This window comes from Bombyx mandarina, chromosome 03 (assembly GCF_030267445.1).
Source record: "Bombyx mandarina strain Sakado chromosome 03, ASM3026744v2".
Lineage (NCBI taxonomy): Eukaryota > Metazoa > Arthropoda > Insecta > Lepidoptera > Bombycidae > Bombyx > Bombyx mandarina.
The window spans coordinates 8,954,760-9,076,655 of NC_143210.1; the positions used below are offsets into that span (position 1 = coordinate 8,954,760).

A 121,896-nucleotide genomic window follows, 5' to 3' on the forward strand; every position below is an offset into this window, starting at 1 on the left:
TATCCATTGCAGAACATAACGAGGAGATTAAAATAACAACAATGCTAAGGTAAACATCCTTGGTGGGAGTAATCATAAGGTTAAAAAGGCCGATGACGCATCGTCTTTTGATTGCTCACCAGCCAGAATACTTGGACCGACTATCGCGTTAGCACCTGGAAAACAATGTTTGAATTTTGTAAGTCTAGAAGGAAGCAACACTACGGGAGAGAGGGAACTTAACTCTCCTCGCGCCGATCCGCCGCCAACGAGTCGGAGGCCGAAGTAAGGCCTTTACCCAGCTCCAGCCCCTGTAGGAGTCTCCCCCAGTGAGGGCTTGGGGTCACCGGACAGGTCAAGGCCGTGCGGCGCACCGCTATACTGATATCAATAATAATGAACTACCGGCTAGCGGTACATCGCATTCCGACCCGGCAATCTGGTTCTAGTCCAGTGAGGTTTTCCGGGACACCAGTAGAATCGCCTAGGGTTGTCTAACCGGTACCGAAATGGCTGATGCAGAGCTATCGATTCGCCTTGACAACTCCGCCGGCTGGGCGTCCTTCGTGTAAGATTTATGCAGTCGTTGTCTTAGTGAATAAAATTCTCCGAAGCACTGTTATTGCTAATGCCAGTGTTACCAACGTCCTTAAATTAGAGCCCCGTGAGCTCACCTACTCGTTCGGTGGATCTAGTATGACCTCTTGAGGTCCTTAAAATAGGAAGGAAAAAAAATAATGAATAGAACCACTAACGCCATCTAGTTTATATTTTATTCATTAATGAGTACTTGATATTTTTTTCATCATTGATTTTAGAAAATAAAGGGAATTCCGTAGAAAATATATAAGACTTGACCGCACATGTCCATATGACTGGTGCAAGGACGTCTTATGAGCTCGCACTAATAGATACCACCGCCTTGTCTATTTGTCCGTAAAGGTTTGCATGAAAAAAGTCTATTTAGGTAACAAATTAAAAGTCGTCGTGGCCTAAAGGCTTCCGGTGCATTCGTGTTTAGCGATGCACCGGTGTTCGAATCCCGCAGGCGGGTACCAATTTTTCAAATGTAATACGTACTTAACAAATGTTCACGATTGACTTCTTTGGTGAAGGAATAACATCGTGTAATAAAAATCAAACGCAAACAAAATCATAATTTACGTAATTACTGGTGGTAGGACCTCTTGTGAGTCCGCACGGGTAGGTACCACCACCCCGCCTATTTCTGCCGTGAAGCAGTAATGCGTTTCGGTTTGAAGGGTGGGGCAGCCGTTGTAACTATACTGAGACCTTAGAACTTATATCTAAAGGTGTGTGGCGCATTTACGTTGTAGATGTCTATGGCCTCCAGTAACCACCTAACACCAGGTGGGCTGTGAGCTCATCCACACATCTAAACAATATAAAAAAATAAAAAAAACAACGCATGGTGACAATTTTATTTGCCACTTAAAGGCTTACAACTCGTCTAGTGTCCTAAACGTACATATATCCGTGCATGATCAATCAAAAACCATAAAAATAAAAATCTAAATAGGTATTAGTTGTCATGTCTTCCTAACCATAAACTTAATTAGCCATGAAATTGAGCTCACGAAATATGTTTGAAAGGATGCTCGTAAAACTGAAAGGAACATATTTTAATATCCGTGAAATGTGACACTGCATGTGTTCCAATACATTCTCATATGACGCGATGTGCAGGACTATAAGAATTGGGTGATCGAATGAACTCTTTAAAAACATACATAGATTACAACTTGAAACACAAATCGGACTTTTTGGCGGGAACGCGAAGCGAGCGAAGTTATGTAAATTGTTGTTAATTCAGTGCTTCTTCAGGTTCAAACATGTAATAAATATGGTCGAATGACCTTTTAGGATCTGTGACAGTGTACAAATTTGGGAAAATGAAACGATGTCGCTTGTCTTGGTTCACTCAAAAAACGTACTGAAGTCTCAGTAAATTTCCACCATTTTACTGGGACAAATTTAATTTTATATGAATTCGTTTGTTTCCATTTCATCTAATATCACCCCAATTACAATTTTAAATAAATGAATTTCACTGGCACCTATGGAACTGCAAGAAGACAATTGACATTTGAAAAAAGAAAAAAAGTAAAAAGAAGCGAAGCAATAGCCCCGAAATATGTATAACCACTAGCTTTTGCCCGCGACTTCGTCCGCGTCAAACAGTTGCTTTGGCATAACGCTAAATTTTACCCGCGACTTCATTTACATAGAAAGTGAAAATATGTTTGAATAATAGAATGTTAAGAAGCTATTTAAGGTACCAAAATCACGTGTTGTAACCCACTTCAAAAGAGGAGGCTATCAATTCGACTGTGGGTGACTCACATGTATTTATTTATTTTATAATATTTTATTATAATTACACTACACAACAACACTACATACTTTATTTTATATCAAAACATTCATTTATCACACAATCATACAAAACATTATTTACACTAAACAAAATAATATTCACAAGCAAAGTCAGGCGATAACTGCAGTATAGCGGCGGCGATATATTTCGCTAGTACATCGGTCGCATTTTTACCGATCCACCGCCACCAGTCGAAATCTGACTTGCGAGCGCGCATCCCGTATTATCTTTTCTGTGCTACGCCTTTTATAATTTTTGCTTTTTGTTTCGTGTACTGCTTGTGTTGCTTGAACTATCTATTTCTTGTGTACTTTCTCCTTCTTTCTATATATTGTGTTCGTCTTAAATAAAAACTTTCTTTGTCTCCATTTGTGTTTGGAAAGACATTATAATTCAACCCAAGACGGCGGTGATGTCGGTTAGAGGTACAGCTTCTGCCCATCGCGTAAAGCGATCGACGGCTGTAAGGCAGTACCGATAATCACCTGCTGGCGGTAGGGGTCCGATCAAGTCTAGGTGGACAATTCGAGTCGGATTTATTTCTACGGTTGTCCAAGTCCATCGGCTTTGATCACCGTAGAACAACAGCATATCATCCACAGTGCAACGGTTTGGTTGAACGTTTTCACCGGCAGCTGAAAGCTGCGATAACTTGCCACGCAGACGCAAACTGGACTGAAACCTTGCCACTCGTCCTTCTCGGTATAAGGACTGCTTTCAAGGAAGACCTCCAAACGTCATCGGCAGAACTGGTGTATGGTGAGCCTCTTCGCCTACCTGGTGAATTCTTCGGTCACAATGTCACTCATCACACTACCGACGTTACCGACTTCTTAGCTCGTATGAGGTCCTTTGCAGAGAAGATACGCCCAGTCCCTCCTCAACACCATTCGACACAAAAAACATTCGTTTTTAAAGACCTCGCCACTTGTAGTCATGTATTCCTCCGAGAAGACTTGTTACGTGGCTCACTTCAACCTACATATACAGGGCCGCATGAAGTGCTTAAAAGAGGCGATAAATATTTTTCTATTCTTGTCAAAAACAAAGCTGTGACGGTAAGTATAGATCGCCTTAAGCCGGCATATATACTGTGCAATGACACCGGCACGACCTCAAACCACACATCTCCACCAAATACACCACCCACTGTACCAGATACACCACCCACTCCACCACACCAACACCTCCCAGTAAGAACAACACGTTCAGGCAGGAGAGTACACTTTCCTGATTATTATCGCCCGTAGGCACGGTCTCCGGAGGGGAGTGATGTGGGTGACTCACATGTATTTATTTATTTTATAATATTTTATTATAATTACACTACACAACAACACTACATACTTTATTTTATATCAAAACATTCATTTATCACACAATCATACAAAACATTATTTACACTAAACAAAATAATATTCACAAGCAAAGTCAGGCGATAACTGCAGTATAGCGGCGGCGATATATTTCGCTAGTACATCGGTCGCATTTTTACCGATCCACCGCCACCAGTCGAAATCTGACTTGCGAGCGCGCATCCCGTATTATCTTTTCTGTGCTACGCCTTTTATAATTTTTGCTTTTTGTTTCGTGTACTGCTTGTGTTGCTTGAACTATCTATTTCTTGTGTACTTTCTCCTTCTTTCTATATATTGTGTTCGTCTTAAATAAAAACTTTCTTTGTCTCCATTTGTGTTTGGAAAGACATTATAATTCAACCCAAGACGACGACTAAACGACCACCATTCTTTATCTATTCGCCTTCAGGCATTATCATTTATTATTGATTTTTTTGAATTTTCTTTTATAGAAATCTGAACCTCAGAAAATTATGTAATATAGAATATTGTATAGCTGATTGTTTGTAGTACCACAATTAGATTCTACCACGTGGCTCTCAAAATACTTGCACCGCCATTCCCCTATTCCCTATCTATTGCCTAGTGACTTCTGGCAATTCGTAGAGCTAAAAATGTACTTTACGCCCTTTCAAATGATACACCATTTCAATTGAAGCCTGCCAACGTATTTTTACGCAACAGACAGGTTCAATCAATTCAGTTCAGTTGCTAGAGCTAGTGTTAGCAAATTCACTCAAGTTGAGCTCGTGAGCACACCTACCCGTCCGCGCGAAGTAGAAAAGAAAGAGAATAACGTGAACTGTAACATAAGCTACACAGGAAGTTTCTATCATCATAATACTTATAAACTATAGGGTCCTAAAAATCGGCTTTACAATTTATATTCTTGATAATTTGACTTATGAAAGACAGATTTTGGACAATATATTGTCTGAAGATAGTAAGTAAAAGGTATTATCAGTTTCGTAACCTACTGCAGTAGCCACGTAACATCCGATGAACCCTGAGCATTAAGCCCTTATTATAAATAGCACTATAAGCCTACTATAGGTAATAATATAGAACACCAAAGCTTGCAAAATTTTCATAATTCGTTTATACGGTCGATGGTTGTCTAGAAAAGATGGCTTTTAGCGAAAATACTGCCCATTGTATATATCGTCTTCTAAATAATTTATATTCTATTTTATATATGTCGACGCTTGAAAGGCAAACGTGACTAAGCGACAACGCGTGAACTTTACAGTAGACTAATTTAAAGTTGAAATACCTGAAAACAAAATTTATTTTAACGAATCTTAATCGATCGATTTTAATAGACCTAGAAATATATATTTTTTGCGTATAGAATATGGTTATTGCCTATCATTTATGCACAAAGCAGTTATTGTCGCTTAGTCACTTTTGCCTTTCAAGCGTCGATGTGTATTTGTGTTTTGATGTAGGTATAATTTAATATACTCTACACGTACCTATATGAGTTTATTTGGCACACTGACTTTTAATTTTCAGCTACCGTACGTATATATCGTCTTTTCGCATTAAAAGTGTGCAATTTTCAAAAATATTCGAAATTGAGTTAATATGCGGAATCATTTGGTATCACCGGTATTTTTCTCATAAAGACTGTCAAAAGAGCGTAGTTTAGTTTTAGTTTTTTTTTTTAGTTTACCTATATTTTGACTACTATTAACAAAATTAATATATAATTTTATCTTATTTAAAAGACAGATAATGTAGTAATAATAATAAGTAATATGGTAAAAACTAAAAAATAAATGTTGCAAAGATGATAAATATTAAAAATATGATATGTTAAACCTTTAAAACACTCTCCTGTAAAATTTAGTAAGTTTTGAGATATTACAGTTTTTATGCGAGAAGACGATAATATGTGGAACCTCCGGGTATCTGTTAATGGATTCTCTCTCTCTCTCTCTCTCTCTCTCTCTTCGATCGGTTCCTCACTGCTGAGGATCGTGACTCCGTCCGATTTCGTCAACCAACTGTCTCCATCGATCCCGCCCTGCAGCCCGGTGGAGTGCGTCGCTGATAGGTATCCCCAGTTCCTCCGCTATTTGGTCCGACCATCGTTTGGGACCTCTACCCCTAGGCCTTTTTCCCTCTATTTTACCGGTCACCACAAGGCGTTCCAAATTGCTGGTATCCCTACGTGCAACATGACCAAAATACCGCAATATTCTTTGATTACCCAGTGTTAAAAAAAAGGTAACGAATATACCTAATTAACGAACGCATTGAAAAAAATGATCTAAGGTCTGCGGCGACCCTAGTGTTAATTGTCATTCCGGATATTATTTACAACATAACAGTTATATGACTCGAATCTCCTCGAATACTGCTGTTGGTGCCTTATTATTAATATTCTACCTAATCCCTTAGTTTCTATCTCTAAGGCCGGAGTGTAATTTACATTTACATTTGTACCGCGATGAATTTTTTAAGTCCGATTTCCGAGAACTAGCACTTTATTACATTGTAGCTTGGATTCATTCCTGAACATATATTAGGTACATATTTCCGTAAATATTAGATCATGAATTAATGGGAAGAAAGAAAAAATGATTAGTAGGCCAATTAAAAAATAACTAAAGACGATGTTTTGAACTCTAGATCCTGTAAATAATGGGATAAAGTAGCTTGATAGTTTGGTAAAAGCTAACAACTAAAAATACAAAAGGATTTTAACACGAACTACGAATAAAATGTTAGTTTCCAATTTCAAGAAAAACGCCCAATTTTTCGAAAAATGTTGTATTTCAGTGACATCTGTTAAAATATTATTGAATCTAGTTTTCTTTAGTAACTTTAGTAACGCTTCTAAAATTCCACGCTAGATGGCGAAACAATACACTTCACTGTTTTAGCGTGTTCTCACGCTACGAATTTATCGAAATATCGATAATAATTATCTTGTCTTGAAATACATTTTTGTACATTTATTGCAAACTTTGTTATGCTATACAAAAAAATGCTAACGTAACTAAGGTAGCTTAAATTGTGGAAAGAATACCAGCTGTACCTAACTAATTTATATGTATTATTTATAGCTGTACCGATCCGGTGTCCCGGTGGTTTGCTCCTGGCTCTATTTCTCAATTCTATCCTAGCTAACGCTACTGCAGGACTGCAGATACGATTTTTGGGCAGTTTGCAGCCACTAGCATAAAATTTCATTCTACACAAAGAGCTTTTGAAGACATTTGTCTAATGTATGTGGGATGCCGAATTGGTTATTATTTTAACTTCCGCGTCACTTAAATGATACAAATAGAAAAAAAATCTTCAGTATTCCTTCCAGTTATTTCTTTCTTTCTTAGCGTTGTTGTTCTGTGCCGGAAAAATAATCGATGTGAGTCCAACACTACTTGTATTGATGTTAAAAAATAAGCGTGGAGTGGAGGTGCAGCTTTAACGACATACCTAGTTATAACGCATGCGCGTCGCTAGTATTGTTTTTTCTCTTTCTGTACTGGTTTGTTTTGTGATTTGTGTCATGCCCCAGTCCCTCGCTTAAAATTTTTATAGCAAAGTATTTATGTTACTTCAAAAGTATTTATAGTTCTATTATTTAATGGAAAGATTAGTAAATATTTTTTTATAGTATTGTGATGATAAGTGCTGTGATTAACTATACTCAGGGCTGGGAAACTAAAGCGGCACCGTGGAGTCACGAAAACGAAGGTAAAAAAGTTTCTATTGGTAGTTGAAGACTCTCATAATGTACTAAACAATTTCAGCGTGTATGCAATTATGTACTACAATACCAAAATGCTTTATTGGCCACTAGCTAAATCCTTTTTGACACATTTCAAATAAGATTCGTGTGTATAAAAAAGTTTTAAGCTGGGCATAAAGCTAAGCACATGGGTCGATATTTAAACACGCTCCTATCTTTAGTATTCGAGGACGTTACGAATCCAAATAGCATTTGGATATTCAATACAAATAAGATAAATATTTACACAGATTTACAAATGCCACTTACTTTTTAGAAAAATCAAATTCTACAAATGAAACTTATTCATTGTTTAGAATTATTTAATATAAATTGACTATTCAGAAATCGATGCTTTGTATTTTGCTTTTCACAACTAATTACTCTTTGCTTATACACCATTAGATTGATTGCCTTCATTGTTATTTCTTACACAAAGAAAACAGACTCTTCAGGAAGTACTAATAGAAAATTACAGTTATTACATACATACATCATTGATTCTTATTGTCTTCTACAATTGTGCATAAAATAAACAAATTATAATTTAATATTCATCACCAAGTCTTCTAAATCAATATTTTACAAAATATGAATTTACAAACAATTTTAACAGAATACAATTCAAATTCACAAGTACCTATTAAAACATATTTGAGCTTGCATGATTATGAACACAGCCAATATCTACCAAGAATCGGTAATGCATTGAGATTTATCACCCTTTCTTTGCATCGAGGTACGTAGTGTGTATGACCTGCAGAAATTAGTTATCATCAGAATATTTGAGTCGACTATTATCAAAGCCGGCAATGTGACTTTTGGACAATTATTGTTAAATCAGAAAAACGAATTATTGACTTTGTATTCCATTGGCAGTCACAAAACTCTTCTGAACGACATCTTAGATAAATAACAGGTTAAGTTAATACTTTATTTAATGCAGGTTTTGAACCGTATTCTTTGCAGGAGACGATTATATTCAAATCAATCTGTATTGACATATCAATAACATTTTTTTGTCCAAATGCACAGATTGCCACCTTTGATAATAGACGACTCATTTGACTTATCTAGCCCATGTTCAGCCTAAAACTAAAGAATCTAAAAAATATAGGTTGAGATATGACAACAATAACATTTGTATGTATTAAACATTAAAGTTTTTGCTCAAAGTAAATAAAATTTTTTTTTTAACAGATGGACAACCAAATTCCCGTCTAGATAATATACAAGTTATCAGAACCCATAGACCTCATAAGTGAATGTAACTGCCCACTCTGAGTCAAATGGTGCAAATCGTAATATGGCTGCTATCCTACCTTTCAGACGGAATGGATTATTCCTCTACGCCAGAAATGAGTAGATATGATTTTAAGTGTAAACTATCATCAGTGAACTCCGAACAAAAGTTGAGATGAAAAAGGAGGATTTAATTGTGTTAATGAAGCAAAAATAGTATTACTAGCAATGAATTCAGAGAACGTAGTAACAGTTAGATGTGACCTGGGTATGTACCAGTGTTCCTTTATGAATAGTCAGATAAACATCTTTACTTTTAGGTAGTAAGTAGCATTATCCTACCTATCTTTGCTCCAAACCAGTAATGCATTTTAATTTCAAGGGTAGGACATCTGTTATACTATAAAATTGGATCTCCTATGACGATGATTGCACTTAATACATGAATACGTGACGTGATAAGCAAAATGTAAAAAGGTTGCAGAGCAATAATTTACTAGAACTCGCTCAAGTTCTAATTAAATTGAATTATAAACCCTTACATAGCAAGGTTTTTTAAATAGCTTTGTTTATTATAACCGTGAGCATATTTGCTGGGTTCAGGTAAACGTTTTTCTTCAATATTTAAAATGAATGATAATTATTAAATTTAATTCCTAAATAGTAAAACACTGTCGTTGATATTGAAAAAAAAAACAAATTGATCAACACTTAATGCTTCATATGAAAACACAAGAAAACATTTAAAACAAACTTGTTTAAATGATTTGCGGACTTGTAATTGAACTACAAAGGTTGTTTTATATATTATATATACCGTAATCATATTCATCGTGTTATAAAATTTAAAAAAATATTTAATAAATGAATAAAAATCAATTGTTTTCCATTATAAATGCAAAATATTTTAATTAAAAAATGACAAACTTAGTCTTTGTTTCAGGTAACCAAATCTTAATGTTTAAAGAAACCCAGCAAAACTAGAAGCTTTTGTAGGTAAGTTATCTAGCATGAGAACATGAAACATGAAAACTTAGGAATTTGTTGTACTATTTATTTCTTGTATTACTTAGATAAATCACCTACCTCGGTTATTATCTATTAAATATTAATGTGTTCCCTTTGAAAACGAAGTATGACCCACCGAACGGTGAGTGGTGCTGGAGCATATAGATGAATCAGCGATACCAACAATAGCTGAGCCACAGTGTAAGCTTGTAATCTAAAAAGGGATACAAATCAAATAATACAGTATAGGCAACATTTGATAACGCTATTTAAATGGTTTCACCAAAATGATATCTTCTATATATTAATACGTGAAGCAAAAACTTTGTATCCCTTTTTACGAAAATTGCGCGGACGGAGGAGTTTGAAATTTTCCACACTTATAGAGAATATAGAGAAGAAGTGCACATAGCTAATATTTTTTTAAAATAATGCATAAAAGATACATTAAATCAATAAAGAAAACGTTACACACACTACCATGTATTTGACGCACACGCGTGCATACTATTTATTTATTGTCAAACTTTTGTTCTTGAAGTCTGTTGTCAAATTGAGAATAGATTAAATATTGTATGTCTTTATTAATATTTTTCTAATGTAGTCTTGGCGAAATTTGTGATTAAAGAAGAATAATAGTCTTTGAAAATAGAATCTTAATAGTGTACAAACTTATAATTTCAATTAATTATAGTCGAATTTCGACTACCGGGCGACCTCTAGTACATATAAATAAGTACAATTTTTGTGTACACAAGCATGTTATAGATAAGTGTCATATAGTAATTACGTATTCCAGGAGTCAGGTTTAATGACCTGGACGAGTTCAAACTGTAGAACAGTTTAGTCCAGCTGGATGATGAACTCTGTATTTATATTAAAATTTATTCATACGATTCTGTCTGCCTCTTCTACTGCAGTCATAATATTTTCCTTCGACCGACTTTAAATATTTACGTGGAACTCGAAGAACGTTTATGTACTTGGTCGAGAAACTGGTTTACAAGACATCTAACGAAGTTCGCCTAAAACAACGTGGATACGTAGGTACGTATAGAAAGAACGTTTATTATATACAACAGAGTCTACCTGCTCGGGCGGTTCGCACCGGGAGCGACTCGGCAAAAAAGTAAAAAGATATTTTTCGTGGAGCCGAGCCTCGGACGAGAAAGAACAAAGGTTTCACGCTTTTACATAGTTATAGGTAGTTATTTGGGCTCCCCGCAGGTGTAACTTGTTATCTTTTAGCGAGAGAAATTCTTTTTTATTTTATTTTTTAGCTAGAGAAAATATATATGATGTGAGACCATCGTCACACAGAGAAATAATTCTAATTGCAGCTTCTTTTTCTCTGTAACATATCGCTGGACAGTATCGATGTGTAACCACTTTAATTCGGTTAGTTTTCAAAACAAATAAAAATCAAACAAAATTACGTAAAAATATGTAATTGGTTGATGGTATAGTAATCCTAAAATTTTACCAATAATGAAAAGTCTATTTAAGTCCTAGTGAAACATAATGTAAATTCAGAAACTATTATTTAATTATTCTTAACAATATAAAGACGTTCGCGTTTATTAGGAAAAAATAAATTTGCTCAATATTCATCCGGCTTTGATAGTACCAGTCGTCAAGTAAGCTGGTTTTATGGTAAAAAAAACTTACCTAGTGGCATTCACCTGATGCCCTTGAACCGGACTTCAGTTCACTACCCAGCTGGAGTAAGCTGTTCTAGGCCTTGAATTCGTCTAGGCCATTAAACCTGACTCCTGGTATATGTAATTGCATTTTGACAGTTGTCTAGAATATCTGACTAACGATGAATGACGCTGACCGAGCTCTTATTTTACTCGAGAACACGGAATCATTAATTTTTATTACGCTTCTCTCGCACAAGGCACTCGTTACGCTTTATAGTTCAGTCGTTATGGGACATAACTTCCAGTTTCTTCTTGAAGAAAGAAGAGCACTTCCAGAAAAACTGTAGATTCATTACAAACCATATCGTGCCCGCGGGTACGTTTTAAATTATATTCTCATACATTATTTTTTCTGTGTCAGTTTTTTGGTAAATTTGAAAACCACCATAAGTTAAATAGTACAGTCTATATACGCTATCTTGAAAGTTTATGATATTATCTTAGCTTATTAATCACTATCAATGCTGACAACGTAGATTATTAATGACTAATTATAACAATGACTGGAGAACAATAACTTCAGTTAGGTACAGTGATATTAATAAGATTCCGCAACACGATTCCTACAGGCTTATCACGTTGGCGTTAAGACGAAGATTAATTATTCTCTTGTCCAATGAACAACCGGATAGTCCCAATTCTGACACATCTAAGGTCGTATTTTGTTTACAAGTAGCATTTTAGTAGTAAAAAAAAATATACCAAAATATGTTGTATATAGATTAATAAAAAGTAGCGTTGAATTTATTTCCTCGGTTTGAAGTCAAACGTTTTTAAAGAGATACGTAAAACATATAAGGATATACCTAATGCCTTTCAAAGTGAACGGCACTAAGTATATTTCACCCATTGACCTCCAAATTTTGTAAATGGCACTACGTGATGATGACGGACAAACCCACTTAACAATTCATTGAAAACATATTTGTTACCACCTAAAAAGCAAGGTTAGATGAGTAGCATAAGAACAAGAATACATTACATTCTTTGAATACGTCGTACGTTTTCATGATTACCGCAATGTAATAATAATAAATTAGATTCTTTATTTTGAATGTCTAGTGATTTTGTTGTTTAGTTACATTCAGTTGACCTTTATGTTAGTAGTGTGGATCGTATGGATTGTGGACATAATTTGCTATTCGAGTAGGTAACCCAAGTGGGCTGTTATATTCCATTGTTACAAGAAACTATTAACAGATACGTACTCGAGCCTTGAGGGATAACTAATTAGGTGTGGGGTAAACTGTACAATGATTGGCACTCTAACATTATTGTACATTCGTTGGCACAAAAACTTACTTTTATGACACTGAATTGAATATAATCATGAATAGTTGCACTAGTCCTGCCTTAATTTACAAGCCACCACACTTTTAAGTTTCTTCATCTGAAATTTCTACGATAATTATTGGCATTGCAAATGAGAACCAATATTACTTACGCGTATTTTATCATATAAATGCAAGCCTATATTACCTTTTAAACCCGTCCATGAAACAGTTTACTTTTAAACGGGAAAACTTTAGCTCCTGTAAAATCATGTCTTGCTTAGAAATAAATCTTCTTGTCTCTAACTGCATGATTGAGATAAAATAAAACATAGGTAGTAAGATATTTTCACACTGTACTTAAAGTTACATAGGAACACTTTTGTATTCATTTTCATATTTATGAAAAAGAAAAAACTTATAAAACTTAACGACTCGAAATAGTATATTTGACTCGAAATTTAGCGCTGGTCGGTACCACCCCGTCTTGGCGTCGTGTCTATTTTTTCTATGTCTATGTGATCTGGTAACTGCCCGACACATGGCTGGCCGTTATTTCGTGAACCACTGCAGTGACACTTAAGTAAAATTACAAATTTAATGAAAAATCTCTTGTGAAATTGTGAATGCCAAGTTCCTTTAAGCAAACTGAACCAATACAGCGATTTTTTTTAAATATACGCTTTTCGTTTGTTTTATCTTAAAACATCTTTAAAGGCTTATTGAACAAAACGATGATACGTACAATACAATCGACTCGAACAAGAATGATAATCTTCAACAATCTGCTCACGTACAGCACCGTCGACTTTCGCAATGCTACCTCGCGACACTCAAACAGTAAGGAGACTTGAAGGCTAAATAACAGTCGAGGTTGTGAAGCTACGTACGTGACATGTAAATACGCATTCTTAAAGAAAAATAAACGATCATACAACATTATCTCGTCGATCCAATAAATGTATTTCATAAATTTACTTCGAATGAAATTCATCAATAAAATTTGCAATTCGTTCTTTAATAGTAACAATAAAAATTATTTAGATTTATCATTGAATCGTGTTTACAGAAATTGAAATTCGTGTTGAAATTAATTTAATGCAAAATGAGAAGATTGTGTACCGACAAGTAAATACAGCTGTTTAGTTGCTAACAAATTTGACACACTTACCTACAGCAATATCAAAGTTCTTATAACTCATTGAACGTTTGATTTCAATCAGTTAAGTTTGGAGTCACCATTAATGCATTTATGAAATGGTTTAGGCAATAGTGCAGAGGGCACATGATCAAGGATTTCGCACGGGTCAGTGCGTCCTTTCGCACTATCCTTACTGAAATAAATCGCGCCATTCACTTGGTAGTACACAATTTCGCCTTGTGTCAACTGCATTGTGTGTTTCGTCAACGTCTGTTGTACAAAAGGTCGCTAACTACGTTTTACCATCTGTTACATCAACCTAACTGTCATATCTGATCCATAGAAACTACATATAATAAAAACAGGCTTCGTTATTTTTTTGAAACTAGTAGCAGTAGTCGAAATTCGACTATAATTAATTGTAAGTTTGTACACTATTATGATTGTATTTTATACTTAAATTTCGCCAAGACTACACTATACAAAATATTAACAAAGACAAACAATGTTTCATCTCAATTTGACAAACAACAGACGTCAAGAACAAAAGTTTGACAATAAATAGTATGCATGCGTGTGTGCGTCAAATACATGGTATGTAGTGTGTGTAATGTTTTCTTTATTGATTTAATATATATTTTATGCATCATTTTAAAAAATATTAGCATTGTGCACTTCTTCTCTATATTCTCTATAAGTGTGGAAAATTTCATACTCCTCTGTCCGCGCAATTTTCATAAAAAGGTATACAAAGTTTTTGCTTCACGTATTAATATATAGATAAAATCGCATCAATAAATGCCACAACAAATTTGTGGTAAAAAATTCAAAAGGAAATTATATCTTACCAAGTGCGTTCGTTAATCACGAAATTCAATTTTGGAGCGTCAGAAAATACCTGCGTACGCATATTTACGTACGAACAAAAAAAAAACATATTCAGTCCGTTAAATTCACCTTTATACCTTACACAACGTGGTTTCAAAATCGAGAAACGAACTTTTACTGACCGCAATTTCTCATTGTGAGTTCAGGACCAGTGAGGATACATGTATGCCGTATATGTTAACAGCTCGTATATAAAATTACAATTCAAAATTCTATACAAAGAGACATAGCGAGCTTCCTTATGGAGTGTATTAAATAATTTCCCTAGTTTTCGTTAATGATACATGAATGATGAAACATAGATTTGGTATTAGTAAAAAAATATCATTTTTTTCACAGCCCACCTGGTCTAAAGTGGTTACTGGAGCCCATGGACATCTACAACGTAAATGCGCCACCCACCTTGAGGTATAAGTTCTAAGATCTCAGTATAGTTAGTTACAACGGCTGCCCCACCCTTCAAACCGAAACGCATTACTGCTTCACGGCAGAAATAGGCAGGGTGGTGGTACGTACCCGCGCGGACTCACAAGAGGTCCTACCACCAGTAAATATAATGCAAACCACCAGTAATCATAAATATAATGAGTCATTTATTTTACATTTTTCCTACCTTTCATAATCCATCTTGACACGTTTGGTATGATATTTAATTTATTATAATTATTCATCATTTTGAACATCTTCATCAAACGTGATTTATTTAAAACTCAAGTCTTTTAATTTTCCATTTACTCTTATAAAATTAATTTGTTTGCACTGTATAATTTAGCACTGTCTAGCTATTTGCATTTAAAATTGCTATTAAAACATAAATGCTATCACCATTCAATCTTAAGTCGGATCCGACTCGTATAGTTTAGTCTAAAAGTCTCATGTAAATATATATATTTAAATACTTTTGATACTGGATTAAAGAAAAAGCATTTTATTGAAAACTCAACGCATCTTTTAAAATATCAATCCTCTGGACTTTATGTATGGTTATTAAATGAATATGTACGTGCTACAAAATGAAAATAAATTAAATTTGGACAATGCTAACATTTGGATATTTCATGCAATTTGCTTAGCTATTCTGAATACAAATTGCCGATGCACTCGTTACTAGATTATTCACGGACGTTCCTTTATTGTGATGTTTTAACATTATTCGATACTATATTCGAGCATATTCTACAATCGGCTTGCTCGTTTGAAATTCAAATTGTTTGTATGAAATTGTGAAATGCGTTCATAAATCTGTGCAGGTAGTCAAAACGCGAAGCTTCTAAATTAATTTGAAATTTAAGTGCTTTTATTTGTTCATTTGATAAGTATGAACGTTATGTTAAATATAATCTTAATGGTGTCATGACCCTTGACTAACAGTAAGCTTCGTATGGGTTAACGCATGATATTTATGGAGAAGGGTGTAAATGTCTGAAGCACGATATTTTTTTTTTTTTTTTTTTATTGCTTAGGTATGTGGACGAGCTCACAGCCCACCTGGTGTTAAGTGGTTACTGGAACCCATAGACATCTACAATGTAAATGCGCCACACATCTTGAGATATAAGTTCTAAGATCTCAGTATAGTTACAACGGCTGCCCCACCCTTCAAACCGAAACGCATTACTGCTTCACGGCAGAAATAGGCAGGGTGGTGGTACCTACCCGCGCGGACTCACAAGAGGTCCTACCACCAGTTATGGAACGATATACTAGCACAAGCAACACCAAGTAACGGTTTCAATAAATTATGAATTTGCCATGATTAACTTTTAATGTGCGTCTATTTGGTCATATAGAAGCCATTCCTTGAATTTGATCAAGAGTGGAGTTGCAATCGTGCTATAGGAAAAGCTTACTTAGCGATCTTCCACCGAGCGGCCCTTATTTTGAGCTCTATAAACAAAACTGTCCATATATTGTTGTTGGGAAGTTGTATATAATATGCAAGATTATTTTTAACTTATATTAAAATTGTCGTTAGCGCGATTCAGGTCTAAGTCCGATATTTTATACTCTATGGTAGCTACATTCGCTACATCACTCCACCGAGATCAGAAATTGTATGAGGAAGTATAGTATTTAGTATGATACTAGATATTAAATAAGGTGAGGTGAAGTGACATTAAAACTCCCCGCGCACTAGGCAACCAGGCTGCGGTAGCCAAACAAATATATGGGGGTTGTATGGGAGCCCGCGCACATAAGCAGCCCGGAACTCTTGGCTGCGGCAGCCATTACAACGCGCCTGTTGCACGGCTGCCCATCGGTTGTGCGCAGCCAGAGCGAGTGTTGGCAAATGTATGTGGCTGCTGTGAGTCCCCGCGCACTTGCTGTAGCAGCCAATGCATATCGTTTTGCCAAGTATTAGTTATATAACACAGCATGCTTGTACAATCCCTTGTATTTAAAAAAACCGGTCTGGTCTGGTATGTATGTATGAACATCTTTAAAATAGTTATGGAATAAGCCTTTTGAGTGCCGTTCTAGAATAAGAAAACGAATCCAGTGTCTTTTCTTTGGTTTGCGTTTTTGACGTCGATTGGCTTCTATAACTGGCTGCTCAAATATTTCGGTTGCCGCAGCCAGGCTGCCTAGTGCGCGGGGAGCCTAAGACTTTTATGTGCCCATGTCTATTTAGCTATCGAGATAAAAAAGAATCGAACAGAATTTTAAAAAACTTTAAAAACAATGACACTGATACAAAACTTTTCTATTTAATAGTAAGAGGTCAGGTGCGGATTATACAATAAAATGAAGCATAAAGAGCCCCTTATGTTCTGGTGTTGTCGTGCCCATTGCCATATATTAGTCATCATTACCTCTGGCCTTAATATTCGAACTGATGTACTTTACGAAACTTTAAACGTTCTCTTTTTTGTCCTTTTGTTACAGAACCCTAAAAACTGAAATAATCTAGTGTTTAGTGAATTTTATTCAATAAAAAGGGAAACAAATGCAATGAAACTAAAGTGATCTTCATAATCATATAATAAAAAACAATAAATGCCACGTTAACTGGTCCTGTGCTATGTTGGTAAAGAACTTGTGTTACAGGTACCTACCAGATAACGCAAATAAATGTAAGATTTTTATTGTACTCATACATATATTTAATATACATCCATAACCCTTGAAAAGACAATATATTTATCATACAAATATCTTTCCTTGGCGGGATTCGAACCCGCGACCCCCTCGTGTAGTGACCATGTCACTTACCACTACGCCAGACGGCCGACTAGTCTTGTATGTTAAGACCGAATTTATAGGTTTCGTTTAACTTTAATGACGTTTTAACGTGTTGCACGATCTGTTTAGCATTTTATCATGGGTATCCTTGACTCACTCCGGGCTGTTCCCAGAAACAGCTTGATTACCTCTGATTACATTATGCAATGACTAGCCGTGTGAATGCCGTTCACTTGATGAAAAACCCTGAAATACTGTTTACACAGCGATCGGGCAACATATTTTCAACGTAGGTTAAACATACATAGGTAGGTGTTATTATTTAAACGATGTTTTAGGTAAATATAAAATTTAATCATTTTATTTATACTTATTGTACACCTAAAGAAAATACAATGAAAACAGATTTAAAGAATGTCTAAATACTATGTACAAAGGCGAGCTTAACTCATACATGAGTTTTCTTCCAGCAAACCATTAGCAGAGAGAAATACGATGTACAAGAGGGGAAAAGTGTACAATATAAAAGGTACTAAAGCATGACAATTAAATTAAGCTTTGAAAAAAAAAACTAATATAAAATGAAAAATGCATATAAATAAACATACATGAAACAATAACTTAAATACAATTAAAGTGACAGGAAATGTAATTAATTTTTTTTTTTATTTTTTTTTTAATTTAGTTTGACTCTTAAAAACTTTTTCATACTCATTTCTTTATTCTATCTATAAACGGCCGTCTGGTGTAGTGGTAAGTGACATGGTCACTACACAAGGGGGTCGCGGGTTCGAATCCCGTCAAGGGAAGATATTTGTATGTTAATATAAATGTTTTTTCCGGGGTTATGGATGTATATTAAATATGTGTATGTGTATAATAAAAATCTTACATTTATTTCCATTATCTGGTACCTGTAACACAAGTTCTTTACGAACTTATCACGGGACCAGTTAACGTGGCGTGACTGTTAGTAAATATTTATTTATTTATTTATTATTTATGTAATGCTTATAAATTTACAGTCGCCCGCCTAAGAACTGCTTACTTTTCTCTAATATGCGACTATTTTCGAGATACAAACACAAGCTTGAACATAATAATATTGTCCATTACGTAGTGTTTTATGACCAATATTGTAGTGTCCTGTGGGGCTTCGTCGCTACATAAATACAAGCCTTATGTTCGTCGTTCAATATACTGTCTTTTATTTTGTATTGATTCCTTTTTGCAAATAATGATACATGTTTTAATAATATAGAGCAATAATTATAAATGTGAGTATGTTCCAACACTTTTAACTATTGTATTATATATTGGAATAAACACAGACACCGTAAATAATATAACAATGTAGTAAATCTATACTAATATTATAAAGCTGAAGAGTTTGTTTGTTTGAACGCGCTAATCTCGGGAACTACTTGTCGGATTTGAAAAAATCTTTCAGTGTTAGATAGCCCATTCATTGAGGAAGGCTATAGGCTATATAACATCACGCTAAGACCAATACAAGCGGAGCACCAATAGAGAATGTTTCAATATCGGGTTTTTTTCCCTTTTGAGAGTTCCCGCTGCGTGCGCTGCAGAAACAGTTAAAGTTTCGCTATAATATAATAATGTGTGACAGAATTGTTCCCCTTTAAAAGATCTAAAAAAAAGTCCGCGATAGCATATGTCTATATGTTAAGGTTGGCTCACTATAACGTTTTTTATGCTAACCAAATTTGTTCTTAAATAAAGCATTATTTGTGAACTATTCAACGCGGACGAAGTCGCGGGCAAAAGCTAGTATAAATATATATAAAGAATGAATGTGGACGTGTTCGTTCGTGACTTGTGGGCTCCCGCTTCTTTTTATCCGGTCGAAGTCAGATTTGATACAACTCTTATTCAGGAAAGGTTTTTGTCACGCTAATACAGCTTTAATAGACTTGTTTCATATTTTTATCGATAGTCATAGTCACAACGTTGAGGATGTATATACAAGTGTTTAAATACTTTTTAAAAGATCAAATTGTGTTGCACTTGTGACACCGTTCATTCCCTTTTTTACTTGTGGGTATATTATAATCCCTTGGACGGTTTTGGTTTTGCTGTAACTATCTGTAGTAGGTACTGTCCATCGATCTAATCTGCTTATTTTTACCGCGTAACACTAATGTGTATAAAAACACCTTAACACCACAGTTAAAAACTTAACTATATTTTAACTATATCAAAACTTAACGTTTCACAATATTTGTATTGAACTCAATAATAAATATTAATAGGATTTAATACGCTCTTTTACATTATTGTAATACTAAAATCAAAGGCCAGAGGCCAATTCGTTTCGTGATGAATTCTTTCACGTCTCGAATCTTTGTGAAGTTCCCGAGCGCCGCGATAGGGCACGCTATCATAGGGAATCTCGAGCACATGGCACTGGGAGTTCGGGAGAAGCGGGGGCGGGAGCGAGCATCGTCGCGGTCCGTTCTAGTTTCAACAACGTCAAAGCCAAGCGGTGAAGCGGAGCCAGACGGCAGTCCAACACCAAACGACACACAGACCGAGCGCCTCGTCCTCGCAACGCGACCGCGTCTGCTATCACGCGATCTAACATCTAATCATTTTGTTTTTGATCTAAATAGAAAATATTTATCGAAATATATAAATTAAAATAAATATTAGGAACTACGTTCGAATTGTACGAAAAAAGGAATTTATCGACCCAAGCTTTGCGCGCTATTACAACCCTTATTCACTTCAAGTCGCTCCCTCTAATTATTGACTCCCCTAAAGTTTTTTCGAAAAATTCATTCGGTATCGATTGTGCCCTTTCGTCGTGCTCAACTTTTATTATTATTTCGCTCTGTGAACAGCAAAATTTCCTGGTGCGTGAAGTAACGCGCTGACTTTTGGCTGATTTTTTTTTCCGAATCCATCGGTGCCTTCCTTGTTCACTTATTTCCTAGTTTACTGAAATTAAAGTGTCAAGTAAAGTCCAATTTGAACAAGAAGACATAAAAACTATGAGAGTGCTCTGACAACGACGCGATACGATTCCTCGCGTGTGGTGAATGTGTGACTGGTTATTTTGGACTGTGAGTGAAGGGACCTCGGCGAGGTGCATGCTCGCGTGAGCAGCGTCGACAGCGGATGTGCACGCCGCTGCCATCCTGGTGGTTCGTGCCGGCTGGAATGCCAGCTGCTCTTGACCTAACCAGGTAATTTGCATAAAATTATTTCACACATCTGCCTCGATCAATGTGTAGGCGCTTGTTCTAATAATGAGTATCCACATAAAAAGAGAATACAAGATCTAACCTTTATTTATAATGTGTTTAAATCAAGCCATATAAACTTTTGCAAAAGAAGAAAACGTGACATATTTTTGTTAATCCTAATAATAAAAGTACTTAGATCTACGTCAAAATAACTCGTATGTAGTACTAGTTGTATGCTGGCAGGGCATTCTTCAAGCTTACACGTGCAGGTACCACCAGCCTGTCTATTTCTGACTCGATCTGATTTCAATGGTGTGACAGCTGCTATACAAAAGAATTGAAACTTCAGACTCAGGTTTCAAGATGAATGGAGAGTATTCATGTTGCAACATCTATGGGTTCTGGTATGAGCAGACCGTGAGCTCATGTCCAACAGAAATTTAAAGAAACTTAATGATTCTATCTAACTCTTATTATTTACATTACTTATTATTTACTCGTAAACTTTCGGTATCTTAAATATTAGAAGCAAAGTCAGTTGTAAGCACGGGCTTAGTAGCAACGTCGTGTCTATTTCTGCCGTGTAGCAATCAAGTACTACGGTTTGAAGAGTAGGATAGCCTATATTTACCACGGTGATCGCTTCACCTCATTATTTATGCCTTCCGTTACCGCTGATATCAAAAGGGTCGTAGGTCTGTCCAATTAAGCTAAAAAAAAAAACTAGTCCGATTTATTGAATTTAATAGAAGTAAATCTAGGATCAATACCCGAATAGACTACTAATATTATAGAATCGAATTATATTAAATTCTCTGCCATTTACCCTGTCATGACTAAATAAATAAATATATAATATAACATAGGAACAATTAGACCACGTTTTAAAATAAACGGTCTGGGACGCGTAGAAATAAATACCTAAGTAATAAATAATGGATCCATGAAATTAGCGTTCAAAAATCTCAGTGTAGAGAGCTTATAATGTTTATTATGTAATTTCACAGAACCAGTTGATGTTACGAATACAAACATCATGACTTACAATAATTATTCAACAGCTTGTTATTATGATTAAAATTAATGATGTCACCCATAACAATAACAAAATAAGATTCATAATAAAAATTCATTATTTATAAACAAAATTCTTTTACATAAATGTAGTTGTAAACATAACAGATTGAGACTTTAGAAATTAACAGAATTATAACGAAGACCCTAAACCACCAACAGCAGCCATGTGGGTAACATTTGAATGTTTATTTTCTACACAATACCACCCGCGTCGTTTGACGGTCGTGGTTTGAAAATGAATCAAAAAACCCGTCTACTTACTCGAGTTCAATGTGAACACTGGTACAAAATGCCCGTAATCTGATTGAAAGCGTAAAAATATACTTACATAAAATTTTTGGAACAGAATTCGTGCTGCTGGCATGTATTTTGAAGCGGACACGAGCAGGTATTATTATCATCCCTATTTATACCACAAAACAAAAATACTTTCTGGTTTTAAGAGTGGAACAGCTTTACTATATGTTTCAGATTTTAACCTCATCTGTCAAGGTGGTTGTTTGCATTCTTGTTGTGATATGATCCGACAACGACGTAACACTAGATTTGCTTTACTGAATAATTAGAAAAGAGCTAAATCCATATTTTCAACAACATTAAGTATGCACAAACATCGCTAAAGAGAAAAAGAACTGGAATAGGAAAATTAAATCGGTTACTTAAAAATCCATAGAAGCATATGAATTACAATAATTTATAGAGGTTCATTGTAAGCAGTGGTCGACACGCAACTTTGGCCGTCTCTGGAAACGAAAGCAAAGTATTAAAACAGTCCCCTTTTTACTTTGTAATCGCTCTGAAAAACGAATATTCCGTAACTCTGACATATATTTGATATACGACGGCTAGTATGCTACAAATTTTAAACCGCAGTGACGTGGATGATTCTTCCTTATTACATCTTCAAGGATTTTACTCGAGGTTTGTAAGTGAACATATTTTTTGTTTCTTTACATATCAATTTAAATTTGCTTTTCCTTATTCGATTAGCACTAGACGTACGTTTTTATCTGTCCCCTGGCTCGTAATATTTAATACTATTTAGTACGGAGCACGAGTCAGAAAGCGTCATCTCCAACACTCGTCATTTCCTAGAATCTTCAACGACTCATTCCAGTTCGCTGTAACTAGTACGCGAAATATTATTATGACAGGGCCAAGTGTCCTATCCAATCCACATTAACCAATCCAAATTCAAACTATTTACTTGTATTTATTTCGAACTTCGGTAGTTTCTATTCACATGGAAGAAATAAATTCTTTCACTCATCAACGCGAAGTCTGCTTTGTTCGAAACAATATTCCCGCAGTGGCAACACCGTTAAAAATAAAGTGGCAGAGCTGCATTAACGTGTAAGCAAGCCGAAGACAAAAGCGATCACAATATCCTACACAGTAATAGAGAAGCTTTGCAAACACGCTTTAATGGTGCAAATGCTGCCATATTTACGGTTCATTGCACTTTATATTGTTGCTGACTGGCAGTACGAACTAGACTCACGTACGATAACGTTTATCGAATCGATAATTCGTAAATTTGATATCGTTTGTGTACACGAATATGCGTCTAGACCTCAATAAAATTATGATAGATGCGATCTTTTAATTTTAATAGTAGTTTATAGGTACCTATGCTAATAACATGTCAGTAAATGTTGTTTTACTAGAAATTCAATTAAACAATTATATAACATTAGATCGATAAAAATTGTTAATTATTATGATGCAATAATTATTTAGTTCCTTCCTATGACTGTTCGATTAAATAAAACAAACCATGAACCTTTGAAATATTCCCAAAAAAAATACCATGATTATAATGGATATGGTACTTAATTCGTAAAACTCGTAGGCAGCACTGTTCTTCCGCGTTCGTCAGCCCAGCACACGTCTGCAAGGTCATGTGAACCTCTTTGTCTAAATTGCGATGTGGGTACATAAAAAACGATTTGAGTGCGGTTATTCACATGATTCCATCCTATATAATCAATCGCGGACTGTGTAGCACGTCACTACTAAAAAAGGCACACCATTATTATCTACAGATTGATATTAAAAATTAAAGTATGTAGTTTAAAACGATAAATCGAACCGGAGCGATTTTTTTTGCGTGCATTCTTGATTTAATTTTAGTGGACATGTGGCATATATATTTTCAGTTATAAGAATTTACGTGAAAAGTTAACGCAATATGTTGATAAACTTCTTTTTGACCTTCCATATATTTTCAACTTTCGCCACTTACGTCTCATATTGTCATTTAAAACTCGGCGTGCTACTTCAAATATGTAGCCTTACAAGTATATCAAGTGATCTTTTGAATGCGACTCTACCTACTTCGTGCAAAATAAAAAGAAAGTCTTTTAATCAAATTTGATGAAGCAATATCAAATTTCATTAAGATTCTTGCTGTCATAATGGCCCAACTTTTACAGGCTACGTTTCGTTAACAGTTTTGATGCACGAACGTTTTTTAATTAACTAAATTGGATTCATTCGAAATAAAAAGAAAATTGTAGGTACGACGCATACAACTAAATTGGACGAAAATATACAATACAATTTTTCGTTTATAGTATAGTACTGTGGTAAAGGGTCCTTACCACATATTTATGAATCATTCTATTTTTTTTTAAATATTTATTCACCAAATCTTTATTTCCTTCATTGACTCTTGTTGGCTCATTCAAATATCACTGGAAATGTATATATACATTATGAAAATGTATGTATATGTATAAGGTCCACATACGAAATCCGAGGCTATCATACAAAATAATCAATATTCCTAAATCACTTAGATTTTTTAATCAAATTACTAATTACTAGCGATTCAACAATAGTATGACTTATCTACCCACTTACTACGCCTAAACCGCCGCTATAGTGTGATAGTTCGAAGTCTTTGTTTTTATATTGACTTTGTAGGCAGACGAGCATACGGCCCATCTGATGGTAAGTGGTCACCGTCGCTCATGGACGTCAGCGGTGCCAGGGGCAGAGCCAAGCCGCTGCCTACCGTTAAGTACTCTCCGTAAGCCTCGTTTGAAGAAGGACATGTCATAGCGCTCGGAAAACACCGTGGAGGGGAGTTCATTCCAAAGACGGATGGTGCGTGGCAAAAAAGATCTTTGGAAACGCACTGTCGATGAACGAGTCGAGTCTCCATTTGTGTTATTTAACGGCTATGCGACTATTCAATAAATACGCATACCATCAGTAATACGCAAATATATAAATTTGAATTCTCATTGCCCAACACAACACTGAAAACACTTAAATAACTAATAAATTTTATCAAATTCTGTTAAAAATATAAATATCGCTTTTTAATCCGAGTCTACTCGTACCATGTGATCTGGAACGTTTCTGATGCAAACTATTAAAAAGGACAAAATCTGACACAAAATTTCGATGTAGATAGAATTTACGTAGAGCGTCTAAACATTGGTTGGTCATACTTTTTAAACTATAAATTTAGTTGTAGGTTAGCCGGACGCTCCGCTCCCCCGGTGCGTTGAACCGTTGGTTATATTTATCTGTGACAACACGTGTTCATCGGCGGCACACGCTGATCTCCAACTTAGCGACTGCTTCAGCTCCAATAATTATTAATAATTACGTACCAAATTTAAAAAAACATCATAAAAAAAATCCGATTAATAAACGCACAAATAAATTTGAGAAATAAAACATCATTGAACGCTTTCAAAAGTGCAAGGAAGCTTAAACTTATTGAATGAACCTAAAAGAAACGGGGCATTCAAAAGTTTGCATTCTTTTGAACCTCAAAATGCTTATTCAGATTTGAAAGTATTGTCGTCGCGTCCCCTTTGCCGAAGTTTGTACCTACTTACCTACCTCAAATGTCAATACTAAATTTAAAAATATTATACGCAAGAATACCTGAGCATTTACAACGAAGTATATTCAACTCCAAAAGTCGACCACCCGGTTCCACGTTGTATTTATCATCGCTACTAACTTTTGTTAGTTTCTAAACGGCGTAACTGCTCCATCACCAATTGGCGATATTAAGCGAATATTCAGCAGGTTTAAAAAAAAAGTTTTCGTATTTTTTTGGCGTGCACCTGCTCATGTTCAACCATTGGCTAAGCGGCTAACGGAGGTCATAAACACGATAATGGAATGCCAGCTCTGATCCTGGGACACGAGGACAAAGTTTCAATTGCGAATAACGACCTTTGGACGCTTTCGACACACGTAGAATGTAACTGTCCGTGCATACCTACCTGTACACGTAATCTCCACAGCGACTTAGCATTTTGTTTATCCCTTACAAATCGATTGATATCCTAGACCGGTCATGACGTTGACTTAACTATATAAAACAAGGATAAAGTTTCAGCTCGTAATGGCGTAATAAGTAAGACGCTTAGTGTAATGTGGTACACAATCAGAGTACACGAAGCGTCTTGAATCTACCCATTCGTCAAGGCAGCTACCAATTTTTCTATGGTAATACATACTTGGCACGTATTGACAAATGACTTCCACGACTATTGAATTGCATCGTCTAAATTCAAACCAGCATAATTTTTACATTGGCATAATGTAGTCCTAAGTAACACGTATTCATCTATCCACGCGGATAGGCTCTACCATCCTGCCTATATCTGAATGGGAAACAGTGATACGTTGCGGTTTGAAGGGTGAGATAGCCTACAAATACAATACAAACAAGAATTTAACCTCATATGTCAACGTGGGTGGCGGTAAAAACAATGTGGTGACTAAGGCATTGAGTAACCATTATTATTTTTTATTTATTGGTTAGATGAGTGGACGAGCTCACGGCCCACCTGCTGTAAAAGAGGTTACCGGAGCTCATGCACATCAACAACTTAATACCGACTACTCACCTTGATAAATGAGTACTTACAGTTAGTTAGTTCTTACAGCCACCCTTCAAACCAAAGTACACTTTTCTCTAGGGTCAGCCATTAGATCGTTTCTTTATGTAAAAAAAATCAAATCTGTAATTCGGCAAGTTCTTGAATACAACTATTTATATCATATTATTGGAAATCTCGAGTGCATCTTCCCCCATACCAAGTGACTAATCTATTTTTCAACTAAAATAAGACTCGCTTCGACGTGTTTCCTAAAACAAATAAAACAAGTGGCTCTTAAAGTGTTTGGCGATAAAAAGTCCGTTTAAGCGGCAGATGTTGCTTTAGTTGAGATATTGAATACCGAATATTTGCATGGTATAGATACTCGGTAAAACACTCGAACGTTCAGAGTTCACACTTCATATTTTAGATTCAAATCGAATACCTAGTTTTCGTAAAGTTTTTCAAAGTTTGAAAGGTAGGATTCAAACATGATTCAAACATTAAACGCCAATGCCAAGAAACTTTATGCGAGCATACATAACAGATCTAAGACTCGTTTCAAACCTATACTTTCATTCGTGATATAAGCTGCAAAAAATTATAGGCCTACAAATTTGGAGGAGAGTCCGCGTGGTGCGAGCTGGTGGAAGTCGAGGATTATTGATCCGAGTGCGCGCGCATCGTCTGCCCGACTGTACACAGACACCCGGTGGAGCGTTTCGGCGATTTTACCATAAGGAATGAAATTAAGACCTACTACAACTCGACAAACTAAGTAATACAAATTCCACAGTCGTCGTTGTAAATTATTTTATATCACGAACCCAAGATCAGATAACAGTGACACTTTTTATTAATCAATTGGTACTTATAAATCTGCCTACTTTGGACCTACGTCGTCACGTTCATAAACAGAACTGTCTGTAAAAAATGCTGGCATCTATACTAATATTATAAAGAGGAAAGATTTGTTTGTTTGTTTGTTTGTATTGAATAGGCTCTGAAACTAATGAACCGATTTGAAATATTCCTTCACTGTTGGAAAGCTACGCTATTCCCGGGTGACATAGGCTATATTTATTATATTTTCCTTACTTAAAACGCCTATAATGTAACCCAGCCGTGGCGGGCCGCTAGTTATGATATAAAAATGACATACTTATTGTATTCGTGAAATTTTATTTTACGAAACCTGTCACGAACTACGTCAAAGTTCACTTTGCTTCCCGATTGTAATAAAATTGGAGATCGAAAATTAATTTGGAGACTGCCGAGCGTCGATACTTAAAACAACTAAAATTTTGATTAAACTAGATAAAACACTAGAGACTAGAAAAATATTTTAACGATTTATGTCGATCTAAACTCGCTCCCTCTTTTACCCTTGAACCAAACGGGCCAGATTCATAACCGTAGGCTTAGATTTTGTGATCCATGAAAAAATAAGTAACGCTATTATTATAAAATGAAAGTATAAAAAAAAACTGTTTTCTATGTATACATCACCTTCTCATAATTTGTTGAATAATGCGAAAAAAAAAACATTCCATCGAAATTACGAATAAGGGGCTTATTTTCCAACTATCACTTAAAAGGTTAAGTAGAATATAACATAATAGCCATTAGTTTATTTTTATATATATATTCTCCACGTCCGACATTGTGAAATATAACCGTAATTGTTTTTTCATGACGTGTAGATATTGATTAAAAATGACTACTAAAGATGTATCTAATTAAGAACCAAGTGTTAGCTACGAGATTGTTGTACAAGCATTACGATGTTTTCAACAACAAATATTTTAATATATAATTGTAACATACAATTTATTTCTATTAATTAGTGCCTAGTGAATTTCAAAATAATTTGACTTTGTGATATCGACGATCACTAAGGAGGAATAGAGAAAGTATGATATTAAATGGTGAAAATGATATTCCTAGTATGTAATTGGAAAATGGTAAGGAACTTATTTCCATATCTTTTGTTTAATAGTCAGATAGGCTATTCACATAAAATGATCTGGCCGCATTTCAAGTAAAAAAGTTTGTAATAATATAGTAAAACTTACCAATTTAATGTGCAATATTAACTTTTAATCTAAAAGTTTGTTTGTTTGTTATTCATCTAAAAATGACTGCGTCGATGTCGATGTCATTTCGCAACTTATAACATAATTAAGACATGACAGTTTTTATCATGGTAAATATCAGAACTTGGCCAATATCGAACATTTCCTCTATAATTTATAAATATTTCCCGGTTTATCATTTTACACACCAAGAAATCAATTAAAATTTTATTGACTAGAGAGCAACACAACTTTTTAACGCGGGTAAAATCACGAGGCATGTCTAGTATAAAACAGGGCGTTCCCGCTATCGTTTCGGTCATACGATATTAATTAATTCTAACGTAAAACTATATTGTGTTAATTGAAATAAATATTGCAGTAAAATTTATAATAACAGTATGGTTCTCAATTGTTGTCAATTACAATCGTAATAACTACTACATAACTTATCATTGATTGTGTATGCCTAAACACCGAGTTATTTCGGTTTATCTACATAACCAAGAAAATACGAAGTGACTATAAATTATGTTCGCATAGAGCAGAATATCGAAACTATCCAAAACACAATATCGTGAGAACAATAAAATTCCTGTATTAATATTAAGACGACCCGTATCCTAGACTAGTTTGCCTACGTAGAAATAGAGGAAAATACTGCTTCTCTCTCAGATCACACTGGTAATGCCCAATACCGTATTGCATAAAAAAATACGCAAACGCCGCCAATTTTGTAATTATTTTCATCAATTTCAAACTAAGTCACGAATGCCAAGTCTCAGTATAAACGGATGTCCCGATTAACCCATTCTGACATCGAAAAAGTACCTCCTCGATAATTTTAAAATTACAAATTAGTACATATACACTACAAACGAACGCAGGCCTCGTTATTGGTTTAAACGCTTCCGACATATAAATTTTTGTCTAAAAAATACCCCGTGCTCGTCCAAAAACTAAAGTCAAGAACTACGAATTAAAGGCGGTAATGGAAGCTAGGGACATTCAATCTGCCACTGATTTAGCAGCAGATTTCAACGTTAGCCTCAAAACAAATTGATCCATTTGCGTCAAATAAGCATGGTAAAAAACTTGATAAGTGGGTGGACGATCGCCAGCCCAATGAAAGCGTTAAGGTAGACCTTGCGTTGTCTAAGAGACACAGAAACGAAGGAATTTTTAACCGTGCTGTGACTATTTAGTTGGCTAGTGCCAGTATAATTCGTAATACCTTTTTACCAAATGGCATCAGTATTACTACGAATGTGTACTGTGAGGAACTTTTTTTATTGCTTTGATTGGTACCTACCCTAGAGACAAGACCCACAAGAAGTCCTACAACCAGTAAAAACTGGAGAAGATGGTGGAGCTGCTCGCGAATCTCCGGCCACTCTTGAGTAAGGCCCCCGCTGCTGCTCCTACACGACTATGCTCGATCTCATACGGCACGACAGACGGTCTCTAAGCTACAAGAGCTATGGTTGGAAGTTTTGACCTTGCACCAACAGATTTCTACATTTTTCAAGGCTTGCACAACTTCTCGGCAGGGAAAAAAGAAATACCAGAGAGGCAATTTAAATGCACTTAAAGAGTTTATTGGCTACCTTACTTCTGATTTCTTCAAGAAGGGCATTGAAAAAATATAACTGTGCTGGTAGAGTTGTATCGATATCGTAGATTCATATTTTGATTGATAGAACAATTATTTTTTAGAATAAAATGACTTAAACAAAAGGCGATTTTTTAGGTAAAGACCTAATATAAAAGGGGTTAACGTATGAAATTGCCGTTCTATTGTAATAGGTACTTCGAAATGACACAGAACCTTCATGGTTTGAGATTTTTGAGTGAAACATTATTCAAATGGTACCTATGAGGTTCTTCTTTTAAACAATGTGCAACATTCGATTATCGACTTTCAGTTGTTTTTTTTTATTCAGCTTAGACAAAAAAAGATCGATACTTCGAAAATTGAATACGAGTTCCGACGCGGAACTAACACTGCAGCAACAGCTCGCAATATCAATGTTGCGTTTGGAGAGGGGACTGCTAATTTTTATTTTGGTTTAAACGATTTCGTGATGAAAATTTTGGTTTTAAGATCGAACCACGAAGACCCTACACATGTGAACAATGAACTGAAAGAGATGGTGAAAGCCGATCCGAGCCACACTGCCCAGGAATTAGCTGCATAGCTTAACGTTACCTTACCAACAATATTAATGCATTTGCGTCAAATCTTTAAATTAAAAAAATATGAAAAATGGGTGCCCCATGATTTGACAGATCTGCTGAAAGAAACGCGTCTTGAAACTTGTGTTGCCCTGTTGAATCGATACAGAAATGAAGGAATATTCTAAGCTATATACTGTGAAAGTCAAAGACGTGCGACTTCTGCGTGTTTTAATATTTACCTAAATAGTATTTAAATACCTCAGGCGTCATTGATGATCTATAAAGTTTATTACAAAACCGATACTTTATCGTAACCATGACAACGGGTTTCGTGAAGGCCAATAGATTATAAAGTATTCTCATTGACTAAATTTAAAGATAAATAATTATGTGGAAGTAAGAGGGAAGCTGTGTCATCATGCCCTTCTAACTTATGCTCTTGGTAAACAAATAAATCCATACATTTAAAAGATTAATACGCAAGTATGTGATTTTTCATAATATCATTATTGGTCGCGAAAACTAGCGAACACATATGTACGTGCAACTTTAGATTCATTTTACTGCATCATTCTAAGTACACTTGTTATTTCGTCTATGTACAATACTTGAAAGTGATTTAGTTGTAACTCTACTAGTTCTAACTCGATTTCACAGCCATTGACAGTTACAGAACAACCTCAAACCAGGTTATCACTAAACTTTAAACAGCACATATAATTTCCATTGACCCTCAACCGTATACTTGAACGCTAACCTTGCTCCATTCGCCGCCGGCAAACGTTGCCGTCTATTACCTTACCGCTTCATCTAGCATTTGTTAGTCATCGACGAGGTCGAAACCGCTGGTTTGACACTCGACTGTTAATTCAAAAGTCCAGTCACATCACTCGACGTTTCGCAACGGCGTCGTAAAGAATCTATATATTCGTTGAATATGAAATAAAAAAAATATTAAAATGATACTTGATGTATAGTAAAAAAATTTTTTTCTGAAATATATACTAAGTCATGTTCAAAGGAAGAGGACTTTTACTAAATTTTTTTATTGCTTAGGTGGGTGGACTAACTCACAGCCCACCTGGTGTTAAGTGGTTACTGGAGCCCATAGACATCTACGACGTAAATGCGCCACCCACCTTGAGATATAAGTTCTAAGGTCTCAAGTATAGTTACAACGGCTGCCCCATCCTTGAAACCGAAACGTATTACTGCTTCAGAGCAGAAATAGGCACAAGAGGTCCTATCACCAGTAATTACGCAAGTTATAATTTTACGAGTTTGATTTTTATTACATGATGTTATACCTTCACCGTGGAAGTCAATCGCGAACGTTTGTTGAGTACGTATTTCATTAGAAAAATTGGTACCCGCCTGGGATTCGAACACCGGTGCATCGGTTAAGACGAATGCACCGGACGTCTTATCTCTTAGGCCACGACGACTTCAAAAAACTTATACACACAGTCTACAAGTATGTATTTGTATGAATAAATCTGGTAGACCTTACAAGGCGGCTGTACTTGTCCTCTTTAGAAAACACACTCGATTTAGCATTAATGGAATATTTAATATTTTTTGCGTGATGTAATTTTGAATATCCTTCGCGGTCTAGGTCGTTTCTAATGACACCGAAATGTTTGCGTCGGACATAATGTAGTTATTCCCTTGTTGAATAAAAGAATATTATAATTGAATTCGTGAAACGTCCGTGAATTAATAGGTGAGACATCTGATGTAGGTGAGATCTGTGAGTATGAAATTGTCTTAGTTGGATTTTGAGGGAATACACTTTTTTTTTCATACGTAATTACGTAATCAAATGTAATGTACGTAATAACGTTTGTCTAGACCAGTGATTCTCAACCTTTTTTTTTGTTGCGGCACATATTTAACGATTTCAAAAATTGGCGGCACACAAAAAAAAGATAAAAATTATTTACTTAACCCAACACACTGCATAAATAGTTTATCAAAAAAATTTATTATACGAAATAAACTAAAATGTACTATAATTTTTGTTTTGTGGATTTAATATATATTCATGTTTAAAATATTTTTCCTTTAAAATGATATAATTTAATAATATTAACATTATCATATATTCGCAAAATTTGGCGGCACACAAAATTGCCGCGGAACAGTGGTTGAGAATCACTGGTCTAGACCAACGTCTTTCTCATGATGAATCCAATTATTGTAAACAGTCTATATGGATCTGGATGATGCGTAATGAAAGATATCGATAAAGTTTGCATTTGTGAAAAGTGATTATATTGAATGAGCTATAACTAGAATTTACGGTTCACACGTGCGGCGGTATTAACGATGCATACTGGTGGATTGCATCCTGAGATATGCATAAATGTTCCTTCTTAGATCTGCCTTGGTAAGGCAATAAAGAGAGGAATATTGTTGTTGTAGCTGTGTTGTAAGAAGAATAAAATATCTAATAAATTCAATGCAATAGCGCGCGATAGATGTATAAATGAATGGTAATCTAAATAAATATTTTATCCTGAACTCTGCAATGAAGTTTAATCTATTAAGTGTGTATAGTCGATGAGTAAAAGATCATGAGACGAGATGAAATTTTAAGGTTCTCGTTTGTTTTCCAATTAGGTGAGGAACCATGAAATTGAAATTGAAGAACATAAACCTTTGCCATAAATAGAATCTTATCAATAGAATAACTTTTTAGTCACTTGAACCTCCTAGTATATTATATTTATCAATGAAAAAGCGATCATTAATGTTCCATTGTCCTATAATATTATTCATTGTCTGTTGTTGTTAATGTATTGCCTATCATTGTTCCAGGTAGTTGAAGCTTCCTTTAATGAGCAGAAAATGAGATGTGTTTTTGTGTAAGTAAAGTCAGTAAAAGAACTTTGTTGGCACGAAAAAAAAAAGCTTTTGTCTAAAGCCATTGTATTATTCTTAGTTACAAGTAATGAGATTTCAAAGTTTTCTGAATACGAAAAGTTAAGTTCTCCACAACGCCAAGTTAAGTTCTCGAGTTTTGGATTTAATACGAAAATAGAATTTAAACGAAAACTGAAAAAGCTCATTAAACTCTTGTTTCCGAGTATCATATTGTTTCGTGCAGCATTTGAAAGTTGAAATCTTAACGTATGGCAAGTACTCAATGTTATTAGAGAACACCGTGACACTACGACAATCGCGGCACCGGTAAATAACGGCCTTGCAACCGATGCACGCGGATATCACGAATGCACAGAAAAAGCATCTAACGGTGTATCTTCACACTGCTTCACTCATACAACCGCTTGACATACTTTCTATTTGATATCTACTGTTGGCTGCGATTTATTATTCGCATTAGGACAGCAATCCATCACAAATCGACAAGTACTATCGATTTTTAATACCCATTAAATTAGAAATGCAGCTCATGTTTTTTTTTCCTACCTATGCTGATAGCCTTGAGAGGCTATTTCAGCTTCGCCCTAACATGTAGGTGCGCTCACGGGGCTCAAACCAGAGTGTTGCTAACGCTGGCCTTAGCAAGAGCAGTGCTTTTGCAGAATCTACCACCGAATCGGAAACGCGACCCACTGACGGTGACCGGAGGCAGCTTCCATAATATCACTAAGTCACACAGTTTGAAAACCATCATCATACATCATCGTTTTACCTCATGGTTGTTCAAAAGTTATTAGAATCATATTCTTATTATGCTCGATGAAATGTAAAATCTTCTCGTAATCACCTAATTGGTAAGAAATATAAACACATGACCGATAGAGCAACGTCTAACGGAGCGAACTGCGTGGGGGAAATGGACCGCGGAGCTGTGCACGGCGCACGCGCACCGGTATAATATACATCGTCACACGGCCCAGTTGGTTTCGGAACGTTGCACTGAGCACGTGTATAAAACATTTTAAGAGTGTCGCATTTATACAAAAACATAAACACTCGGTTGTCAAGTGCGGTAAGGGTTAAGCGGATCGCTGTGTATCATGATAAATTCGAATGCCGAAACGCCCCGTTCGGTTTCGTCTCGCTCACTCTCAGGTATGTCGGTATTGTTTTTATCTCACGTTTGTTTTAACTTAATTGTTTACGTAGCAATGATAATTTTGTTTCATTATACCACTATTTAGAGTAGCTGTGTTTTTAATTCACTTCGAAACTTGAATTCAAATGTGATTCCGTGAAAAACTAAAACGGGTTCGAGGGGTACCCCTGATCGATAAATACATTAAATTGCTCTATTCGTAAATACTAAAATGATGCCGTACTCGAAGCCTTGCATAAATATTTTTGAGTTATTCTGACTGCGCTGTAGCTTGCTATCAATGAGCAGACTCCGGTTTAGAATCATTCTCAGAATTGATCAATGAAAAAAACGGTTTAGTTAACTATTATCTCTTCGGTAAAGAAAAACTTGAGCATAAAATACACAAGGTCAACCTGTTTACTTTCAGGGGGGAAATTCGTTTAAATATGAAATATTTTTACAATATTAACAATCAAGTTACAAGTGGGTAAATGGAACATAATGGCGATAAACTCTGCCTTATAAGCATATACTCATAACGTCATTTTGACATCACGCAAAACTATTTCACTATTGTAATTTTTAGTGAAATAAAATAGGGAACATCTGACATTGTCTTATCGTTGACCTGTGGCTTATGTCATATAACATAACAGACGGTAGAATACAAATCTTCGAGAAATAAGAAATACGCACGAGCCTTGTTTCTCTTATCAGCGAACATGTAATATATCGTGTGTGTGACCCCTTGCGGGCTCCGGATGACGTTTATCCACATTTCGAACTAATATTACGCTTGTTATGTTATTTTATTTAACGTAATTTATTTAAAAATAATGTTATCGAAACGTAACCGCTATGTAAATATTTAGTTTGTAATCGAAAATTATGCATTTGTAAAACCGTTTGTATCACAGTCAGTCGGTATGATTTTTGAGCTAAAATTAACGTTTAAGAACATGGCCGCCACGTTCCGTCATAAACGCGATTCGGTACTGAAAGTGGAAAGCCTTGGTATTATCGACTAAGGAGGTTAGAATACACGTTCGTTCAATGCTACTAACCTTTGCCATATGCGAATTTAATTTAAAAAAGCATTTTAACGGTATAAATATGAAATTTTAATTTTTATGGCTTTAGACAAGACGTATTTAAAGACAGCTGCCAATTTGTTCTGCCAGTTCTCTTCAAATCTGTTAAACCTTAAAGTCACATTCGTACTTTCAAAAAGTCTGAACCTATCTATATTCAAACTCACCTAAAATTTCTTATGTTGTGTGCATAACGATGAAATATGAAGAAAACATTAAATAAGTTAATGAAATGAGAAAAACATATGAGAGCAGCAGCTTTAAGACTTCAGTTTAGAACTGCGTATTCGAATTTTCCATCGCAGATAAGGTTTATTCTCCGAAGTTAACGTATTAGTTATCGATGAAATTTTCTATGGTCGCTCCGTGCTAGGAACGAATTTACTTAATTATGAACAAACCACAGCAACGTATTTTAGTTCCGTTAATGAAAAATAAAAAAACAACAAAAATTATCATCCCGCTGAAATAATATTGCAAGTACCTACGCATAGAGCAGTACGTGTAACAGCTGACACAACTGATGTAGGTCTGTACCTCCTACATCTATAATACGACTTTTCCCTTCCCTAGGTGTTCTCTCAATAAATAAATTGTTCCTCACATTTATTCGCACACTATTTCAAGGCGCGAACAAATATTGGTATGGGAAAAACCAACATTTTATCCGGTTTGTTTAACCGGCTCATTCCTGCGCTGTGTCCTCTGTATTTGATTATCTCGTGAAAGTATATTTAGTATATCGATCACTATTCTAGATACCAAGTTAATCTTAGCATTGGGCATGCATCTATAATTACAAGGCAAATGCCTACGATATTCGATCCTCATATCAAGGCAACAATACCACGTAACGGAGAATTGATAATGAATTATTCATGACTCGTATATTTACAAAGAGTGCTAGCGATGAGAAACCCCTTATAGTTTAACTGAATGCGAGATTAACGTTTATGTATCTTATTATGAATAATTAATTTCGTACTGATTTAGTTCGAAACTGTTAAGTTTCTACGCTTGTACAATTTCATCATTTACAAGTAGATTATATTATACGTGATCTAACTGCAAATGGAGTTCATTTTGAGTTAATTTAATGTAACTTCGCATAATATCTGCCAATCGTAACTTTTCTATGTACATGGTTAAACGAATTGTTAGTTTATTTATTGAAAGGCCTTACGTCGGCCATTGCACAGATTAAAAACGATTTCGTGCACGCCATATTCCGTGTCTACTATATAAACAATACCCAACTAACGTCGGTAAAAATAAACGGTGTCGACTTAGCAGGTCTTTGAAACATCAAACAACCATTGCTTCGTTAGTCCGAATTGGACTGATGCGACTGGCGGCAACGATTTCCGTTTTAAATCCCAATCCATCTCTTGAAATATTTACTTACGTTTACAGAATATAGTCACTCGTCTTTATAGTAGACTGCTGGCAATATTTTACTAACAACTTGAACCATGTTTTTATTTATTTATTGCTTAGATGGGTGGACGAGCTCGCAGCCCACCTAGTGTTAAGTGGTTACTGGAGCCCATAGACATCCACAACATAAATGCGCCACCCACCTTGAGATATAAGTTCGAAGGTCTCAAGTATAGTTACAACGGCTGCCCCACCCTCCAAACCGAAACGCGTTATTGCTTCACAGCAGAAATAGACAGGGTGGTGATACCCACCCGCGCGAACTCACAAGAGGTCTTACCACCAGTAACCACCATGGGTGTGAGTCCGTACTTAAACAGATTCGTTTCTTTTATCTCTTTATAATATATTATTTAAGTCGAACTTTGAGTTGTGATCAATTAAAAAGACATAACGTCGACTACTATTTTTAGGGTAGTATGTTTGTTGGCAAGGCCACTAAACATTTTAAGGTACGGCCTTGAATGACACTTATTCAAATGTATAGGTACCGTAAATTTTGATCGTGGTCATAGCTTGTATAGAGTACCTTAGTATATAGCTATATACTCCTTACTAGTAGTAAATTATTAGTAGTATAGAATTGTAAGCTTTTCTCTAATCTCTTGAGCCATTACCACGCTCAAAATAATTAAATTAAACCTTTGAATTTTTCATAAAATATATTTATTGATTTTAAGTGTGACCAGCTAATTTTATCAGGATTTTGTATTAAATTAAAAGAAGTAAAGGTCAGACATGCCAATGTAATCATCGACCTTATTTTTAACAGTAAGCAAGATTATATTAGGTGCCTATGCGGGATCACCTGTACGACCTATCGTCTACATCGACGATTCTTGAATGACAATCAAATGTAATTTTATGTTGATTTTACAAACGACAATCTGTGCTGTTAAGAATTTCGTCAACAAATAGATTTTTTTGCGTATCCGCAACGACCTTTGTTGCGTAAGATACGTCGTTTCCTCTTCCTACTTAAAGTTCTTTTGATATAATACTGTTTGACTTCCGCAGTACTGTTTGGATGTCTGGAACAAAAAGGAACTTTCTAAGAATGTCATATTTGTCTTTTTATTAGGACTGAGATGAAAACTAAACCCAGGCTTACTTCAAAACGGTTAAAATTAAAAAGATATAAAATAATTTTTGATGATACGTTTTTGACTAAAAAAATCTGTTTTGTTTCTTTTTTGCAATCCTTTCGTGCTCTTATGCGTACGTCGACTATATAAAAACTTAACAAAAATTCTAAATTTCAATTACTGGGTAGTAGTTCTTAAAATTATCATCGGGCGTTGAACGCCTAACATCTGTCATATTGGCATCTCGAGCATCTAGTAAAAACGGGTACTGTAATTTTAAAACTTAAATATTGATTGAATAAAAATATTACGCTAATTTTACCCCAATATGTCATAATTGACCTAAAAGCGGTCGGTTCCATAACAAACAATCCATCGATTGCTCATAAACAGGAGCTTATCTTTGGTTTTCTTCCACTGAAAGTTAAAGGTCCTAGTGCAGCGCCAGTCTAGGTTTGAGTACTAGTACCTGGTATTGTACCCGTAGGTTTGCATTACTATCTAATCAGAAATCTTAATTGCTTAAAAGTTTTGAGTGATTAAGTAGATAAGATAATTTCGACATCGGTCCCCCTGAATATAGTTAGTATTCACTTTTTTGCCAAACTTTCCGGTAGTAGCCTCGAAGGACTATTCTGGCTTCACCATATCTAGTGGAGAGCTCGCGGGAATTTACTAATATCTACCCTAGCAAGAGCAGTGCTTTACTGAATGTACCACAGGACCGGAATTGCGACCCACTAAGAGGATCCGGCCAGAAACTGAGTGGATTGTGTCTATGGGTTAAGTGGCATGCCGAAATGTTTTCGACAAGAACTATGACTAGTGCTTGGAATGCTTAAAGGCACCGAGAGTGGTTCGAGAGCGGCTGTTCGCTGTCCCGTCATCTGGGTCGATGTTGTAGTTTACAGCGGCTACGATAAAAGGGTTGTCGTGTCGCGCCGATTTCTCGATGACGCGTTCTGACACTGCCTTCAGATACCTACGGATCGATTTTAAATCCAAGTCGTCTACATTTTTCTTTTTTGTTCTTTCTTTTAGGATCTATGTTTCTCAGATACCAAGGTGCTACGACGGTTATCCTGCAAAAATGGGATTGTATACCTTGAAGGATGCTAACGCTGGTGCGGACCGCGTGAACGAACACTACACTTTAACTTTTGATATTATATTTTCGTTGAATTGTTCGTGGGTTATTATTCTAGACTAATAGCTCGTCCACTCAAATACGCTGCTCAATTTTAATCCCACAGTGGGAAAAGAAAATGGATCTTAGGAAGTAATTACAGTTATTTAGGTTAAGTGGTAATAGGAAACTTCAGACATATAGACTGTAGAGGTATCAGATCGGGAAATCAAGGAATGCGGTCAACATTCGTTAGAGATGATCTCCAACTAAAATTAGTTTTGTACAGTATGACTCAGAAAAAAAATACATACCATTTTGTTCGCTCATAGGTTATTATTTATATAGCAATTTTAAATTGTTTATGAATGTACTTAATCGATTTTTCTATTATAACTCAGTTTTTGCTTCTTCCAGTTTTGGACTTTTGAATGAATAATTTGTAAATTTGGGGACGTAATAAAAACCGGTGCAGGACTTAACATAATTAACGTTACGATAGGCGGCAATCAGAGTATCAACTATGTCAGAAATCATCCTTGAAATTCCACAACTACAAGTACTTACGGTGCGCAAACAAACATTCCTACAAACAATATGTATTTTTATTATTGATTATTATTATTATACACCCAATGTCGCGTTATTAACTGATCATAATGTTTGTATAACACTGCAAATTTTTTATTTTATTCTGGCCAAACTATTTTACTTATAAATGTGTTTTAACACAGCTTTGTCTTTTTGGATAACAGAATATTGATTTTACGTATTATACCTATTTCGTGAATTAGGCAAGTAAACAACGATTGATGATTAAAAAAGATTAATAATTTGAATTTATAAATTTTTCCATTAAACTTTATGAAAAACTAGGTTTTCCTAAACCAATGAAAACAAATCAACTTATCGGTAACTATACAACGCATTCCGCTTTGAATATAAAAGCGAGGCATGGAAAAAAAAAGCGCCGCTATCAAAAATTCATAATCTCTCTTTAGGCTGAAGGAATTTCTCAGCGGCAGCGCGCTTTCATTTTACTGAAAAGCGCAATTTTCAACATTCACTATGGCCGCCTAGTGAAATCGTTATAGTCTACGTTGCGGCAGCGCCCATTTCCTAATAGCGGAATCGCGTGCATTTAGCTTCTTTTTTTTCATGTTTTACCCTACGTTGTACGAAAAACGTTTCATTTTTTATTCAATTTGGGATGGTCTGTATGAATTAACGATAAATATCTGTAAAAAATACTTAGGCCATGATGATTAAATGATGATGATTTTCAAGGTGGGTGGCGCATTTACGTTGTGGATGTCTATGGGCTCCACTAACCACTTAACACCAGATGGGCTGTGAGCTCGTCCAACCATCTCAGCAATAAAAAAAAAAATAAGTGGCAAAATAAATGTATGCAAAGAAAACTCATAGTTACAGAGTTGGGTATGATTATATAGATGTTTCATACCTAACCGCGCCTATATTATCAAAAGAAAGCATTTTTGTAGAAAATATTGATGGAGAATATGGAATATGGAGATAGATGGTCAGTTAAAGGGCTGAACGCGTGCCGTAGTGGGAACATCATTAACATATCAAATGAATATATATTTTTCGTTTATGGAGATTATTAGTAGTGTATTAATGTATTAATAACTCTTCGTCTTCAGGAATTGTTTCCATGCATGCGTTATAGAGGGAACTTAGAACTTTAGAGAGAGAAAATCGAAAGAATGGATTACTTAAGTTTTTTTTTAAATTGCTTTGATGGTTGGACGATCTTACGGGACGCTGAGTGTTAGTGGTGATAGGAACCCATAGACATCAACAACGTAAATGCCGCCATCCTTGAGAAATGAGTCCTAAGTCTCAGTTTTTCAGTACAACCGGTGCCCCATCTTTCAAACCGAAGCGCATTACTGCTTCACGGCAGGAATAGGCAGGCGGTGCCTACCCACGCGGACTCGCAAGACGCCCTACCAACAATAGACTTACCTTACTTTCGTTGCGTATTTATTGAACCGTAAGCTAAGGAATGAAACAGAAGAATGAACGTCAAACTTTTTATCTTCTTCTTTGTCTTCACCTTATACCACTAGGTGAGGTCGGCCCAGCGAATTTTTCTTTTCCATTCTCTTCTATCAGCCGTCATCTCAACACTAAGTTATCTTTCTCTCATATCGTCATTAACAAACTCCATCCATATCTTCTTGGGTCGACCTCACTTTGCACTACCATTTCTATACATCTCCTAGTCACATGCATCTCCTACATACCACGCAAACCGTTCGTTCATCAATTTATCATTTACTAGCGACCCGCTCTCGCTTCGCTTCGGAAACTGTAATTTATTCTTGATTTCTCCACTATTTAATGGATCTTATTATACATATAAACGTTCCTCTTCCATCATTCTATCTATTAAAAAAAACCGCATCAAAATCCGTGGCGAAGTTTTAAAGATTTAAGCATACATAGGGATATAGGGAGAGAGAAAGCGACTTTGTTTTATACTATGTAGTGATTATTTAATTGAACATAAAAAACATGACACAAAAATTCAAAGGAATGCATCAAAATTCCACGAATACCCAACGAAAATAGTATGAAGAGGACTTTCAAAGTGTAACGAAAGTGAAGCACTAATGCAATAAATCGTTTATCATCATTATCATGATACATGTGGAATGAGCCGACTTTTAAACGAAATGCCAGATGTATCCTACGATTTCGAAACACGATTATTACTCAGGTAGGGCGTTTTTACCGAGCCCCCGTAAACGTTTCAACTTTCATTTATAATGGAATTGATAAACAAAATAATGAATTCCACTTCTCGACCGTTAAAACCTGTTTTTGAAAGAACGTAATGAGATCCCGTATTTCTTCGCGGACACTAATGCGAGTTGTAAACTATTCTTCAAACGGACAAAAGAAAATCTATTTGCGCTTTTATTACAGTTCTAAAGCAAGTACATACTTTTATTCTTCATACGTTCTCGTAACTGCAATTATAACATTAAGTATGATCACCTATTTATACGGCCTACCAATTTTATACTATTCTACGATACTTCTTACACAGTTTTAGAACGACAAAAAGTTGCCAAACGTATTTATCGAAAAATATTTATATGGAAATTAGAACTAAACCATAATTCTGCTGTCACTTCCTAATTAGCTTGATCGAAGTTTTGAACCCTTGAAAAGTTAATAATATAAGGGAACAAAATATCAAGAAAAATAAATCATTTTGAAAAAAGAAAAACGGTTTCATTGAAACAAGATAAATTTTTGTTTTACCGAAATGTAAGACAGGTGGTGGCCGGCATTGTTTTGACGGGTCGCTCCGAGGTTGGCGAGGCTAGTGAGGAGAGTGGCTCGAACGAACTGCCCCCTCGACTGAGTAGCGTACCTGCGCGTGCGCCGCGATGCGCACCTCCGCTTCGCCGCGCCTCGGAAACGGCAGGTAGCCCGCACTCTGCTCAGCGGAGTTCAGTGCGCGCGTTCTCTCGCCGCCTGTGGTAGTGTTGAGCGCGGACGCACGCCCGACGTTTGTAAGGATGATGCCAGTGCCTAATTGGTGAAGTGAAATATCAGTGAAACAACCTTTAATTCAAAGAAATGTCCTGTGACAGAAGAACGCGACCCGCCCGTTTCCTCGACCTACGGTGAGTTTCGCGTTCGTGCCTATTGCGGATGATCCGCCGATCCTTTGTTGCATTTGAATCCAGTCAGTAATGTGTCCATCTCTTTTCAACACATGCAGTCTGACGATTCAGTAATGTTAATATTAGTGGATTTGTAACTAGCAAAATATGCTAGTATTCTAGTTTAATTTTGAAATTATTTCACGGATTTTTTATTGCTCAAGTTCAAGGACATTATACTGTCTCGACCTTCAAATTAGATTTAATGTTACAAAACTGACCACCGTTCGTGAATTCAATAACCGCAACAGCTATCTATCTAAGATTAGGTTTACTTCCAACTTCCAAGGTTAAATTAACAAACCTTTTGTGGTAAATCTTATGCTTGTAAGAAGTAAATTGAAAAAAAAAACAATCTCAATTTTGTAAAGTGCTTATTCCATTATAGTGAAATTGCCAATAAAGGACTGGCAAAGTCAATATTACTGATAGAATTTAAATACAGTACAATTAATACAAGTCAGAGGAGACCTTCTTTATGGGAGGAACGCCGACGGTAGAACAACAGTGGTTAGGTTTAAAGTGCAGATGTGGGGCGCGAATGCACTCCCCGCCTCACCTCCCAGCCTTGAAAGGCTCTTGACCAGGCCAGCGCTACCGATGTCGTATTTATTGCAATCTCCACGATCCGTACCGTCGAGGTTATTGACGCCTTGTCGCTTAACCTCCTCATCTAAAAAGCATTCTTTTTTCATGGAATCGTCGTTGACAACGAATGCGCCTCTCAATAGTTCTAACGCCAGCCTTTTCCTTGAAACGGTCGTTCTCACGTTGTACTCGTGAATAACTACAATAGTTATTACGTCATTACTAAGCGAGTTTCCGCCTTCGGAGTTAGGTTAACATTGATGTGAGTCACGCGATTAACGCACTCAATAATAAATTTGCAACATATGCAAAACTGTGAATAAACTGTAATAAGTTTATACGCATTTTCCTCGAAGGGTTACGGTTTCTTGGGCGGACAGCGACACGCGCGGCAGAAACATAAAAATCTTGCTGACTTTCACATTTGCAGATTGTGTGTATAAGTAGGTGGGTAGTAAAGTGAAACGAACGCAGATAGGATCGATGGCCAGGCTGCCCTAGGTGAAGGACGGCCATTCAGTTCTTCGCTCTCTGCTCTGCACCGTTTCTTATTGCTACAACCAGTTAATTTTATCATAAAATACATGTTGACTCCTTGAACTGCTCGTACTCCCTGAGAATGGAAACTTGTTCCCGCGAATAAATTATTGACAAGTAAATACATATAATTTGGTTTTAATTAAAGAATGCGTTTTTATTCTACGTTAAAACTGACTTTTAATTTAAATTAATGTAATAGTTTCATGATTAAATTAATCGATGATAACCTAGTTGCATGTAAATCTAAAGTTGAATCAGCTGTCTGGTTGTGCCATATGGCGTAGAATCAAAAATGAATGGGGCAGGCGTTTATTGTCGCTTTCACTCGCTTCCATACTGTTTGCTGTTACATAGTTATAGATTTTGTGACTACAACAATCGATTCAATGTACAATATATTAAGTTTATAGTCTCGTAAACCTCTACTTACAAACCTTTATTTAAAGGATAGACTAAAAAACACGAAATATCCTAATACAGCTATAATACAATTATTTGAAATATTAATATCACGATATTTAATTTTTAATGAAGTTAATTAATGAGATAAGTAGGATTCAACGCCACGTGCACTAAGGGTAGTTTTTAACGCTAGCAGCTGGTATCCCCAGCAGTGACTCACGTCCTGTGTCTGTGCCCCACTGCGGGTCGGGGTGCGTGTCGTTGACCTCCCAGCCCCATGTTTCAAACATACAGGCACCTCACAATTTATCCATTGCCTTTTGTATTCTTTATTATTTATGGCATAGCATACTGCACATCCCTACGGCTTTGTTTATTTGCACGCTCCTGATTATTTTATACTAAAACTCTCTTTCGAGTCGCGGAAGGGATATTTCATATTTCAATGTCGTATCATCCAAGTTGAGGAAGTTATTACATAGTTTCATAATTTACCTTTCAGAACATCCTTGTATTACGTCTTCGGAAGTTACTACGACCTTAAGCATAGGAGGTTGTGAAATAATAAGTCTCATAATTTTCCGTACTCTGTGTTACAACATTATTATTTGTTATATTATTAACGTCCAGTCTTATCTTCTAAACGTGCCACGTTACTATATTTAAAGGATGGTAAATTGTCGTATAATTTAAGTGATCTAAAGTTAATAAAAGTAATGTTTGATGCCACCATCGCATCGTCCGTATACCGGTTTCCAGCAATTCGAGACGCATCGGATTGTTGATCCTACTTGAGAAAAACAAAACGAAACAATCTGTGTTTTTTGTTAGTCATTCCTTGTGTTGCTCGCTGGCTACCTTCGCTGTATGTCTATCTCACCCTATACCCTAACAGATGAGCACCGAACAATTTTGTGTATAATGAACGCCACGTCAATACCATAAATAGCTCAGAAAAGCTTTTGAAAAATCAATTTCCTTTTTTTTTATAGCTAGATGGGTGGACGAGCTCACGGTCCACCTGGTGTGAAGTGGTTACTGGAGCCCATAGACATCTACGACGTAATGCGCCACCCACGTTCAAATATAAGTTCTAAGGTCTCAAGTTTAGTTAAAACGGCTGTCCCACCCTTCAAACCGAAACGCATTACTGCTTCACAGCAGAAATAGGCAGGGTGGTGGTACATACCCACGCGAACTCACAAAAGAGGTCCTACCGCCAGTAAAAATTTTATTTTAATTTACTTCGAAGTTCATTGATACTTGATAGTTCTGTTCACGGAAGCGTCTGCAGCCTCGTCATCAACTTGGGTCACGCTTCGTTGACGCGGTTTGCTTAGCAAACAACAATGCTTCCTGCCCACCTCTGCCTTTAGAATAATAGTGTGTTAAACACGTAGATGATAGTTCACACGCATGCAGAGATAGATTATTACGCGAATTTTAGTTTCGATTTAAAATATGAAGAAAATCAATGTTTTGACTTAGTTAAATTCGCAAGCATTTGGCAGCTAAGCATTTTTTTGAATTTTTTCTAATTTTAACTGCATTTGATGCAATAACACTAAACCACATTTTTCTTCCTTTCAAAAAGTGGAATTTCCAAATTGATATATAACTGCATGATCGCTGCATGAATATGCATGTAGATATGATGGCTACTTTCCATCAGGTAGGTCTCATGTTCTCCCTAATGAGGCTATAAAATTTTCTGACCAATAAAATACATAATTTCCAAACTTTAATATCTAGAAATTTACCATAACAGTCAATTCACGGAATAGATAAATCTTCACTAACTACTTACTGATATTAAACAACCAAATGTTACAATGCAATGCTATTTTTTTTTTTAATTTACTTAAGTTTTCTCCAATAATAATAAAAAATCAAAGAGATCTAGAAGAAATGTAACTAGTATAAATCTTGTTACATTTCAGGTACAAAATGATAAAATAAGCCTCGGCTAAAAGAACGTCGCGACGTTTGTTTGCGTACGCCACTAGGAAAGCTCCGCCTCGAATGTTCCCGGCAAAACGTTTTTAAACTTTTGCCGAGAAATAGGTAAGCCTGAGCTACGTAAGCCGCTGCTTGAGGGACTCGTGGTAAACAAGGAAACTTAACCTGATCTTCTAACAATTCTCAATAGTTATATGAATACTATTCACAGGTTCAGTATAAGGAAACTGGCCAGAAAAATAATGCGGTCAACTCTAATGTAGTCATTATGTTGTTTCCAAATAAACAGCATGCTATTACGCGTAAATTTGGCATATTATAGTAATTTAAAATAAACAAAAGGTTTCGTTTGATCATAATAGGGATGTTGATTCAAATTTTTTTTTTAACTGAAATGTTATGCCCTAAAAAATAGTAGAAATAAATGCATTCAGTAATCTATTTAGAACTAAAATTGGTGTCTAAAGCATGATACAAACAATGCTTAATGAGCTCATGTATCACTGGCATTATTGAAGGCGAAGAAAAACACCAAGATATTCTCAAAACGCACACATCATTCCTTAAACTACCTATGCATGTCTTTAACATAAAAAATCTCTTTCTTTGTCATTTTACTGCTCATTTCAATACACTATTCACCGAAAAGTTGCTTTTATTGGTTGTTGCATATAAAAACAGATAAAAATTAGAAAACACTCTATCATTCATGTCAAGTTGTGCGTTTCCGTCCTTCACCTTCTAATTTGGGAAACATACGAATGTTGCCTACAAGCGTTTCACTCGGCTCCTTCGTCGAAATTTCATTCAGGATCGTTAAAAGCATTTACAAAGCAGTGGAGGCGGGCATTATCTGGAGGGAGCCCGTGGTAGTATTGTTCTCCGCACGATCCTCTTCAACCACTTAGAAGATTGCTAAGCTTTGTCTTTCAATGATACTTTTGTGTTTCTTCAATTTGATTTCACATTTTATCTACCTCCGAAGTGATTTATTTCGCTTTATTAAGCTGTTCATTATACGTCCATTTTAATTGATTTCCTTTGTCATTCTTGCTCCAGACTTGTTCGAAAAGATTGGTTTGTATTTTTTTTAAATTATAATAAGGAGTTTTTTTTTGTTTGTTTAATTATTAAGAATAAAAATCATCAAGTAGTACTGCAAATTTTCAACTACATACAAATTTATCATTCCGCAACTTGTTATCACTGGTCATTATGTTTTGATGTCAAGGTCCTTATTCTAAAAGTGACCTAATATTTTATAATAACAAGTTCGATTCATAAAAAATACACAATTCTTATACAAACTTTTATTTTAACATTTGAAAATATAATTTTTACCAGAATAAATATAAAGGTGTACAAATAAATAAGTTTCCGCCGTTTTGAGAAAGATGGTGTGGCACGAGGTTTACGTTCGAATTCACAGATGATAATCGGCTTGAAAATTAAGTTGATCATTTAAGAACAACTTAACCCTATCATATTATTAACTCCGTATTAGCATCATTTTTTTTTTATCCAAAAATGTTAAAATTTTAACCAATTAAGCGTCATTTGCGGGAACTTTTAATTTACTTTTTTAATTTAAAAAATCTGCAGCCGAGACGCATCGATTCCTCGTAAAAGCATTTAATGAGGCTGCCTTGAGTGAGAGAACATGTCGTGAGTTAAAAACGGTGATTTTGACGTAGAAGACGAAGATCGCAATGGAAGGCCAACAATTTATGAGGATGCAGAATTGATGGAATTATTTGAGGAATATTCGTCTCAAACACAAAAAGAACTTGCACTTACTTTAGAAGTAACTCAGCAAGCAGTCTCACATCGTTTAAAATCGTTAGGAATGATTCATAAACAAGGTAATTGGGTTCCATACGAATTAAAGCCGAGGGATGTTGAACGCCGATTATGCATGAGTGAAATGCTGCTAGCTAGGCACAAAAAAAAGTTTTTTACATCGAATCGTCACTGGTGATGAAAAGTCGATACATTATGATAATCCAAAAAGAAGAAAAACATGGGGACTACCTGGCCACGCGTCAACATTCACAGCAAAACCGAATATTAATGGAAAAAATTCATGCTGTCTATTTGGTGGGATCAGCTGGGTGTGGTGTATTACGAGTTGCTTAATCCAGGCGAAACAATCACTGGAGCTCTCTACCGAACGCAATTGATAAGATTGAGTCGAGCTCTGAAGGAAAAACGCCCTCAATACTACTCCAGACATGACAAAATTATTCTGCTCCATGATAATGCTCGTCCGCATGTAGCGGTACCGGTGAAAAATTATTTAAAAACACTTAATTGGGAAGTACTACCTCACCCGCCGTATTCACCAGACATTGCCCCGTCTGACTATCATCTGTTCCGGTCAATGGCACATGCTCTGTCGGAGCAGCGGTTTACATCATATGAAGATACCAAAAATTGGGTTGATTCATGGATAGCCTCAAAAGACGAGGAGTTCTTCAGACGTGGAATCCGAACTCTGCCTGAGAGATGGGAAAAAGTAGCTGCTAGTTATGGACAATACTTCGATTAAATTTAAATTACCGTTCTTACATAATAAATATTATTTTGACGACAAAAAACGGGGGAAACTTATTTGTACTCCTAATATAAATATTTTCTTCGAACCACGGTAAATAGTGAAAATATTTATTTATAACAAATTGCGCAATTTTTGTTACAAAAATATTGCAATATATGTATTACGCACACACTGTTAAATGCTAAATTAAAATACGATTCGATGTTCATTTGAATTACTCTCGGCGTTTAAAATAAGATACGGCGTTTCGATGTAAATGTTGGTTTTATCGTTTATTTTAATTACCTTATTAGGTGTTTCGCTGGTCCATGTAGGTTGAATGCAGGTGTGGCAGCGAAAGCAGCTCGCTCCCTTGACACGCCACGGCGTGCGCGCATTGCTGTCAAGGCCTTTTAACTGAATCTATATGCGACATTATGCCTAACAAAATTTACTTTGCAAATCGTATAGGCAAAACTAATCACTGCTGGCTGCTCGTAGGACGTGAGACAACAGAGTGATCTGCAGCCGGAACAAGCGTGTGCTCGATTATACCACCACAGAGTACCACGAAGATGGTGTGGTGGTAACGGCTAGTCGAGCGCAATGGAAAGAGAGTGTGTACAACCCTTCCCCTTAGAAACTTTAATCTTGTCGTCCATCCCGACTAACATGCGAACAATTATTTCCTTCGACTTCCTGGTAGAGCCGATTCACTTATTTAGCGTTTACAGACCTCCATCCACTTACTATAAAACAGACTGTACTTTTTTCTACCTCTGGCGGTAATTAAAAATCCTCCACAGAACGAGCCTAATTCTATCGCCCTATATGTCTCATAGGACGCATCTTCTAAGACAGCAAATCGAAGGTTTCAGAACCTGTCGTATTGCAATCAACGACTAAGGCGAGAACTGACTTAACTTTCCAGAATCGCAATATGCTTTATTAAATGTTTCGGAAATTATAAAATCATTAGTATTACATCATCTACCCTCATATTCTTGCAAAAAGGGCTATGCATTAAAAGGCTGTATGAAAAAATTGTATATTAATACTATGACGGTGAGATAAAATTTAAATTATGGTGTTTATACCTTGACACAATAACTTCGTTATGATATGGCGATGTCTATCCTTGACACGAGGTATGCATTCGCATCATCATAATATGCACTCGCGCACGGTCCGACACGCGTTATGCAACTACCCGCAACTCACTACATAAATATTCATTATTAAATCACTACGTTAATTTCATTTTAAATAATTATCACTGGAATGATAATTTAATGCGCACATTAAAAACAAAAGGAAAACAACGTTTTTAAATATACCAATTTAAGATATATTCAGCATAACGAGCCTTAATGATATCTGTTCTCTTTAAAAAATACGGCAGGTACTGCAGTTGGTTTATTAAACATAGGACTGGGACCGTCTAAAAATTTTTGCAACACAATTTTCATGCGCAGTAACATTTTCCTTATATCAGAACTCCCTAAGGGTTAAAACCACATATTGGATACCTCTAGTTAGATTCAATGGCTTTCTCATTTTTTGTTATATTTTATTCTACCTTTTCGTCGAAAGTTTTTCTTGAGAATACCAATGTACAATTCATTGTTCAATATAATAAAAAAAATCAGCTTTAAATAAAATGCAATGCTTAACATAAGTTTTTTTTATTTTTATTTTATCACTGGAAATCTTCACGTAATATTGCTTGAAAAAAGAAACAGTAGTTTTAACAACAACAACATTTAGATACACTACATCATTAATTTGAAAATTGTACTGTAAATTTTGCATTAGTTACGATAGATATGAGATACGATACTCCAGCTGTTTTCAGCGAGCAAAAAATAAACATTGTTTCTGAAGTTACAACTTGAATCTGTGGTAGTGCAAAAATTCAATTTACGAAGTAAGTTTCGGGGCCAGGGAAACTGCTAAGTGGGTTTTTCCTTGACACGAGGCCCTGTTGCAACTCTACAACCGATACAAGGTTACTTTGAAACGCCCTAGCGATTATTTAATTGTTATTAAAACAAGTGACAGTTCATCGTTGTCATGCCGAGACCTATGAACTGACACAAAAAAAACACCAAATATTTTATAACTTATATTACTGGTGGTAGGATCTCTTGTGAGTCCGCACGGGTAGGTACCACCACCCTGCCTATTTCTGCCGTGAAGCAGTAATGCGTTTCGGTTTGAAGGGTGGGATAGCCGTTGTAACTATACTTGAGACCTTAGAACTTACATTTCAGGGTGGATGGCGCATTTACGTTATAGACGTCTATGGGCTCTAGTAACCACTTAACACCAGGTGGGCTGTGAGTACGTCCACCCATCGAAAGCAATAAAAAAAACCAATAAAAAAAAATAAGCCTTCAAATTCGACCATGAAACTAAAATTGATATAGTTTGAAAAAATAATTTTCTAGAATTTACAAAAAAACGTACCACAATTCTCACTGCTAACGAACGTAGACAAAATATTTGGCGAACGTTACGTAAGTTTGAACCAATGAAGCTTATCGCATTTGCGATGCCGATAACCAAGTTCCAATATTGATTTCAACAACTTTGCCCACATAAATTCGGAACTGTAGAATATTTTCCATTTATGTCAATAGATGACACATGGGATGGTATGAGAAGTTACGAACAAAAAAAATGTATCAGTGGGGGGCTATCGTCAAAAACATATCGAACTTGACAGTCGATACGTAATCGTACCATGTGGGCAGTGACAATAGCTGCTATGTTGTGTCAAAATTTACGATTCTTATATTTACTCCTGCAAATATTGTAAATTTTTATGTTTTATATTACGTTTTACGTTTTATATATACGCAAATATGTTTTACTGAAAATGGATTAGACCAAAAAAAAATGTTTTTCGAATGTTAAGTAAGACTTAATTTTTTCTAGAAAAGTGAAACGCTGCTGTAATATCAAAAAAGTTAATTAATTCTCGTAATTCCCGAATGTCACGATATACGAATTTTGCATATTGCAAAAAAAATTGTTTTTGTCCTCTTTTGGCTTACTGGTAACTCGATCAAAAATTCCCTAGTAAAAAAAAAGTGAGGTTAACACCAATCATGTAAATGTAACAAGTATAATATTTTTAAATGTATATTATATAACTTAATAATAACCTAAAATAACTTACTAGTAGCCATAGGCAACGTGAATACCGGATTCTTTCTAAAGATATGACTCCGAAATTCATTTTGCTTTGGAATACACAATACTATAGAATTAAGACTTAAACCTCACGTCTCATGGTGAATTCCGGAATTCACACTGCGATGTCCATGGGCTACGGTAACCACTTAACAGCAAGTGGACTAAATAAATTTATTCACATACGTGGAATAAATTTATTCACATACGCCAAACAAGTCCAATTAAGTTTGTACATTGAAGTAGTCGTGGCCTGAAGGATAGAACGTCCGGTGCATACGTGTTGAGCCATGCACCGGTGTTCGAATCCCGCAGGCGGGTACCAATTTTTCTAATGAAATATGTACTCATCAAATGTTTACGATTGACTTCCACAGTGAAGGAATAGCATCGTGTAATAGAAATCAAACCCGCAAAATTATGATTTGCGTAATTACTGGTGGTAGGACCTCTTGTGAGTCCGCGCGAGTAGGTACCACCGCCCCGCCTATTTCTGTCGTGAAGCAGTAATGCGTTTCGGTCTGAAGGGTAGGGCAGCCGTTGTAACTATACTGAGATCTTAGAACTTATATCTCAAGGTGGGTGACGCATTTACGTTGTAGATGTCTATGGGCTCCAGTAACCACTTAACACCAGGTGGGCTGTGTGCTCGTTCGCCCATCTAAGCAATAAAAAAAAACATAATAAAGAACCCTTTCGATATTGTAAATTCATTCTTTGTAAGCAGAACTCTGACAACAGACCGTTTTAAATTTGTTAAATAATGTATATGTATGCGCGAGCTGTAATTCAATTAAGAATTAATCCACCAGCTTTTTCAGTATTCAGTCCGGTTGTCATTGAACGTTTCAATTTCGTTTGTGATTGATTATTTTGTTTGCTTTACAAATTAAATGGCTGCAAAGTTAAACTGTTTCGCGGACCTTGATGTTACATTACTATTTATTGATCATCAGTGGTTGCATTTAATTGAAACTAAACTCAATATCTATCTTCTATCTTCTTCTTCTATCTATATATTAATACGTGAAGCAAAAACTTTGTATCCCTTTTTACGAAAATTGCGGGGACGGAGGAGTATGAAATTTTCCACACTTATACAGAACATAGAGAAGCAGTGCACAATGCTAATTTTTTTTTAAATAATGCATAAAAGATACATTAAATCAATAAAGAAAACATTACACACACTACCATGTATTTGACACACACACGCATGCATACTATTTATTTATTGTCAAACTTTGGTTCTTGACGTCTGTGGTCAAATTGAGAATAGATTAAAATTAAATATTGTTTGTCTTTATTAATATTTTTCTATAGTGTAGTCTTGGCGTTGAAAATACAATCATAATAGTGTACAAACTTACAATGCCAATTAATTATAGTCGAATTTCGACTTCTGCGGGACCTCTAGTATATATAAAAATGTATTGCTGTTCGTTAGTCTCGCTAAAACTCGAGAACGGCTGGACCGATTTGGCTAATTTTGGTCTTGAATTATTTGTGGAAGTCCAGAGAAGGTTTAAAAGGTAGATATATATTTTTTTTTATTGCTTAGATGGGTGGACGAGCTCACAGCCCACCTGGTGTTAAGTGGTTACTGGAGCCCATAGACATCCACAACGTAAATGCGCCACCCACCTTGAGATACAAGTTCTAAGGTCTCAAGTATAGTTACAACGGCTGCCCCACCCTTCAAACCGAAACGCATTACTGCTTCACGGCAGAAATAGGCAGGGTGGTGGTACCCACCCGCACGGACTCACAAGAGGTTCTACCACCAGTAAAAATATGAAATAAATATGAAAATGCTCGGAATTATATAAAAACAAACAATTTTGTTTTTCCTTTGATGTGTCCCCCGTCGGGCGGATTCCTTTTGTTTGTTTTAAGTTTATATTATACAAAAGCTTAGGTCTTTTATTTATTGATTGAGGCACTACAAAGTCTGCCGGTTCAGCTAGTTCCTAATAAAAATGAAAAGGATAAAGTATACAGGAACTTTTAAAATACTATTAAAGCGATCGTCGTCACCGCTAATGGGATACAAATGATATGCCATGATATGTGGCGGGCTTCTAATCCTTGGCAAAACTCGTAAGTGGGCTGACCGAAATAAAAACTTTATGTTTGCACATGTAATGTAAATCTAATGTAAATCCCCTTGTATTAGATGTAGTTGTAGATATTAGTAGTTATTTTAAAAACCAGTATTTGCATTTGGTGTTAATGGTAGGCAGCGATTTGACCATTCCACTGCTATTGCTTATCTCCACGAGCGACAATGACGACTCGTCTGTCTGTCTACAAAGTCAAAAGTATTCCAAAAAATTACGTGTAGCGGTAGCCATCACAGAACACAAGATATTTGACAGATTCCTGAATCTGTACAGTTAAATTATTAATTAAATTAAATTAGTAATTGTACTGTTAACAGTGAGACCTTACAAGCTCAGGTCTCAAGGTTGGTGGCGGCATTTACGTTGTAGATGTCTATGGGTTCCGGTAACCACATAACACCAGGTGGGCCGTGAGCTCGTCCATCCATCTAAGCAATAAAAAATATAAAATAATTTTCTTACGACATTTTCAAGATAAACTTGCATACATACAAGTTTCGAACAACAACATTTGGATCATCGGTCTACCGAGCAATATCACCCGCTCTGTGGAAGATATTTTTGTCGTATACATACGTATCTGTTATTAGTAGTATTTATGGATTGGCAACTTCTCATCACCTCTTCTCTGTCGACCCACATTTGATGAAAATAAAATTCAGATCACAATGAAATTCTAAACAAGTTAAAGTTTATTAATGACGAAGTCACCAATCGCGCCGGCAGTTAAAAATACTACTTTCACGTAGACCGATAATGTGATTACGAAAATACAAGCGCGGGCATCCGGTGAAAGGGGTTTTTGGTCTTAAGTCGGCGACTCGTAATGAACTGTTGTGGGTCGCAGAGATGGGATATTATTTACGACTGCGGGTGACACGGTGCGTACGTCACCGCTCTGGTTCATTGTTCGAGCGCGTTGGCACACGCTAATGCTGTCAGCCTAGCAACGTTCTCCAATTCCAACGTTCCATTCACCTCTCACTGAGCGTGAACGGTAATGTTGCACACAGCCGCACCCTGGGTAACAACATTTATTCATTTAAAAATGTTTCAAAATGTACAACGTCTGTGTGAGGTGTCGTTTATCGGGAATGGCCAATGTTGGCTTGGAGTTCCCATTGACTCGCGATTGATGTGTACGTGTCTGACGCCATGAAAATTTCCTTAGGAGTCGATGACCAAATACAATTGGGTTTTTCGTATAACAACGAACTAGAAAATTTCGTGACGTTTCTGTTTTATTTATTTCTTAATCCGACGTTTCAAATACTAAACACTTTTCATGGTCACGATAGACTAGAAAGCGTTCTTTTACGACTCATGAAAATCTAAGGAAACGTTATTAGTTATTCTCGTTTCGTTAGTTGATTCGCGATTAAACAACACAGGCAGCTTAGGCAGACGAGCATACGGCATACCTGATGGTGAGTGGTTACCATCGCTCATGGACATCAGCAATGCCAGGGGCAGAGCCAAGCAGCTGCCTACCGTAAAACGTCTGAAGGAGGGATGGTGAAATTCACGTTGTGATATCTATGTGATTTCTTCGATGATCACATAAATCACCTGCAGAACCGTGAACCTAGCCAGCACAAAAAAAATAAGACTCAAAATTTTATAAATTTAAATAATTAATTTTCACTAATTTGTAAATGATGATCTAACATCAATAGGCACACTTGTCCTAGGTGTATTAAAACATTAGAATTTTATTGCAACATTGTAATGGTAACACCTAAGTCCTAATTAAGTTGCTAATTTAAAGATTTACTCACGGCAACCCCCTCTTCCGTTCCAGCCTTTTAGCCCCGTGCATGGCGAGTTGTAATTAAATTATAATAAAATTAGAATAAACGCGAATGTTCATTTTACAAGCCTGTATTTTATTTATACAACTACTATTTTAACAGATAAATAAATATAATACGGTAAATAAACCCGAGACGCGTGCTCCCACTCTGATTAAAGAATATAATAAATATGTAGTTTACGTTGTGTGTTCATTTTTTAATATCGGTCACGTGTACGAACAGACGTCATAGAGATCACTTGCGTAGGTTTTATTTGTTCGCATAATATCATGTTCAATAAAAGTTATAAAACAGAGTAACAAAACTAAATGTATTTCCCTGGTTGAGTCCGAGCTCGCACACCTGCCCTAGTGAAACTGGAAAAGCCTCAGAGACACCAGTAATGCTTCCTTCTTAAAAAAAAGTATTCCATCTACTTGTAAACCACGCTTAATTACTCTTCCGATATCATTTAACGAAGAGCTCCTTACAACGAAAAAGAACAACGTGGAAAAACCGCCAAGGGACCGAATCTTATCTATTTTGTGAAAGAAATATAACTGCGTAATCTCAAAGGAAATCTAGACGACGGAATTGTTCTGGGATCATAAAAGCCAAGACGAAATTATGTGTTATCTCAGAACGCTTGTTAACCGTAAATATCGACACAAAATCTAGATGTAAAATACGTTAGGCTTGGAGCGAACCGTCGACGCGGTGTGAGGGGACGCATTCACTCACTGCCTTTCACTTCCCGCTTTTGTCATAGCCGTTCTAGGTAACGGAAAGGTAGGCGGCCTTGTAGCTTGCACGCCTCCTAGGTGTCCCTTCCCATCCTAATTAGATTATACACTATTAGAATTAGAACCACACATTAAAAGAACATTGAGCTAGCCCGTCTCTACTGAATTAACAACCAACATAATGTATGACAGAACGTTTAATTTTAAAGATCTCTTACAAAATTTATGTTACATAAAATAATTACATACAATATTCAAATCATTCAGTAATATAACACTCGTGCCCTACAACCAAACACGACGTGCAATTACAGAATTACCTCCAATTACATGACATCACGGCCAAGGAAAAAAAAAACAAATAACGATTTAATTTGTTAGCGAGAAGCGGTCATAGAACATTCGCATATGTTAGAAGGTGAGGCTCGAGGGCCGTGTTAACCTTGGCTTTTGAGTGGCGACTTTCACGGTTAGACACGCCACGTTACATAAGACGTGCGGGTATACTCCTGCAGACGCCGCCGCCCCGGCATCTACAGTGACGACACCATCACCACTCACTAACGACTAAACCGGTTTCGTGAACTTCAACAATGCCACCGTTTTAATCAATTGCAGATATTGCAACACACACTTCGCTATTAATGAATTGTAACTATCAATCAATCTATCTATCAATCTGTTGTTTATGATTTATAACGATTGACACCTGGCAATAGAATAGGCAAACTCGAAAACAAGCTCCAAGTGGGAAGGGATTACGATTGATTAATTGCTCGATTGTAATTTATGAAACATTGCATTTGTAACGTGAAACGCATAGAATGAAATATTACAAGCATTCACGTCAAAAAATAGTTCACTATTTGTATAATTGTTATAAAAATTTAATCTGCTTAAATCGCCAAGTTAAATAAATTAAAGTTATCTATCTATATTATAACTACTGAACCATGCATCCGATTGACTTGAATCTTGGTATCCATGTAGAAAATACATGTACTTAATGCATAGCCTAATATTTATATGAGTGAGTGTTGGACTCCCTAATAAAAATAATAATGTTAATTTGAAATGCGAAGCGAAGCGGGCTAGTTCAGCGGTCGGGGAACTTTTTAATTATTACCCCAAAATATTTTTGTGTAAGATAATATAACCCCATCGCGAAGAACAAAAAGAAAACGAAATCGCTTATTTTTAGTATCTTTCATAATATAGCCCCCATGATAATTTTGAAAAGAAAACAATCACTAAAAATTTAACGATTCTAAAGAAGTTTCACTTCAATGTATACTTTTACTCACAAAAGTTTCATTTTTAGCGCGCGCCCCCCCCCCCCCCCCCCCCAAATTTCATTTTACCCCATTTGGGGTCATTTACCCCAGTTCCCCGACCGCTGGGCTAGTTCGTTATAAGAACTGTTGAGTTTTTAATAGTTGTAATATTTTACTATAATTTGTTGAAGGTACAAGAGCGGGGTGCGCTCAGTGAGGGGCGGAGGCGGCGCGGGCGCGGAGGAAGCGCGGCGCGGCGGCCTCAAAGCGCTGCCGAAGCGCGCCCGCACTCGCTGCCGGGGCATGAACATGGGCCAAAAGCTTTCCGGCGGTGTCAAGTCGGTGTCGCGCGAGTGCACGGCGCCGTTCAAGGCGGTGGTAGCACGCGAGCTGGCTCCCGAGCCGCCCAGACCTGCGCGCCTGGACGCGCTGCTCGACGCGCCGCCCGCGCATCCAGAGTTACAGCTCAAGCATGCATGGAACCCAAACGACAGGTGAGGAATTGTTCGAGATATTTTTTTTTTTAGCTTAGATGTGTGGACGAGCTCACAGCCTACCTGGTGTTAAGTGGTTACTGGGACCCATAGACATTTACAACGTAAATGCGCCACCCACCTTGAGATATAAGTTCTAAGGTCTCAAGTATAGTTACAACGGCTGTCCCAGCCTTCAAACCGAAACGCATTACTGCTTCACGGCAGAAATAGGCAGGGTGGTGGTACCTACCCGTGCGGACTCACAAGAGGTCCTACCAGTAAATGATATCAACGTCTCATTTTTACCATCGCACCGCCCGCCACCGGAGTAGAGTTCATCCATACTACCTGGAGCCACTAAGTTAATCCACAGTGCGTTTCCAGTTTTTTTTTTGCCACGTACCATCCGGCTACGGAATGAGCTCCCCTCCATGTTGTTTCCCGAGCGCTATGACACGTCCTTCTTCAAACGAGGCTTGTGGAGAGTATTAAACGGTAGGCAGCGGCTTGGCTCTGCCCCTGGCATTGCTGACGTCCATGAGCGACAGTAACCACTCACTATCAGGTGGGCCGTATGCTCGTCTGCCTATACGGCAATAAAAAAAAAAGTGAGCCTAATTTGTTTTTGAAAAAGTATTAGCAAATAATCTCATTTACAAAATGTATGGTAACATACATTTGCTGATGATATTCCGCATTACGCCAACGCATTACTGTTTAGTGGTTGGTGTGTACAAAACCAATAGAATGCGCTATTTTATCGCGGTAGCCTCATTAACATTCTCTAATGTATGAGTCGCTCTAATGATAATGAAGGAATAATATATTTTTTATTGCTTAGATGGGTGGACGAGCTCACGGCCCACCTGGTGTCAAGTGGTTACCGGAGCCCATAGATATCTACAACGTAAATGCTGCCACCCACCTTGAGATAAGAGTTCTAAGGGCTCAGTGTAGTTACAACGGCTGCCACACCCTTCAAACCGAAACGCATTACTCCTACCCGTGTGGACACACAAGTGGTCCTACCACCAGTCGTCATTACGCAAATTATAATTTTGCGGGTTTGATTTTTATAACACAATGTTATTCCTTCACCGTGGAAGTCAATCGTGAACATTTGTTAAGTACGTTCATTAGAAAAATTTCGTCATGGCAGGGTTGTGGTACCTACCCGTGCGGGCTCTCAAGACGTTCTACCAAAGTGACATAATGAAATTTTCCAGGTCATTAAACATATTCGTTAAGGAAGAAGACGCACTGACATTCCACCGGCACCCGGTCGCGCAGAGCACGGACTGCATCCGCGGCCGCACGGGCTACACGCGCGGGCTGCACTGCTGGGAGGTGGTGTGGCCGGCACGACAGCGCGGCACGCACGCCGTCGTGGGCGTCGCCACGTCCCACGCGCCCCTGCACTCAGTCGGCTATCAGAGTCTAGTCGGGGCCACCGATCAGAGCTGGGGCTGGGATTTGGGTAGAAATAAGGTGAGTTCAACCAAAGCGTGGTTATATTGCCCTAAGCATTTCCTAAGGCGGTCCTGTATGAATGTGGACCCAGTAATGGTTTAAAGTGCTTATGGGCCACCGATCAGACCTGGGGCTAGGATTTGGGTAGAAATAAGGTGAATTCAAGCAGAACGGGTTGTATTGCCCTAACCATTTCCTAAGGCGGTCCTGTATGAACGTGGACACTGTAATGATCTAAAGTGCTTATGAGCCACCGATTAGAGCTGGGGCTGGGATTTGGGTAGAAATAAGGTGAATTCAAGAAGAACGTGGTTGTATTGCCCTAACCATTTCCTAAGGCGGTCTAGTATGAACGTGAACACTGTAATGGTTTAAAGTGCTTAAAGAAAATCAAACTAGTCGAAAGACGACGCAGCTATGTTGCGTAGTTAAAGAGCTCCTTCATACAACTTAGTTGATTAGGGCACAACATGAAATCACAATTACTCTCACAGAAGCACAATCATTCTCTTCAAACTAACGAACGGCTACGCGCCATTTCTATTGTCTAACACCACAGTTACAGCTGGTTCAATAGAAAAGTTTTTTTTATAACGAACTAGATGACCTGGCAAACTTCGTAGTGCCTCAATCGATAAATAAAAGAAAGATTTTCAAATTTATCTACCTTTTAAACCATCTCTGGACTTCCACAAATAATTCAAGACCAAAATTAGCCAAATCGGTCCAGCCGTTCTCGAGTTTTAGCGAGACTAACGAACAGCAATTCATTTTTATATATATAGATTTATCCAACAGAAGTCCGTAAATCATTTCGCGATTCGTCTACCTCCTGGGATTTTTTTTTATTTATTTTTTATTGCCCTTGTAGGCAGACGAGCATACGGCCCACCTGATGGTGAGTGGTTACCGTCGCTCATGGACTTCAGCAATGCCAGGGGCAGAGCCAAGCCGCTGCCTACCGCTTAATACTCTCCATAAGCCTCGTTTGAAGAAGGACATGTCATAGCGCTCGGGAAACACCGTGGAGGGGAGCTCATTCCATAGCCGGATGGTGCGTGGCAAAAAAGATCTCTGGAAGCGCACTGTGGATGACCGCAGTGGCTCCAGGTAGTATGGATGAACTCTACTCCGGTGGCGGGCGGTGCGGTGGTAAAAACGAGATGCCGGTATCATCTCGAATAATTCCTCAGAGCACTCCCCATGGAACATACGGTACAAAATACAGAGGGAACCGAAGTCCCTCCGCAGACCCAGAAGTTCCAAAAAAAGGATTTTTTATTCCCTATTGTTTTTATTGGAGATCAATAATCAAGGTTGTGTATGTAAACGTTTCCAGGTGTTCCATAACGCGAAAGGCACTGGCGGCGGCGGCACGACGTACCCGGCGCTGCTGCGGCCCGACGAGCAGTTCCTCGTGCCGGACCGCGTGCTCGTCGTGCTCGACATGGACGAGGGCACGCTCGCCTTTTGCGCCGACGGACGCTACCTCGGCGTCGCGGCGCGCGGCCTGCGCGGCAAGACGCTCTACCCCATCGTCTCCGCCGTCTGGGGGCACGCCGAGATCACCATGAAGTACATCGGCGGACTAGATCGTTAGTATACATTGTCTTATTGTGGCTTCTATTAGCAAAATCCACTGTTTATCGAAGCTCATAGACATTTTTTTTTGGTACAATTTTTCCTTATTAGGAAAGGCAAGGGGATCTAAGTCCATACACCCTTGTCTGTTCTATATAATTTCTGAAATAAATTTTCAAAAAAGCCGAAGCCACGTCTTGTATGATTTATATTATATCCTGAAATTAAAATTTCGTTGAGGCCGAAGCCAAGTTCTTTATAATTTCTTCCTGAAATAACTCATAGATATCACACCTGGTCACCGTCTTCGCCGAACCCGTCGCTTGCGACGAAGGGCTCTACGAGTAAATTAACCCATAGACACAGCCCACTGAGTTTCTCGGCGGATCTTCTCGGTGGGTCGTGTTTCCGATCCGGCGATAGATTCTGCGAAGCACTGCTCTTGCTAGGGCCAGTGTTAGCAATAATCCGGTTTGAGCCCTACGAGCTCTCCTACACGTCAAGGCGACGCTGAAATAGCCTCTCAAGGCTATCAACATAGTTAGGAAAAAAGGTTCCTAATGATGTACCTATCTAATAAGCGACCAATGCTAAATCTCATAAAAATGAATTTAGCGGTGTTAGGTTCTGTTGGTTAGTGAGATAGAGAGTGAGTGAGAGACGCTTGGTTGGTTACAGCGGAGCCGCTGCCGCTGATGGAGCTGTGCCGGCGCGTGATCCGGCAGCGCGTGGGCCGGGGCCGGCTGCGCGCGGCGGCGTCCCGCCTGTCGCTCCCGCCCGCGCTCACGGCGTACCTGCTGTACCGCGCGCCCTAGCGCCCGCCGACCCGCACTCACTCCGCGTACACGATTCCGATTTGACTTAACTTTTATTTTAACGTTATCTGTGATAATTATATTTTAATGACGAATTGAAATCGGTTATTTCTGAATTCGATGCATCCCGATCGGCGCTCGTCTCGCTGCGTCGATCCTCTTCCGTTTCTGTCCTCCTTCGTCGGTGTTCGTCAACTAGTTTCTGAGATCCGTTCGAACGGATCGGCGTCCGCTTCGCATTCGATCGATTCGCCGAAACCAAGCAACGTTGCGGCGGCGGCGGCAAGATCTCGGCGAACCTTCCAGAAACGAGCCCCCCTCCTTTGATCTCCAAAATACGATCAGTGCTTTAATCGACGTGTTTAGTCAGAGCGAGGAAACGTGTCTCAGATTGAACAGGTGCAAGTTTTGTGACTCGAAAGACTATATTATATTTGTGACAAGCAAATGTCGTTGTTTATGTAACAATAGCTTAAGCGTATCGCTCGGACGCGGTCGCCCCCAGGCCAGTGTATCGTTGGCAATCTTACTACGCCGGTCGATTTAGTGACTGGTTTTTTTTTATTATTATCTTAATTTTTATTTAGTACTTTAAATTCCTATTGTAATGATTGTGTGCGCGTGCGTGTGTCTGTATGTATATACGTCTGCAATACGCATCGCAACTACGAATGAGTGTGTCGAGTTCGGAATCGTTTTAGCTGACACTTCCTAAACGTTTTGACTTACTTTTGGTCACATCCAGCGAGTGCATGTCTTCACGACGTCTTCTTTCGTGACTAATTAGACTTATTAGATGTTAAATGCAAATTATAATGAATTAAAGATAATAATAATATTTTGAAGGCACTTGTAAGAGATATCGGCCATTCGATCCAGATTAGCTGTAAATGTAATTACTTCCATTTTAACTAAGCATGTTTCATACGTAGAATGTATGGCGGCGTGGATATACGAACGGCCTTTTTACCGTTTCTCATACTCGCAGTACCTCTATAATTAACAAACTGTAAAATATATGATCATGTGTTTGTGTTGTATGTAAACGCATAGGGCGTTTTTTTTATATATATATATTAATAACGCTGAGTTATGTGCGAGTGCTATAATAACGATGATACTATAAAACTGCCAAAAGAGAATGACCGGACCTGTGTCTGTGCGTGTGCTTGTGTGCGTGACTGGGCACGTGTAAAGTCGACGTATGTAATTTGTTGTAAGTTTGATAAATAAAACACGCAAAGCTCATTGAAGTAAAGTGATGTTATACTGTAAACCCTGCTAATGGACCAAACTCGAGATTTTCAGAACCCAATCTTATGTTACGTTTTATGTTCGGAGTCTTATGTAACAAAGCCACACTCGTCTTTATCCCAATGCTTCGGGGTTTGCTGTACATATTCACGGTTTTAATGAATTAAAAAAAAAAAACAATCTATTTCTTACTCATGAGCGATGTAGTTAGTCTTTGTACATATTTATAATCGTTTTGCGGTGTTTTATGACTTTATTGTAAGTGAAAATGCATTTTAGTTCTATAAGTTTTCTAGGCAATGTTAATGAAAATCATTTTAACGGACAACTGCGTTGGACAGTCGAATCTCTTAGACAGAAAGACAAAAAAATAAGACGAGAGAACGAATGAAAATGAATTGTAATTCATAAATAAAATTATATACACATATTTTTATTGTTTTTTTGAATCATTGTAACTTCTAGGAATGCAATTCTCGTACACAAATTATTTATATTATGGACGGACACGTTGAGAATCGTATTACATTAAAATCAATTTTATAAATTTAAATAGTCACAAAATTAAACATGTTTACGTAAAATGAATTGATAATTTATTTTAAAATTAAAAACTTATACAAAATTTCATCATTATCCTAATTAATGTTAAGTACTGGAAATACTGTTATGACATTTAAACTATTATGGCATTATTTTGTAAAATTATGATCTTAATCGCAGAGCGTGTGATGTTCTATAACTGTATCATCACTAATTATAATAGTATTTTCTTCGGGGAAATCTTGCAGTAGCTCTATTTGCGCGGTCAGCTCTTGCAGACCCCCAATCAGTTCATTCAAAGAAACCTGCAATTAATATAAACAAATGAGAATTTTTATTTACTTTTACATTAGATCATATTAATTATAGTTTTAATGAATTGACTATGACTGTCCCCGTCGTAATTTTAGCACAACAATGACACAGTGGCTTAGTCGTACATTTCATCATTTACAGTGTCACTTTTGTGATGAGAATACGATATATTTAATAACGCGAAGCTTTTCTCTAGAATCTGTTGTTACTGAATGATTTTTTTAATAGAAAAACCTCCAGCTTTTTATATATATATTGTACTGAATTTGGAGACTTAGCTCGATACATTACAATTACAGTACATTACCCACACAATCAAAATAAGCATACAGCGAATGTATTAAAAATTATGTACTATGCAATGAATATGAACACCACTATTTGCTTGTGTGGAAATCTGTATGTAGAATGTTTATGAGGCAGTAACCAATGTGGACTAGTAGAGCAGCAAGTAATCAGTAAGGTACAAAATCATATTGGTTGCTTCTGCTCTTTACGACACATTGACGAAAACTGCTTTTGATAGCTGTAAGTAAAGACAATTTGCCTTAAATATTACAGAAAACAACCAACTAATATAGATACTGATAGTTTAATAACGTAATAGTACTAGTACTGTTACGGCAATAGTAAAGAATCACGCGTATTCAGACGCACGATTTTGTAAATTATAATCTCAGATCCGTACATTTTGTAAACGTGGATCGAATGAGCTTTACTAAAACTCTTTGTTTTATTAGAATGAGATATAAGTAGAATAATTTGACGGAGATCCAAACTACATTAAGTTTGTTTTCAAATATAAGGGCTGAACACAGCAGCATTTGTTTAATTTCAATATACTTACTTTTGATTCTTCAAATTCTTTCAAAAAATTGTCCATATTGGAATCTTCACCTTCGAACTGGCCGGCCAGTACTTTCAAGTGGTCAGGTAAAATTGAGGTATCTAAACCTTCACTTGTATTATTTCGCAGTACTCTAAAAGGAAAACAAAATATATGAAGTGAGATCAAACATTATCCGTATATAGTAGAACATAACGCCAATTATGTTTAATATTAGATAATTAAAATGATAAAGAACAATTTAAGTTTTTCATTCCATATTCCCTTAATAGAAATGTATCAACTATTTAATTCTATAAATATGAAAATGAATATGATTAAGATTTTTTTTATATTTGGTTTTTGGGTTTAAATCTGTTAAAATGCCTATTTCTGTTGATTACTTTTGTTAATTGTCTTTTTATACTTTAGTATTTTTAAAGCTTTCAATTAGAAAGACATTGGTCACCGCTTCACTTGAACAAGCAATATCGGGGAGAAAGCTGCATCTACTAAAATAATATAATAATATATTTTCTCACTCAACTTACAAATAATAGATATATTTAATACGTTTTTTATTTTTTTTATGTTTGAGAGATTACTGGTGGTCCAGAGGCCTTTCCAGTTTGACTAAGACAGGTGGACGAGCAAAGGCTCAGCCAGGAGGGGTGGGATTTGCTATCAGCTACCCAAGCGCCTCCGAAGGAGACCTAACGACTCGAGAGTAGCTGCTTCGCGAATGAATCTACTACCGGATTGGGATCGACCCGCTGAGAACGTTCGGCGAGAAACTCAGCGGGCTGATGTTTAGGTTAGGTTGCACATCGAGCTCTTTGCCAAATTCGACGAGTACGGTTACTTTACGGGGTCTCTACTCCTAGTGTTAGAGCTAAAGGTGTCTAATGCAAGGGTTATTGGACCTGATGGATTCGTAGGGACGTGATATTTAATATGTGCTCTTCGTTTACCTCAGTATCCTTCTTCTGGTGTACTCATGTCCAGTGAGCAAAGTGACGGTAGCCAGGGCCGTAGCGGTGGCGGTGTCCCGAGCTCTGCGCTCGACTTGCGCCCAGTCAACCTGCAGCGACACCGTATGTCGAGAACGTGGCTTCACGACGCACCGGTCGCCCAGCCAGGAAGCTGTTTTTGACACTGACATGTATTGTACTGGAAAATAAATAAATTCAACCATGAAATTTTTTACTAGAGATATTAATAAAATCTAAATTTAAACATAACGTATGGCTTGTAACGGGCAGCTAACGTAGAACACAAAATATTCGGTTCCGCGAGTAAATTAACCCTTAGACATGGCCTACTGACTTTCTCGCCGGATCTTCTCAGTGGGTCGCGTTTCTGATCCGGTTGTAGATTCTGCGAAGCACTGCTCTTGCTAGGGCTAGTGTTAGCAATTTATCTCAAGCCCGTGAGCTCGCTTACCACGTCAAGCTTAATTAACTGGAGACTACCAGTGAACATCTACATATACTGTGAACATTGTCAAACACTAGTGGTTTTTAAATTAGATAACACAAAACTATATGTAAAAATATAAACTTACAATTAAAATGTACTCGCGCACATACAAACGTTGGCATGGCTGATTTGTTGTAAAGCTCCAAGTTAATTGGCATCCTAGTGACGGCGCGCACTAGTGCGGTGTCACCGTACGTGACCAGGCCCGACCAACGCATATTCTCTCCACTGGCACACGCAAATAGTTTCACCTAAAGTTTACAAAATTTAAAAATTAATATTTCCTGCCTGGTTGGAGATTTCACACCGAAATGTGAAATATGTTTTTCAATTTATTTATGTATGCTGAATTTTTTTGTCAAACTCATATAGGAGGGGCCAAAATTCAGCAGAAGCTCATTTGAGTGAGAGAGCTCAAGGCCCACTTGAGATATAAGGCCGAAGTCTCAATGGTGTAGAATAATGGATGACCCACCCTTAAAAATAGAAGGATGACTGCTTCACAGCAAAAATGGACAAGATGGCAGTACCTATCCTAGCGAGCTCACAACACAATCGAATAATCAGTAGGTTTTTTGTTGTTTTGTTGATCGGAAGTCGTGAGATTTGAAACCTGACAAGTTTTCATCACTCAACAAGAACGAACAGAAGTAACTAAAGAGTCTTATTCTTTAGACCACAACGACTTCAAGAAACATTATTATGTGCTTGATGAAATATATAAAAATAACTAATAACTTAATGCATGTAATAAATTATAGCTACCTTTCTCGAATAATCACTGTTTTTGTCTAACATTAAATTTAACATCCCCGCTTGAGGGTGGTTGGTGGTGGGCGAGAATATTATCGGCAACGGTCTGCACTCCATGGGTCCAAACGTGAGACTATAGATACCCCTGTTATCGCCGCGGGGTAGATCCACAGAAAAACCTTCTCCGAAAACTTGACAACGAATTTGTATTCTTTTATTTAAAGAATTTTTTAAACTCAATTCTTTTCTGCCGCCTCGCACCCAGGACATAATGTTGAAATTCGTTTTTATCGGAAACGTTTTCGGTTTCTCTGTTCCACCAGAAATTTCAATTGATGTCTGATGAAAGGATGCTGTTTCTTCGAATATTAACTTTCTGCAAACAAAACAACTCTAATGAGCTGACAAGATATCATGGACCTTTCACAAAAACAGCGACAAGCGTTAATACTATTTCACAGAAGACAACACTCATGATTGGGAAATTTAAACTTAAAGTGAATTAATATTTTCCCTTTCCTATAGGCTTATAGCTTATTGCATAAGACTTCGAGAAAGAAGCACTTCTTAGAGCCAGTATTACAATCAAAAGTAATTTTTATGCAATGGATTGAGCGGTGTCTACTTACGCATTACAGACAATATCTTCAGCGCCGTCGTAGTTCAAATTAACGGTTTTCGTACCGCCAGGCTGCAACTCGAAGTTGGACGGCACGACTTTAAATGGGATCTCTACCGAAGAGTCACTTCTCAGCTTCGCTATCCACGTTCCTGGTATTGAACCGGCATTTTGTACTTTTATGCTGATCGCCTCTATAACAGTTAAACATATAAGTTTTAAGTTATCAATAAATGGATTTATTTTCTCATTTACGTTAAGGTGGTCATAATATCGTAGAATCCGCGGTACTCGAAGTTGTGTCTGAATCTAGGCCAAATTGCTCAGCTACGCAGAGAATTGTTCCAGAAGGAAGTCTGAATACAACTATCTAGGCCAAATTGTCCAACTAGGCAGGGCCAACTTCGAGAAGGAAGCTGATAGGCGCATACATTTGGGCTGGTCTGAGTATGGAAAGCTCCGTCATTTCTTTGATTCGGCAATCCCGCAATCATTAAAGACAAAAGTCTTCAATGCATGCGTGCTACCAGTCATGGCATATGGCGCTGAAACGTGGACATTGACGGTAGGTCTGGTCCGTAAGTTCAAAGTCACTCAACGTGCTATGGAAAGGGGTATGCTCGGAGTTTCTTTGTTGGATCTAGTCAGAAATGACAAAATCCGTCGAAGAGCAAAATTAACCGACATAGCCCTAAGTATTAGCAAGCTGAAGTGGCAATGGGCCGGACATAAGAGTCGCAGAACCGATGGCCGATGGCGCAGACGCGTTTCGGACTAGAGACCACGTAACGGTAAGCGCAGCGTTAGGCGCCCCCCTTTTTTTTCGGGCAGGGGGCCGAACCTCATGTGAGGCTGCCGCGCCTAGAGGGCGCGCAGGGTATATAGGAGTTGACGGTCTGCAGATGTTCAGAACAGACCGCGGGTCCAAGGATGTTTAAGGGCCCTACCCACCAAACGACTCCCCTTGCACTCTCTCACCCGACGTCCATCTCCACCTGGGGTCAGAACCCAGTCAGAGTAGGGGGGTTCCCGCGGTCAACACTACAACCAGACTCGCGACGCCACCCCTAGGATGCCCGGTAGACTGATGACTTGCGGCGATGTGCTGGAGAAGATTGGATGCGAAAGGCGAAGGACCGTTCATTGTAGCGGACTATAGGAGAGACCTACATCCAGCAGTAGAGATATACAGGCTGATGATGTTAAGATGGTGGTCCGACGCGACATTAGACACGGGTGCTATTCCCCGTGCATCAGTATGTATTTCGTTTATGAAAACTGTCTCAATGAGACAACACACAATCGGCAAAAAATTACAAACAATACAATTTAATTACCAAATCACGATCAATTACCTTTGGTTAATTGCAGTCTATTTGGTGCGTTGACGACGAGTTTAACCGTTCCCACGATTCCAATTAAATCAACTCTCCTCAGAACTGTATTGACACCGATCAAATTAACATGCAACGCGCCATTAAACGTCACGATTGGATCAGCTGAAAATTTATTTGTACATAAATATAAAATTATTGATTATTAGGGCCAAGACCTACATAACTTAATTGAAGAATTAAAGCTTATATAGCTTGTTTAATAGGGAGCGAGGCTGGCAATAACACCATCTGTTTAATATTTAATACACTAAATACATAGTTATAATTTTAACTAGTCTAAGGTTTAGTATTTTCATATTATCTTATACCTTTAAACAAGCAATTCTTGTATACAAATATATATATAATCTGAATCTCGGAAACGGCTCCAACGATTTTCATAAAATTTAGTATACAGGGGATTTCGGGGGCGAGTAATCGATCTAGCTACGATTTATTTTCAGAAAATGTTGTTTTATTCGTGTTTTCAATAATCAACTTTTCCCTACATCTATTGGCGAATAATAATACTATTTTTCTTAATTGAGGGCAACTAACCGCTTTAAAGACACAACAAGATGGCGTTATCAAAAAAAAAACGAGCAAAGCTCGGTCATCATCTACTAAAAATAAATAAACGGAAGATTAAACTGTAAAAGTGCTTTAATTATAGGACCCTAAAAAATAGTATCAAAAGGTCGGTCATTACAGTAAATTTATATTTATTTTGTTATATTTTTCTTTTCTTAACAAACCTTCTAAGTTTCCTATAAAGTGACGAACTTCTTATATAAACTTTTAACAAGGTGCATTGGTTGGGTACTTCATTAAATGAAAAATATTTAAAAAACGCCGGTGTGTGTTACATTTATCTCTACTCAGAAACAGAAGCGTTGTGAAATTACGTGGCACTTTAGGATTAACGCTAATGTTTACTCCTGGGCACATTTCCACTAGATTATTAGGTGCCAGGTAAAATTTAATATCATGGTTAACAGACTTCTTATGGCGAAAATTTTATTCTTATTTAATCTTCTATTTCTATTATTGTTCTAAGATTTCATTGTTATAGTCAGTTGTTATAACAGAATAGGTACCTTTACAAGTGTTACTATGACGGAAATAGCAAGTTTTTTTCATATTTGTGACGTCACTTTAGTTGATGATCTATGTATAAACAGGCAAATAAAACAGTATAATTCTCTGTTTTGTTTGATACATATTGTAAAGCTTATTAATATACATTTTATTAGTTCTTTTTTTTTATAAAAAAGACATCTAACTAATCGATTAACTAATGTTTTTGTTTGTCAACCGATTTTTCGTATTTTTTATTAGATCCTTTCGAATTGACGAACAATAAGTTCTATCAAAAGTCATACTGTAAAAAGGGTTGCAGCAAAGCAAGGGTTGAATTTTATTCTAATTAAAACAGTTCTATTCGGAGATCGTTTTTGTGGGTATTTTTCTTTTATTCTGATTGGCCCGGTTCTAAAGCATTACGAGTAAGTTTATGCTATTTAAACGCAACTGTATCCGTGACATTAACATCTGAAAAATAAATAACTTACCAATTTTCAATTCTGAGAGCACAGGTGCAATAAACTTAATGGTCACTCTGATTGCGTTTCCACTCGCTAGCCTAAATAATTGCTTATTCATTCCTTTGTTTTTAGTTTTTCCTTGTGTCTCATCATTCGACCCTTGGCGGTCCAATAACACCTTGTTGATTTCGCTCCTTTTTATCTTTTGAACATTCTTTATAGCAAACATACTCTCGCCCTCCGCTATAGACATGTCCAATTGTAGATCAACTTGAGATTCGCTGACTAAAACGAACGATTTCACGAGAGAACATTTCTCTTGGATCGGCTGAAAGGAGATCATGTTCATGCCGTCACACGACACCGCTTGAACGACTGGCATTTGAATATTAATATCAACATTTCCCTTCTGCTCGACTTCGCTGTCTATGGCGGCATCTTTTAGATAAATCGTAAACGGTAGGGTCGCCTCTATTTCAACGTTCGATGTGATATGTAAAGTGAACTGCTCCGATTTTCCGGGCGATAAAAGCAGCGGTAATCTTGGCAGTTCGATGTTTAAATCCTTGCCTCCATTGGGTAGGTCATCGAATTTGAATTTGGCCGTTAACCAATTTTCTGTTCTTGTTGTTATGGTTATGGTTATTGCACAACTGACTCCTGAAATTTATAAAATCATCCATATTATACGTAAAATTTAATCCATGTATGTAAAAATAAAAAAATTGTAAAAATAAGTTGCAACTAATATGACATATAATTTTTTAAGAAATGCGTACAATTTTTTCGTTGTATTCATAATTGTCAAGGTAAAGTTTGCATGAAACAACGTTTGTTGGAAATCTATATATATAAAAAAATAATTGCTGTTCGTTAGTCTCGCTAAAACTCGAGAACGGCTAGACCGTTTTAGCTAACGTGGAAGTCCAGAGAAGGTTTAAAAGGTGAAAAAATATGAAAATGCTCGGAATTATATAAAAACAAACAATTTTGTTTTTCCTTTGATGTGTCCCTGTCGGACGGATTCCTTTTGTTTTTTTTAAGTTTATTTTATACAAAAGTTTAGGTCTTTTATTTATCGATTGAGGCACTACAAAGTCTACCGGGTCAGCTAGTCGATAATAAAATTTTTATACTATTAACAACAACATCAGAACATTGATTATTACAAACTAGTTAATTTTTAATGTTAATGTGGACTGACTTGATCTTCTAGCTTTAATAATGACTCACATTCAGACTAATTTAAACATCAGTAAGATTAAAATGAGAGTTACCAATAGTATCATTATTATATCATTTGAATGATTACTTACCTACAAATCCGTGAACAAGTGATGTCGTTATCTCAGCCCATTGTTCTGTGAAGAAAAAAATTATAGTAAATGACCTTTGCAAAACTTAATGCCAATGACGATCTGTTCTTTGACAATGACATATTATGTTATACGTATTAAATAGTAGATTGATTTATGAGGTAGGTTTGAGTTATTTAAGTTAGTTTTGAAAGAAATGTGGTAAATTTTAGTGTTGTTAGAATAAAGCCCATGTTTATGAATAAAGCCCCACAAACCTTTAGCCATAGCCTCTCGTTTCAAAAGTTTCAGTTGCATTACCTCGTGCCAATCTACAGACTTATCTAACTCTTTGTATTTACTGTTTGGGGAGGGAGCGTGTGGCGTACTAGGCTCTCCTGAAAAAGCCAACTAAATACACGTATCGAAATAAAGTCACAATAACAATGAAGAATATTTTAAATAGGTGCCTCAAAAAAACCCTGATTAGCCATAAAAAAACAAAAACTATAAATCTCTATTAATTACCTTTGTTTGGATGTATAGGACTGTCCCCAGATTTAAAACTAGATTTCTCTTGAACTGTGATTATCGTAGATTGGCTTTTGCTTGACGGGGATCTTGATCTAGTCAGTCTTTTATTTTTCATATCTTCCATTTCCATTTCGTGTACAGTGTGATTGGTGATTATAACTTCAGGTATTTGCTTCTGAATTTGTTGAACATTGTCCAACGTGATAACGGTACTCACTGAAGCTGTAGAGCTCGCCGTCTCGCCTTTTTTCGTGTCTTTCAGGAGAGTCACTGGTTCAGAGTCATATTTGCTCTCTTGTTTATTCATTTGCAGCTCTGTCAGTGGTGATTTTCTGTTCGGTTGTTTCTTCATGTAATTTTGTAGTAGTTCACTTACACTCACATTTGAATGTTTTCCTAATAACAAAGAATGTAAAGAAAATATTCACTTCATCTCCATTGTATCACGGCGCAGTAGCGTATGAAGTGAGTTTCAGCGGAGCCTAAAAGATTTGTATTGTGGACCCAACATTGGGTCACAATAACTTATTAAATGAACCTTCACCACAATGCAAATAATACTGCAGAATAGTACTGTTACTAACTGTAACTATACTGAGATCTTAGAACTCGTATGCCAACGTGGGTGGCGGCATTTACGTTGTAGATGTCTATGGGCTCCTGTAACCACTTAACACCAAGTGGGCTGTGAGCTAGTCCACCAATCTAAGCAATATAAAAATATATATCTATACAAAGGAAAGCTTCATTTAAGCATTGAGAAATTAACTGTTCTTATTTTTACTACTTATTAAAAAAAAATTAAATCGAACATTCCGAAAACTACTCTTTTGGATTAGCACTATACACCGTGTGGCAGACCGCATTCAGGCATCATTTAGAGCAAAATAGTTTGAGCAGTTATTAGCCTATCAAGAAGGAGCATTCGGGAACATTTAAGTAAGCATTGCGTTAAATTATCACTTACCTCCTAGATAATCGGCTATTTTGGATATACTAAAAGAATTCTCCGTTAACTCATCAGTTTCGTCAGAAGTTAATTTCAAAGAGGCCTGCAGGTTCTTTATCAGAACATCGGTGGGAGTCATTGCAGAATGTATGCCTTTGTGTCTGCCCTGTGCTCCTGAGTTCAAAGTAACGGATCCCTGCATGTTGTACGTCGGTTGCTGCTGGAGTTTAACTGCAGACGCCACTTCTTTGTTTTTATCGCAGGTTAATGGAATTTTAAACGAAGCTTTTTCAATCGTTTTGCTGGCCGCAGCTCTGTTCGTGCTCTGTTTTTCAATGTTAGTCTCGCGCGGCTGCCGAACCGGCACTGAATCTAAGGTGTTATCCATAATGGTATTTAAATTCTTTGGTATTATTTTTGAAGAAGCGTTTGTTGAAGCTGTAAGTAAAATTTAAACGCATTATTTTCTAAAATTTAATTGATTTGATATTGTCCGATTTTAGGATTGATTTTTCAATTGTCTGTAAAATAAATGAGATAAAATACAACATTTACACAAGAACAAATTAAGTTACAGTTGTATGAACAAAATAATTCAATTAAATTCGCTTTTGAATTCATCATCATCACCAGCCTACAGAAATGTACTGCTGGATAATATACCATAGGCCTCCCCAAAGGTTGATCATAATGACCGATTCTGCACTGCCTGTATCCAACAAATTCCTTCTTCTACAAGTTGTCGGTACACTTTATGGAAGGCCTCATACCAACGCCTCATGCCAACACTGTGCCAACACTGTGCCAACCAACACGTGGTCACCACTCTTATTTTTTTTTGCGTCCAGCGCTATAAGCGTAGAGGATACGATCAATATTCCCTGCCCACTGCCATTTCAAAATTACAATCCTATGAGCTGTGTAATTTACTTAAATGCACACGGTGACGTCATAATTTTCTTTATGAGCAACATAAGTTTGAAACGGATAGTTGATGGATAATTATTATTTTAGAATAGAACCGCCCGCCTCGTACCGTCCGGCTTTGTAACGAACTCCCCTCCACGGTGTTTTCCGAGCGCTATGACTTGTCCCATTCTAAACAAGGCTTATGAAGAATACTCAAGGCAGCGGCTTTGCTGTGCCCATGGCATTACTGTCGTCTATGGCGTCATGGCGTCTATGAGCACACGTTTTTAACTTAACCGAAACGCAAAAAAAACAGGAAGCCTACTTCTCTCTAATAATCGGTTAATCAAATAGATTTATAAACCAATTATGATCCGAACGTACCTTCAGTGACGGTTGGAAACGCTGATCTATCAGGGCTATCCGTTTTGCCAAGCATTCGAGCAAAATCCGGACATCTGTATTTAAAATAAGCTCCCACTGATAAGTTAGAGTTGTCCATTCTAAAAAAAAAAAAAATTAAAAAAAATTATGTACAGCAAGTAGCTTGGTGTAGAAAATTACGGTTTAATGACATTTAAAAAAAATAAGCCCTCCAAACGCAACCTTTCATGCCTTCAATAACAATTTCATTTAATAGATTACCCAAACACTCAATACTAATACTTCTTCAGTATCGAACCTAGGTATCTATCATGAAGTATCTCCAGTACAAATAAATTCAGTAACCATTAATTAATTCGTAAATGAATTAGATACAGAGAACAGATCTTGTTCGATATTACGAAAGATTGAACACTCATTCTAGATAATACACAAAAACACTACAAAGTCCATGAAATAGGGCGATTGTCGTGTGGTGAAGAGCGGTGGACAGGTGGCCCTTTCAGATGATTCAAGAAATATTAAAAAATAAACTAAAAGCTTACGAAATACTGTCAGGAAACTGAGCTTGTGTCTGCTGTATTGGTAGCGGAGCTTCCCTTCGTATCAAAGATTCTTCATCAGCTGATAAATCCCTCTAAAACATTGTAACATGTACAGTGTAACAAAGTATGCATTGCAATAAATAGCAAGATGGGAAACTTTCTCAAAAAACAAATCGCAGTACTGGTGATTCCCAACATGAACAATATCATTAAAAATGACTTGATGAACTTGACAATTTATACCAATTCTAAAACAGGTAATACACAAGTCAATAATCTCAAGTCACATGCATTATAAAAATCCCTTCATATTTTTTTAAATCTCATAAACAGATTAATCTGATCAATTAAATTTTCTGCTACAAGCTTCTACAATATAGAATTAAAGGTACTCACTTTAGACTGAAATGAGAATTCTGAAGCAATTGAGTGCCTCATAATATCCTGGACCTCCAGAGTTTGTCTGTTCATCTTATTAGTGATGCTATCTAGTGTGACAGAATGACGATTGATTGGAACTGTTTTAGAATTTATTTCATCTGCCCCAGTTGATCGCCCTGTCATTTCTCCAGGATTGAATGCTGTCTATAAAGTAGATCACATGACTTTTTCTGATGATACACTTTTTCTTTTAAAAGTTGTTAATGTTATCACTAATATATAATTGACATATATATATATATATATGATTTGGAAAATATTGTTACTATAATTATAATGAGGATACTGGAGCTCATTCAAACAATTAAATCGAATATTGCCAGCCAGCCACTGACTCTCACACTATCTGAAAGCTGACGACCGATTCATCAAACTGAAATGTAGGATGGCTTAGTACTCATTTATGCATGGTTCCTACATGGCCAACCATCGGCTTAGATTGTTTATTTTATGGATATTAAGTAAAGTTCAATACATATATTTAATAAAATAGTACACAGAACAGTTCAATAAAATATTTTGTGCTCTACTGCTCAACCAGTTATCCATTTCCATTTTAATAAGTATTGTAATATCAAATGTTTCTTAATAAGATTCTTGTTAATTAATTATCATTTCTTCTTTAGAAGATTGTTGTTACTTACCGATTTACTGAGGGATATATTTTCAGAGACTGATTCACCAAAGGCTAAAAAATTTGATTCAATCAGAAGTTATGGGTTTTTCACTTATAGTATAGTAATTTATTTTAAATATAATTTCCAGTATCAACAAAATATATAATATGTGACTACAGTATCAAAATACAGAAACATTAATCTGGGTATATTAGGCGAACTTAGCCTTAGATCCAATTTTGGTAGGTACATGTGTGATACTTGAGTGTTTGCTAAGTTTTTACGACATAACTTGATCTGTCTTTGGATTCTGGTAGCCGCATACCATCGGGTTTGTTTTTATCTATCCTTAGTGACATTAGATTAAGGGAAACATACATACAAATCATTATCAATACAAATTTACGATCTCATTCAAATACAATTCGTATAGTTAATGAATATATCTACCTACCTTCAACTCGTTCCAAGTCTAAAATACCGGAAGAAGATTCGCAGTTGAAAGTTGATTTGTTGACCATTATTTGTGCAGCAATCCTGAAACCAAAAAATTCGCACAAAATAAATACTTAACTAGCACAGATTTCTTCCATCGTGCAAGGGGTAATAATTACATTATGATGTAGTAATATAAAGGTTTAGATATAAAACGTACCTGTAGACAAGTATAAATTCCATCCAGATATCAAACAATTAAGTCTTACCTTTTCATATCATCGTCACTCATCTCTCTGAGACGTGCGTTTTGGAAAGACCTATCTTCTGCTAAGTTTAGCAGCCTTTGTATTTTATTCGGAGTCATTATAGGATTATCCATCTTTCGCACTTTATTTCTAACACAGTCGTAGGATTTTTGGAGACCTTAATTTTACGTTACTTTTTAAAAGTTTCAAAACAAACGTCAGATGGCGATGAATGATGAATGAACATAGACCTATATAGTATGAATGAATGAACTATCAACTACGAAATCACATTTAGGGTGCGTTCCACTAAGCGTTCACAACGATCACGCTCACGACCGCAATTTTTCCCGTTCCACTTGCTTGTGAGCGTTACTGTCGCAAACTCAAGTGGAATGGATTTATAGAGCGTTTTGAGCGTGGAGGTAAATAATACAAACGGCGAGTTAATAAAAAGCTTTAAGAGGTTAAGGCTTTAAGTCTTTAAGGCGAATGGAGAAAAAACCAGGAAAATCTTTGAACGCTCAATATTAGTTTTTTAATCGTTGCAAAATCTTCTATTTTTTTAAGTGAACGTTGTAGTAGAACGTTGAAAGTTCACAGAACAACTGTGAATATGCATGATAATAGCTGCTCACTTATATCGTATTTCAAATTAATTTCTTGCGGTGGTAATTATTTTAGGGTTAGAAACTTTGATTTCTTTTATTTATCTGATAATAATAAACGACTGTGATATATAAACGTTATTTAGTGTTTGAACCATCATATATATTAAAGGTAAGTCTCAGTTGTTATTGGTTTTAATGTTTTTGATAAAATAAAAATACATGTAAAAATCTATTGTTTTTGGGGATATTGGGGACGTTACAAGTACAAAGTACAAATAACAACGAAAAAGGGGTCAATTGGGATGAGAATAAGTAAAATGGAAACGAACTAAGTAAAAATAGGTACAGGTTTGTAGGGTTGTCTATGTAGTTATAACAATATTTTTTAAATTTGTTGGCAAGAATCTGGTTTATTCATGATTTTTTTGTCTAGACCTTTTATTCAAATTTATCAATGCAGTGTTATTTTATTGTTTGGCAAATATTTATATTATCAGTTCCATGCTGTTTTCTATTTTTAGATATGCCTCGCGTGTACGTATCAAAGAGTGCAAATCCTTATAAGAGATATGATCCCTTAATATTAAAAACAGTAATAGAAGCCTATGAAATTAGTCTTTACTTGAAATACCTAAGCAATTTACCATAAGTAAGTCGATTTTGCACAGACATGTAATAAGAACGATGAAATCTCAAGGTGGACAAAAATGTGTAAGTAATACATAATAAAATATATTAATATTTGTTCAGAGTGGGGGTATCCACCTGATTAATTCATGGAATAACGAACACACCTAATCTCTTAACCCAGATAAAAATATCAGCCCCTAAGTACTTACTAAGAACAAAGAAATATATAACGCTTATAAGAAAGAGCGCTCGTTCGAATTTAGGTGCTTACTCTCCTTTAAACAGAATCCTTTGGAGACCCAATAATTATTGTAGTCACAATAATCTCCACGGTAGCGCAGTCTCCGTCAATGCTCACTCAGAGTTGTCCGATTGCGCTGAACTAATTTTATGTGATGAAATAGATGTTTTTTCTAATTGTCTCACAACTTACAATGAAATGAACTAACTACCTAAGACTAATTATTATTAAATTATCAATTTCATAATTTCATCTTTAGCCCTTTAATAAAGATGACTGATTAAAAATTTTGCATCTGTGCGGCTTCTCGGATTCTTCCAAAAAATCCACTGAATCTGAATAAATTCCCACCATTTTGCTGGAATACTATTTCAATTCTCATCTAATCTCGTTTCATTACATTTGATTTCATTGAATTTCATCCCAATTGATTAAATTTTCAGATAAATCTGTTAAGATTTTATATGGAAGAATAAGCAGACTCTTTTTAATATCATCAATTATATTTTTATTCACACAACACAATCTTATTAAGTAGAGAATGTATCCATGGTAACGAGTCAACATTATTAGTGCGGTGACACGCAGCTAGTGCTATATCTCAACACTCCTCCTAAATGATAACTTGGTTTACAGTTATTATTTAATACACAACTATATCTAACTTAACTAAATAAACAGTAAACTAACTAATTAAGAATTAGCACAAAAACTTATTAATGCATTTATAAAACTTGTCTGTGCTCAAACTTTTAGTCATAACATCCGCTAAATTTTCATTGGTACAAATATGTTCAATGCTGATCACCTTTTTGACAACCAATTCTTTTATATAATGAAACCGTATATCAATGTGTTTTGTACGCTTAGAGTTCTCATAATTCTTGGCCATTGATATTGCACTTTTGTTGTCAACAAATAGCACGGCATTTACATCACAACCTAGGTGCTTACATATGCCTTTTAAATTAACAATTTCCTGTGCTAATGATGCGGCGGCTACATACTCGCTTTCAGCAGACGATAAAGTTACGCATTGTTGCTTCTTTGAAAACCAAGCAATGGGGTTTTGCCCTTGTAGGATAATACCACCGCTAACACTTTTTCTGTCGCTTTTATCTCCAGCCCAATCGGCATCAGAAAATCCGTATAAATTATTGTCATTTGTCTTTTTAAATAATAATCCTTTTTCTTTTGTTTCTTTCAAATAACGTACTACTCTTTTTCCAGCTTTCCATAATTCTTTGTTCGGTTTATCTAAAAATCTGCTCAGATATGACACTGCAAATGTTAAATCCGGTCTTGTTGTTACAGTAAGATAAATTAAACTTCCTATTAGTTCTCGATACGGTACGTCCAAAACTTCTGTATTGTCCTTTATTTCTATATTGTAATTTCTTTCCATGGGAGTTTTAATTCCGTTACATTCATCCATTTTGAATTTAGTCAATATCTTTTCAATCATTTTAGTTTGTTTCAGTTCTAATGTATCTTTATTTCTTTTAACTTCCATTCCGAGAAAGTTCTTAATTTCGCCCATATATTTTGCGTTAAACTCCTCCTTGAGTGCTTTAATAGTATCTTCCCCGTTTCCAATGATTAGGATATCGTCCACGTAAATCAGCATCCAGCAATCTTCTTTGTAATACAAACAGTAATCATATTCTGATCTTTGGAATCCCTTAGCTTTCGCAAATTCGTCAATTGTTTCATTCCAACATTTTGGTGATTCAATCAATCCATACAGTGCTCTCTTTAGTTTTAATACTGTATTATTATTTTTTATTTCTAATCCTTGGGGTATTTTGATAAATACATCAGACTTTAATTTTCCATTTAGGAATGCAGTGGGAATATCTAGCTGAATAATCTTTAAATCATCTTGTACAGCTTTTGATAAGATCATTCTTATGGTCGAATGTCTAGCAACGGGTGCATAAACGCTGTCAAAAATATCTTTTTTCTTTTGTTGGAAGCCTCTAGCTACCAGTCTTGCCTTTTTTGTTCCATCTTCTTTTTGTTTAAATATCCATTTTGTATCTATGAGTTTTCTTCCATCGGTTATTTCTTGTTCTTCCCACGTTTCTAGTCTTTGGAGTGCATCTAGTTCTTTATTGATTGCGTTTTTCCATTCTGGTTCTTTTATAGCATCTTCGAAAGTTTCTGGTGCATTTGCACTCAGACATATAACAATGTTAGTTTCATTTATGTTTTCTATATTCGTCTCGTAATCTTTAAGATAAGCAGAAGGTTTTATCGTTCTTTTGGGTCTGATTATTGCTTCTTCAATTTGATCAGTGTTCATTTCTGCATCTTTAAATTCATCTTCCTGTTCTACAATATCTTCATTTTCTTTATTGATTTCTTCTTCTTTGTCTTGAATATACCTTGCTTGTTTCACTTCTTCGTTATTTTTGAATTTAATGTCGCTTTCATTAAATCTTACATCTCTGGAAATAACTATTTTATCTTCTTCTGGATCCCATAATCTGTAAACAACAGTTCCATAACCTACCATTCTTGTTTCTTTTGCTCTCTTGGCAAACTTGTCCGGTTTGGATACTATAGTAGCCCAAGCTTTGGAACCAAATACTCTCAATCTCGATAGGTCATTTTTACCAAAAAATATTTCGCTGGGTGTCTTGAAGTTTATGGCCCATGATGGCGATCTGTTTAATTGGTAAACTGTACATTGTATCGCTTCGCACCACAGATGTTTTGGCAAATTGGTTTCCGCTAATAGAGTCCTCGTTTTGTCGCATAATGTGCGGTTCATTCGTTCTGATATGCCATTAAGTTGTGGCGTGTATGGTAATGTATATTCTAAACTCATACCTCTATTTATGCAAAAAAGTTTCAAACTATTAGCAGTGTACTCTCCACCATTATCGCATCTAATTCTTTTTACTTTATTCCCCGTTTCGTTTTCAATTCTTAATATATAGTTCATCAGTCGTTCTGTTGCTTCAGATTTGCTCTTCAGGGGATACACTACGCAAAAATGAGAGAAATCGTCAATAATTGTCATAAAATATTTTTCACCATTAGGTCCTTGATGTCTGATCGGTCCTGCTATGTCTGTGTGAAGCATCTCGGCTGTCATTTTTGTTCTAGGCTTTGGGGAGGCGTGAACGGGCTTCGGGTGGCTTTGCCCTCCATACAAGGACTGCAAATTCTATTAGATACAGGTAAGTTTAGTATATTAAGGCTTTTCCTATTTAAGTGACCTAAACGTTTGTGCCATAGATCTGTCGCATCAGTAACATTACAAACTTCGGACTTACATAATTCGGCTTGTAGCTTATACAACTTTCCTTGCACGTTGCCGCATAAAAATGTCTTTTTATTAAATATTTTAACATTGTATTTATTAAAGTTTATGTTAAAACCTGCCTCGACAATCTTTTTTACTGATAATAAATTGTATGAAACATCTTTCACAATTAAAGCATCAATATTAATCGTAGTATTTTGATATTTTACTTTAAGTTTACCTCTTTTACTAGTTGTAATACATTGGCCGTTAGCTACGAATATTTTGACATGTTTATCTAAGTACGTAATATCCGTCATATAATTTTCATATTTTTCATTTATTAAATGCTCCGTACATCCTGAGTCTATAATTAGTTCTATGTTACCGCATTCACCCACATTAGCAATAATATCGCTAGCAATGAAACCTATTCCTTTGTCGTCTCTGCCTGTTGCTGAAGTATGTTGATACGTTGACGTATGTCGTGAATTTGAATGTCCTCTAAATGAGCGTCCACGCGATCTTGGATAGCTCCGTCCTCGTGTCAATGACTGTCCTCTACTCGGCCCTTGTCCTCGTCCTGATCTTCGGCATTCGAATGATTTGTGTCCACGTTTTCCGCAGGAGTGGCACGTGATGAAGGCATTATTCTCATAACTTTCACTATTTCTGTTCATTTTTAACTTTGTCTCCATATCAAGTAGTCTTGCTTTAACAAATTCTAGGTTCAGTTGTTTTTCGGAAGCCATAGTCTCAATTGATGTAATTACTTGATCGTATATCTTTGGTAGAGAAGATAGTAGATAGCAAATTTGATCTTCTACATCGACGTTTACGTTGATTGCCGCTAATTCGCTAAGAATTCCTTCAAATTTTAGGAAATATTGCTGTAAGTTGCTTTCATTTTCATAGCGCATTGTTATGAGTTTCCGTTTTAAATAAAATTTGTTACAGACTGTTTTTCGTTCAAATATGGCCTCTAATGACGTTAACATTTCTTTGGTCGTATTCGCATTTTTTACAATGTCAATATATTTGTCGCTCAGACATTGTACCAAAATTGATTTTGCTCGTGAGTCATCTTTATCCGTCGGTTTCTCTTTTAAAAATACATTGCTTAATTGCTTTTCTTCCAGCAGTAATTTCAATCTAAATTTCCAATGACTAAAATTTGAATTTTCCGTCAAAATCGGCAGAAGAGACCCCGCAGTTGTCATCTTTCTTTTTTATAATTTTCGCCGATATTATTTCTAGTGGATCGCAACCCAATATATTTTTATTTACTTACTGCACGCGATCTGCTACCATGTTAAAATTTTATATGGAAGAATAAGCAGACTCTTTTTAATATCATCAATTATATTTTTATTCACACAACACAATCTTATTAAGTAGAGAATGTATCCATGGTAACGAGTCAACATTATTAGTGCGGTGACACGCAGCTAGTGCTATATCTCAACAAAATCTACTTCGTTTTGTACTTTTTGGTGAGAACTTGAGAGGCGAAAGTGTGTGAACTGTTTTATTTTCTTAATTTAGTCATTAATCAGGTTTGAATGTACAATAACAGTGGTTTATTAACTGTTTAGCATATGTGAAAGTGCATAACTGTGGGATGATGAAATCAAGACGCTGGACCTAGCTTTTATCGATCTTTCAAAAAGTCCGCTGCAAAAGTCTCAGTAAAAAACCAACATTTTACTGAAACTTTATTTCATCCAATCTCATCTTGTTTCACCAAAGTTTTCACTTTGTAATTTTATTGCAATCTTTATAATTCAATGAAAAACCACAAATTATGATCACACATAAGATCGAAGAATTTACAACTAAGCCGCTAAACTGCAAGGCGAGCGAATAAGATACCTCCCTTTTTTTTCGGGCACGGGGCCAAACCTCCGACTAGGTCCCCGCGCCTAGGGGGCGTGCGGGGTATGTGGGACTTCTCGATCTGCAGATGTTGGGAGCAGACCGCGGGCCCAAGGATTTTTTTAGAGTGCTACCGCACTAAACGACTTCTCTGCGCTCCTACACCCTAGGTCCAATCTCAGCCTGAGGTCAGAACTCGGTCAGAGTCAGGAGGTTCCAGCGGTCAACACACTCAGAATCGCGACGCCACCCGTAGGACGCCCGACCGACGAGTCGTCGAGGCGATAGTCGACGACCAACGACGCCGGTCTTCGCGGTACGTCGGCCCTACCAAGCCGCCCGAGCAGCGCCGCTTGTGTTCCGGGATACCCCGCTGGGTCAGAACCAGCCTGCCCGGTCGTCGGAACGCAATACACCGCTGACTGGGTTGCTCTTTCAGAGTATGTTCAGCGACGTCGGCAATACGGACCGCATCGCGTACCGCTGCCGATGACTCGTCGTCCCATCCGCATGGTGCCAGCACGCTAGAGTGACGGTAGCGTGCGGCACAGCATCGACCCCCTTAGGTCGCCCCGTGACCATCACCGGAAGGAGACTGCCTCCTCAAAGGGGGCGAAAAGCATACCAACACCAACCACGTTGACAACCATATGGTATCTGATTCCAGTGGCAGATTCAGAGAAATACTTACTAGGTCAGATACTAACAAAGTCTCTCAGGCCGAGCTTTGTGAGCTCGCATACTGCATTTGGCGTAAAAACAGTGGGCCATTAGGTAACCAGTGTTTGCGAAAATGCACAATTAAGAGAACATCCACAAATTTTGTAAAAATGACTTGATAAAAATAGTTTTATACAGCAGAATAGAATAGGCTAGAAAATATCGCCGGTTTGTATACATACTTCGAAAGGCTTTAGCGTCATTTAACTAACATCAACTTTTTTCTAAGGTAACAGGTCTAATTCGTTGATACAAGCGATATAACATAGGTACATCCGAAATAATAGGTTGGGGAAAAGTATTTTCGCATTATACTATGTATGAACCAGCGATGAGAGATACTTGCAAAATTGAATACCAGGGCTTCTAAGTACGAGTACCGAAAAATACCAGGGTCATAAAACAGGTTTTAAAAATACTGGAAAGTATACTTTTTTATTTTTTTTTCTATCTTCATTTTCATCTAAGCAATAAAAAAAAAAAAAAAAAATACTGGCCAGTATACGTACTGCTTGAGACGCCGCGGTGTTCAAATTTGATAATACTTGTATAGGAATTCAACCCGTATTCCATGAAAAATAAGTAGCAAAATCGTATAACAGCAGGCGGGTATCAATTTTTCTAATGAAATACGTACTTAACAAATGTTCACGATTGACTTCCACAGTAAAGGAATAACATCGTGTAATAAAAATCAAACCCGCAAAATTATAATTTGCGTAATGACTGGTGGTAGGACCTCTTGTGAGTCCGCACGGGTAGGTACCACCACTCCGCCTATTTCTGCCGTGAAGCAGTAATGAGTTTCGGTTTGAAGGATGGAGCAGCCGTTGTAACTATACTGAGACCTTACAACTTCTATCTCAAGGTGGGTGGCGCATTTACGTTGTAGATGTCTATGGGCTCCCGTAACCACTTAACGCCAGGTGGGCTGTGAGCTCGTCCACCCATATAAGCAATAACAAGTACTTAATTTCAATAGTAGTTTGATGTCACTTCCGTTGCATACCTGCGTGACGTTCTGTAAAAATTTTACCCTCATGCGCCTAAAGAAGTTTCACTTCAAAAACATAAAAAATAAAAAAATAAAAACACTTTGAAGTTCAAAGCATTTTTTTTCAGAAATCCGATTATGTTGCTTTTTAAGATATGAATAATTTTCATAGGCAGTATTTTCATGTGAGTGTTCAAGTTTTTTGAGCATCCGTCTTCAGCACATAATAACATAGGACGACATTTGCAAATGATTATGCAGTTTTCGCTGCATTCGTGATTTTCCAAGCTGTGTCGGTTTTTTAACAGACATCAAAGCGCGCGAACCGCGAACCTTCGCGTAGTCTCCCACACATTCGTTTGCCCAGTTGCGCCGACGATTTCGAACAATTTCGAAGGTAACGGACGTATCGCCTATCGCCATTTTCATAGTTCGTGACGTCTACTGTGTAGCGTATCTTCGTCAAAAGAAATCCCATAAAAACAGCATGGCTGTTAATGATGTCTGGGAAAGAATTCAAGACTCTTTTTCTCTTCAATGTTCTATTGACGAATTAAAAAGGAGGAGAAATTCATTAGACATTCGTAAACAAGTGTAGGAGCAAGCGCAAACGGGTTCGCAAATTGAGTATGCGAACCACTGAAGTAGGAAACCTATGGAAATGAAACGTCAACAAAAAATTCGTGCCACTGTGACGTCATCTGGCCACAAAACATGGCGGTTTTAGTGCTGCCCAGAAGATTTTAATGTTATTAGGTTTTATCGATAAACGTTCTTGGCTTATTTTATTTTAAATATTGTTGAGTATGAATGTATTTGTAGAATTTATACTTTAATAGGAAGTAAGTATATTGTTATGTGCAAAGATGATGTGATTTAGATATTATGTGAAATCTAAGACGAGTTCGTGCTTCAAATTTTCCAAGTAAACGATATGACGATTTTTAGAATTTGCTACTGATTTTATAAAGTGGTCGTTTGCCGCAAAACATAAATATATGGCATAGTACAGTGCCATCAGCCCATTTCTGGCATGCTGAATGTTATCGTATTTTGAGTACGTGTTTTTCTTAGACTATTACAATCTATTTTAATTGTTTTGCTGACCTAAAGTCCGTAACACACTACCGCAGCGCACCTCAAGGAAGGTGCACCGCATTACCGCATCGCACGCAAATAAACTTATCAAGGGACCGCCTGATAAAAAAAAACACCTACAGAACATTTATTCGTTAATGAAGTTACAAACGTCATTCCTTGTGACTTCCTCTCTAAAATCACTTAATTAATAAATATTTAACGAATTTACAATAGTGTTTTACTCACTGCGGAATAAAACTATTTTATTTAAATAGTTCCGAAGAGATTTTGTCGGTAGCCTTTTCCCCGAAATATCTAAACAGAATGTCTAAATATGTTTTGATGACATATTTTAAAGAGGTATTTATGATTAGTGTCATGATGAATAGATTCCGACCGAAAAAAGGTGTCCGATATTTCGGATTCAAATATATTAAGTGTATAATCTATGTTTCGGATGAGGGCTCCATAATGAATTTAAATGTATATAGATAATAGTTTTTGGGCATCGACTTTCTTGAGATCCTATAAAATATGTTTTAATTATTATTTTTGTATGTTTTAAGCATGATAAAATTAGAAATTTTATATAAGCAATCATATTAAATCGATATCAAAGTCAATAATTATTGTACAACCCAAAACAGACGGCCGAACTGACGTGACAATGACATTTGGCGCGCTAAGCATGGCGGATTTTCGGCCTCATTAGACGGAGACGGAGACATTTACGTATATTCATGTTTCATTTCATGTACGCACTGAAATACTGTTATATTGTTTTCCTGCGAGTTAAAGTGCTGAGTAAGAACGAGATAGATATATGTTTATGTGTGTGCCTTCAAAATGGGTGCTATTTATATAAGCAATTGTACGTATAGAACAATATGTCGTGTCCCTACTATATAGGTCTATGATGCGAACCCATTTGCACAGCCTCATAGATTATACACTCACAGCCGCTAGGTTTGCGAATGAATGTTTGACGGCCCTTCACATGCGCGCAAACATTCGTACAATGTACGAATATTTGCGCGCATGTCAGTGGCCGGCATAAGACTTGTAAGCTTAGATTAGAAGCTATGGTCAAGATGAGTAAATCTAATGAAGAAATTCGATACCTTTTAAAATTTTACTACAAAAAAGGTAAAAATGCAACGCAAGCAGCGAAAAAAATTTGCGATGTTTATGGATCTAGTGCCGTGTCTGTGAGAGTAGCACAAATTTGGTTTAAGCGTTTTCAATCCGGAAATTTTGATGTCAAAGATGCACGTCGCTCTGGTCGCCCTATTACGGATAAAATGGATGCCATTTTTGAATTAGTGGAGCAAAATCGGCATATCAGTAGTTACGACGTAGCTAAAGAACTGGGAATTGACCACAAAACAGTTTTGGCGCATTTGAAAAAAATTGGGTACACAAAAAAGCTCGGTATTTGGGTACCTACCTCATGAGCTCACTGAAAAAAACCTAATGAACCGTGTACTAATTTGTGATTCTTTATTACGACGTAATGAAACCGAACCATTTTTGAAGAAGCTGATAACTGGGATGAAAAGTGGATCACGTCCGACAAGAACGTGCGAAAAAGGTCGTGGTCAAAGGCCGGTAAGGCTTCACAGACTGTGGCGAAACCCGGGTTAACTCGCAACAAGGTGATGCTGTGTGTGGAGGGATTAGAAGGGCATTATTCATTATGAGCTGTTACCACTAGGCTGGACCATCGATTCTGAACTGTACTGCGAACAACTGATGAGATTAAAGCAAGAAGTTTAGAGAAAGCGGCCGGAATTAATCAAGAGAAAGGGTGTGATTTTTCATCATGATAATGCTAGACCTCCACATCTTTAGCCAATCAGCAAAAATTAAGAGCCTGGCTGTGAGGTGTTAATGCATCCGCCGTATAGTCCTGACCTTGCAGCTTCAGATTTCCACCTGCTTTGGTCTCTTCAGAATTCTTTAGGCAGTGTCAGGTTAACATCACAAGAGCACTACCAAAACCAATTGTCGCAGTATTTTGATCAGAACCTCCAAAAAACCTACAAGATGGCAAAAAGTTATTGAACAAAATGGTACCTGTATGCTTTAGTTAAATAATATAAATAAACTATATTAAAAATGTCGTGAATTTTCTTAAAAAATGTTAAGAAACTTTTTCCCCAACCTTATATATAACAAAATAAAGTGAGGTAATACAAAATCTACAGTAAATAAAAAATTTGCATTAGCATTCATTAGTTCTAGTGTTCCGTGCAGATTCACAAGACATCTTACCACCAGAGTAATTATGCAAATTATAAACTTGCAGGTTTGATTTTTATTACATGATGGAAGTCTATCGTGAACATTTGTTAAATACATATTTCATTAGAATAATTGGTACCCACCTGCGGGATTCAAACATTGTTGCATCACTAGATAAAAATGCACTAAACATCTTATCCTTTAAAAAGTCAAGGCCATAATCCAAGGCCAAGGTCAAATTTGCCAAATAAGTAGTTAGTAGTCACAATAATAAAACAAGTATTTTTCCATATTTAATTCAACAGATACTCCTAGAATGATTACCACATGTTATTTTTGTATCATGCCGAACACTAATATCTAATTTGAATTTGGACCCGTTTGTGGCAAAGCATTGATTTCTTTGTTTAGCCTTATTTGTTCATTTATTGCTTTCCAAGCATCTTCTTTTTCCTTCTTAGTAACAGGGCGCTTCTTTTGTTTAGCCGCTACCATCTTTTTATAAATATCAATACATTCTAGATCCACTTGATCCAGTTGCTTTTTCAGATTCAGTCTAATCATTTCTTGTTTACACAAACCAATTAAATTTTTAAGATTTCGACAATTCTCTTTACGTACAGCTGTTAATTCTGTTTGACATTTTTTAATCTCTGCTAGTATTTCATCATCAGCTGGATTAGTGAGAGGTGGTAAATCCTCTGGATCAAGTATTCCTTGTTCAACCAATTCCTTCCTCAAACACTTTTCTAATGTTAATGAATTCTTGTAGCCACTTTTAGTGGTGGAGACCATTTTTACTTTAATATCAGGTATTTCATAAGACATCACATTCTCTTCCATAAGAGCAGAGACTAATCTTTGTGTCAAAGGTCCAGTTATCATGCTTTCTGATGACTTTTCTAGCTTCTTACGAGCATGAGATGCATCTGGAGACATAGATGATTTTTGCTTATTAGGATTAGACGCATTTTGATCTTCAGCAAGATGTTCGTCTGCCCAAACTTCTGAGTAATGCTTTCCTAATGGAGGGATCGGAGGTAGTGTGGTGTTACTGCTTTGAGCTAATAAGGACTCTAAAAATTTTATATCATCCAATGTTACAGGAGCACAATAAGGCTCTACTGAATTCCAAAATTTATATGGTATATTGTTTTTAGGCAGTGCTAATTGTGAAAGTTCAAGTTTTACAGAGTTGTCTGAATTCACTAAATCATTAGAGTAGGTATGAGATCCTGAGGAAGCGTTTGAGAAATTTTTAAATTTAGGCACTTTTGGCTGATTGGACAATTTTGTGTAGTCTTTAGTTTTAACCACTTTGTCATCTTGAAATTTTCTTTTTACAGGATACTGTAGCTGTTTACCGGCTGCTTTGCCTTTTTTTCTCTTTTAGATTCATTCGAATCTATGCTTTCTATTTCAGATTGAAAATATCTGCATCGTAGGGCAGTATTACATAGCAATGACTCTAATTCCAACTGTAACCCATCCAGCTCATCCATCCCAATAGGTTCATCAGCAGATCTCGCTGCAACCGCAGTAAATCGTGGCAAAAGCACTGCATTATCTTGTATTTTAATGTATGGAATTGGGCATGTCTCCACTTTGATTTTGGCAGTAGAAACAGAACCTGGAATCTTTGTTGGTTTAGTGTATGGTGTAATTCCAGGGCTTGATGGCTTTCCATTGTCTTTGTTAGCTAGTCTACCTTTGCTATTATGATGCATCCTCTTACCCAGCATCTCGATTCAATATAATTTACCCGCCAAAATAAATAACACAAGCCCAATATTCTACGCTAATCTACATTATTTATTGCACTGAAATCTTGGAATCACTTTAAAATGTTAGACTTTAAAGTACTTATCGTTAATATCACGTCTATGACTAAACTTGTGTTGATTTTTTAAGACAAAAGCGTAATTCTTAAAGTTTCTCTAGTACAGCAAAACAAATGCCGAAATCACAGAACAAAATGGCGTTCAGAAAATAAAACTTATTTTTTGATATGTACCGGTAAAATGGGGCGATTAGGGATTGACAGGCGAATCGGGAAAAAACCGGGAAAATCTTTCGACGCTCAATATAAGTTTTATATTCGTTGCAAAATCTTCCATTTTTTGGTAGTTTAATAGTAGAATGTTGAAAGTTCACAAAACAACTCTGAATATGCACGATAATAGCTGCTAACTTTTAAAAAATCGCGTTTCAAATTAACTTCCTGTGGTGGTCATTATTTTAGTGCTAGAAACTTTGCTCTCTTTTATTTATTTGATAATAATAGAAGACGACTATGATTTATAAACGTTATTTAGTGTTTGAACCAGCATATATATTAAAGGTAAGTCTCAGTTGTTATTGGTTTTAATGTATTTGATTAAATAAAAATACATGTAAAAATCTGTTGTTTTTGGGGATATTGGGGACGTCTTAGGTACAAATAACAACGAAAAAGGGGTCAATTGGGATGAAAATACGTGAAATGGAAACGACCTAAGTATAAATAGGTACAGGTTTGTAGGGTTGTCTATGTAGTTATAACAATATTTTTTTAATTTGTTGGTAAAAATCTGGTTTATTCGAAGCGAAATTGGGAATAAGTCTTTATTTGAAATAGATAAGCAATTTAATATAAGTAAGTCGATTTTGCAGAGACATGTAACAAGATCAATGAAATCTCAAGGTGGACAAAAATGTCTAAGTAATACATAATAAAATATTTAATATTTGTTCAGAGTGGGGGTATTCATCTGATTATTCCATGGAATAACCGACATACCTAATCTCTTAACCCAGATAGAAATATCAGCACTGTCGATTGCACCTATAATTGAGGTGATGTCTGCCATGTACTTTTGTCAGTTTTTCAATTTTTTTTATTGATGATCACTTTGTTGGTGCAACTAAATAAATAAATAAATTAAAACTATATATAAAAATAAAAGTAGTGCCAACCCTAGGAAATTTCTCATTTCGTCCCAATTAACCGCAATTTTCGGGTAAATAGGGATTACACCTATTTTTGCATTTTTAGCTTAAACTGGAATGCTAGTTGCATAATTTTAAATTAGATAACAAAGATGCCCCCAAGACTCAATCATTTTGATCCTGATATAGCATTATATACATCAACAACTACCTTAAAATTGCTCATAAAGTTGGAATTTGTCCCTAATCGCCCCATTTTACGGTACCGTTTCTAACACAAAAGCTTTACCTTTTTTTTTTAGGGATTTTATGACCTGGTAACTAAGACCTTTAAGTCATTTCTGTATTTTAATTTATATTCATATTTTTATGAAAAATTATATTATGGAGTGAAATGAAATGAATATGATTAATTTGAGACATTAATCAACTGGGATGACATTAAATGAAATGAGATGAGATAATATGGGATGAAATATAATCTCAGTAAAATGGTGGTCATTTACTAAGATTTTTTCAGTTGACTTTTTGGAGGATCCCGAGAAGTTACGTCCAGCGGCTTTGTTTCTTTTTCCAACATTTGTGCACTTTCACAGATATTAAACAGTTAATAAACCACCGTTATTACACATTTAAACCTGAAGAAACACTAAATAGACAAAATAAAACAAATCACACAACTTCACTCTTCGCGTTCCCGCCAAAAAGTCAGAAGCTTTACCTACATGAAGTCAATGTTGCCACTTGTCATTTGTCAGTCAACAGATTGTCAGATTAGTACCTATGTACCTCATAGACCTATATTGGTTTCCGGGTGACTGAAGTTAGCCTCTCAAAAAAATTTTTTTTTCCTATTTTCTACTTATTTTCTATTAATTCGTTTGTTCATCATTTGTTCTTGATTGTTCACTGTTAATAATTGTTTGTTCTGCATTTATTTATTTAAAAAAAAATATTTAAAAATATACCTACAAGTTAGCCCCTCTAATGCAATTTTTAATATTTTTTCATCCTTAATGACTCGTAAATATTCATTTTCGATTGTTCTTATATAAAACACGTTTGTTCTCTTTCGAAATTACTCGTTTTTTGTTTAATTAACTATTTGTATTAGTTGAATAAATGTATGCAAAATATGTGTACTGCGCATGCGTCAACTATAATGCCTAAACTTTCTACGCGGTTTTAATCGTGAAAAAAAAAACAATTATAAATCCTGAAGGATAAATTAATTGGTATACAGTTTAATTAAAAAAATTAAAAAATAAATAAATGAAATAATGTGCATTCGCGTAAAGTTAGACCAAATACATTTTTTCCATCCTCCTACCTATCGTTATGAAGGTATAAAAAAGATAGGTTATGAGTTCACATAGGTAATATAAACAAATAAGTAAATATGTTCATTATTTATCTTTCTATTCTATTCTATTATAATTTTGTGGAAATACAAATGTTTAATACAAATTATTTTGATAATTGAAATAAATTCATATCAATCCAAATTCATATATTTTGAACTATGAAAATTGTATGGTATGTAAACAGAAATATATTTTATAATTATAATGATTATTTATTCCATGCAGTGTCAGTTAGAGAAGCTGTGCAAACTAGAATAAAGTCTAATAAAGAATAAGAATAAACTTTTCTTCGAAGCTCAATTCTACAAGGTTATTCAATCAGATAGCTATCTATCTCTGTCTTTCCTGTATGAAATTTTGGTATGTCGAAATCTTGGATAAATCCAGCAAAGCTAAATAAAGTATTTACCTAAAAAATATGTCTATGCCTAAAGTCACGTGTTTATGTTATTCGAAAATATTAAGCTCCAAGCAGCATTTAGCTCCAACTAAATTCATTAAGAACCAATTTTTCAATCGAAGATTAAAACAACATTAATACTGAGAATGAATATTTATTTATAAAATACACATATATGTTTTGACCACAAATTTTGCACGATAATTTAAATTAATATTCATTAATATTAATTTAAATAAATATTAAATAATCTTCTTCTTCTATAACTCATAGTCAACAGTTGATCCTTCTGTTGCTGGTGCATTTGACTCATCACTGTCAAATTTGTCCTCAGGAACAACAGTTTTCTTTTTGCTGGTTCTGATTGTTTACTTGTACTTGCTTCAGATATATTAAGGGGTGATGTGGCAATACACACTTGCCTTGCCTTTGTTTTCTTGTGCTGGAGCTACTTGGATAGCTTTGTCATTACTACACCTATTTTCAAGTGGCTGGACATCTGGAAAAATGAAATAATGTTAACAATTTCTAGGTACCTAACAAACTTATAGTTAGTAAATATATAGGATTATATGTGTACTGTAGTAGTAGTAGTAGTAGTATGTAACTTCCTAGTCATCATCATCATCAGCCCATATAATATATTCCCTTGCTGGACACTGGCCTCCACTACCATTGAGAGGGTTTTAGGCCTTAGTCCACCACGCTGGCCTAGTGCTGGTTGGTGGATTAAACACCTAAGAAAATCCTAAGAACATCTAGGTGTGCAGGTTTCATCACAATGTTTTCCTTCACTGATAAAGTAAGTAAGTGATATTACACTGTGATAAATTTTCATTATCAAAAAAGAAACAAAGCCGCTGGACGTAACTTCTCGGGATCCCCCAAAAAGTCCACTAAAAAAATCTCAGTAAATGACCACCATTTTACTGCGATTTATTTCATCCCATATCATCTCATTTCATTTAATTTCATCCCAGTTGATTAATGTCTCAAATTAATCATCTTCATTTCATTTCACTTCATATTATCATTTTTCATAAAATTAAGAATATAAAGTAAAATAAGACAAGACTTAAAGATCTTAGTTACCAGGTCATAAAATCTCTTAAAAAAAAAGCATTGCAAGAAGATAATTGCCATAATAGAAAAAAAGAAGATGAGAGTTTGTCATAGATTATACTAATATTTAAATTGCGCTGAGTGAGCGAGTTTATCATTGCTTTCTTCTTTCTTCGAAATTTAGTGTGAAGTTAATCAGTAAAACATGGACTTAGTGTTGAGAATTTAGATACAAACTGAATGTAGCCCATAATGTTTAAAAATGAAATGTTTACAAAATAATGAATACAGTTCAAAATAATGAGTGATACAATACATGTTCTAGGATAGTAATTGCTACAGTTGAATAGGACTTGTGTAATTCTTCATAAAAATGGAAGACAGCAGTATAAAATGTCCTGTTTGTTGCGATAGGACTTTTGATTCTAAGAGTACACTGCTAGAACATTTGATTAATATTTTGAAAAACTTATACTGTCCCATTTGTGATAATAAACAAGCGACATTAGTACATCTAGTTGATCATCTAACCCAAAATGATTGTCAAAAAGAAAAGGAAGAAATAAAAGAATTTTCGGTCATACTACAAGATCAAACTGATAATATTAAAAACGAACATTTCGAAGTATTATCAAGTGGTAAAAGAATATTACATGTAAAAACGTATTATTGTGTGTCTAATAATCAAACATATTTTATTTTCTTGGCATAAAGTAGCTTAATCCAATTTTTTCATAATTACGAAATAAAGAGGAAACTTTTTAAATAATTTCTGATATTCATACTATTTATTTTATTAAAGAATTTGGTATTTTATAATTTAGGTGAGACTTCCAACTCATGTTTCAAGTGACACTTTATGTGTGCTGGTACCCACCCAACATTAGAACATTTAAAGCAAACCTCCTTTATATTATCGTATTTTTAAGTGGGATCGGTATAAAAAAATATTTTGTAAGATTTTTTATTTCTGTTTGATATTGGTTATTAAAGTAATTGCAGTAATTAAAGCAATTGAATAAAAAATATTCATTTGCGTCATAAACTTACATTGCTTTCATTCTGTATACTTTATTCTTAAAAGTGATTATTGAAATAAATTCAATATAAGCGCTGACATAGTTATTTCTGCTTTCAGAAACTGTTGACCAATCTGCTAAAGGTAACACAACACCAACACATGCATTAGATGCTCAAATAGATGGGAATGATGTTGGTAAGATGTATGTTGAATTAATTGGTAAGGAGTTGATGAAACCTTGCCTCCAAACTCAGGAGTTGAAATTAGTAAAAGAAGATGGAGAAAGTCGATACATGATTATAACTCATCCAACCAACCGTAACATAGAAAACACTATTGTAACTAAGCAGAACAATGATGGAACTATTTCTTTAACAGTTAAAGGTACTGTTTAACATTTTTCAGTAAAATATTAAAAGTTATTATAATAAAAACTTGTGCAACAGAAGGGAGAGGATGACAGTAGTTCATAAGTAGATCAGTAAATAAACCCATACTATTTATTGGTCGCTGTAGTTTGGTTGTCAATTGGCTCATCTTATAAAGCGTGATTGTACTAGCTCATACACATTGCAAAGTGAATCTAGCAACTGATCTACAGATTTTAAAATTGTAAGACTGAAATTGTAATTATGGTATACATGGGTGTTATTGAAAAAATGTGTTATAGAGCACTGCTTAAGTTTAGTTTTTTCTGCACGTTGTGAGGTGCCATTTTTATAATTCCTTCTACATCTAAATTATTTTGACCTTCACAAAATAAGCAGTACTTTTTGAGCATTGTTATAGCACATAATTCATCTCTAGTTGTTGGAATTTCATTTAGATTGCAATCTTCTTCCTCTTCTTCATTCTCCTTTTCTTGTGTTTGAAGCACAGACTCAATAATTTCATTAATTGTCAATATTCACATAAGTTTCCCGTGCTGAGTAGAAGACTACTTAGCACAGATGCCGGTCACCGTTCTCGTCGAACCCGTCGCTTGCGACGAAGGGCTCGTCGAGTAAATTAACCCTCAGACACAGCCCACTGAGTTTCTCGCCGGATCTTCTCAGTGGATCGCGTTTTCGATCCGGTGGTAGATTCTGCGAATGGCTTAAAAGCGTCGCATAGCCGGCAATCGCTATCCTCTTCTAACAAGTGATGTTATGCGCTAACTCTCTTTCACTCTACCTTAAATATTTATCATCTTTAACAGCCAGTAACCCTTATTTGCGGCCAGATTTAATTAAGCAACCATATATGATAATTAATAGCCAAAGCTTCAATTTGACATATCATTAATAAATATACGTTATAAACGTATAAATTTATCGAAATCATACGTGTTTACACCTGGCTGCGAAGAGGTGCGGCCAGGTGCGCAACGGCAACCGTGATTTTTTAGAATCTTCATATAAATTACCGTGATGTAGACGTTATTTTATTTAAAAAATAAATAAACGAAATTTTTTACCAAAAATCAATTAAAAATAATGACGGCCAAATTTTGATAGGCACCCTAGTAAATATATATTCTCCTAATTATAAATAAACATAAAAGTTTGGCTTTAAGCAAAAAATCGATGAACGCACCAATCCTGCAGCGGGATCTTAGACTATTATACCCGAAATTGACGCTATATCCAAAGTCGCTATGACCAAATGAATTTCTTAGGAAAGTATGCTTTAAATTCAAGGAACGTAAGTTTGACGTCGCTATAACCGTAAAGACGTTATAACCGAATATACCTAGTCAGGTCATAAATTCTGTCACATGTTTAATGTAAAATAATTGAAACAAGTTTATTCATTATGTAACCATTCATATACCAAAATGAACTTAACAAAACATAGATTCTTATGACACTAAAGTTTATTCAAAATGACCTCCGTGATTTTGAATACAGGCCTTCAATCTGCGCGACCAGTCGTCTATCGCAGCACGAACGAGGTCCATGTCAATATCGGCGGCTGCCTTAATCAAGGATGTCTTGAGTGATTCCAAATTGGGATGAGGCTTTGAGCACGCCTTTTCCTCCAAGTGTTGCCATATCTTGTAATCTAACGGATTCAAATCTGGACTGGAGGAGGGCCAGTCTTCGTGCCGGATGAAGTCGATTTCACGCGCCGCCAGCCAGTCTTGTGTGCTCTTCGCTCTATGAGCTGGCGCCGAATCTTGTTGGAATACCCAGTGCCTGTTATTGAACATGGTATGAGAAACAGGTTCCACAAGGTTCGTCAGGACTGTATTTTGATACACAACTAACTGCATTCGTTTTTACACCTTTCCCACAAAAATGTACCTCTGTTAAGCCTCAATAAGAAACTCCCAACCATACCATGAGCGAGGATGGAAAATGACCTCAATGGACACGCGGAATACGGTTGCTTGCTTCTTCACTACTGTGTGCGTACACCTTATCATTTTGTTTGTTGTAGCTCTCTTCTACGGTAAACATTTTTTCATCCGAAAAAAGAATTTTCCGATATTTTTTTCCCGCGTACCGCTTCAACAAAGCGCGGCATCTCTTCAGTCTCAGGTCCATTAGACGAGCATTCAAACGATGTCCTGTTTTTCTTCGATATGCCCGAAGCCCTAAGTCTTCATTTAACACCCTTTTCACCGTGGTTCTGCTTAACCCCATCCAAAGGGCCAACAGTTTCTGCTTACGTTTGGGATTTCTTTGAATTCGCGCCTTCACAGCTTTTATCACTGCTGGAGTCCTAACAGACCGAGGGCGACCACTTCTTGACCTGTCATCTACACTAGAGTCTTCATTGTATCGTTTGATGGTACGATAAACGAACCTTTTGGTTATATTCAAATTTTTCAGTATGTTAAAAATTTGAATTGGCGCGTAACCGCAACGATGCAACGCAATAACTGCAACACGGTCTTCTTTAAGCGTCCACTCCATATTTAAAAATGAGTAAAATTCTAAAAGTATACATTTTTATTTTCATGAACAATTCGAAATTCGAATTCAATAAACTTTTTTGTGGCCAGCATTCTAAAAGAAAAGTTTTTACTGTGTGACAATACTTATGACCTGACTAGTTATAATATATAGGTACTTGTAATTTATTGTTTTCTGTAAATTTCTTTTTAGATGTAGTGGGAGAATCAGACAACTTAACTGCATTGAGAGTAGAAGAAAAAGAATTGAATCAAGAAGAGAATATATATAGCTGCAATACTTGTGGAGTATCATTCTCCTCTGTACTAGAACACATACAAAACTATCATAATGATCAGGAGGTTGTAGTTGAAGTGAGTCATTTTCGGTATAGTCTATGATATATACATATTATGTATAATGTATTAAAAGTGCGTTTTGTGCATTACAAAGTGTAGGAGTTTATACAATCTTAATATATCTAAATATATCTTTTTAAACGTTTTACATCTCCAGTTGTGTCTAGCATATACTTACCTTGCCAATTCAATTGAGTGCTCATTTAGTCTTTCTTTGTGGTCTTTCTTTTCTATGGATTGTCGAATTTGTGAACTACTCTGTGCTTGTTCAACAGTAGAATCTTTTGCCCGAAATCCAAACTGATGATCCGGTATGATCTCTTCCCGGTCAAAAAGCGGTTTCAGTCTTTTTAGAAAGACCGTTTCAAATACCTTAGACAATACAGGTAGAAGACTTATGGGCCTATATGAACTTGGATCCGACACCGGTTTTCCACCCTTTATAACCATGCAGACTTGTGCTATTTGCCAGAGTTTTGGGTAATAATTTACTCTGAGGATGGCATTGAATAACATTGTTAAACATATTAATGATTTTTTGGGAAATTTCTCAAGTACTTCACCAGTTATTAAATCAAAACCAGGTGCTTTTTTTATTTTTAAGAGACTGTTTACACTGTGTAAGTTCCTTAGTGGTGACAGGTTTGAGTGGCAGGGATAGCTGCTGGTCACTATTAATCATGACATCAACTTAGTATGATTATATGAAAGAAAACACAAAAACACACATAAATGTAAAAATGTCATGTTTTGAACTTTTACTCAAAACATCTTAAACATTTCATAAATTTATTTCATTAAATGAACAGGAACCAATAGATGAAGTAGAAAATAAATTAACATATGACCCAATGCAAACTGAAGATGAAAATGGGCAAGACAAACAAATATCACGAAGGGTGATCACAGAAACTGGAGATATTCTTGAAGCACCATTATTGACAAATTCAAATCCGTTAATGTCTGAAGAACCTATAGAAGGTTAGTGATATAATGAACAAGAAGAAATTTGTACTAATTGATATAACTACACTACATTTGTATACAGTGTAAGTGTGCCCATTAACGTAACTAGCCTTTTTGGACCTCAATGTAATAAAATGAAAGGGCCCTCTTTGTTTATAATGAAAACTTATGTGGGATGCCGGTGTTGAACAAAAAGTTTGCTAGTCAGCAGTTGATATCTGAAAGCTAGACATGATCATAATCGGTTCCTCTTGGCAGAGCAGTAGTGGTCATGTGGAATTCTTGCTTATTAAAGCCTTGACAGATGTTTTCCACAGTTTACATATGAAAGCTAGACATATGATAGGCTTAATACTGTAATTGTGTGGTTTATAATTACAACTAGAAAATTTAATAAGGGAATTCGATCTGAAATCGAACACCGACCCAGTCGCATAGCTCGTTATGATTGCACCAGGCATCTTATCCTTAATGCCACAACAACCCCATGGTATGGTTACTAGGGCTTACTTAAAATATGTTTCTCTATTTGTAAGGTCTTAGCAATTTGTTATCTTGACTTATAGAAACTGGACTTCAGCAGTACATTGGCCATTCAGCACTAGTAAAATTAAACGATACTCAATCAGTTCTTAATTTTAGAAATGGTCGCTCAAACTTAATAAATCTGGATCGGCAGCATTCATTACGTGGCATCATTTGTGGCCAAAAAACAATGAGCTTCGCCAACAATATATGCATGTGTGTTATGTAAGGTTTCATCAGAGTTGAAATTAATAGATTTTGTGTTGGAGAAATTCGTAAACAAAATAATAATATTATGTGTTCCGTTTGACGTCCGAAGTCCATTATGAGAGTACATCGTATGATTTCCACTGCAGGTCGCTAAATTTGACTACTTCCGTTTCCTAAGTCCCATCTACAGCGCCCTCTATAACGTCTGGAACCGAACCAACAAGCAAAGACAAGCCGCCATATTTGTCATCGTTTTTTCCCACGTGCAGTCGTTAATATTTTAAGAAGTTAGTAATTTAAAATGTTATAAGCAACTTTCGAGATTTGAAGTAGAAAGTTTGTTTCAAACCAGTGGTCCCGCTTTTACACTTACAAATACCAACATCTTATAATAATAATGTCTTATCTGGTTTCAACTTCCAATCGAAATTAGACAACGACGAATAGTTTTTACGTCTGCCACCAGACCGTCCGTTACCAGAAGCGGGTAGGTTTTGAAATTTGAGCATTTCTATAAAAGAACCAGATATGCAAAGATTTGACTAGCCGACTTGGAACGCGGTGCAGTATTCGGAGGTTCAAAAAAAAAAAAAAAAAATGTTTTCCTGCGTTATCTAATGCTCTTTTGGCACAGAACGAATGCGTTATGCTGCCATACAAAACCTTGCCGACTGGTCAAATTCAGAGAATGTTCAGCTTAATACTTCCGCCATTTACGAAAAGTTTAAACAGCTATTCGGTAACGATTTCGCCTATAAAAGTTTCTAACGATATCCTTCAAATAATTTTCGGTAAGCGAGCCGAGGTTATACGATAGCGTCGTAGATACCTCATAAAGAAATTAAAGGATAGATATATCAGGGAAGATATAGAGAAAATATCTTCTTCTTGTGATTATATGTTTAACCCCAACTTATTATTGGCATATATACAGAAAATTGGTGGTATTGATAAATTACAAAAGCGGCACCGTCTGCTACTCGCATCCGGCCCGCATCGCCGGAACCCTCGGGTTGTACTGCCAATGCAAAGCCATGTCGAGGTAGGCCACATTCCAATACATCTAAAGAGGCCGAAAACAGATATTCTGAGCGATGCTATCCAAATAATTCCTCGGCAAGAAAAACGGGGAGGGGGGAACAAGTACAAAGTGGAACGAAAATCAGGAAATAAAAATAAATTACTCAACAGCATTTTCAGGCGGATGTCTAAGACTATATCGAAACACCTGGACTCGATCCACCAAACGTAATATTGAAATTAATAATAACTTTATGTCAATCAAAATCCAAAATTTAATTCAATAGAGCTTTAGAACCCGCACCCCCGACACCATCTTTCAGATTTCCTCTTTTCATACTTCCCAAGACCAATAAAAAATCGAACAATTTTCAACCTCAAGGCATTGAACAAGTACATGAAACAGTCTTTTTCACCTTTTCCACCATCGAGTTCCTAAGTTTTATAACAGATTGGAATGTCAAATTGGATATGAGCCAGGCCTATTATCATCTATCAATGACGTTTCTCGGGATCAGTTATCAGGGTCGTCTACTTCAGATGATATGTCTGCCATTCGGCTTAGCTGCACCACCGCGGATTTTTGCTTCAGTGACAAACTAAATATCCGAAATACATCGCCAGAAGGGTCTGCGACTAGTGGTTATGTGCTTGTACACCAGGGCAGAACATCTCCCGCCATCGGAGCAAAGCTTATCCATATTATCTGGAACCGCTGCGTTCATTGACAGTTTGCGTTTCCAGAGGTCTTTTTTGCCACGTACCAGCTGGCTATGGAATGAGCTCCCTCCGCGGTGTTTCCCGAGCGCTATGACATGTCCTTCTTCAAACGAGGCTTGTGGAGAGAATTAAGCAGTAGGCAGCGGCTTGGCTCTGCCCCTGGCGTTGCTGAAGTCCATCGGCGACTGTAACTATTCACCTTCAGGTGGGCCGTATGCTCGTCTGCCTGCAAGGGCAAAAGACTTGTTGAAATCTCAAGTAACTATACTGAGACCTTAGAACTCATATCTCAAGGTGGGTGGCGGCATTTACGCTGTAGATGTCTATGGCCTCCAGTAACCACTTAACACCAGGTAAGCTGTAAACTCGTCCACCCATCTAAGCAACTGGTTATGACACTGACGAGCTTGATAGACTTTCTGGGAATCGTATGGGACACCAAATCCAAGACAAAGTCCCTGCCCAAGAATTTGCTCGTGCGACTTACTGCCGGCGGTTGGAACCTAAAGCAGGCGCAAAGCCTCTTAGGATATCTCAACTTTGCGACCTTCATCACCCACCGGGGAAAGTTGCTTTGCCGAGTCCTTGCAGTACCACAGCAACAAGCTCAGGAGGTATCCTCATTTACCAAAGCAGTATTCGGACGAGGTACGTACAGAGCTGGATTGGTGGTTAGAGAAAGTCAGTCAGAGCACACCAATTCATCCACAGAGAATGGCCACGAACCACGTCATCACCGACGCGTCGGACATTCAGTGGGGAGCCCTTGTAAACAACAGAACAGAATTTTCCTACATAAAGAACGAGGGAGGAACCCGGTCACGATAATTGCTAGATCTGACTGGAAAATTGCTTAACTTAATAGACCACCTCAAAGTTGTACTTCTCCCTCACCACCTACCGGGACTGTACAACACTGAAGCCGATCACCTCTTACGCAATCGCGGCGGCTTGGAGTGGTATCTCACAGAAAAAGCAACTACTAGGCTATTCAGCCTGTGGGGAACTTGTTCGCGTCTCGGACCGCTCATGGAAAAAAAAAAAAACTGTTTACCTCTTGTGAGTCCGCGCGAGTAGGTATTTTGCCCTGAAGCAGTGGTGCGTCTCGGTTTGAAGGGTGGGGCAGCCGTTGTAACTATACTTGAGACCTTAGATCTTATATCTCAAGGTGGGTGGCGCATTTACGTTCTAGACGTCTATGGGCTCCAGTGACCACTTAATACCAGGTGAGCTGTGAGCTCGTCCACCCATCAAAGCAAAACTCGAACGCCTGCCTCTACAACGCGTTCAGCAGATCTTGGCATTACTGACTAGCATGGCCGTTTCCGCCGCTCAGTCTGATATCCAGAGTGCTGGACCACCTCAACTCAACCTCAGGTCGGTACATACTAGTGGTACCCAAGTGCAAGAAGCCCCTGTGGAGGCCAGACCTGAAATCACCTGCCCTCAAGCGACTCAAGAAGCTCAGAGATCTGAACATCAGTCTGGTGGACACTGACAATGCTACCGCCAGGCTGTCAGCAATCTACACCTGGAAGCTTGGTTCATTTTGGGTGGGACACGCTGACAGGGACATGGACATCGGCAGGAGAGTCTACGATAAGAACATACGCCCCTATTTGGAATAAGGGGTAAGGTTTTGTCAAGAAAATGTATTTATTCTCGTGTACCCGAATTAGAAAATGTAGCTAGATTTCTCTGTTATCTGTATTTATCTCATGGTCTCTCCTACCGGACCATTCTAGTTTATAAGTCTGTTATATAGCGTCCGTTTGTGAAACTCTGTCGGATATAAAAAATAGCTTCGAGCCCGACAGTGAAACATTGACAAAGCCTGCACCTTCTAAATTACTGATATTTGGGTCGAAATCTAATTGATCTTCACACCAACAGTCCAGTTGGACATTCGTGGCTGCTCCTGACCAATTGATCATCGATGCAGTATACTGGCTACGCAATCTAGTGAATATGACACAGCAAACCAGTGGGAATATTTAATCTATTCTTAGCAACTAAAGGCTCCACTAAGCCAGCTACTGCAGCGAGGATTAGTAGTTGGGTAAAAAGTCTTTTAGGAGACTCAGGTATTCAGGCCTCAGTTGGAAGCTGTAGAGCGGTGGTGAAAACTTTAAACTGGGTAGGAAATTACCAAATTAATGATATTTCAGCTAAAGATAACTGACAACATGAGCATACTTTTAGAAAGTTCTATCAAAAACTTATTATTAATGCATCAAACACTGATATAAATTCTGAGAAATCTTTTTCAGTATTTTCGTCCTAAATCTTATTAGGTCGATTTGAATTCAGTGGGTAATATTATACGGTTACCTTCAATTAATTTAAATTACGTGCTTAATTTAAGCTTTACTTAATTAAACACAATAAGTCACATTGTTGCTTTTTAAATAAATCTTATTTTATTTCAAATACAAGCCACCAGGAGATAACAAACAGTCTCTCATAATGGACTTCGGACGTCAAACGGAACACATAATATAGAAATTTTACCTTCCAATAAAATTTGTATTATGTTTCCTAAGACGTCCGAAGTCCAGATAATGTCTTCCTGGGGCTACATCCATCATTATGAGCCGAACAATGACAAATATGGCGGCTTGTCTTTGCTTGTTGGTTCGGTTCCAGACGTTATAGAGGGCGCTGTAGATGGGACTTAGGAAACGGAAGTAGTCAAATTTAGCGACCTGCAGTGGAAATCATACGATGTACTCTCATAATGGACTTCGGACGTCTTAGGAAACATAATACAAATTTTATTGGAAGGTAAAATTTCTATATTTTCACAATATTTTAAGTACCTATTTATATTGTCATATAATGTGAGTGACAAATAACTGTTTTAGATCCATTAGCAGATAGCAGTGAACTATCGTCGCTGTTAAATAACCAGTCGGAGTTTACGTCAAAAATTGTATTGATTGAAGATCTTGAAAATACAATGGAAGAAGAAAAGCAGGGTAATTGTTTAATCCCAACATTTAAAACTTTTAACTGATTGTCTATTGATTTAAAACTAAATAAGTCACATGGTACTAAATAAATCAAGCATTAATTATAGGTGCATTGCTGGATGACTTTAACTTTTCAAGTTAAACATTTCAATAAGAATTGGTTAGGTGGCTTTAATAGGACTCTATTTGAATAAGGCTTCCCTGGTAGACAAATCTTTACCAAACATTATCTAGACTGTTGAATACTGTGTGCAAAAAACCTGCAGCTTTTTTGTGTACTTTACAACATAGTCACTATTAACCTGACGGTGTGTACAGCCAAGGTGCAGCTCCTGGCCTCATATATCTTCTGCCAGTCAGCAAGTAACCTGAACATGCCATAGCCATGTTGGTCATCCTATCGTTAAAAACACTATTCATACATTTGTAACACCTAAAAACACATAACTACCATTTCGTTACATAAGATTTGTTTACATTACATTAATTCTTCATAAATTAAATTTAAAATATCATTCATTTCAGATAAGCCCCTTGCTTGCCATAAAGTGGTAGTGAAAGCTATAAAGCTACAAAATGGAGATTTGGCCAAGATGTACTATTGTAAGTCTTGCATGATATATGTGCCAAATATCAATGACTTCAAATCGAAACCGTGCAAGATCTGTAAGTACATAAATACTAAACACCTTAACCATAAATGTAAACACAACCTGATACTTTTTCTTTAGAGAAATTACGTAATGAGAGTATGGTGGGTGTGTTCCAACCCTGTACAGGGAGGTAACTATGCTGCCTGTCGTGAGGCAAATATAATCATTCCCATTAGGAGTCTATGGCAGTCATTTACTAATTTTTTTTTTTTTTTTTTATTGCTTAGATGGGTGGACGAGCTCACAGCCCACCTGGTGTTAAGTGGTTACTGGAGCCCATAGACATTCACAACGTAAATGCGCCACCCACCTTGAGATATAAGTTCTAAGGTCTCAGGTATATGAAAAAAAAAAAAGAAAAAAAAAAAAAGTTCTCAGGTATAGTTACAACGGCTGCCCCACCCTTCAAACCGAAACGCATTACTGCTTCACGACAGAAATAGGCGGGGTGGGGTACCTACCCGCGCGGACTCACAAGAGGTCCTACCACCAGTAATTACGCAAATCATAATTTTGCGGGTTTGATTTCTATAACACGATGTTATTCCTTCACTGTGGAAGTCAATCGTAAACATTTGTTGAGTACGTATTTCATTAGAAAAATTGGTACCCGCCTGAGATTCGAACATCGGTGCATCGCTCAACACGAATGCACCGGACGTCTTATCCGTTAGGCCACGACGACTTCGGCTAGAAAATTGAGACTTCAATGTTTACTCTCTATGCAATATCGACGTTGTCTATGGGATCCAGACACTATTTACTATAGCTAATGGAGGGCCCTGAGCTATTCTGCTCATTTAAAATAAAGAATAATTTAACTCAATGTAAATATCACTATGGCTACATTAAGATGCACTACTGTTTAAAAGATAAAACGTTTCTATAAACAGAATCAAAAACTTATATTAAGTTGCTATTTGATTAAGCAGAATAGTTTGTTTACAAAATTCATAACAGTAAATTTTTGAACTGAAGATGATTCCAAGATTGTAAAAAAAATATAAGTGTCAAATCTAATGTTGTTTTATTATTTTCTTTTTCAGTGAAGTACGCATGTCCGCATTGTTCAGCCGTATATGAGAATTCGAAATCATTACATGCACATATGAAAATTCATAAACCAAAACAAGGTAAAGAATTATATACCTATTCCGATTCAGATTTGAGTAGTTTTTTGAAGTATCGGCGATTTGCACGAGATGTGACACTTGAAATCTTTTAATGCCCACTGGATGATTATATAATTATTATTTCAATGATAGTCACGTACGACATGTAAAGTAGGTACCACAAATGAGGTAGTCAGTGCAAAAGTGGCAAAGCTTATCATAGTTAGTATGGAGATATCGAGGTTTGAATTTACTTTTACACTGCTTCGTAGGCAAAAGCAATACGAGCGAAATTAGTGTTTACAAAGCCATCTTTTATCTATCGCTGAAATTAGGGATAGGCCGGCTTTGCATCAAAATTGATTTGTTTCAAATAAATTTCAATTTAGAAGCACCAATTTTGAAAAAATGCGGGTTAGGCTACTTTTACGCTGATGGCCTCAAAAATGGTATATCGCGGATAGATCAACTCTGAAGCAGAGTACACATTTCGCTTCATTCGAGCCATTTAATTATTTGTATAATTACGTCACTGTGCCGCATCATGTCGCTGTATCAGGAACTCCTCAAATATACGGAAAAACATTTGCTAGTTAGACGTTAATTTGAATAAATTTAAATTCGTAGTTTTTTTTAGATAATAATGCAGAAGCACCGTTGACATATGAATGTGAACTATGTTGCACGGTGTTTTCAACTAATAAATCGTTGAAACTACACAAACGGATGCACGATCCACAAAAGTAAGAGAACCATTATTTGATTACAATAGGACTTTCTTACAAACATTCATTTTCTTATTCCGGCCCTCTGTGGGTCGTACTGTGTTGCCATCATCGTTGATAATATTTTAGAGACTTTAAGATTCGTTACTCAGTTGGGAAACGTAAAAGAACGTAATTTTTTTTTGTAGGCATATGCTGTGGAAATTTTAACTTTTTTATTTCTTTCAGAGCCCGCCCCATTGAGCTTCCCGTGAACAGCAAGGACGGTACCGAGTCGTCAGGCAAACGGTTCTTGTGCCGCGTGTGCAATAAGCTAATACCAATCGAATATCTGACCGTCCATCAGAATTCTCATAAAACGAACAACATGTTCAACTGCAGTATCTGCAACAAGAAGTTCAACTCAAACGAGTATCTCGAGATGCATATGAACGTACATAATTTAGAAAAGGTCAGTGAACTGCTTAAATCTTTGCTTAAACGATAAAAAATTACGTCCATAAAATATTCTAATCATAATATTTAATTATTATTTATTAAAACTTGAGATAGAATAATTGTTTCTTAAACATAGTGTTTTCCACGCAACAGTAATAGATATTTTTTATAGAACAATTAGTGCGTTTTAAATAATAGTCGAAAAATAAAGGAGTGTAGTAATAGCTATGACGTAATTTACATTATCATTGGGTACGAACATCGACTCCAATATATTGAACTAAGGTCTTAAGTCTTTTGGTCTTTTGGCCTTTTCGACTTAAAACATTTTAACTCTTAATAAAGTGAAATTAATATTAATATTTTTTTAGGTGTATCTCGTTTTTATTTTTAATTATTTAATGCAGTTTGTATAAATGAAAATATAACGAAATTATACAAAAAGGTATTTTTTAACAAAAATAAAAATGAATCAGCTGGTGTTGTTTTAACGTGAATCATTATAGTATTTATAGGAACTAGTTTAATCCTCGCTTGTGAAAACTTCCTTTTATTAAAGTTATTTTTATTTATTTTTAATGTACAAGTGTAAATGTTGTGCTGCTTGCCAGTATTAGTAATAGTATTATCGTGCTTTATTTTATTTTATTTGTTGTTTCGTTGTGGGCTGCCTACGGGGTGTTGTTACTGTGTGCTTATTATGTTATATATGTATGTATTCGGGTTCACAATTTAATTTGATTTTTGTTTTGTTTTTTTCTTAAATTTTTATAATTTACTAGTTTTACTAATTTATACCCTATTCTAAGTATGTACACACGTAATTAGCCTTCATTTCCGCAAAGAACCAAGGGGAAACGGGGGTGACTGAAAATCAGCGCTGTTCGATTTATCAACCTCGAACAGCAATAGCTGAGCCACCTCCTTTTGCCTTTTTCTCTTTTTTTTCTTTTCTTTTATTTGTATTTCATTTTATTTTCTGTGATGTGAAAGGCAATAAATGATTTTTATTTATTTATTTATTTATATTGTTATCTCTAAAACATGAAAAAATATGATTTTTCATAACTTGATCCATTTATTCCCAGGTAACGGTAAACAAACAGGACAAATCGCTTCCATACAATTGTCTTTATTGCCACAGAAGGTTTGCCAGACCGCACGAGAAGGTCAAGCATGAGAGGATACACACAGGTCAGTACGTTAGGGCAATCAAAATCTTTTACTGTAGGAAGGTTTACGACGAAGGGAAGATCTTCCACCGAGCGGGTGATATTGCTCGGTAGACCGACGGTCCGAATGTTTTTGTTCGGAACTTGTATATATATTTTTTTTATTTTCTTTTGCTTAGATGTACGGACGAGCTCACAGCCCACCTGGTGTTAAGTGGTTACTGGAGCCCATAGACATCTACAACGTAAATGCGCCACCCACCTTGAGATATAAATTCTAAGGTCTCAGTATAGTTACAACGGCTGCCCCACCCTTCAAACCGAAACGCATTACTGCTTCACGGCAGAAATAGACAGGGCGGTGGTACCTACCCGTGCGGACTCACAAGAGGTCCTACCACCAGTGTAAAATATATATGCAAGCTTATCTTGGAACATATCGTAAGCATAATTCAGGCATCTGTCAAATAATGTTGTATGATGGATACTCATCACAGTACACAAACTGAGAGGTGGTTGGGGCATTGAAAATATGACTTACTCGTATGTAACTTAATAAGACAGTATGGTCGTTATAGTCGTGAACTTTTGTTGAACTGAAAATGATTTTTATTTAGTGCTTAAGAAGATTAAATAGTTTAATTTAGTCATCAAAGTTTTGTAACTCATGAAAGAAGCTAATAAGCTAATTACCTAAAGTTGGGTACCTAGTACCTAACAACAAATAGTGCCAGCCCTAGTGAAAAACTATTGTCCCCATACGTCGTGTAATCCGATTCACCCATTGCCTGGGTGAATAGGGACAAGTGGTTTTTTTTAGCTTTTTATGATTATTCTGTAATAAACTATGTCTTAATGCATTATAAATAAAAATTGAAACTACCGGAACCATTTTGATCTCCGTTTTATTACTATAACTATAAAAATCAATGTCGAACTTAAAAAGTGTCCCGATTCCCCCCATTTTCCGGTACGTGATTTTACCACAAATTACTCCTTTGTCTGAGAATAAAAAAAATGTCATGTTTCATAACTTCGTAATTTCAAATTTATCGCAAGAGAAACCGCAGTACAATACGACCGACGTAACTTGGCGAGTCCGAACTTCGCGCAGAAGGCTGCGCACAAACGTTTTTAGGAACCAAATGGTGGTATGAGCAACGTGCGCGGGGCGGAGGTCTAGGCTAGGGATTGACTCTATGTAAACACAATCGTCCCTTTATTCAATCAAATATCACAATCGATTTTTATCGGTTTGGAATTTATTGATTTTTGTTTATATGAGATAATGAATGAAAGAGATTTACAAACATATTGAATGTTGTCGTTAGTAAACGAGACTTCATCTTTAATAAAAAAAAAAAACTAATAACACTTTATTTTCTTGGTTGAAAGACATGATTTAGTTGAATATCAGTTATTTATCAACAACTACTACAATAGGGACTGTTCGTGAATATTTTAAACCTCCTATAAAATGGAATATAAATATATATTTTTATATAAATTTTAATCAATTTGAAAAAAAATCGATTAAACAACATCCTCAAACACGCATATTGGACATCCCTTTTCTTGACATCGTATAAATTCGGTAATTCTCGGTATGCGGTAATGTGTCTCACTCACACGCTAGCATTAGTGTCGTGTTCGTGTCGCTATCTCTGTCTTGAGTACGGGCGGCTACAAAAGTTTTCATTGATTTGTTATTATTATACTGTTTTTGTTTAGTGCTCAGTTTTTTGTTTAGTTTTAAGATTGTTTGTGTTTAAATTTGTTTTAGTATTGAGTGTCCCTTGGCATTTATACTATTCGTTAACAAAGATGCCACCAAAGCATAATAGTGTTTTAAATCGACGGCCGACAAACATAATTTTTGATTTTTTTTTTAAAAAGAAAAAGAAGAAGGCGTAAAAGATGTTGACAGTTTTATTTAGAGTTGCTAACGATCTGGTGTATCGCAACGCACAGTACAGCGGATCGCAACTGAAGGCAGTGTTGGGCTTACTTTCGAATTAATTTAATTACGTTATTTTTACCGCTTTCTGTCTTAATTTATTATTTTTTTATTACCTCTCTTTAATTTATTACGTTATTTTTATAGCTTTCTCTCTCATAGTGTTTTGATATTCATTTTATTTGTACTTGGTCCCTGTATATGGAAATTTTAATTCGTATTTTGATTTAAAAAAATGAATGCTAATAACACTTTTTTTTACAAGTGTACATGCGCGAAAGTTGACCTGCGGCTATATTCAGACTCGCCAAGTTACGTCGGTCGTACTGTACACGTCTAGCGTTATATAATACAAACACCCGAGCAGTACTTTAATACATAACTGCAGATTCCTTTCATACCAATAAATATAATGAAATGATTGTGGCTTATTTGTTTGCAAGTGGGATGCTGGTTCGCGCGTCATACATCCGATTGAATTGAAACGTTGTGATGGCATCCGTGTCTGTACTGTATACTAGCTCGTTTCATTTATACTATCACACCGCCCTCCACTGGAGCAGAGTTCATCCATACTACCTAGAGAACCATTGGATACATCCACAGAGTATTTCCAGATACCTTTTTGCCACGTATCAGCTGGCTTTGGGATGAAATCCCCTTAAGCCAGTGGTCGGCAAACTTACTAACCAAAGAGCCAAATATGCAAATTAAAACGACTAAAAAAAATTGAGAGCCAAATCTTGTTTGTAAATGTAGTAAACATTTATTATTGCAAATCATAAAATAAATGCTATAGTGTATACTGCTTCGATTAATATTTATATATAATAATCGACGTTAGTCAGGGGTGCTATATTAAATGACCGTACATACTATTAACCGGCATTTTCGACCACATCCGGATAATATTAGATGCCAGGCAAGCTCGTAGGATATTTGTGCCAGAGCCACACTCAAGAGTTCAAAGAGCCGCACATTGTCGACCTCTGCTTTAAGCGAGCGAGGCTTACCGAAAGTACTCAGCGGTAGACTGCGGTTAGGCTTAGCTCTTGGCATCGCTGACGTCCATGAACGACGCTAATCATTCGTCATTAGTTTAACCGTACCTTCCTCTGCCGACGAGTGCAATAAAAAATCACACACGAATATTGCTACAAGCCCTGTCTAGTTTATAGATGATGAGTTAAACAAAATAATGATTTGTTTCAGGCGAGAAGCCCCACTCGTGCGAGATATGCGGGAAATCGTTCAGAGTCTCGTACTGCCTCACGCTACACATGCGCACGCACACCGGAGCTAGACCCTACGAATGTCCGCATTGCGGGAAAAGGTAAATTTGTTAAACAGTTACTAAGTTTAATTAAACAGTTCAAATAGGCTTTTTGAAATTCAGGAAAAAAAAAGGAAATGAGTAATGGATATTGCTGTACTCTACATAGGTAGATACGCTCTCGGGAACCTAACGTTAAGTGGTCACTGGAATAGCTATGCCAACGTGAAGCTACCCACTTTGTAGCACGAAGTCGAAATTTCAATTTATTCAATAGATTTGTGGACGAGCTCACAGCTCACCTGGTGTTAAGTGGCTACCGGAGCCCATAGACATCTACAACGTAAATGCCGCCACCCACCTTGAGATATGAGTTCTAAGGTCTCAGTATAGTTACAACGGCTGTCCCGCCCTTCAAACCGTTTAATACCGGGGCGAATGACTATTGCGACTACCCTACATCCTGCGATCAGTAAAATCGTATAATATAAAAGCAAACTACTCAAGTTATACATGTATTTATCAACAAAAGTAAGTGGCATGTAAGTAACTCAGAATGAATACGGTTACGCGCTGGGGTTCGGGATAAATAAAACTTCTACCGAAATACAAATTAAAATTGTATTAAACATTTAGAAGCTCTAATTGTTCTAAGCTAGAACACTTAAGGAACACTTTAAAATTCTCAATTCACTTCTTCCGCTTCGCTTCAGATGATCCGTCCGCTGTTTCGCTTCGAGTAGAACCGCTTACTCACTGCCTTTGTTTTATCCCTGCTACGCTTTTATGGTCGATACGATATCCCTAGAATTATCGAGAAAATTCCTGACAAGTCGAGTAGGTTCGATATGTGTTTCCGCTATTGGCTAATAGATGGCGCTGAACTTCTCGAGTGTTCTCGATTTTACTAGTTCTTTTTTATATTCGTATATGCTCTTACCGGTGAACAATACTTTTTGTTTAGGTTTAAAGCGCACAGCGTGTACAACCACCATTTGCTGACCCACTCCGACGTCAGAGCCTACAAGTGTCCTTACTGCCCTAAAGCGTTCAAGACATCGGTGCAACTCGCTGGACATAAAAATTCTCACACGAAGCCGTTTTCGTGTCAGCACTGTAACAGGTAACAAATTATAGTTGAAACTTAAACTAATTCAATTAACGGGTTAGAATCAATTACAATGTTATTAAATGTAAAACTGAAGGAATTGAATTAAAAAAAATGAAAACGTGTTTTATGTAATCGATAAGTGATAAATTGGTTATATCTATGTTACATAACGTAACATAACATAACGTAAAAAAAACGCTATAAATTTGTCATTAACGCCAGCGATGCAATAAATAAAAAATGAAACCTTAAGATTCCAACCTAAGGCCACTCCCAAGTATCACTGACATGGGTCCTTCGTAAACTTCTTATATCTATATTTTTGTACTGCATCGCTTCGCTCGTATAGAACAATGAATAAATAAATAAATATAAACAATAAATATAATAAAAAATAATTAATTAGGAAAAATCTTAGCTGGTCAATACGATAACAAACCAAAATTCTCTTTACTGCTATAGGAATTAATATACATATTTACATACATACATATTAAATATCTAGATAAAGAATAAAAACGAACCTCTTTATGTATGTGCCCGACGTGGGAATCGAACCTGCAACCCTTGATCCAGCAGTCAGGGCGCTTATTATTGCTCCACCCGGTGCCAAAACGATTATTATTTTTTCTCCTACCGACGCCGAAAGTTCGGTTTTCGTCCCGCTGTACAGGAAAGAAAGTCTAACTTTTGCTCCCTAGGTGCTGATAAGTGCGCATGCGCGTTAGTTTCTACGTCTGCTCTCACGCACCTAAAATTTGTGCCACTCCGCCATTGTTGTGCTCGGGTAATTTGCGATATCGTGTTTAGTGTAAAAGTGATATAAACAAAAGGCAATAAAATTTAATAGTGAAGTATTAAACAAAGATGAGTTCATCAGACAGCTCTTATTCAATTAGTAGTAGTTTATTAAGAAATAGTTAAATTGTTTTTTTTTTATGAGTGCGGGGTCCGCCCATCCCCCGCCAGGGCTTCGCCCCTGGACCCCGGCTCGGTACTCCACGGGTGCTAAGTTATTTACAATGTCGAACTTTCCGCCTGGTAGGAGAAAAAATAGTATGTGCACCGCGGGAAAAAAATAGGACATCTTGGTGCAGAATGTACTATTTCCAATTTCAATGCTCTTATTTCCCGGCAGGCCCTTCGCATCGCTATACGCCGTCCGAGTGCACACGGAGACGCACTTGCGCCAGAACAACTTGAAGTTCTCTTGCTCGTTGTGCGGCGCCAGCTATGCGCGAGCCTTCGCCCTCAACGACCACATGAAGCAAGCGCACAAGGCGGTCGTCAACCCCACCGAGGCCTTGGTAAACGTACATTCTTTTTTCCCACATATCCTTCTTCAAACGAGCCTTGTGGAGATTACTTAACGGTAGGTAGCAGCTTGGCTCTGCTCCAGGCATTGCTGAAGTCCATGAGCGACGGTAACCACTCACCATCAGGTAGGCCGTATACTCGTCTGCCTAGAAGGGCAATAAAAAAAAAAATCCTATGCCAATAGCTTTGAGAAGCTATTTCAGCTTCACCCTAGCGTATAGGTGAGAGCTCACGGGGCTCAAACCGGAAGTGTTGCTAACACTGGCCCTGGCAAGAGCAGTGCTTCGCAGAATCTACCACCGGATCTCAAACGCGACCCACTGAGAAAATCCGGCGAGAAACTCATAGGGCTGGTAAACTTACACATTTATTTTCTATACGTACACATAAATCAATGTTTCATTGTAAGTTTGTCGTTAATGCGTTTTTAAATAATTCGTCGCTAAAGTCGCTAATAACATTTCACTGAAGGTTTCTGTAATAGTACCGCTGTCGTGCTACAGGTGGCGTAAGCGTACTTGCAACAACAACGTTTTAGTACATTGAACTGCCTTAAGATAGGATTTTCTCTTGTCCAGCCAAGAACGAATACGTTATAAACCGTTTTTCGTATCTAAAATTAATCGCACAGTAATAAAGACTCTTCTGTGTTGTATAATCAAAGGAGTAATTTGCATTGTTTGTAGACGGTCAATGACGATAAGTGGGTCATCATAAGCGACACAGAGGACATACAAGATCTGAACAAGGATCTGTCACAAGACGTAAGTTTTACGTATTTCGGTGACAAATAGAGTTGGTAATAATGCATGCGAATAGAATGTTTGGCTCATTGATTTAGTCCTCCGCTGTAGCGATAACTTTGATTTGGTTCGCCCACCGTAAAACCCGTATGCATTTGGAACACGACAAACGATTTTTTATAACAAGAAAATGCGTTTATATTGACAGATAAAAATAAATGCTATCGTAATGTATACGGTGTCCCGTAGAAATCTGAGATAGACTTTTTTAAAGGCTACCCACAATTAAAATTAATTTGACATTTGTAGCATAAGTCCTTAGTTGCCCTGTAATTTCAACGTTCGAAATGCTAAATGTGTTCACTCTGTATATTTACATTCTGTCATGTCATGTCATGTCTGTACATAATTAGTCTTTATATGTATTTACATTGTTAGAATGTACTTTTAAATACGTTCTTGGCGTTCATGATCATCAGTATCTGATTAATACGAACCTAATTGAAAGCTTGCAGGTCCTGTTTTGAATAACTGTTTTTCTACCATTTTTTTATGTTTTTGTTCGGAAGAGAAAACAGAGTCTTATAAATACTATTCAGCCCGATAAACTATTTCGTTCTGAAGTATGTCTAAATTACTCAAATTTATTAAAGATGTGTTTATCAGTAAAGGCAGATAAAGAAGTAATTTTCATTAAGTCCTAGAAACTTACGCATTAATTGTTTATTTTTTATAGATATATGTAAGATTTGTTTATTAGTGCTTGGTAACTCAAAACTATAGTATAAAGAGTACAAATTTGTAGCGGTTTGAAGTTGTCGTGGTCTAAAGGATTCACTGGTGGTAGGACCTCTTGGGAGTCCGCACGGGTAGGTACCACCACCCCGCCTATTTCCGCCGTGAAGCAGTAATGCGTTTCGGTTCGAAGGGTGGGGTAGCCGTTGTAACTATACTGAGACCTTGGAACTTATATCTCGAGGTGGGTGGCGCGTTTACGTTGTAGATGTCTATGGGCTCCAGTAACCACTTAACACCAGGTGGGCTGTGAGCTCGTCCACCAATCTAAGCAATAAAAAAAAAAAAAAGATGACCGATGTAATCGTACCGAGCGATGTGACTATGGGTTCAAACCCAGCAATTTTTACAATTTTTGGTACAACTTTTGGAAGGATACATAACATGTGTTCACGAATGAAAAAAAAACTAACATCGTGTAATAATACATAATCAAACCTGCAATATTTATAAAGTTATGCAATTATTTGTAGTAGGAATAATTTAAAATTTTCGCGGGTAGGTACAACCATTCTTGAGTCTTCGACCTCATGTCTCATTGTGTATGGTGGAATTTACCTTATGATGGCAACACTATATGAGCTTGTTCATATATCAACACAATAAAAATAAAATTAAACATAAAAATTAAAACTTCACTCCCTAGACTTTCGCTTTCTCTTAGTCTATTCATATACACGTGCTCTTCTCCAAACACTCCATCCGCTGCAAAGGTAAAACCATAGATGTTCAAACATCGTAAAAAAATCGTGCTAACTTCAACATCTTGCACGCTATATTAGCTTAAGTAGTATATGTAGTTGTAAGTAAATCCTTTTTTTATATATTCTGTGATTAATACTTAGATTCGCTATTATCCTATATAGTTTCTTTAACGGTAAATTAGACCAAAACACAGCTATTTTTCATCGCAGATAGAAATACCAAATAAAATCTAAAAATAGTGAAGTAATTTAGTAATATCAAGGCGCTATATTTTCTAAAGCGTGTCTTTTATGAGGAACCATTTTTGGACATATTGTCACTACGCACCGTGTCCTTTAATTATTTTTGTTCTTTTTTTTCAGGTATCAGACCTCGGAATCGGCGCAGACACATTAATAATTCCTTAAACGTGTCAAAAATTACATTTAAAAGTTCCATATTTGTTTTTTATATTTATATCAAAATCAAAATTTAATAACTCAATCAAATTTCATTACTTATATATATAAATATGTGGTTTTCTTATATTTTTACCGTTATATTAAAATGTATATAATTAGGTAGTCAATATTTGCAATATTTTTATGAGACTTAGAAATCAATTGGCAAAGTGAATGAAAATAGCAACGTATAATTAACTTTTACCTATTTTTTTAAAACAAAATATTAAAATACAGATAATTTAGGTTAGAATTAGTGATTACAAATTTTGAGTATCCTGTATAAAAAAAAATATGGACGCAAATCTGTAAAGTGATTGTGAATGAAGTGGTTTTCATTATTTATTTGTTGTTCGCAAAGGGTGGTATGATTATAAAGCTAGCCAGCCGTCTTTGCGACTCACGTGGGTCTATTATGACAGTCCCAGAGTGCTAAATATCCTTCCAAAACCAGCATAAGCTGGACTATCCTTCACGTGCAAAGAAAATGCTCAATGAAGACTACGTATCATATGCTGCCAAAAGTTCAGCAGTCACAAACAGGCTTTCACCTCCTCACAATATCTGCAGACTGGACCAGCTGTGAAATCCAGCTGTGCCTTCGCAACTTCCAAAGAAATCACTAGAACTCTAATTTATCGTGACCCCTACAGAGTACTTTCCGGGCGTTCTAAGCGTCGAATCTAATGGCTTAGACATAAAGTTTTCCTAGTGTCTTTAACCAGAATCTGATTTCAATAGATGCCCAGGCGTTCAATAAATAAGTTAGTATGCTGCGGAGGTGTCTTGACGCAGACCCTGGTCAATTTGTTCGCAGTTTCATTGTTCAAACCCTTTCGGTGGAAGACCTTTCCTTTGTGGTTCGCTATACCTTCCACTAACCACTGACCCCTTTTTTCCCTACCTATGCTGATAGCCTTAAGAGGCTATATCAGCTTCTCCCTGACATGTAGGAGAGCTCACGGGGCTCAAACCGGGTGTGTTGCTAACACTGACCATCGGATCGGAAACGTGACCGGTGCTTGTGGTACCTAAAAGCACCGTTAATAGATCGGGAGGATCCGTAATAACGTGTTTAGGGCGACGTCGACTGTTTACCATCCGGTCTACGGGATCGGGTGTGAGGACCCCTGATATCCAATAGGTTAGTTGGTTTTTGCGACGAATTAGAGATATGTGCATTTAAATTAAAATTGTTCCACATTCAATATCCTCCACTCACTGAACAACGAGATAAGACGCACACTCAGACCCGGAGTGTCAACTAATACTAGTATCGACACAAATCATTGGCCTCAAATTGATGACGTAGGAGACATTTGTGACGTCAGCGCTCTGGTCTGTTATATGGGAATATTTTGATTGAACCTTACCGTTTAACATTGACCAATAATTAGGGATTTTCTAGGATAAATTTAATTATCAGCTTACTTTAATATTAATGTATTCAGAATTGGCAGCAGAATATATTTTTATTTATTTAAATTTATAAAAAATGATGTAAACCAAAAAATGCATTTGAATTACAATTTATTTCATATATTAAAGAACGTAAGAATGAATTTTGTTAAAATAAAACTTGATCTCTGAACCTTTACGTTGCAACTATAATTTATTGTCAGTCAAATAATGATTTTTATTCGGAGCTAAGTCGGATCCGACTTGGGTGATTTAGATTTGAAGGCCACCGCGCCACGAGATCGTTTTTTTTTTTTTGTGGGCCCGTATATAGCTGATACAACAAAGACAAATCTAATGTTTTAAAAATAATATGAAATATAATAGATACATAGACTCGAAAGACATTGCCCACTTTCGGCACTCGTGTAAAAAAACGCATAATGAACTCTAACAACAGATAATCTGTATTAAAACAATAACGAATCAAATCCTATTTTTGAAATTACATTTAAGATTTAATTTGTAATTTCGTAAACAACTGGTGTTCGAATATTTTTTTACGTTTTGCTTATGTGGTCAGACTAAATAGACAGATTTAAATGACTCGGAAATTGTGAAATTAAAATATTAAACGTGAGATTAATCTGTAAAAGTGTTGCAGTTTTAATTATGATGATCGAAACCATGGCTCGCGAAAATCAATAATAAACAATTGCCAATAATTGTATTACATTTAAATTGTATGAAATTTATGAATTGAAATAATTGAATAAAATATATCATGTTATTTTTGTGTAAACAAGTTATCGATGCTAGTTTCATTCGCTTACGAAAAAAAGATACTAGGAATAGTCCAGGGGTTGACCTAGTGACTTGTGATGTCACGTTAATAAAAGTATGGAAATATAAAATGTTCTATTTTTGTACCCCATCTAAATATACAGTGAGGTAATGCGAAGATTTATTTTACTTCCATAAAAATCAAATTACTCCTAATCAAGCAACATCAATAAATATATGTATTGTGTTCCAAATCCAAATCGCTTCGATTTGACGAATGAAGAAGTAAGCATAAAAATGTCATCAATGCACCAACAGTGCAAGATGTATTTTAATATACTAGAGGTCCCACAGTAGTCAAAATTCGACTATAATTAATTGGAATTGTAAGTTTGTACACATACTATAATCACAAATTTCGCCAATTTTTATAGTGTAATAAAAAAATATTAATAAAGACAATATTTAATCTATTTTCAATTTGACCACAGACGTCAAGAACAAAGGTTTGACAATAAATAGTATGCATGCGTGTGTGCGTCAAATACATGGTATGTGGTGTGTGTAATGATTTCTTTATTGATTTAATGTATCTTGTATGCATTATTTTTAAAAAATATTAGCATTGTGCACTTCTCTATATTCTCTATAAGTGTGAAAAATTTCATACTCCTCCGTACGCGCAATTTTCGTAAAAAGGGATACAAAGTTTTTGCTTCACGTATTAATATATAGATAATTAGACAAAATTAATAAGAAATGGATTTCGTTTAAGTAAATAAAAGTGGAGATTCCGCAATTTAGCGTAGCCAACTTCGTCGCAACAACGTAAGCTGATGGTCTTGACATACCATT

At 36.4% G+C, this 121,896-nt stretch overlaps 4 protein-coding genes across 14 annotated transcripts; 2 read left to right on the top strand and 2 right to left on the bottom strand.

Moving 5' to 3' along the window:
* Positions 1-7,172: 7,172 nt before the first annotated feature.
* Positions 7,173-64,963, top strand: gus (splA/ryanodine receptor domain and SOCS box containing gustavus). 8 transcript variants are annotated; one of them, XM_089740067.1, is made up of 7 exons: positions 7,215-7,443; positions 9,663-9,715; positions 34,129-34,175; positions 59,129-59,431; positions 60,640-60,901; positions 62,223-62,478; positions 63,143-64,963. In XM_089740067.1, the coding sequence occupies exons 3-7, from the start codon at positions 34,159-34,161 to the stop codon at positions 63,277-63,279; spliced, it is 975 nt and encodes a 324-aa protein (XP_089596193.1). In that variant the 5' UTR covers positions 7,215-7,443; positions 9,663-9,715; positions 34,129-34,158; the 3' UTR covers positions 63,280-64,963. The 8 variants fall into 8 exon arrangements, with proteins under 8 accessions (XP_089596196.1, XP_089596193.1, XP_089596192.1 ...); XM_089740068.1 differs by lacking the exon at positions 7,215-7,443 and adding an exon at positions 8,807-8,987; XM_089740066.1 differs by lacking the exon at positions 9,663-9,715 and having other exon boundaries at positions 7,224-7,443.
* Positions 64,916-90,284, bottom strand: LOC114251571 (uncharacterized). 3 transcript variants are annotated; one of them, XM_089740064.1, is made up of 18 exons: positions 90,137-90,284; positions 78,117-78,199; positions 77,690-77,733; positions 77,001-77,189; positions 76,605-76,696; positions 76,060-76,178; positions 74,785-75,204; positions 73,812-74,213; positions 73,562-73,681; positions 73,305-73,349; positions 72,016-72,648; positions 70,424-70,567; positions 69,079-69,262; positions 68,462-68,825; positions 67,782-67,947; positions 67,189-67,387; positions 66,239-66,371; positions 64,916-65,381 (listed from the first exon to the last, which is right to left on the bottom strand). In XM_089740064.1, exons 1-18 carry the CDS (start codon positions 90,184-90,186, stop codon positions 65,247-65,249), a joined length of 3,522 nt encoding a protein of 1,173 aa, XP_089596190.1. In that variant the 5' UTR covers positions 90,187-90,284; the 3' UTR covers positions 64,916-65,246. The 3 variants fall into 3 exon arrangements, with proteins under 3 accessions (XP_089596190.1, XP_028041688.2, XP_028041689.2); XM_028185887.2 differs by lacking the exon at positions 90,137-90,284 and adding an exon at positions 78,367-78,614; XM_028185888.2 differs by lacking the exons at positions 73,562-73,681; positions 90,137-90,284 and adding an exon at positions 78,367-78,694.
* Positions 90,276-91,876, bottom strand: Ada3 (transcriptional adaptor 3). Its single transcript, XM_028185909.2, is given in 2 exon segments — positions 90,276-91,369; positions 91,372-91,876. Coding segments are annotated over 2 exon segments (1,380 nt in total). The 5' UTR covers positions 91,736-91,876; the 3' UTR covers positions 90,276-90,353.
* Positions 91,877-95,823: 3,947 nt separating this feature from the next.
* LOC114251589 (uncharacterized) lies at positions 95,824-121,172 on the top strand. Of its 2 annotated transcripts, XM_028185915.2 has the most exons (15): positions 95,889-96,385; positions 96,886-97,152; positions 99,861-100,021; positions 100,816-100,987; positions 106,312-106,425; positions 106,945-107,085; positions 108,119-108,205; positions 108,822-108,927; positions 109,138-109,360; positions 110,436-110,541; positions 113,689-113,809; positions 114,714-114,872; positions 115,999-116,167; positions 116,864-116,941; positions 118,783-121,172. In XM_028185915.2, the coding sequence occupies exons 1-15, from the start codon at positions 96,121-96,123 to the stop codon at positions 118,825-118,827; spliced, it is 2,214 nt and encodes a 737-aa protein (XP_028041716.2). In that variant the 5' UTR covers positions 95,889-96,120; the 3' UTR covers positions 118,828-121,172. The 2 variants fall into 2 exon arrangements, with proteins under 2 accessions (XP_028041717.2, XP_028041716.2); XM_028185916.2 differs by lacking the exon at positions 116,864-116,941 and having other exon boundaries at positions 95,824-96,385.
* The last annotated feature ends 724 nt before the right edge of the window (positions 121,173-121,896 follow it).

Excerpts from the sequence above, each read along its gene's own strand:
- gus (XM_089740065.1), top strand. The coding sequence starts at position 21,055 with ATGTGCACGCCGCTGCCATCCTGGTGGTTCGTGCCGGCTGGAATGCCA. Across the intron at positions 21,123-59,128 it reads GCTGCTCTTGACCTAACCAG|GTACAAGAGCGGGGTGCGCT; the intron begins GTAATTTGCATA and ends AATTTGTTGAAG. Across the intron at positions 62,479-63,142 it reads GTACATCGGCGGACTAGATC|CGGAGCCGCTGCCGCTGATG; the intron begins GTTAGTATACAT and ends GGTTGGTTACAG.
- LOC114251571 (XM_028185887.2), bottom strand. The coding sequence starts at position 78,479 with ATGGATAATCCTATAATGACTCCGAATAAAATACAAAGGCTGCTAAAC. Across the intron at positions 75,205-76,059 it reads GTTTCCAACCGTCACTGAAG|CTTCAACAAACGCTTCTTCA; the intron begins GTACGTTCGGAT and ends TTTTACTTACAG. Across the intron at positions 66,372-67,188 it reads ACCAGAAGAAGGATACTGAG|AGTACTGCGAAATAATACAA; the intron begins GTAAACGAAGAG and ends TTTTCCTTTTAG.
- LOC114251589 (XM_028185915.2), top strand. The coding sequence starts at position 96,121 with ATGGAAGACAGCAGTATAAAATGTCCTGTTTGTTGCGATAGGACTTTT. Across the intron at positions 106,426-106,944 it reads AATGGAAGAAGAAAAGCAGG|ATAAGCCCCTTGCTTGCCAT; the intron begins GTAATTGTTTAA and ends CATTCATTTCAG. Across the intron at positions 108,928-109,137 it reads CGGATGCACGATCCACAAAA|AGCCCGCCCCATTGAGCTTC; the intron begins GTAAGAGAACCA and ends TATTTCTTTCAG.